The 135026-nt window shown below is 40.8% G+C and overlaps 1 long non-coding RNA gene across 1 annotated transcript; it reads left to right on the forward strand.

Moving 5' to 3' along the window:
* The first annotated feature begins 46192 nt into the window (after window positions 1–46192).
* On the forward strand, window positions 46193–109221 carry LOC141991965 (uncharacterized). The gene is made up of 6 exons (XR_012640503.1): window positions 46193–46483; window positions 70403–70485; window positions 72950–72995; window positions 98374–98466; window positions 105685–105748; window positions 107813–109221. It is a non-coding gene; the product is annotated as an uncharacterized LOC141991965 (long non-coding RNA).
* Window positions 109222–135026: the final 25805 nt, after the last annotated feature.

A 135026-nucleotide genomic window follows, 5' to 3' on the forward strand; every position in this document is an offset into this window, starting at 1 on the left:
ACTGCTATGGCCAAAGGCGATTTTTCACATGGTAAGATGCATCTCTGAAGTTGAGGGTAGCATACCGATCTCCCAGATCTAGCGAAAGGATAATAGTTGCAAGGGAAACCAGATGGAACTGTAGCTTCTTGAGGTACTTGTTCAAGTTCTGAAGATCCAAAATGGGCCTGAGACCCACTCTTACTTTGGGTATTAGGAAGAAGTGGGAGTGGAACCCCAATCCAAAACTGAGGGAGCACTTTTGGCTCCCAGAGAACGTAGTCTGCATTTCTTGCTTTAGTACAGACTCGTCAGAGGGGTCTCTGAAGGGGGACAGGAACTGCAGGGTATATCCTGATTCCACCATGCTTAGCACCCACTGAGGGGAAAAACTTTGTTCTTTTTGGGGCTGTTTACACAGACCCAGGTATTTCAGCACACCCCTTGAATATTTCAGTGTATGCAGAGCTTCATCTGTCAGAGGAAAATAAGGAACAACCCTCAAAGGGGATATCTGCAGTGGTCTGTGGTACTTCTACAAGAATCCCAAACATCTGGATCCATGATGATCAGAGCATGGTTACTACTGTTGCCATGACCCTGGCAGCTGTATCTGCTGCATCCAAGGAAACCTATAGAGCAGACATTACAACCTGTCAACCTTCCACCAGGAGAGACTAGAACTCACCCTTGGAGTCCTCTGGCAGTTTGTTCATGAATTTGGCCAACCCATCCCAATTAGAATAATCATAATGGGCCAAAAGGGCCTGATGATTTATTATGTGTAGTTGTAACCCTGCAGTTGGAATAATTTTTTCTGCCAAAAAGGTCCAAATTTTTTGCATCTTTGTCCTTGAGAGTCACATTGCTCTACCTGGGTGGTATCTTTCCTCACTGCCAGGGAGCCTGGTGTGGCGTGCTGGTAAAACTTGGTACTTGCATTCCATGTGCTTTGCCACTGACCTGAGGGATGACAGGGTTTCCCTGTAAAAACTTTTATAGGCTGCATAACTGCTTTGTTATAGGAAGAGCAACCTACCCTGATGTAGCCAGGTGTGAAGTGTCTGAATTTGTGGGGATTTTTCTCCACAAGATCTGTCTGTCTCTTCAGAGATTTAGCCATCCTTTCCAGGAACTCCTTGTAAAATTTAAAAAAAACCTAGTACCAGAAAACTAGACTCTAGTACCAGGACCTCATCTGACGAGGAGGCAAGTTAATACCCTCCTAAAGCTTCTCTTGGACTATTAAAGTCAGAAGACTGTTTGAAGCATATAGTAGGTGATGCCAATTCTTGATGGCCCACAGAAGCTCAGTGCCAATATCATGTGGTCTATCAGTACCACCTGGAGAAACTCTCCCCCCTCTGGGATGTTCTCACAGTGTAGCAGTTGTCCAGTACAAACTTCAGATCATCTTTCAGTACTTGGCAGGGGGACTTCCCTTCTCGGGGACCAACTAGTCCAGCAGAGACAAGGATCTAAACTCCAGAGGCATCCCCAATGGTACGCAGTAGGACCAATGATGGGGCTGGTATGGTACTGGAGGCCAACTGTGTCTAAGCCAGGCACTCCGGTCTCAATCTAGTCTTGTCAGGATGACCCATATGAGAGGAGTCCCTGAAGTGGGATATATAGGAACCCATTTCAACCTCTTTGGGAGGAGTACAAGTCCTCCAAAGGCCAGTGTGGAGTGCTACCAGGTGGCGTTACTGGAGATCGGGGACAGAGATCTGCAATGAACCTGTGGTATCAGGAGCTTCCTATCTGTCAGTACCATACACTGCAGCAGAGAAATTACCATTGGCATCAAAAATTGTTGGAAGCAATACCAGACCTGAAGTCACTGGCACAGTAGCGAGTCCTGCCATAGCAGCCAACATCATCAGCACCCTGGGTAACGAGGCAGGCAAGGCACTGTCAGCCTGCATAAATCAGTGAAAGTGACAGCAAGAGACTCAGCAGAGCCCTTCCAGCAACATATGCCTCTTGGATGGTAGGTACCAAAATGAGCTTTTGCCCAGCTGTGAGCAGAGGTAATAGCTCCAGCGTCTGCACCAAGAAAGTAGCCAGCCTCAATGATCCCGGCATGGAAACCAGTGTCAAGGGCTCTGGCCTGTTTGAGCCACTAGGATGAGGGAACTAAAGAGTGACAGGCTGAAGGGCATGGCTCTAGCTTTGGTACGAGGGTGGCTAGTCTCTGCACCAAAGACTTGATGATGTGGAAGTCCTCATCTTTGGCTTTGGAGGCCAAGAGTGGTCCAAGCGCTTCTTGTTCTTTGAGGACTGTCCTGGTGAAAGAACTCTCCTTCTGTCTCTATCCCCAGGTAAGACCAAGGGGGCACTCCTGGATGGAGAGGAGCTCCATCTAGCTGACCAAGGTGATACTGATGCCCGACCAAGAACAGCCTCCATAAGGATTTCCTTAGATGTTCTTTTCTCTGCTTCTTAATTCTGGCCTTGAAGCCAGGACAAATTGGACACCTGTCCCCGACATGAGCCTTACCCAAGCACTTCAGGCAGTGAGAGTTGCTCACAGGCATCAGTTTGATGACTCCCAGAACAGGGTTTGAAGCCAAGGGACTTTGGCATAGGTTCCCTTGGTACTGGACAGAGCCTGGAGTTAACTGACTACTAACTGTGGACAGTCAAAAAAAAACAAAAAAAAAACAAAGAAGAGATGCAAATCCACGTACCACTAGCTAACTAACAACAAGAACTAGAACAGAATGTTCACTGAAGGAATGAACAGACAGCATGCTTCAACCACCGATCATGGACAATAAAAAGGAACTGAAGAATAGGCAAGTGGTTCCATCCCTTTATACGCTCAGCTTGGCATACAAAGAACACCACAGCACAGTGTGGCTGCCCCTACACGTACAGCTAGGGAAGACTCTCCAGCACCAGAGCACAAGTCATGCACACACACAGTGTAATGGACATACACAATCACTTGAAGTACAACCATATACACATATGCCTTACAATATGTTAAGAGACCATTACGGTTACAAAGGTAAGCATTCCAAAGTCATGAAATGCCAAAGTTAAGGCTCCACAAACAACCATGACTGCCTCCCTCTGCATTAGTGTACAGTTTTCAATTACATGCTATTATTTCCATAGGGCCTGACCTCATTCGGTGTGCATGGACAATGATGCGCAGTTCATGAGCATGGGGGGATGCAACATTCATATTAACTTATTAAAAGAGAAGTGAAGATGGCTGAACATAGTACCATTACATTTTTAGTGTACTGTATATTATTTCATTTTAATTAAGTTTAAAATGTCAAGTTAATTTTAGTTTTAATGAATTTCTGCTATCCTTGCAGCCAAATTTAGGTCCCTGTCCTGCTGTGCTCACTCACGTAAACTCCCATTTGACCTCAGTGAGAGATTTGCCTGAGAAAGTGAGTCCCTTATTATTGTAGTAAGTGTATCCTTTTCTTGTAACCCAGCAGTAATCTTTCTTGCCATGATTAACAGAAAGCAAAACAACTTTTAGATATTATAGAGGCTGCAACTAATCACATGCACTTTGAGGGGCTAATATATGCCATAATAACTATTAGAAGGATTATATGATTTTTAACACTCCTGTTCTTGCTACACAGTCCATTTCTGAGAACATAAGGCTAAATCCTGTTTTCAGTTACATAGGAGTAAATCCCATGTAATCCTGTCGATTTCAGTTTCTTCAGTGAAGCTACTTCAGATTTACATTGGTGTAACTGATATCAGAATTTGTCCCACTGACTCCATGGGTTCATCTACCTGGGGACATCCACAAAAATTAATCCAAATTAACTAAAGGCATGTGTCTGAAGTGGATTAGTTAAACTGCATTAAAGGCCTGTGTGAACATCCTAATTCAGAATTAAAGTCCCTTATTTCAGTTTAGTTTAATTCACTTTGAAAGTGAATTAAAAAGTAAACCAAATTAAGGCCACTAATTCAGAACAGCATCCACACAGGGATTTAATACAGTTTAACTAATCTACTTCAAATTCACACTGTTAGTTAATTCAGATTAACAAACCTGGATGTCCCTGTGTAGACAAGCCCTATATATTATTTAAGAGAACTAAAGCACTAAACCTTTAATAAAGATTGACAGAGATCACCATTTTTGTAATTCTAAATAGAATAGGTGAGAGTGAAACAAAAAGCCACCACACACGTACACACACAAGGGAGACAGCTTTAACCAGGAGTTTGGTTTGCTTCTTTGATCTACACCCTCTCAACTGTGTGGAATTATTCCACAGATGATACAATGATTCTTAGAAATTATTCCACCGTGAGATGCAGTTTATTTAATACAGGCCAACCTATCCTAGCTATATTTTAAGCAAACATTTCATTCTTCTTTGTCACAGCCAAATGCTTCAGTTCTGGGATTTACAATATTTTCCTTTTTCCAGAAGGACACCTGCTGGTGGGAGAAGCATGAATGAACTGCAGAGATTTTAGAAGGTCAACTACAGCTAACCAAAAATATTCTCTTGCCAGTAAAAGATTCAGGAAAATCTCCTGTGCCCCAGCAGGTAAAGTACTGCTGACAAACATTCAGAAACTGTGCATTTTACAGCATAAAGAAATTGCTGTATGAATAATATTGTTATCTAATCTGATTTACCACCCACTCACCCTATAACTACCAGCCTATTAACACAGTGTTCCAAAAACGCCATGAGGCTAGAGATGAGCAATATTAGGGGCCAAACTATAGCTGCTCCAGCATGAGTGTGCCAGATTGAAGTGTTATGGTCACAGCATATACATGGAGCTAGAAACAAAATAAACTCTGTTCCTGAAAGGTTGCAACATAACATTTCTTAGACTCCAGAAATCTAACACAACCACCAAGTGTAGCGAGACACACAGCAGGCTGCTTCCTAAGGCAGAGAGGCACAACTCAGCCTACCTTACTCCTGACTGGTTCTTTTGCAGACTGTTAAGGAGTCAGAACCAAGATCACATGCTTCCCTCAAAACCCCCGTCTGCAAGCATGACCAGGAAATCTCTTAAGATTTAAAGAGATAGTTTGTAATTTTATATATAATTTTTCAACACATCAAAGAGAGAGCAGAAACCCCCTTTTTACCCTATGCACCTACACAGAAAGCAGCCAAGCTCCTTGGACTCCATGCTAGTGCTACCACCATCAGGGCTCAACACCCAAGTGGATGTGTGTTTGGGCAGAGATGTGTGTCCATGGTCCTGCCCCTCTGTGTGCCAGCATGCAGCGGGGGGAGCACAAGCTATGCTTTTTCCAAGGATGTAGCAAGTACTGCTAGTGAGAGGTCTACAACTAACTGTGTTGCAGAACTACTAACTGTGGTTTGTAACCTATCATTTAAACCAGCTTCTGTACCAAAATGACTGGAGGATAGCTAATGTGAGGTCAGTTTTTAAAAAAAAAGAGCTCTAGAGGTGATCCCGGCAATTACAGCCAGTAAGCCTGATTTCAGTAGCAGTCAAATTGGTTGTAACTATAGCAAAGAACAGAATTGTCAGACACAGATTAACATAATTTGTTGGGAAAAGAGTCAACATGGTTTTTGTAAAGGGAAATCATGCCTCACTAATCTATTAGAATTCTTAGAGGGGCGTCAACAAGCATGTGGACAAGGGGGATACAGTGGATATAGTGTACTTAGATTTTCAGAAAGCCTTTGACAAAGTCCCTCACCAAAGGCTCTTAAGCATAGTAAGCTGTCATGGGATAAGAAGGAAGGTCCTCTCGTGGATTGGCAACTGGTTAAAAAGATAGGAAACAAAGGGTAGGTATAAATGGTCAGTTTTCAGAATGGAGAGAGGTAAATAGTGGTGTCCCCGAGGGGTCTGTACTGGGACCTGTACTATTCAAGATAGTCATAAATGATCTGGAAAAACAGGTTAACAGTGAGGTGGCAAGATTTACTCAAGATAGTTAAGTCCAAAGCAGACTGCGAAAAACTATAAAAAGATCTCACAAAACTGGGTGACTGGGTAACAAAATGGTAGATGAAATTAGTGTTGATAAATGCAAAGTAATGCACATTGGAAAACATAATCCCAACTATACATATAAAATGATGGGGTCTAAATTAGCTGTTACCACTCAAGAAAGATCTTGGAATCATTGTGGACAGTTCTCTAAAACATCCACTCAATGTGCAGCAGCAGTCAAAAAAAAAAAAAAAAAAAAAAAAAAAAACACACCACACACACACTCACCCCAAACAGAACATTGGGAATTATCATGAAAGGGATAGATAATAAGATAGAAATATGATACTGCCTCTATATAAATCCACAGTACGCCCACATCTTGAATATTGCATACAGATGTGGTCGCCTCATCTCAAAAAAGGTCTATTAGATTTGGAAAAGATTCAGAAAAGGGCAACAAAAATGACTGGGGTATGGAACAGTTTCCATAGGACGAGAGAATAATAACACTAGGACTTTTCAGTTTGGAAAAGAGATGACTAAGGGGGGATATGATAGAGGTCTATAAAATCATGACTGGTGTGGTGTTCTCACAGCACAAGAGCTAGGGGTCACCAATTGAAATAGGCAGCAGGTTTAAAAAAAATGCACACAAAAGTAAGTATTTCTTCAGACAACGCACAGTCAACCTGTGGAACTCTTTGCCAGAGGATGTTGTGAAGGCCAAGACTATAACAGGGTTCAAAAAAGAACTAGATAATTTCATGGAGGATAGGTCCATCAGTGGCTATTAGCCAGGACGGGCAGGGATGGTGTCCCTAGCCTCTGTTTACCAGAAGCTAGGAATGGGTGATAGAGGATGGATCATTTGATGATTACCTGTTCTGTTTATCCTCTCTGGGACACTTGGCACTGGCCACTGTTGGACAACAGGATACTGCGCTAGATGGACCTTTGGTCTGACCCAGTATGGCTGTTCTCATGTTCTCTCTAAAGCACGCCAGGAAGCATCATGCCTGTCCCTGGCCTCCAGAAACAGATTGCATACTTAGAGGTGTGATTTCCATTGACTCAGTTTTGGATTTTGTTAGATAAATGTAAACTACATGAAAACTGGTATATTTCCATACACTGTAAGGGTAGCACAGTTTATTTTGGCAGATACAGGCTTGTGTGGAGATCTGGCTCTAAAAAGCATTTCCTTATCCATACTTCTGGCAAATATGGTCAGTGTTTAAATCACAACTATGGCCGTGTATGTGTTTCTGCTTACAAGTTTTTTTGACCACCATCTGGTTAGCTATGGCAGTCCAATTCAAAAAGCACATGCTTAAGTGCCTGCTGAATCAGGGTTTATATAAAAGATGGATATTCGCTTTCCAGCCTGGAGTTTCAGCCAACATGTACCCAATCCTGTTAGGGGCTGAGCACCACCTGGAAGGTCTCAAGTACCCTCAGCACCTCACAGGATCAGGCTCCTTGTCAACTGTGCATAGTGTTCTCAGTGAAACTCAGAACTACACAAAGTTGCTTGGTTCCAATAACAAACTTGAAATTCAGACCATCCTCCTCAAGATGTTTACTAAAGTTCGGACCTTTTGAACAAAGCTGGACTGGTTTCTGCATGATCAGATGTAAAGCCAGAATTCACAGTATTGTATTGTTTCAATGATACTTGGCAATTTTAGCTGTGTTTTATGTTGAAATTTTGGATTTGTTTGACAACTTGGTGATCTCAAAAACCAAAGGGGGGGTGAGAGGGGGGGAACCCCACACCAAACCACAACATTCAGATCATCTCCTGGAAAGGGAAACCACCAACAACTTTTATACCATTCTACTCAACACACGTGAGACCAGGAAAGATAATATAATGTACCCTATTCAGCATTATTTGGGCACCCAAACCTCCTGCTGAAGTCAATGTGCTGAAGCCAGTAGAAATCTGGGATATTCAGGGAATGCAGTATCAGGCCAGATATTTGTCTTTAATCACATTCTATCTGTACTGCAATCACAGCTTGCATGTAACCAAAAAATACCATATATCTGTCCAATATGTACTGCAATATTTTGCAGTTAGTGTTACAGTATTTTATATAAAGTAGCAGCTCTTGCCTGATTGGAAATCAGTGGAGCTAAGTGGCTGTACACCAGCTGAGAATCTGGACCTGTGTGTTTATTTTTTCGGTACATGTACTCAGACATGTTAATGGGGGTGCATTTAATAAATATAAAATTACAGTAATTAATATGCTGTTTAAATTAAATAGACTGCTCTGGGTAGTTTATCTGGAGTTACTGTCAGAGATGGAGGTGCCAAATGTCCTCCCTTCTTTGGTAGAGTTTTACCCATGCAGTGGAACCTTGCCTGTGTTGCCTGGGCCTTCTACTGAAAGTTTTTTTTTTTTCCTGCTGCCCTTCAGGAGGACAAGATTCCAACTACCTTTAAAGAGGCAGCGATTAGGCCCCTGCTCAAGAAAAATCTCTTGCCATTAGCCATTTTGTGAATTATCACCCTTCCCTTTTCAGGGGAGGTTGCCAAGAAGGTGCTGATGAAGCAGATCCAGTCACATCTGGAATCTATACATTTTCTTGATCCTTTTCCGGCAGGTTTTTGATCTGTTTATGGCCTAGAGATAGTTTGGATATCATCTTCTGATGATCTGCTCCTGATAGATGCTGAAAAGGTGTCTCTGCTGATTTCATTATACCTCTTGGCAGCCTTTGATACAATTGACCACAAAGTTTTGATCTCTGTCTGAGATATTTTTAAGACATCTATCTCCTCTGTCTTTAAATGCCTTGTAGACTTCTTTGTGGTGCCTTGTAGAGTAGTTGGGGAGCCTTAGATTCCAGATGGTGGCTCTGAATAATTTCTCTTCCTCCCTAAAAGCATTCAGAAGCAGGGTGCTGGAGATGGGGGGGGGGGGTGGGTCTTGTCACCTCCCACAGCCAGTATGTATGAGAAGCCACCATGGAAGATTTGTTAAGCATTATGGGATGCTGAATCAGCAGCATGGGGGTGACACTCAGCTCTATCCAACTCTTCTTTTCTCAAACCAGGATACAGCTATTCCTGTGATTGCTGGATTCCTCACTGAGGGTTGGATCAGAAAGCAGATTGTCCAAAGCTGGACCCAGACAAGTCAGAAGTGATGCGGATGCATCACCTAGAGGAATGAGGGAGAATTATTCCTGCAGTTTCAACAGGAGTTGTGTCTCACTTTTCTAATATGATTTACGTTCTTCATATGTCAGGAGACTGGGTCATAGGCAGTCAAGTCTAGTGGTCAGAGCAGGAGTCAGGCCTAGTGGTCAGAGTCTAAATGCCAAAGCAGATTCCAAAACAGGAACCAGGGCTGAGGGTCAGAACTGTAGTCAGAGTTAGAATGCCAGAACCAAGGGTCAAGACAGAGTCAGAACCAGTAATCAGAACTAGGTTACCTGAAATCAAGGAGGCAGGAGCAGGGCTGGTTCCCAGGCAGGAGCAAGGCTAGGACAGGACTGGAACAAGACTGTGTGCAGGATAGGGTCTAGACAAGAGCAGGGCTTGAAATGAAGCCAGCACAAGCAGGCAAAGGATCCATGAGCATATACATCATTCAGCTACTGATCCTCTGCAGCTGCTGGGCTTAAGAACAAGCCACCTGCCTTCCTTAGCCAGTCAGGTGGTTCTGCTCTGGCCCACCTGTGCTTATTGACTGCCTGATGAGTGGGCAGGCGCAGCTGCAGGCCCTCATGCCAGACAGGGTTTTCCTTTCCCACTCTGTGGTGTTTCCCACCCTCTCTCCTCTTTTCCCCAGTGCTTCCTCTCTCTTATTCTTTCCCTAGTGGGCTGAAGTTGCTGCAGTATTGCCACTCCCAAAGGTTCAAAAATAATATGTTGGACCCCCCAAGACCATGAGAGAGGCCCAAAAATCATGAGGGATTTTTTTAAAGGTTATACTGGGATTTTTGATCCATCTTTTAATTTTTGAATTAAATTGAATTGACTCAGTGTGTGCGTGTGTATCTATTAGTGAGGGAGGCGGTCTCTGTCTAGTAGTGGTGTGTGTGTCTCTCTATCTATCTAGTAGTAGGGTGTGTGTCTATTAGTGTTGCCAACTCTTCTAAATTTATTGAGTAAGGTGATTTGGCCTGTGCTGTAGGAGCTTTCACTCCCCACTTCTGCCCATCTCTGTAATTCTGCCCCTGAACACCCAAATCAATCCTGTCCCCCACTTTCCCATCTGCCCCCACACCCCACATTTGTTCAGTCACATCAGCCAGCCTCATCTCTGCTCCTCTCTAGCTTCAGGAGTTTTTCACCCCTTCTCTCCCCCTGCTCAGACCAGGCATTGCAGGGAGAGGAGGGGAGAAGGAGCAGAAGAGCCCCCCCTTGCTCGGAGGAGGAGCAAACAGAACTGCGCTGAGCTGCTGTGAGAAAGGTGTTGGCTCCTGAGGGAAGGGGGAGAGAGCTCTGAATGCTTTCTGCAGCAGCCCTGATTGACTGCTTTTCCCTGCGAGGTGTAATGAGTCATCTTTGAGCCTGATTATCAGGGCTCAGCCAACCCACAGGTGAAGGTCTAACCAAGTGACCCCAAGGCAAGGGGATGTACCTTCCCCATGAGCAGCTACTCCAGTCTGATCAACATTGCTACCCTTCCAGGAGTATCCCCCACCACTTGGTGGTTCTGACAGATTGCTCCTACTCCTGTTCCAGCCCCAGACTGTGCTTGCTTCTGCTCCAGCTTTGCTCCAACCCCACTCTTGGTTTCCAGTGCCTGCTCTGACCCCTGGCCCAACTATTAGGCCTGACTGCCGCTGTTCCAAGCACAAGCCAGACCATCCACTTCTCAGTTTCTGACCATTTGAGCAGACTCCTCAGCTGCTGGAGCCTGGTGCAAAAAAAGGAGATGGAGTCCTCTGGAACATCCATCACTGATTTGACAGAGTTGGTCCAGAGCCTTCTGGTTCAAGTTACCAGTTGCATCTGGAGAATGCCTCCCTGTGCTCAAAGATCCCAACAGCCCTAGAAACCTCAGTGCAGCTAGCCCTGGTGCCTTTAGCATTCAGACCAAAGGTTCCACTGCCAGAAAGATTTCATAGGAACCACCCAGAAGTTCTGTGGTTTTCTTAACTAGTGCCACCTTCTGTTCCTGATAAGTCCTGTGATGTATCCCAATAATGAACCAATGTGGACCTTATTATCAGTTTATGGACTGGTGAAGCTCTGGACTGCACCTCGCTGCTCCTGGAACAGGCCAGCCCAATTCTCGATAACTTTGATGAGTTCATCCACACCTTTTCTGTAATGTTTGATGATCCAAATCACATCCATACCACCAAAGCCACCTTGCAGTTTTTCCAGCAAGGCCATCGGCCCATCTCAGCCTATGCTCCCCCATTTTCAGCATCTGGTTGCTGATACAGAGTGGAATGCGGTGGCACAGATTTACCATTTCTGCCAGGGTCTGAATGACCATGTGAAGGATGAGTTGGCAAGGGTGGAACCTCCCACTAGTTTGGACTTGTGTATCAAACTATGTCTCCAGATTGACAGCTGTTTGTTCAAATGATGCCAAGAAGAGGTCTTACCCACAATTCCAGTCTCATCCTGTTTTGTTTCAGCCATCCCCTCAAGCTGCCCCAGAGCCGAAGCCTCTGATGCAACACAAAGAGGTCTCATGGAGCAAGAGAAGAGGTATCAGCGGCAGAATGATCTTTTCCTGTACTGTGAGTGGGCAGGGCCACATTGCCACTGAAAACCAGACCTTTGGTGGACCCAGGGAAACAATCACATCCGGACCTATCAGAGGGGTTTTGGCTGGACAATCTTGGAGTCAGGTCCTCCAACCAGACCCCCTCTTCTGCCCACATGTATCCTAGCAGCCTCAAACAATCATCCTCCACACCTGCAGGTCTTGCTCCATTTCTGGGTCCCGACAACACCTGAGGTGAATTGCACCCAGTTTGTGCAAGCAGATTCTGGTGCCTCTAGCAATTTCATGGATTCTGGATTCACTGAGACTCATCAACTTCCAATGCAAAGGAAGCCCACCCCAGATATAATGGAAATGATTGACAGTAGAATGCTGTCCTCTGGTCCAGTTGCCCATAAAACCATGTCCCTCCAGGTTGAAATCTGAAATCACCTAGACACTCTGCTGTTTAACTTAATTTAGTTGCCACATTTTCCAGTAGTGCTCAGTATTCCCTGGCTCTCAATGCATGATCCAAACATCTCATGGAAGACACTAGAGGTATGATTGCAGCTGAGCTACTAATGACAATGGTGTCTAGCTGAGTCAAGGGCCAAGGAAACAAGAACCTGTGCTGAGAATCCCACTGCCTTCCATGTCCAGCAGATTCAAAGAGTTAATGGCTCATTAATCCCTGAAAAATATAAAGAGTTTGCTGATATATTTGATAAAAGGAATGCTGTTATTTTACCCCCTCATAGACCCTACGATTGCCCCATCAATCTCCAGCCAGGGACTAAAATTCCATTGGGATGGATTTACTCCTTATCACAGGGGTGGGCAAACTATGGCCCGCGGGCCGGATCCAGCCCGCCAGCTGTTTTAAGCTGGCCCTTGAGCTCCCACTGGGGAGGGGGACCTGGGTCTTGTCCCACTCCAGCCGCAGAGCAGGGTTGGGAGCCACTCCACGCGGCTCCCAGAAGCAGCTGCATGGCCCCCCTCTGGCTCCTATGCACTCCAATGGCTCCACTCCAATGGCACCCTCCAGCGCTCCCATGGGAGTTGCAGGGGCGATGCCTGTGGACAGGGCAGCGTGCAGACCCACCTGGCCGCACCTCTGCATAGGAGCTGGAGAAGGGACATGCCACTGCTTCCAGGAGACACTTGAGGCAAGTGCCACCAGGAGGCTGCACCCCTGAGCTTCTCCCTAGGCCCCAACCCCCTGCCCCAACCCTGATCCCCCTCCCGCCCTCCGAACCCCTCGATCCCAACCCCAAACTCCTCATCCTCAGCCCCACCCCAGAGCCCGCACCCCAAGCCGGAGCCCTCATCTCCCCCCCCCCGCACCCCACTCCCCACCTGAGCCTGAAGCCCCTTCCCGCACCCTGAACTCCTCATTTCTGGCCCCACCCCGGAGCCTGCACCCCCAACCAGAGCCTTCACCCCCTTCTGCACCCCAACCCCAATTTTGGGAGCATTCATGGCCCTCCATACAATTTCTATTCCCAGATATGGCCCTCAGGCCAAAAGGTTTGCCCACCCCTGCCTTATCAGAAACAGAACTCAGGGCCATACAAGAATATCTTGATGAGAAACTTGCAAAGAAATCATCTGTCCATCCATGTCTCCCAATGGGGCCCCAATTTTGTTTGTGGGGGGCGGGGGGAAAGGATGTCTCTTTGCACCTTTGTGTGGACAATTGTGCTTGAACAAAATCATCATCAAGAACAAGTCTCTTTTGCCTTTGTTCAACAAGCTGTTGGAAAGGATTGGTTCTGCCAAGGTATTTTCCATGGCATTTACAACTTAGTCCATATCTGGAAGGGCAATGAATGGAAAACAACATTTCATACCCATTATGGCCATTCTGAATACCTGGTTATGCCTTTCAATCTCTCTAAAGCCCCTGTGACAGGGTGCTGGGCAAACGGTTGCAGATTCAGCCCTCTGTCACACCCGCTCCTCATTAGGGGAACAAATTAGAGTGGGCTGGCCCTAATTGGGGAAGCTGAGACAGCTGCTACCTAATTAGCGTGGGGCTGCATAAAAGCCTCAGGCAAAGGAAGCCAGGGGAGAGCAGGAGAAAAGGATAAAGGCAGGGAATGGAAGCAGGGAGGTAGCTTTCCTCTCCCTCCTGTAGACAGTGAAGGGTTACTTGTAAATGGTGAAACAGTGGTGGGAACAAGCCTGAGAATAAAGTGCACCAGTGGTGACTAAACCCAGGGTCTCCAAGTGACCTTGTGAACCTAGCAGAGGCAGAAGCCAAGGGGCCCTGCCACACTCTGCTACAGCTCCAGACACATGCCAGCACTTTGTCAATTACATTTTCAGGGTATTTTAGTTTGTGGTGATCTACCTAGATGACATCTTCATCTTCTCAGAAAAATCAAACCTTGTCCATCTGGTACTTGAGCACCTCAGAGCAAATGGCCTGTATAGAAAACCCAAGGAGTGTGAGTTCAACCACCCTTCTGTCTACAGCATTGCCCCTGATGGAATAGGTATGGATCCCTAGAGAGTATGCAAAGTTGTAGACTCGGAAGCTCCAAGGAATGTTTGTGATGTCCAGTGCTTCCTGGGGTTTCCCAATTTTTTGCTGAAGATTCATCAAGTACTTTTCAAAGGTTGTGACCTCAATTACCATCTGCTCCAGAAGAGCACTACATTTACTTAGACACAGGAAGCCTAATCCATCTTTCACCTATTACAGGAAGCGTTTACATTGGCACCCATCTTGGTACATCTGGACTTGGCAAACCCATCGTTCTTGAACCAGACACCACCGATTATGTGGTCAGAGCAGTATTGTCACAGCAACAGGGGCCCCAAAATGTGCTCCATCCTTGTACATTTTATTCCTGAAATTGATGCCGGTGGAACAAAACAATGAAATCTGTGATAAAGAACTACTGGCCATCAAGGCTGCTTCTGAAGAATGGTATTATCACCTGAAAGGTGCATGCTTCCCATCCAGGTATATACAGACCTCAAGAAACTGAAGTACCTGCAAACTGCAATGGCTCTCGATCACAGTCAGTCCCTTTTTATCTCCAGGTTTGATTTCACCAGTGGTGTAGTCCTGATTTTTTCAGTGTACGTATCCCACACCTGCACCAGCCCACAACCAGTATGACCTACCCCCCAGCACATTACTGTATTAAATGGTTTCCTCCGTGCAGCGTGATCTTGCACATACAGTGTGTCTGAGATCAAAAGTGCACAAAAGTGAAGGAATACCATTACCACAGGTTCTTGTCATACTACTTTGTTGGCTTTCACCCTGATTTATTGCCCAGGTACCTGGAATGGCAAATCCAATGTGCTGTCCTGCAAGGATGATACCTGCACAAGAAATATATGGCTCTCAAATCTGCCACAGTCCCGAAACTCTGCCATTTCACAATGTAATGTGAACAATGACCTGCTTTCTCTCGTGAAGCTCCTCCTATCCCATCATCCATTTCCAGTAAACCTTATGTCAACTAGTACAGACTTAACTCCTGACTCAAAATTCGCGGTCAAGAATGGGATTCTCATGTTTAAGAACTGGACCTATGTCCCTGATGATGAACCATGTCTAGCAATACTCTGACTATGCCATGACTAGCCCCTGGCTGGCCATTCTGAACACTGGAAAACACTGAAGCTGGTCTCTCAATATTTTTGGTGGCCAAAATGACATTTGTCCATTGAGTCCAACATCAACTCCTGTGATGTCTGTGCTCAAATGAAGACCCCCGCGCCCACCCCACACACACACACCAAACCCCTTGGTGTTCTGATACCACTGCCAACTCTATCTCAGCCTTGGTCATTCATTTCCATGGACTTTATTGCTGACCTTCCTGATGCTCAGGGTCACCTGGCAATGCTATCAACCTACTTATTAAAATTTCTCATTTCCATGTCATGCCTTAAAATTCCTACCGTGGAGGTAACAGCCCAACTGTTTTTCAACTCTATCTTCAAACTCCATGGCCTACCATCTACTATTACATTTGGCTGAGGATCAGTTCATTTTGCACTTCTGGCAGGAGTTGTTCAAGCTCCTGGATGATGAACTATGTGCTTCCACAGTTTATCACCCCCAGACCGATGGATAGATTGAATGAATGAACCAAATTCTGAAGCAATACTCTATTGTTTTATTATCTATCATCAGCATCCCTGGGCTGCCCTCCTTCCCTTAGCCAAATTCACATACAATAATTCTGTCCACTGATCAACCCACCAGAGTTCTTTTCATGCCAACTACAGTTGCCACCCTTGGTTTCACCCATCCATGCCACAAGCCTCCTATGTATCTGCAACCTCTGACCTATTAAAACACCTTCACCACATTCATGAAGAACTGAAAACCCACCTAGAGTCAGCCAAAAGAGATTACAAGCATTATGCTGACCTTTGTCGGCAGGCAACCTCTCAAATCACAGTTGGAGTTAAAGGATGGCTCTCAATACAACACCTTGGACTCTACACAGCCTTCAAGGAAGTTGGATTACCAATATCTTGGCCCATTCCACTTCATCCATCAGATCAGCCCTGTAGCCTTCAAACTCCAACTGCCTTGGGTGATGAAAATGCACCCAGAATTCCACATCTCCTTGCTGGAAAAGCTCACCGTCAAGTATAACTGCCACTTCCACCTCTCATGGTCCAGGGGCATGAGGAATACCTGATGAAGCAGCTCTTAGACTCCAAAATTCTCAGAGGAAAGCTCATGTACCTGATGATTGGGAGGGTTATGGTCCAGCTGATCATTCCTGGGAACCGGCTGAAAATATACATGGACCTGACCTACTAGGAGACTCCATTGGTCACACGTCAATAAACCTGGTCCAAGGACACCTGGTAAGTATCTTGGGGGGTGGGGGGAGAGGGAGAAGAGTAATGTAATGAGTCATCTCTGAGCCTAATTACCTAAGGACTCCATGTCAATCAACCAGGATTCAGCCAACCCACAGGCTAAGGTCTAACCAGGTGACCCCAAGGCCAGGGATATAGGCTTCAATGAGAGCACCCACTCCAGTCTGCTCAATATGTTTACCTCATCAGGAGTGTTCTCCATTGCTTGGAGGTTCTGACAGACTGCACCTGCTCCTTCACTAGCCGCAGCCTTTGCTTGCTCCTGCTCCCATTCCTGCTTCTGTTCCAGTCCCAGCCTGTGCCTGCTTCTGTTCCAGCCTTGTTACAACACTGCTCTTCGTTCTAGATTCCTGCTCTGATCTCTGGCTCTGGTCCCTACACTAGGTTTGACCGCCACTGCTCCAACCACTAAGGCTAAGCACTGCTGGTTCAACCATCCCCTTCTCAGTTTCTAACAGGAGGTGAGCAAGTGGGCCAGGCAGCCAATCAGCAAGGTTTTCCCTCAGGCCGGGCTGAAATTTAAAAGAGGGGACTGAAGCTCCAGCCCAACCTGAAATCCTGTGACTCATGAAAAGAACTGCTGGAGTTGACAACTGTTGCTGCCATCAGGTAGGGCCAGCAGATGTATGAGCAGGTGAGATGGCCAGCACACAGGCTGCTTCCTTCTCTCCCTAGCGCTGCTGGTTTCCCTCTCCACTCTTGCTCTCTGCCTGCCTGCTCTACTTCAAAAAGACAGCCCAAACAGGCAGCAACAGGAAGAAACAAGGAGATGCAGCCACTACAAGTGCAACAGCTTCAGGATGTGTAGTCCCCTAGTGGTGAGCCCCAGTACTGCAACCAATATTGATATATTTCACTTCCTTCTACCTTGGACATATAGGAGGGCCTGGAAACACAGATCAGAAACTCAGGGCTGTCCCACCCAAACTGAGACGATGGCCATGTATTGCCACAGAGATTTCAGTCACCAGCATGCCACACACACAGTGGCCATCCAGAACTTTACTGTAATAAACTGGGATAGAACTTGAGTCATTATCTCATAGAGCTAGACAAGGGCACTAGGGAGAAATTGCAAAAATGTCTGTGAAAAAACATTTCTTCTTTCTGATGAAAAGTTGTTTTGACAGAAATGTTCTGGCCAGCTTTTTTCTTCTGCAAAAAGCACAGGCCCCTTCCACTCCAGCTCAAGTAAACACTTCTTTAACTAGGTATTATTATTTATTTCTATTGCAGTGGTTCTGATGGGCCACAATCAGGAATCGGAACCCCATTGTGCTAGGTGCTGTACTAACACAACAAAAAGACAGTCCCTGCCCCAAAGTAACAGCACTACCTCTGTTCTCATGCATCTTCTGGAGGTCAGTTATAGTGTTGAGCTTAGGCTGCTGCTGGCCCTTAAATACAAAGGTTAGTCTACATACTAGTGCTATACATGTAGGGTGAAATTCACCCATGTGAAGATCAGCAGAAAGCCTATGCACCATTTGTCTCTTTGGGGACATAAATGACCCTCTGCACAAGGATGAAGAGCTCAAAACTCATCCAAGTTATTTTATTTTCTCTTCTTTTTACCTAATATTTGTTGTATGGAATAATTATGTGATATTTTATTGTATATTTCCATGCCCCTTCTTATTATTGCTGCCAATAAGTTTGTAACTATAGCCTTTAAAAGCATTGGCTGCTGAGATGTGAGATGTGTGGTATACTATAATAATGATTTTTAAAATTTATAGGCCCTACAATTTTTATTAGTTTTCCTGCATATTGCAGAATTTAGAAATATTTCATTTTTATATGATTTACAGAGATGGCCAAATTCATCTCTGGGATAATACCATTGACATCATTGTTATTAATTAAATTTGGCCTCAGATTACATAGAGATTTATTCTCCTGCTGTAAAACAAAAACAAGTTTGTTACTATAAAATTGGAGTTGAGAATAAAAACTTCAATGGGCCACATCCTCAGGTGGTATCAATCAGAATAGCTCCATTTACTTCAACAGAGCTAGGCTGATTTGCACCAGCTGAACGTCTCTCCCCCTTACTACAATATTATATTTTATTATTTAAATACTAAAAACTCAGGGAACTCTCAATGATGGTTCCAACTCTAATGTTATCACTGCTGCTGTATCCCTGCCAACCTTCCCTATATAGTACAGAGACACAAATCTTTACTCCTGTTGCCAGCTGAATAGTGTGAAATAAAAGAAGCTTTTAAACTGATTCTGTTAGTGTTATGCAGTGGTCTAAAGAAAGTGGAAGCCAATACATTTCCACATAAATGAAGCATTTGTTCAACTTGCAGATAAAACTTGATAAAATTTTAGGGGGAGGAGCTAAGGAATGATAGACAGCAGGTAAACTATTATTTATTTTTTTTATATACATATATTTTGGATAGAACATGGTTTTAAGGGGCAGGTGTGCATTGTGGGCAGTGTGGAGCCACACATCTCCAGGAACATTACAGGACAATGCCTCCCAGAGCTCTCCAGCATGCAGGGGGAATACATATGCGGTACAACACCTTTGGAAGGTTCAGCACACTCTCCACTGCATGTTTAGCCAACTCCACAGGCCACTGTGCAGAAGAGCCACACTCAAACACTGGGAAATTTCAGAGCTCAACCTGAACTCTGTGGGTTAGTAATGTGGATATGATTTTTGTAGTATCATTAGCCAGAAAAGGCAATTTCTGCCTATGAAAATTTTTGAATAAAATATTTGTAAATTGGGATGAAAGGATAACAAATTTTCCCAAGAGAAAAGTTGTGAAAAAATTCTCTTTTGGAAGAACTGGGATGGATTTTCTTTTTAAAGCTTGCTTCTCAGGTAGCTCCCCAGTTCCTTAAGAGCACCTGCCTCTCTAGACTACCCAACACCCCAGTAGCCAGCTCCCCAACTCCCCAGGATGCCCAGGATCTGGCTCCATGGCAGTCCACCAGGTGGGAAACTGGCTATCCTGGAGAGCCTGGGAGCCCAGTAGCCCACCAGGAGGGCAACCAGGAAGCCTGGCAGCCCATCCATCCATCAGCTTGCTGGCAGGGAGGTGGGTTGACAGGAAACCAGACAGGCCAGCCAGCCTGCCTCTCTGCTTGGTGTCTGTGAAAAGTTTCAGTGGAACTGACACATTCTCATGGAATGTTTTGGTTCTGTTGAATCAGCATTTTCCAACTAAACATTGTTCCATCAGAAAATTTTTGACTAGCTCTACTTTGTAGTACGGTACCATTTCTAGTTCCTAAGCCGGTGATGGTACCCTCTTTGACAGTCTCAGTGGAAAGGCCAAAGAATGAGTTCAAGTCCATGCCCACTATCGTTCATAACCACAGATGAGTAGAAGTCAGGGAAAGGTGCTGTCCCTGCTGTATGAATAAACAGACATTTTATATATTGCACATGTACTAAAAAGTTGAAGACAAAAGAATTCATGCTAGACACACACAAGCATAACTGACAGCTAATGAGCAATATTTTTTAACAAACTTAGATTCAGGCAACAAATGGATGAGAATGTTTTGTTTGTTTGTTTGTTTTTTTACAGCTTATGAATCATTTACAAATCTCAACCTCTTTGGACTGGTATGCTTCTAAAATGAACATAAAAAGGCTTAATTCTATGAGTAATTTTATCTTGTGGTGGATTATCATTCACTTTCACTAATGCAATATGAAAATGACATATGGGATTACAACAGTTTGGTGGCAAATTTCTAGTACCATTCAGTGATCCTTAAATTAAAACATGTACAGTAGCTGCTGTAGTTATGATGTGTATTTCCAGGAAACCTGTCAAAACTGCTCACATGAAACACAAGAGAAATGGAGAGCAAACTGCTTCACCAAACCCTTCCAATACTCATACCACTCAGAGAAGTGTAAGATCAAAACCAAGAGCTACATTACTTTTAAAACCTTTTTAAAAATTGGCCTTGAACTAACAACTTGCCGTATTTATGAGTTGTGTATGATAATGAATGCCTCAGGCCTGCATTCTGTTATCTGACAAAACTACTATTGGCTATAGTACAGTGGTAGCCTACTGCAGAATTAGGCCCAAAATACAATGGCGCCACGTTGTTTAACTCAAGAACAAACCACGCTGTACTCTGCTTGTGCATTTGCAAATACAATAGGATATGACCAAACAGAAAATTACTTGTGGTTTTCATGTGTATCATCTTTGCCACTTTCACAATTAGAGGACCTATCTTACCATTAAAGTCACTTGCACAGGTCCCATTGACTTTAATGGGAGCAGAAGCAGGAATAAATGTTTTTGATTTTCGGGTTTTTTGAGGTTTAAACACCTCCTAAAATAAATTTATAGATGTACTAGTTAGTGAGAATTTAGAAAGAAAAATCCTAAAATGTGATAGCTTTGCTGCTGATGCCACGCACTCACATTTAAAAACGTTGGCCATAAGTTTTATAATGCTCCTCCTCATCCACATCATATCAGAGAGCATCAAGGGACTGTTACAGAAAGGGACATAGATCAGGTGCAGAAACAATAAGTGCTGAAAACATCATCCAAAAACTGCAACACAGCACAATATAATGATGCCAAACATATCCTCTGGTATAGTTGGTAAAATAAATTCAGAAGCCAGTTTTATACTGTGCAATGTATTTCACACTAGACCAGGGGTTCACAAACTGGAGGTTGGGACCCCTCAGGGGGTCACATGCTGTCAGCCTCCACCCCAAACCCCGCTTTACATCCAGCATTTATAATGGTGTTAAATATATAAAAAAGTGGTTTTAATTTATAAGGGGGGGGGTCGCACTCAGAGGCTTGCTATTTGAAAGAGATCACCAGTACAAAAGTTTGAGAACCACATATTGCACTAGACAATATGATTTTTATCTATGCAGATAGATAGATAGATAGATAAATAGATAGATAGATGTTGATTTACAGAAGGCAGAAATGCTACCTTAAGGAGCTGACTTTTTCTTCTGTAGGACTATGCACCCATTGGGCATAATTTTTTATCCTGCAGCTTTCCACATGCAAGACTCCCATTGACTTCAGTGAGAATGAACTGACTGCAGAATCTAATTAAGCCTCCTGAGATTTGGGGGGAAAACCTCATATGATGCCTGAAAATTTATGTGAATTCTAGGGATTTGCAAGATAGTTTGCCTAATTCACTGCCAATTATACTGCAATTATTTTGAATTTATAAATATAAAGAGAAGAATAAGATCATCATAGGTACAGATTAGGAAGTAACAGTATGGTTACTGTGTACATATCCAAAATTCATTTCAGGGTGGCATTTATTAAGTAGAATTCTATATATGACATTAACAGGTGAAAAATGGTAGCTAATGAAATCTGCACTATGGACCTGATCCAAAGACCACCGAAGTCATGGAAAAATTCCCGCTGACTTCAATGAACTTTGGAACTCAGTTAAAAACTCCCTCAAATCTGCATTCCATCACTTCAACTCCTATTCAGGAAATCACTTTACAACATTGTCACAACTCTGGTAAAGCTTCCCCTGCTGGACGCTCACAGAGCCGCTGTGGTTGGGTCTCAATGTGCTGGACCCATATGCTTTACACTTCCCCTGGGTTTCCGCAGACTCCAGTCACTGTCTCTGACTCCAGCCTCTGTAGCACACTTCCTGGGCAGAAATTCTGTGTTTCTGTCTGCTACCCCTTCACAGAAATAGGACCTCATGGTCTGGCTATCTTAGGCCACCAGGACCAGTGCTGACCCCCTCCCACCCCCCGCCCAAGATACCCCAATAGTTTAAGCACACCCTTTCTCAGAGCACCAACCTTGTGAACACTCTGGTTTACAGTCTCCTTCTCCAGGGTCACCTGATAATGGAAGCACAAAACACAGATGCTTTATAAAAAGGATTTTAAAACAATTACTCGTTACTTTAGACAGCTTAAGAAATATACATATCTAGACAAAACAACAAAATACCTGTACGCCTTTCCCAGCCTCAGTTTCCTCACCACTCTTCAGTGTTCTTTGGGCTTAGGTCAGAGTCTTTTAAGAAGTCCAGGATCTTTCCTCTTCCCCTTCCCTCTTGCACATGGCTTCTCCTCAGAAGCAGGGGATGTCTTCTCACTCCTGCAAGCAACTTTTGGCTTCTGCTTCAGATCTCTTCTCCCTCCCTCCTCTAAAATAGCCAGTGGGAGCCCCTTTTTTTAATCTCCATTCTTGTCAGGTGACCTCCTGATCAGCTTAATCAGGGGATCAAAATCCCCCCTGAGGTGATCTGTTGCTTAGTTACCAGCCTACTAGGCGGACTGGTTTTCTTGGTCTGGCCACCATCTTTGTCAAAGTATGCTTGTATTTGAATAGAAAACTAGCAAGGTTTAACAATCCACCATTATCACCACCCCTTGGAATTTCAGTCCAACATGGAAAGAAAAAGATAACAGAGAAGGCAGACAAGCCGCACCTCCAAAATGGAATCTGCAGACTGACATAGATACATATGGAGAGTCTCCAATATCAAATTAAGTTCATAAACTGTAAATAGACAGATCTCCCCAAATCATCACATCTGTGCTTAAAGTTAAGCACATCCTTACAGACTTTCCTCAGTAGTGATACTTTCTTGACTCAGGACTTTCAGACAAAAGTATCTTCAGTGGGACTTAAGCATGTATTTAAAATTAAGCACATGCCAAAGTGCTCTGCTGAACTGGGATGAGATTACTCCTGTGCTTAAATTTAAACTTGTGCTTAACTGAATCAGGGCCTTAACCATTGTTCCAGCTCCTTGTATTCTGATTTTCAGAAGAGACATAAAACCAAGTTCTGACCACCCTTCCATTACTCATTCAGTCCAGGCCTGCCTATAATACAGTTTATAAAGTACTTTGGAATCCTTAGAGATGAGAAAGCTATATAAACTGAAGATACTGGATTGCATTTCTCTGCCTCCCTCCACCCTAAATAAATTCGGAGTACACTGTTTTAACCTTGTGCTATTAATTATTATTATTATTATTACTATAAGCTGCAGCTGGCTAATACGAGCATCAGTCAAGAAGCATGTTTTCTTCTTGAACGAAACTCAAGAATGAGAAAAACTCTGAACATTACATTGCCATCAGGAATAAATATGCATTTTTCAGTTGCTTACCAGAGAAAATGCTGGTACATTGAAACCATATTATTGTACAGGGAGGGGAGTACCAGAGGATCACAGAATTCTACAAATACAGCTGCAGATCCATGAAGTAAGACCAAGCAGATCCTTGCCCACAAAGATGAGGTAAGTAAGGGATGAAGTACAATAGCCCACAGAACACAAATGTATAATGCAGCTGTAACTGTCTTGCTGTACTGCAGAAGTGGGCCAGCTAAGCCTCTGAGGCCTAAAAACTAATAACAATAAACATATCATACATATGGCTTTTATACAACTTGGATTTTATTTGTGTTGAAAACCTATTCCTTTGACAGTTTATAGTACTGACTCTTTTTCTTTTATTTGAATGCATTTTCTTTACTGATATTATTATGGTGTTCTCCTGAGCTGCCAATCTGCTCCATTACCAGATGATTAGGAACCATGGGTGAAATCTTAACCCCACTGTAGTCAACAGGAATTTTGCCATTGGATTCCATCAGGCCAGGATTTCACCCATGTGAATATCATGGTAAGTGCTAAATAATACTAATTTCATCTCATTAAATAGTGAAAGCTGACACAGGTTTCCAATGTACATCAACAGAACTGTCTCAATCCACAGATATTTCCTTTCTATAGGGATAAATGCAGTCAACAGGATGTTTAACATAAAGTGTGAAAAAGGTGTTGCAACACAGAGTGAAACAAGGAGGCCAAGATTGTAAATTCCTTCCATCTACATGGTAATCTGTGTATATTAAAGGCCAATATTGAGCAAGCAATGAAAGCAGAAACATATAACCACATCACATCATTCACTTGCCAGAAACATTCATACTAATTTCCACCATCAAACGTATGGTATGATTACTTAAAGGTTTTATTTTAAAACCAGTCTTACTTATAAAAACAAAATTTCCAAGATGGTATAACTTCACATCTTCATATTTTGTAATGAGTATCTATTTCAAACTGGCAACATTCTGTACTGTTGTACAAGCCTCTTTCAAGGCTATTAACACAAAATCAACTCTTTCCCAGTTTTTATGATAAAAATTGAAAGTGAACCTTGTAGTCATTCTGGACCAGCAAAACAGAGCAGACAAAGCAAGTACTGTAGTCTGATATCTTTTATTAGACCAACTTAGAGTTCAAAAATATGCAAGCCTCCTTACCACACAGAAGTGTGTGTATGTAGACCTCTAAGTTGGATCCATAAAATGTATCAAACTACCTGCTTTGTCACTATTTATATATTTTTTAAAAAAGATTTCAGAATAAACCACTCATTGATGTAAAATGTTTTAGAAAAACAAAACTGAAGCACTAACATGAGTTAGCATGTGACCCGGCTATATATATGAGGATTTAATAAATAAAACTTAGCAGTGTACAAATAAAGTTTTGCTTCTGCTTTCTAATTTGATATGTTTCCTTTATAAAAACATCTCATGATAACTAACAATATTGGAGACCACAATAATTTCTGATTGCTCCAACTACTTCATAATAAGAATAACAATAATACTTTTCACTGATATAGCAGAGTTTTTCATCTAAGGATCTCAAAGTCCTTTATAAAGATGGGTAAATAATAATTAGCATTTTATATTTGTTTTATATGTTCAAAGCACTGAACCAACATTAACTAATTAATCAGTCTTCACAACACCCCTGGAAATTGGTGAGTAAATACTATTATTCCCATTTTACACATGTTGAAACTGAAAGGTTACAAGTCTGTGGCAGAACCAGGATTAGCATTCCTGATTCCCAGTGTTGTGCTCATTCCTCAAGACTACACTGCTTTATAGGATTTGTTTAAATCTATTTCTGTGACAGGTAAAATACCCATTTATAAAGCCACATTTTTAAAAACTAGGTGACCACCTGAATATGCTAAAAACATGTATTTTACTGCATGTCTACACTATTGCTGCAACTGCCACTGTACTTACAAATGGGGCGATTAATTAGTCATTTGCATGTGTAATCTCTGAATTTGCACATGCAGTCATAGCAATTGCACATGCAAATGTGGGTGCAAAATTGCATACAAATTTTATGTGCACTAATCTTATGTGTTGCTTTTTTATCACCTATAAAGTCTATGAGACATAAGCATCAAAGAAAATTGCTGAAGGAGAAAGAATACAACAGTTTCATTTGTCTTGCGCCATGTGAGTAAAGGTCACTTTCATCTTCTTTAATTACTTTTCTGCAGAAATATGTCAGAAGTACACTTAAAAACATGGTTTTACACTTTGACCTTTACAAAATAGATTGGGGGGGAAAAATCACTGTGACAGAAACTGCAGCAGCATAATATTGTTGAGACAACAGTTACGTTCTTGGTACATTTTGCAGCTATTTATACTGAATGAATTCAATTTTTTGTCATTGTTTCAACAGCCCTGTTTGCAATAACTAAAACTACTTTGAAATATATATTTAATTTCTTCTTTGAGGTGGCCTCAGCATATTCCCACTTGTAGAATGAGGCCCTCTTGTGCCCCTGAGCTTTGGAACCTACTAGAAAGCAGTGCCTGTTGGGAAAACATGAGTGCCCTCCTCATGGCATGAAACTTTTAGAACCAAGGTTATAAGAAGCTGTGTGAACTCCAACTGCCTATGTTCCTTCCATTCTGCAGCAAGATGCAGGTGGAGAGACCTTCCCTTCAAGCCAAGAAATTTGGGAGAGGGTGAATTTACAAGACTTTCCTAATTCATTAATACTAGTTTTTAAAGCTTTTATTTAGTTTTAGATTCCCAGACCAACTCCAGCTCAATTCCAGGACATCATGTCCGATCTGGACCCCAAAGGTTTGAAAAAATGTCTGGTGTAAATGGTGTATCTCATACTCTCCATCTTCCCAGACTTGTGTGCACATACCTGTTGTCTAATGTGCCTTGGAAAAGTCCTTCCCCTCAACTGTTGTTTGGCTTGCTGTGCTTTTACATATCAGGCCTGAAAGGACAGGCAGGCCTGGATCCAGGCTTTCCTGATGTTAGAGACATTATGAGCTAGATCACTGGTCCAGTTCAGGTCAGGGCACAGTTCCCTTGCCAAATTCAGCCTTTAAGCCCCCTCCAACTGGAAAGAAGAAGCCTTCATTTTCAGGTCTGGTACCATCATCCAGAACCAAATCAATGGAACACTCTGTTTCTGGTCCCATGGCTGCTCTGGTGTGAGAAAAACCAACTTTGTTGTCTGGGTCTGTTGGTGCGAAGGTACACTCAATGTCAAGCAGTTTCTTAGCAGGGACCTACTGATGCTACCAGTGCATCTCTCTCAGTACTAGCAATTATGTCAGCACCAGGAAGACCTCTGTCTAAACCTCACCCTGTTGGTGTCAAGCTCTTCTCAGATTCAAGGTCATACTTGGGCAGAGCATTCCAATTGTGGAGACCTCTGGTCCACTTTCCATAAGGATTAGTGGAGCTCAAAAGGAGTTCTTCATGCAGCTGACACAGCTAAGGTGGTATTGATGGCTTGCCTCCACAATGTTTCCATCATAGAAATCTGCAGGGCTGGTACCTGGAATTCTGTTTGCACCTTTACTCAGCACCACTTTCTTGATTTGGCATCCAGATCTGATGTATGATTATGCAGACAGTTCTACAGTAGTTGTTTAATTAAAGTGCCTCAGTCTATTCTTCTAGGGTTTGTACTGCTTAGTAGACTCCCACAAGTGGAAAAACATAGAGGCCACCTCAGAGAAGAAACTAATATACGGAAATGGTGACAGATATTTGTTGGCAGATCATGACAATAAAAGATGGGTAACTGGTCTAAAGAAGTACTTCTGTGCTATACTCTATCAAGCATTGCAACGGACAGTTCCATTATGGGCTCAGACTTGCTCTTACTGAAGTCACTTGCAACACTTCCACCCATCTGTAGTAATATGACTTCTCAAAATGCCATTCTTTGTGATTTTTTAAGTTGTTGCAATGTCCAAAATGTAAGAAAGCAAACCTGACATTTGGAGAGCAGCAAGTGAGTTATACAGACCTATATGGCTTTTCTTCTGCTCTCTTGGAGCCTGGAAAATCCCCGTTTTCATTCCACCATTTCTCAGATCTCAAGTTGAACTTTTTTTCCTTGTGGCTGAGGAAAGCAATGTGGGACTGGCTTCGGAGCTCATCAGCACCATTCTTAAGAATGACACTTCTTTCCTGATCTCAGAAGCTAAACATTCTATTTCCACACTGCACTCATCCCCTGCCAGCCCAAAGACTGAACTCAGCTCTCTAGCATGGCAATGCACAGCACTAACCCTGAATAGACTGGGATGGTGAAATCCTGTTATTTAGTAATAGGATGGTCTTGTACACCACTTTGATTGCAAGTGCATTTAAGTATGAGGTATTGTTTGATGGTACCTTTTCAAATAAATGCACATTTACATTTGCAATCAGAGGTCTTTTGGATAAGATCTTCAAAATGAAGGTCTGATCTGCTTTGCCTGAACTTTGAATATTCCATGGTGCTTTGTGTAAGAGTAAGAGTTTGATCTGGTGACTTGATCAAACTTCACACACACACACTTCGGAGTAATGTGCTAAGCACTGTCCACTGACCTCCACAACAGAGGTGGCTGCATTCTGTGGTACATTACATTTGTAAGGCAAGATCCTGCTCATGCTGCTTTCATTGAGCGCAGAATTAAGCACTATTCTGTAAAGCCCTTTGGGACACTTGGAGATGAACTGCTCTATAAATTATTATTGTTTAACCAGAAGAACCAGGCCAGAACTCGCACTAGTGTTTTCTGATGACACAGGTGGCCGGATGCTGAAATGTCATGGGTGAGTTGCAAGACCACACATCAGTGACATCAGGGTACCACGAGCTGCGCTCAAGTGTCATATGTCCAAGGATCACAGTCGATCCAGTAAAGGTGGTCACTGGTCAATTCGAAGTGGGCATATATTGTTGTCCGATGGGGCTCAGTCATGGTCCACTTGATGCAAGTCAGCTGTTCAGAGGCCCAACTGAGCATGGGATCCTCCCTTTGGTCCAGGCTGAAGTATGCCCCCAAACTCGGCCTCTTCCCAAACGGGTTCCCTAGGGTGACCTCTTCATCTGAGGGGGTCACAGTCAGAATCTCTGGTTGCTTGGCCATTCGGGTTAGGGTTCTTGGGTGCCTCATCTGCTTCCTCAAACAGCTCTCCCTCAAAGGCTACTTCAGGGTGTTGGGACCCCCAGGTTCACAGCACGCAGGACCTCTGCGAATCCCCTCCAGTCACGACCTAAAATGACAGGATAAGCTAGCCTCGGTGCCAGGCCTACCATCATGGCCTGCATCTCCCCCTTCACCATCACAGTGACCCGAGCCTTGGGGTAGAGCTTCACATCCCTATCCCAGAGAGTAAAGTGTGAGTAATTTGTCAGTACATTAGCACTGCTGGCTGACAAGCAATCAGTTATGGAACATTTGTGGTCCAACCCAACTTGCAGATATTCACATGCTTCTCATCAAAAATTGGACCAACCTATATGCTTGAGAGGCTGGCAGTAGCCTCTGTGCCAGACCATTGTTCTTCCAAGATATTGCTGTCATCTAGGTAATGAATCGAGCCAGATACTCAGGTTGATCTCCAAAGTGGGGAGGGATGTAACTAAAAGTGAGGGGCTGTAGCCAAACAGGTACTAACCTGAGCCACACAATGGAGTTTTACTGGTCCAGAGAATCTGTCCCCATGTATTCATTCTCTCCTTTAGACCAACCTTCCTGTGATTTCCACATTGAAAGGCAACACCCAGATGCCCTTGATCAATGGAGAGACAAACTTCCACTATCTCCCCCCACATCTGATCTTGCACCCTCTATAGAGACTGCCCAAATACATTTTTTATTTCCTCTACCATCATGAAACTCAGCCTCATTTTAAGTAAACTAATGTAACTGTAAAATAAATAGTTTATGATGTGAATAATATTATTTTCATTCTATGTTCCATTTCCAACCTTCAAAGTATGAAAACTGTACTTGTATTTTAATTTATTTTATAGAAAGACTATTTTTTGAGATGGTGGAAAGTCCCTGATCTGTCATGATATATATATAGCTCTGCTGTAAGCATAACCACAGATATGGAAAGTCTACTTACAGCCAGCTCAGCAATGAATACAGATTCATGAAACTCAAAAGGAAGGGTATGGTAAAAATTCTGCTTCCTAGGTTCCATGAAGAGAGCAACTGAAATATTCATGTTACGTGGGCTTTGCTTTTTGTTTTCCTTCAGAAAGAATGATTTTAGATATTGGTGTGATTTGTTTAGATAAATTATTTTAAGGATTAATGGATGGTTCAGGTAATTAGTACAGAGATATAGGACTTCATCTTCTTCCCACTGAAATAAATGGCAAAATTAATTGACTTCAGTGATACAGGATTGGGCCAAAAGACCCACTACTACACCTCTAATGTCATTGGTTCAAATCCAGACAAGGTCCATAATATCCAGAACAGAGCAAATGGTGGGGGGAATATTTTTGTAAATTCTGAATCAATTTTCAGTTAGACTATGTCCAAACCCCTTTATGTGCTTTCCACAAACACTCATGTGAACCATTTTTTGTTGACACAAATGTTTAGGAATTACTATTTTTGACCAAAATTGGTTTTCACATGCAAACATGAGTATTCGTGAACAAATGTCGATATTTGCTACTCATGACAGAACTGCTTATCCCCTGTTTATAAAGTTTCAGTCATCTTATCAAGGAGCAGAAACAATACCATGTGACTGAGGTGACCAGCCATACACCACAAGTAACCAATAGCAGATATAGCGGAAATGAACAAACATCAGGCTGAGATACGCTTGCATAAATTATTTCTTGAACAATTATGAATAAATAAATTAACAAAAATCACATATTGTTCACAGATAATTCATTAACAGAAAAAGAACTATATTCATTGGATAAATTGTTCACTGTGAATAGTGCCCATCCATAGTTTTATCAGTCTATCTTTTGGTTTTCTATAGCACCTATCACCATAATATCTGAGTAGTGATCAGAACTCATTACTATCTGAGGGCTGTGTGATGGCCAACATCAAATGAGCTGTTAGCCTCAAACACTGTCCTGGTAAACTAGATGTTCACATCACACACACAGCAATTGGCACCACAGTTGACTGTCCCAGCAGAAAGCACAAGACTGAATGAGCAAAAGATTAAATTACCTGTACATAGTTTTTCCAGGGCAGGGCCAATGAACAGGGATAATGTTGAAAAGCCTGCCATCCTGCAATATGGTTAAAGAGAAGACCTGAGTTTCCAGTGCAGTCAACTCATCAACTTTCACCAGTGCTATGAAAAGATAAATGATGTTATTTTTAGGCACAATGCACCAATCATAAAAATAAATATTACATCATAAACATGCAGACATATCCAACCTTCAAAAACATATGTGACACAACATAAGGTTACCCAGGTAAAAAATGGACAAGGAATTAGAGCTTTAATAAAAGAACCCAGGAAAACACAAAGAGATGGGTAAGGCCAGGTACAATTCAGTTCAAATTAAACGAATAGTTTCGGCTGAGTAAAAATGAGGACTTTTTTAAAAAAAAGTCGAAATGACATTCAAAACATTTTGTTCAACCCAAAAGAATTTTTTTCAGTTTTTTGTTTCAGCAAATGAAAAAAAAAACTGTTCAGAACTAACCAAATTTAAAAAAAAAAATCATTTCAGCCACCAAACCACAAAGTCAATTTGCTCAGCTCTAGTTAGAAACCCTGATCTGGGAAACAGTTTTTGTTACATTTCTGATGTTTTAACTATTGCTCTGTGACTAAGGTATAAAGCTCTCTCTGTAAAAACAGACCTGTCTGTCTACTGTTCAGAGATACTGAAGTAATAACTGATCCATTATAACATGGAAAAAGAAAGCCTAAAGCGGTTAGTGAAGCAGCCGCAATAGCAGCAGCTCTAGCAGCTGTAACTGCTTCAGCAGTAGCAATTTTTGCAGCATGACCACGAACATCATCAAGAAGCCAAGCAGAGATTCTTGTTGCAGGTAATGGAATGGGTAATGCCACATCTCCTCCCACATCTATGGAAGGAGGATTCCTAAATAAAATGGCAACTAAGGATGACATAGAGTGTGTATATAGAGATCTCTGATTGCACGTTGGTGGTCCCATGACCATTGGGTACTCAGGCTGGTCCTATGCCTGACTAGGAAGCCTCAAGCAGTATGATGATGTATACCTCTGAAAGTTATTATGAATTACACAAAGCAGCCATTTGGAATGGACCAGGGCTTAAGAAGGAAGAAAATCACAGGCAATTCTGAACAGAAAAGTTTTCCACAGCTCTCACCCTTGATCACTGATTCTGGGATCTCTTCAACTGTTGGCTAAAGCTAGAAACATGTTACAGTGAGGAGATAGCGTAGTTAGTTGTCCTGGAACAATTCTATATAGTGCTGCTGGCAGGACCCAAGGAGTGGATTTGCCACCACCAGGCAAATACCTCAAATGTCATGATATGCCTAGAGGAGAAATTAGTGGGGGCCAGTCTGGACTGCAGGACTGTGTGGTTCAGCTGGGAATAAACTAAGGTTAAGACTTATGCCCCCAGAGCATGTCCTGATGGTGAGCAAAGGGATAACAACTAAATATGGGACTAGTATCACTCCAGGGGCTGATGAGCAGATGCTGGATGCGGGTCCCCCAACCCGGGGTCTGAGTGGGGGCGAAGAACTGCCTCCATTAGCAGAACCTTCAGCCACTGTTCCCTTTCTTTAACAGTTCTGGGCCGGAACTCGCAACAGATCCTACACCGGTCCTTTTGGTGACCTTCCCCTAGGCACCTTAGACAAGAAGCATGGGGGTCACTCTTTGGCATGTGCTTAGCACAGACCTCACAGGTTTTGAAACCCGGGGACCATGGAATACCCCAGTTCCAGGGAGTTGGAAGTGGGGGAACCCCCAACTAACTCTAACTAACTACTATGCACTAACTACAGAGAACTATATACAAAAAACAGAGATAAAGGCACTTGCTAAGCAAGGGCTATGGGATGTTTCAGCTAACCATCACTGGTGGTAAGAAGGAACTGAGGAGGTGGTGGGTTGATCTGACAGAGGCTGCTATGGGAAAAATCTGAGGAACTGAGTAGGTGGTGGGTTGACCCAACGGAGGCTGCTATGGGAAAAATCTTCCAGCTACTGTGCACGTGTGCGTGCACACACCTGATTGGAATGGACATGAACAAGCACTCGAAGAAGAAACAGTAGCTCCAGGAACAGGAAACAAGACCACCTGGAAGAAGTCTGGCCTCTAAACTCACAACTTGGGTCTAGGTGAGAAATCCTGAGCTGGGAACATTTTTGTTGCATTTCTGATGTTGTGTGGACTGTTGCTCTGTGGCTGGGATACAAAGTTCTTCCTGAGAAAAGGAATATGACTGACTGACCCTACATTGGTTGTGCTAAATAGCTCCACCAACCTACCATACCAAATCCTGCAAACTACTGAGTGACACTTGCTTCCAAATTACTTCAGCAGGAATTCTGAGTGCACTCAACTGTCCCTGAAGACAGTTGGGGCACCCAACAGAATGTACTCAGTACTACAGCTGGGTGAATAATGGATTTTTCAGATAGCTGGCAATTACCAAAAAAAAAAAAAAATTGGTGGGGGGAAGGTTAATTTTGTGTTGACACAAAAACTGTGAATTTTCTAAGTTTTCAGCAAATCAAAAAGTTTTTAAAAAACCATTTCAGATCAAAGAAAATGTTTTAATTTTGAAAAAAGAAAAGGAGGACTTGTGGCACCTTAGAGACTAACCAATTTATTTGAGCATGAGCTTTCGTGAGCTACAGCCGATGAAGTGAGCTGTAGCTCACGAAAGCTCACGCTCAAATAAATTGGTTAGTCTCTAAGGTGCCACAAGTCCTCCTTTTCTTTTTGCGAATACAGACTAACACGGCTGTTACTCTGAAACCTTTTAATTTTGAGTGTTTCTTAATGTTTGAAGAACACTTCAAAGCTAAGTCATTAAAAACCAAAAAAATCAAAATGTTCCATTTAAAAATGCTGAAATGAAATATTTTTACTTTTTCAGAATATTTCTTGAGGGAGGGGACTGGTTTTGACACAAACAATTTAGCGACACAGACACAAATGTGCAAACCATTTTGGTGTCATCAAATCTGCATTTTTTTCTGGAAAAAAGTTTCAGTTGAAAAATTTCACTCAGCTCTACTCAGCAGCTTGAAAGATTGGGCCCTTTATTACCAGTTCGCCTTGAGTGATCTAACTTCAGTGGAAAATGACAGCGCACAAAAAATCTCTCTGAAGACACTTGGCATCTTGAAGGCTGAAATTAATCCTAAAGGCACTGGAGATAGCTGAACCCTTCAGAAGGCCCTAGAATTGTAAGCTTTAACTGAGAGTGAAGGTCAGTTAATTATACTGCAGAAAAGCTATACACACACACACACACACACACACAGGTATGCACGTGCTGGTGAGAAACTCAGCAGTTATATTATAGTCTGCCATAGAAACAAGGTATCTTCGTCTTCAGAGATGAAAGCCTCTTATTCATCCTTCAAGTCCAACTCTCTGTCAGTACAGAACTGTTCCATACAGCACTTTTAAGTAATAATATTTAGCTGTTATTCGGCTACATTTTCTAGAGTGTTGGTAAGCCTGATTTTAAAAGACCCAAGTAATGAGGTGTCCATCACTTTTCTAGGGAGACTATGTCACAGACTAAGACATTTGTGTAAAGAAGTTTTTCCTAATATTCAGTCTAACCTGTCTTTTTATTACTTCCATTTCTTTACTCCTAGTTCCATGTCTATGTACCACATCAAATAATTCCTCTTTCCCCCTTGGTGTTTATACCTTACAAATATCTGTAGACTATTTTCAGGTTCATTGCCTCTTCAGAGACACAAACTCTTCATCTTCATTTACCCAACCTATATAGATTCCCTTAAAGTTTCTTCATAAATCAATCCCTTCAACCCACTCATCATTTTGGTTGCTCTTCTCTGAACTCCTGCCAGATCATCAATTAATGTATGGTAACATGCCATTTCTGTGCCAGAGAACAGATACAAATTAGTCTTTTAATCAAATGTGAAAATATTAACTCTGATATACACAGAGAAACACAGTGGGCTTTTTTCACTGCTGAGTTGCATCCCAGGTGATCCTATTGAGCCAAGTCCATCCCTAGTGTAACTCTGCTAAACTCAATACAATTTCACCATGGATTAATTTTGTCCATGGGATTGTATGGGGTGTATGTCATTGCTGAATTTGATCCATTTAATTCATATGGCTGCGGCTAAATGAAATTCAGTGTCTCTAATAAAAATGTGCTAATGGAAAGAAAACATTTTTCTGAATTAGTGATCATTTCTGATTAAGCTTTACTTTTGGTTTAAATAGATTAATATTGATATGCTTTATAAGTCCAATTATCAAATTAAACACAAAATTATAAGAGATTGAACTGCGCTGTCTGAACCATTGTCACAAAATTGCACTCTAGTGGCCTGATTTTCATAGGTTCTGAGTAGAGCTGAGCAGTTTGCAAAATTTGTGTGGAGGCTGAAACCACTCAGCTCACCAGACGGTGATCTGACTCAGATCAGCATACAAGTCTATAAAGTTAAAAACCACACATCAGGTTAAATATTCAAAAACTTTTAAGATATGCTTTGTTTTTCTCATGTCCTTCAATTTCTAGATTATAGAGGCCAAGGTATCACATGCAACAAATAGAATTGTGGTGGCTATGCCATGGCAAAACTAGGCCAATAGTATCTGTACAACAGGTTTTCATTGAACTGTAAAGGAAATTGCTCATGTAAGGTACTAGTGAAAGGGTTTCACCCCTGCAGACTTGTATTCTGATCTGGCTCAGCTCACAACCTGGTGAGATGAGTAGTTTCAACCGCCATATAATGCCAACTGCTGAAGAGGGTTCCAAGACTCAAAAACAGTCTTTAGCAAAGAGATTATGGGAGTGGTGGTTTGACATTTTTATAGCAGAGGGATGGGTTAAACAAATGACCAGGGAGGAAACCACACAGTTTATCCAGAGCAGTTGAAGAATAATCAGATTGCTTGATGCTATCATTTTATCTCCGGGTTCTTTAAAACACTCAACATTTCACATCATGCTTCACGCAAAAATTGATTATCTGTTCAAATAAAAATATCTCTGTGGTATATATACAACCTTTATCTTAAATACAGCAGCACAATGGTATTATAATATTATATAGTATTATATCTTAGATATGAGAGATAAAGAGCTACTATTTCTAATTAATGAGCCACAGGGGGATGTTTGTAAATTTCAATGTCGTGTTGATCCTAAAGGGAAAACAAACTTCACTCTAGAGTTTACTTCTAGCAGAGAATCTTTCCTGGAGGCTTTCTACACTCTTTCCAGTCAGCTTTATTACATATAAAGAGCTTCCTGTTGCTACATGAAAACTATATTTCAGTCTGGATTTCTGAAAACAGGGTAGGGATGGAGCTGATGATCATATTTATTTGCATTTACACAACTCCATCAGAGACAATAAGGCAGCCAAAATAACCAAGAGTTAGATCTAGTCCATTTGGGCAATACCTGGAACAACCAAAAAGTTAGACCTAATCCATGGAACAGTGCTTTTAAAATAAATCACCCAAATCGCTGAAGTATATATATTCGTGACACAGGGAGAATGCGTTGTTTGGAGTGATATACTATGGGACAGAGAACTTTTACCCATAAATCTTTGGAGCATAAAGCAGAGGGACTAATGGTAAGGCCTGTTTCTTTCTATTCATTCCTGTGTCAGAAAATTAAACCAATCACCATAATGTTTAAAAGGAAAGGAGAGAGCTTTCTTGTTAGCATTCAGAATGGTTCCTCCTCCTTTTACATCAGTTGCTAAGTGAATGTCATATATTAGTTTCATTTCCCCCCTTCCCCGATTCTGCTTGGTGACATCTGTAAGTCCAGACATCCACAGACTTCACTGAAAGTCCTCAGAATTAAGGGTCTGATCCAAAACCCTTTAAAGTCAGTAGAAAAACTACCTCTGACCACTGTGCACTTTGAATCAAGCCTTTACCTTGGTGTCATTGAGAATAGAATCTGACTTTTAGATTGTAGGAACCTCTCCAGATCTTGGTGCTCTGTAGTGTTTCCTGGTTGTTGTGAAAGGCCCAAACGCTCATAAAATACAGGAAGTGACATGCCTTGATTTTTACATCAGTTTATTGGCCGCATATAGGCGTCTAGAGTAGACCAAGGGAACATTGTTAAGGCACCGACATCCCAACACTCACACACTATCATCAGATCCCCCTTTCTGTCACAAGTTGAAGGACGCTCTAAGAGCAGTACTTTTCCTAAAATGTTCATTGTATTATTGAATAGATCCCAGATGCAAGGCTGCGAGAGAATAAGTGCTTGCATATGCCTTCTGAATATCCCAGTTACCGGGCGGGCGTGTAATAAGGGCTCCTAAGGAGTGAGAGAAATAAGGAGTTTAGACCTTCTGAACACAGTGGTTCTCTCCAGCTGTCACTTCAAAACTATTCTCTCTTGCTCTTGTCTTCCTCACAGCTGCTCGGATCGCTTCAGATTTCCAGACGCAGAAGTGTGTCAAATGCGGGTGTCTCCTGTGTGGCTTTTCTGTGATAGGTTGTCAGCACTTCTGAGGCTGCTTCTCACAAACGCTTGCCCACCTTTCAGATCTTACTGATTGCCTCAATGCAGTATATCCACAAAACACAACTCTTCTTTTTGTCTTCCGCAGTCAGGTCGGTTTTTTCAAATGCATACTGAGGATTTTCTGTAGCAAAGAATCCATCCCTACCCTTTCCATGTTAGCCAAACAAACCTAAAATATAGTGACATATTTCAGCAACTTTTAATTGCAATGTAGCTGCAACCGGAAGGGTTAATTAAGTAATCCTGCCGCCGAAAGCGCACGGCCAATGTGACACTTACATTATAAATCAGATGCCCTTTCAATCAAAAATTTAAATAAATAAGTAAATAAAATAAAGAAAGTACAAAATTGCTGGGTCTGCTGAATTTTATCCCCAAATTATTTTTCATCATTTTTCAATCCAGCTATATTATTTATAGTTTTATAATTCATGGGGAAATTCCAGCTTACCTCCCCACCCCTCAAAAAAGTTAAATATTAGCGCAAATAGTGTTCTAGGTGTAACGTCTGATCAAATGGCTAAACACCAAATTATTTTTGTATTTTCTTCATACTTTTCGTACCAAGGCAGGAGATAAAAGACCTTCTTTACAGGGTGTATTATTGTAAACACTGACCACCAGCAGCTGCAGATGTTAAATGTAAGAATCACCAAAATATCAACATTTTAACTGCAACATTCTGAAGAGAAGGAAAAGAGGAAAGGAAGGTCTCAAAGCAGCCGCTGCCTGCTGCACGTCCACTGGTTTCACTGGTTAGGGTGTCTGCGGGATAGAGATAAGCCGTGGGTGCAACAACTAAGCTAACATTAATTATTTAGAGAGAAGTATTTGTCACTTTGCAAAAGTGATAATGCTATCTTTGGGGCTGGGCTGTTCGAAGAACAGGGCTGGCAATGTAAATGTTGCCAGACTTTCAGTTATGGTCATTCTTCACTTCATATGCCATAACAATTAAGATATAGGCAGAGCAGTATTCAGTGCAAAATATGAGTTTCGGATAAGCGCTTCATTTTTAGAACTCCTCTAACGTATTCCTCATTAAAACAAAAAACTAAATAATCAAAAACCTACGTAATGGGCCCCGAAAATGTGGTAGGACAAATACATCCTATGACTTTCTATCTCAGCTGGGTGTCCCTGGCAAGAATTGAAGAAATGTACTTTGTATGCACTGCAAACCAGTTTTCTCTGTATAAACAAAGCTACCTACAGACGATTAAAATAAAATCAGTCGCACCGTCGATATTAATTCATACTTTAAGGGAAAGAGATATTTAAATGACAGCTCTCTGGCTCTCGATGAATGATCTATCAAAAATGAAAGTTTGAAATGTCAAAAACACACATTTCGGTTTTAGTGTTGCAAGAGGAAAAACTAGCTCAATTATTTCAATTAGCTACTAGATCTGGAAAGTTTCACTTATTTGTCAGCAATTTACAAGTTAATTTCCGGGTTGGTGTTATCATAATTTCTGTCTTTTTGAATGTCCAATGACCCAAAAAGATAATGATATTCTCCACATGTGAAGTTTTAGCATTTTTGATAATAATTGCCCATTTTCTGGAAGCCAAAACCTAAATAGGAAACAGCTTTGAATACACTATTTGCCCAGAGTTCTTGAGTCTGTGTCATTTGCTGAAGTATTTTTAAAATACTTCATTTTTACTATACCGTCTTGCTGGAGTTACACTGTTTACGTCACTAGGGAGTCAAATAGTCAAGTAGTTGATATCCTGTTTATACAGAGTCATCACACCGAAAAGAGTGTCGGTGTCTCTACATCTATTTCAAAATTGCTATTTATTCTTTAAAACAAAGGTAGAGACGCTTTTTTATAACAATGATACCCTTTTTCTGATCCTTTGAACTTTTTAAAAAATTATAGTGTTCGACTTCTGTTAAAATGTGAGGTAATTCTGTACCTTATATTAAATGTTGAGTAACTGTTTATGTTCCAGGGGAAAAATAAGAGTACAGGAAGACAACCAGTATTCTGAACATTTGAAATATTTACCATATGGGGCCATAACGTGTATGCCCCGTGCACCCCGAGATCCATTGGAAGAATGTGGCTTTGAGCCCGTAAATCCTAATCAGAGACTCAGTTAGTGACTCTCTTTTATTTAGTGAGATAACTGGCATAAACCAAAATGAACATCTAATCCGTTATACAATGCAAAGGGCACTGGAAACTGCAGTCATTCTGCAAAGTGGTACTTGTGCTGACCTTTACATTGATAAACAATTAAATTTTTTAGTAGTTAACAAAGAGAATCTTAATATAATTATGCCACTATAGAAACGTAACATAAACCTACCTGTAAAAATGAGTCAGCATAAAGAGCCATGTGAATTCTACATGCAAATCTAAGCAAGATTTAATATGATAGGAACAGGAAACCGATTACCCTACGATTCTCGGAAAAAAATACAACCAAAACTATAGCTTCCATGACATTTCAAAGTAAAAGTTGCTCAGGAAATAGAATGCTAAGAAATCTGACATCAGTAGGATGATTTTCATGTTTACCGTCTTTCAAACAAGTTGTCCATCAAACAGATATTTAGTTGTTCCCAGCAGTCAAATATTTTGACAGGTGGAACCAAAAGAGGAGACAAACAATATTTCCTTCCTAAAATAAGCATTAAACAAATTGTATTACTAGTTCTTTAACGCACATACCCCTGGGGGTACAAAGAGGTCTTCCAGGAGGTATATCAACTCATCTAGATATTTGCCTCGTTTTACAACAGGCTATGTAAAATGCACTAGTGAAGTCAGTACCAACTAAAATGTCATGCAATTACTTGTTTATACTGCTCTATATACTATACACTGAAATGTAAGTACAAAATTTATATTCCAATTGATTTACTTTATAATTATATGGTAAACGTGAGAAAGTAAGCAATTGTTCTGTAATAGTGTGCTGTGACACATTTGTATGTGTATGTCTGATTTTGTAAGCAAGTAGTTTATAAGTGAGGTGAAACTTGGGGTACAAGACAAATCAGACTCCTGAAAGGGGTGCAGTAATCTGACAAGGTTGAGAGCCACTGCTTCAGCGAATGGTTCCTCCTCCCCCCACATGTGGTTCATTATTAAAACAATATATTTCAAAAAAATCACATCCCTGGTTGAGTGTTTTGGCGAATGTTCCAAAACAAGAAACGGGGTACGGCTTACAGATAGACTACCAACAATAAGGGAGATGCTGACCAAATCCAGATTATTTTATTTCATTACTTAGAGCAATATATGCTTAATTCAATATATAGTGACAAGCACATTTTCAAACACCCCCTAATTTACTTAAGCAAATCATACAGATCACATTTTGTAATTACATATACATGGGTCTTTTTCTCTCTGTTTTTTTAAAGCGATCTTGCTCCGGGACAGTCTAGTTCCTTGCACTTACCTTCTCCGAAACTTTATTTTACCGTCATTTGTTACCCTGAAACGTAATGAAAGGTTTACTTCATTATATTCTACATTTTCATTCCTACAATGTCACAATAAAGGACTAACTTTCGTTTCTTAACATTTACAGATGCACACTACTGATAACAGAAATATTATCAAGCACACGGGTGAAACAAAAGCTTTCAGAGATCCGATTTGATGCATATAAATCATCCAATCCTTAAAAACCTGGTCGGGCGTGCTTGATTCATGTGGTGGTAAAAAATACGCATGAAATTAAGCAGCCCTATGACCAAAAGACGTCCACTGACAGAATCATCTGGGGTTGAATTGTGTTAACTGGAAGCTGCTGATTCCTTCAGCTTCACCGTGAGGACTGAGCCCTGAAACGCAGACTGTGTCTATTTCCTCTGCAGGTTTCCCCAAACCATGTTTCGCGAGCCTTTTTTCTTTTCGTAGTGACTAAACGGATGTCTTGGAAGCGATTTGTTTTTTCCAATTGCCCTTGTGAGAGCCCCGTTCAGGACTCCTTAACCCTTTCGACGCTTTGGACTCGAGAAGTAGGTGCAAGGCTTTATTTCCCGGGGCTGACCCAGGTCCCCGCTTCGTGAAGCTTGAAGGGATTGAAATAACAGGAGAAACTTCAGGACTCCCAGAAAACTCCAATCCTTATGAAATAAAACTTAAATAAAAATAAAAAGATTGATTCAGATCTTCTAGTAGTATATATTTCGGTTTAGACACAGCAACGGGGTGTCGGATTATGCCGGCAGGCATAACCAAAACACCTACCTATTACCCACCCTCTCCCATTTAAATATAGCTGATCCTCTTCCAAGAACGAACCGTACTCATAAAACTTTCTCAGCTGTATTTGACAGTTAGAAAGAAAAGGAGAGGTTTTAAACTGAGGTTTCTAACAATCTCTCTCCGTGTCAGGGAATATTTTTTTCCTTTTAAGAGTTTACAGCGGTTAAATTTGCTTTGTTTAGTGAGTGTCACTAAACTAGCATGAACCAGATATGGAGGTGTAAAAGTGGCGAATTTTCCTACTGTAGGCTATAGTCTCACAAAGCATGAGCTAAGAAACACAGCTTGGATACCTGCCATTTCACTGTAAAAAAAAAATCTATTCGTTCCTCCCCTCCCTTCCCCCTCCGAAATTAGAATTGACGTTTTCTGTTCTCGTTTCTGTTATAGGTGAATAGGAGGTGGATTTCAATCGTTATATAGAAGCCTCGCTGATTTCATACTACGAAGCGAGACTGAAATGTAACCACTTCAGGAAACAATGAGCTATTAAAAGCTATTAGTAAACAGTGCCGAATCAAATAAACATAGTTGTTCTAAAAGTAATTTTTTAAGGAAAGAAAGGTCCCGAATCTCAATAGAAGGAAATTGGATTTGATCTCCTTGACTGATTCTGAAATCTGATACTTTACTGAATGTGTTTGGGTTTGTTTGTCTGTTTTTTGGTTTCCCAAGAAAAATATAAGAGCTTGCAAAAAGATGTAAAGAAAGGAACACTACAAATTGGTGATCAGCCACAGTAAATCTCTGTTTAGAATCCATAAATTTAAGACTATGAATGTTGGCGTTTCTGTTTGACTGCTCGTGCTAACGACATGATTAAAAAATAATAAACAAAAACACAGAAAGGGTTTCTTTCCAAAAGGCGGAGTTTCCCAGGGTATTTCATCTGAACTCTTTTTGTCATTTTGAATATAAATGGACGCGGAGTCTGACTGATTTCCTTAGACACTCGCTCGGCACGAGTGGGAGTGTAGTGTTATATGTACTGATCACGAATCAAACTGCTAAAATGTGTCTTCTCGCTTCTTCAGTGTTCAACTGTGTGTTCAACATGCAGACTCTTCAACTATGTCCAACTTCACTTCAAACATGAATAAACTATAAACCTTAATTAACGACATCGACATTTGGTATATAGCCCTTGGACAGCTTGTATTAAAGTGTATTAAACAAGGGATATGGAAAACAATATGGTAAGAACTTTTGGTTGTGAACTTTACACACTCCCTACGGTATTAAGAAAGAAAAACGGTATGTATCATGCAATAGCTCTTACCTACGTAACATCTATTATCGGATCAGCTAAGTAATCCGAAGCCCTTCTGAAAATGAAGTGCCATTCTTTGATTACCTCCTTTCTAAACTTGGAGAAACTTATATTTGCTTAAATAAGCTTTTTACTAACAAATTAGCTATTAAAATAACCTTAAATTGCATCTATTCTGACTGAACTGAAAACCGCAAGTAGGGAGGCAGTTTTGACAATGCTAGATATGAGACGAGAATCGGACTCCATGTAACTCTGTATGCAGAGTTGTAGCCCTTGCTGGGTCCCAGGATGCTACCAATAAAATATATTACCTCACCCACCTTGTCTCTCCATCTAACTTTGTTTATTTGTAAACATGGGACTAGCAACCACCAAATAAAGTGCTTACAGAAACTGCGGAAAAGAGCTCCACCCAAAAGATCCGTTGCTGACGGTAAGAATTGGAGTGTGTACAAGTTTGCAAGCTGGCTGTTCAGTGCTGACTCAGAACAGCAATGTAGGTCACAACGAGTTTCCTAGTTATCTAAATTCAAACAATTCAGCTTTTCTTTAGAGACTTCTAAAGAGCTGTTGTAACATTTCTAAACGCAGTGCTTTTACTGAAGTTTAACCTGTATCTGGGCAATTACATTAAGTTTGTAAGCCAATGTTTGGAGTCTGCATGCTTGTTTTTTGCTATTCAATCATTTCACCTTCTGCTTTTATCCTCTGTCCATTCCCATCACAATAATCCATTTCATTTGTCCTAAAAGCGTATTTTTAAAAGTTGTTCCAAAGACTCACAATTCTTTTTTCATGAATTTTAAGAAAAGCATTTAAGTGACAGCCTAACTACTGTCTATTCAATCTGGACTCTTACCAAGACTGTTTATTCATCGTTTACTCATTAGTTTGACTCTTTACTACCATCATTAAGTGTCCATAGAATTAATCGTATACGTTATACAAAGAGCTATTAAAAACCTGCACCTTCTGAAACGGCTTTCACTCTACACACTGAAGGAACTCAGTCTTCTGAGTGACACCGAATATTGTCTATTTTCAGACTCGTTTATTTAAATTCTTTTGTTGTTTACTATAGCACGACAGAAAAAAATACTCATAATGCTAAGGAAAAGTTCAGCGAGGATGAGCAAAGTGTCGGATGTTGCCGAAACAGCAGCAGCAGCGATGGAGGGAGCGGGAGATCTTATTCCCAAGCGCAAAGTTGCAAAGAAGATAAACCAGGATCAGGATACAAGATGAGAAAATAACTACAATATATGTATTTATTTCACTGTCGTTCAGAGTTTTCTATTCTCATAAAAGTGAGCCACAGTATCAGAGCCCCCCCGCCACTTTGCATTAAGATGAGTTTGTGCGCGCGCGAGGGGCGTGGGGGTTTCAAAGTGACTACTGTATTTTTTTCAAGAAAATAATCCGTTGTAATGTAACATAAACAGTAAGGAAATCATCCGGCCAGGTACCGCAGGACACGAAAGAAAAAACCTCGAAATCTCACCAGGTCCACAGTTTCTGTTCAAACGCAGTATATCTCCCTGCATCTCCATTGCATTTTTTTTTTAGAACAATCACATCACTCGGTTCATTAGCACAAAATCGTTTAGCCTCACTTCTATTCTTCAATTCCTTTCTAATGTGCATCAGTATACATATATAGATGGCGTTCGTGCTAGCAGAAAGGATTTCTCCTTCTAAACATAGAAGGTTCTCAATCCTGCAGAAGTTTCATGAATGTTTCGTTGAGGTAACGAGGCAGCACCAACTTCTTGCTGACCCAATATAGGAACTTAGAGAGCGCTTAGCAAGTTCAAACAAGTCCGGTGCCTGGCCTCCCTTTCCATCCTTTAGGCGCAGACTCACGCAGAGGGTACCACTGGAACTATCCCATCCAATGGCCCCTAAGAGACAGGTGACAATAAACTCCCTAAAAGCACATATTCTTTCAGCTTGTTAACGACACAGTTAAGCTCACAGAAAGATCCTAGGTCCCATGTGAGTTCATCCATGCCAATTTATTTTGAATCATGGAATATCAGGGTTGGAAGAAACCTCAGGAGGTCATCTAGTCCAACCCCCTGCTCAAAGCAGGACCAACCCCAACTAAATCATCCCAGCCAGGGCTTTGTCAAGCCTGACCTTAAAAACCTCTAAGGAAGGAGATTCCACCACCTCCCTAGGTAACGCATTCCAGTGCTTTACCACCCTCCTAGTGAAAAAGTTTTTCCTAATATCCAACCTAAACCTCCCCCACTGCAACTTGAGACCATTACTCCTTGTTCTGTCATCTGTTACCACTGAGAACAGTCTAGAGACATCCTCTTTGGAACCCCCTTTCACGTACTTGAAAGCAGCTATCAAATCCCCCCTCATTCTTCTCTTCTGCAGACTAAAACAATCCCAGTTCCCTCAACCTCTCCTCATAAGTCATGTGCTCCAGTCCCCTGGACTCTCCGGTCACTCCGCTCACTGATGTGCTTTACTATTTTAGCCCAAATGTGGAAAAATTAAATGTGTAGCAGAGAGAGGGGGCTCAGCGATTGGAAACTGAGAATGTAAACAACACTTACGACCAAGCCAATTTGATTTCGTTTCACTGGAAGGCCCTCTTGCAATAGTCCTTGTTTATGTTCAGTTCAGAGGCGCTGTCCTTGGGCCAGAAAAGTGCAGTTTCATTTCTTGGATGGCGAAGGAGTCTTATAACTTCAACATCAGCTTTAAATGGAAGGTTTACATATTCTCTCAGCAAATGCATTGTCATTAACAGTCCAGGAATCTCCCCTGACATACTCTTCTCCCCTCCTACATGGTAGGAATGGAAAGGGAACTGTCATATATTCTCGGTGCACCTGCGGAGAGGAGAGCGAGTGTTCTACCGGTCTTAGCAATGCTGCTTCCCCTTTCCTGCGTACTACTCTCCTGCGAATTTGCCATGGTAGGGTTGTAACAAATTCGCTTTAGAACTCTTTTGTAGTAAAACAGACGAGTGTATTCAAATATATAAACATGAGAGGCAATGGAGGAGAACATAGAAGTGACAGCAGTGGGCACTGTGGCATGCACTTGTAATAGCTTAGTGGGTGACACTCAGGGAAATCCATTCCTCTGCACATATAAAGCATAACCTGGATGCGAGCTCCAGAGTCCCTGAGAATGGGGAGAGTAGCTTCTCCCTGCTGCTGCTGTGCATGGCAAGGCAGCACTAAGCAGGCACTGGGCAGGCTGGTGCTCTCCTCAGACACGTGATTGAATCTGATCTCTGGCGCTGCTCAGTGGGGTGGTGGAGGAGGAGGAGAGGAGGAGGTCGCAGTGTTGTGTACTTAAGGTCGCGTGTGTGCTGGGTTTTTCTCCCTCTCTCTCGGAGGAGTAAGTGCCACTGCTCCGCCTTCTCCTTTTCGCAATGTTGACGCAATCTATAAATAGTGGAACAAAAGGACCAACTTCCTCGCAGCTTTGCTGAAACTGCACAAAAAAGGCAACAGGGGGGTTGTTATTTTTAATTTTTTTTCTGGTTAAACAGCCGAATCTAGGGGTAATATCGCTACTGGAAGATTTATCTTCGCTTTCTCATAATACTGGCAGCGTCCTGCAACTGGCTATTTTGCTTTACAGTAAGAAGGGTGTTTTTCCTCCTCTGACAGATCAGTAAGTGCAATTCAGATATTTCCTTTTGGGGGGGGAGGGAGGATTCTTGCTCTTCTATCTGCTACATTGCAAAGGCAGAGGGATAGAGAGGAAATAAAGAGGGACTGGGATTTCAGAGCGGGAGCTAAGCCATAGTGGTTTGTTGTCACTGAACTGGAGGGGCATGCGAGTGTACGTGGGTCTCATACTGTAGGGGTGTGTGTGTGGTGAGGAGCTGGGTTAGTTGGGATATCAACTGTCACATATTACAATAGGTTATAAAAATAGGGATAGTTACTGCCGCTTACAGAACAAAGCTGACGCACTAACCAATATTAAACAGGCTTTTGTTAGAAGGGAAATGTGTGTGCGTGCGTGTGTTAGGGGGAGCTGCCTGAAGCAAGTTGCTGTGTTAAAAAGGCTAGTAGGAGATTTGTTTACCGCCAGAGCTCATCGGCGTGTTTACTGAACACACGCCGTACTGGGCTCGCCTTTACCCAATCTGCTGCCGGAGCTGGAGACAGAGAGGATCTTCCACCTTTTCACAATCACTCAGGATTAAAAGGGAGTACATTTGTGCTTGCTTGGGGGGTCAGCCTCCCCCAGTCTCCACGGCATGTTGGGGGCAGCTAATACCGTGCAGATAAACCCCCTCCCCTGTAACTAGAGGATCGGTGTAAGCGTAGGCAGCTACTGGCCAGGGAGAGAATTACATCATCCCCCCTCCAATTATGTTACCTTTTGAGCTCTACACGGTGAGAGATCATGGAGGCAATGACATTGCTCTCACAGAAAGCGCAGGGGAAGGGAACAGTGTGCTTGAGAGTGTCCCAGGCACACAGAGGGAGACAAGCAGCCCAGGCGCGCGCGCCCTCACACACAGAGCTATAATGACCAGAACCTAGTGTTTACAGTGCTCACGCAAGCGTATTGTGACGTCATTTGATTGACAGCCAGTCCCTCCAGCCCGGCTCTGTCCAGAGCCTGACAACCGACTCTATATTAAGAAAAGAATGAAGTCACCGCCACCCTGACAACAGCAGGCGGCGGGCCCTTCCGCTGGCTCCCTCCCACCTTTCTCCCTCCCCTGGATCCTGGAGGAAGCCGCTGTGCAGTATGAAGGGGCGATGAGGGCTCTGGCTTCCATAGCACCCCAAGAGGAAAGTGCCCAGTGATCCCCACTTCCTTCCAGAGAGCCAGGAGGAGGGCGGGCGAAAGAGGGAGGCGACACTGACCAGCCCTGTTGAGAAGGAGCCTCCTCCCATTGTGCAATAACATTCAGGAGTTACAAGCGGTTTTGTTTAGCTAGGGAGGGGACAGGCACCAGAGCCAGTCTTGCACAAGCAAGACAAGGGACAGAGCCTGTAGCCTGGCAGTAGCCTCTGGAACTCATGGGCCTATTTCTCTCATCCTATATCACTTCCACCTTCCATCTGTCTCCATTACATGGCTCCCAACACCCAGAAACTGAGCGGCAACAGCTTGGCAGAAGGAATAGTTTATAGGTTGGACAATAAAGCCATGAAGGGACTTGTTACCCATAAAACCTGCATCGTCTATTAAATAGCAGCCGTCAGCATAAGGAAAGAATTCTAGTGTGCTACAGTATAGTCCAAACCACTAAACGTACCGCTGTTTGGGGTCATTCCTGTACAATACTGGAGGTTGGTTTGTTTGTTTTTCAATAAGGGTGGGGCTCTGCTCTCAAATCGATAAGCAAACTTTTGAGAGTCACACAGAAGCTTTTCTGTATTTGGAGAAATGGGGGATGGGTTCTAACTGGGCCCTGTTTTTCTGCCTTTTCTGAGTCTGGATCATGATTTTAAAATGATCTAATTTCAGTCCTTTCAAAATAGCAACATCTATGATGAGTGGAGCTTTTCATTACATGCTAGTTCTGTTTGTTTAGCCTACCTCTGTTATAACAAGAAAAAAAAAAAGCCTGGTCACTCAAGCTTTGCACAAATCTTAATAACTGAGAGATATTCTAACAGCTCCCAACATGTCTGTCTTTTGGTAATATGTTAAAGGAAATGTGAATCACAGGTGGTGCATTCTAAAGGCTCCAGAAGGTGTACTAATACAGTTCAGGATTTAGTAATAAACAAGTACAAAATCCATTGTTTTGCCTCTACATTTAAAAGTATTGCTTACTGTAAAGTAGCTCTGTTGTAAAACTAGATTTCTAACATTTGAAATGTTTACCTTAGTATCACAGTTAATACCATGTTTGGGTGCTTTACATAATGATGATTAATTTACACTGGACATTTTAAACAAATACTGTTTGTTCAGGAAGCAATTTATCATAAGAGATTTAAGTTTTATTTCTGGACACAGAACAGCTAAACTGCTGTCTCAAAAATTTTATATGAACAAGATAGACCACACAGGAAACCATCCTAGTGTTGCGAAATTCCTAGGAATATACTTTTGATACTGTATTACTTACTATACAAATGACAGGAACAATGACATTTACTGGCCAGTCATAGTAGGTTTGTGACAGAGGACAATACATGGTACACCTTAGTTCAAAAGTTAATCTCTGCACAAAATAAACATTTAAAAATAATAGAAAAGCATGTTTGAATACAGAGTCCAAAAATTAATCCTCACATCCTATCTTATTTTTTCCTATTTTATCATTTTAACATTATAAGATTACCAACATATTTCAATGTATACTTGAGACATCAAAGGCAATTTTTCATTTATTAAATTTGTCAAAATACTGAAGTAGTACTTACCCACTGCAAAGTCAATAAATCCATATCACACTAAAAACAACAAAAAGTGTTTTACAGACAGTGATATTTGGTGAAAAAAACTTTTTTTTCTCTAGTGCAGTAACCTAAAAATACAACTAAATAATAAACATTTACCCAGTGGAAACTGTAAGAATCATGGACTTCAGTTAGTGGTACATACAGTTTTTAACTTGTTGATGGTTTTGGTTTCTTCAAAGTAGTGTATTACTTTTTGAAGTTTGGGTGTTTCTGTTTGTGCAGAAAATAGACAGAAAAGCTTTGAGTTCCCTACTGTTACAAAAGTAAAAAGGAAGCTAAGTTTGAGCTGCTAAATTGGCAGTCTGGAATGAGTCAATAGTATCTCCTTTGTCCTGCTAGCTTTCTCTGTTATATTGTATCTTTGCTCTATTTCCTCTAAACAAGAAAGCATGCATTTCACATTTAGGATTTCAAATTTTAGATATTTTTAATAAGGTTACATTTTTATAAGCCTTGTTGTTTTCCAAATGTTTTATTGCACAAGATTGGAGTACATACACCTTTTCAGATTATGGTATACTAATAACAGTAACACGCTATCAATGACACTACACTAACTTTCATTAACCAAGTAGATAACTTCGTACATTTTTCAGCATATACTTAATTAGGTAAATTATTGTTGTCTTCTTGTTAATATACCTTCATAAGAAATCTAATGTGCACTTTTCCAAGCATTTCATAATTTCTGATTTGATACAAAAAACAGGTGAGAATTAGGACAAAAAGATGAAAACTGCCCTTTATCTCACTTGCTGAAGATTCCCTTGATGTGGGTAAGTCCCAGCAGGCAAAGAGCCATCATAGGTTACTTTTGCAACATCATCCTAGGAACTATGCCTAAAGATCATTGCACTCCAGCTATCTTCAGGTGGTGGACAGTCAATTAGGGATCAATGTCAGCTTGGGTAAATTAGAGCTGCCCTTAGGGTGCTCTAACTTGTACCAGAGACAGGGCTGGGCAGAGATCAGAGAGCTATAACCAGCTACTGGATGGCTCCCCAACTCTGCTACATTTACCAGAGCTTTGGTGCATCAGAGAATCTGGGCCTAGAACAGTTCATTCTGTCCTTGTAAGTAGTCTGAATGGTAGCAGTGTAAAATAAATTCCAGAGTCGTCAGTGTCTGGAAACAAGAAGTGGTTTAATGACTTAGCTGGTGGGGAGGTCTTTCAAAAGCTGAAGCAGGAAGTGTGGGGCCATCACTGTCACTATGGGGTCAGTTTCTATTTACCTGAAATCCAGTCTGCTCTGAAACTCTGGCCTTTGGATTGGTATTATGTTGTACTGCAGATCTGTCATTCTCCCAGAGAAAATAAACAAATGTCAACAAAAATAGGTTGTGTGAAGGCACTAGTGTTCAGTAAATAAAATATGCATACTTTCTGTATTACACATATATATCCTTACTCTCATAAATAGTCTCATTTGTTTTAAATGTAAAAAATACACTGGAATTTAGAATCCGCCCTGTAGCGTACACATTAAAGAAAACTAAATTGTATTAATTCATTATGAGGATCAAATCTGTATTTCCATATGTACAGTGTGTAATTATTAATTACTTTTATGTTAAAATACAAAATGTTGAGAGTTCATTCAAGATAATACTCTGGAGTTTTTCTAAAAAATACAAACTTTATTTTTTAAAAGAGTTACTTTTTTTCTTGTGATTACCTCAGCAAATAAGCATAAGTGGGATATTCAGCACATGACTAACTTCAAATTAACCTCCCCTTCCATTCCCCTTTTTAGACTTCTAAAATTTGTTTCAGTGGACCGCTGATCTGCTGCAATGTCACAGCTACTGTGATTCCGCTCAAGAGTTGTGCCAGTAAGTGGCAGGAATTATTATTATTTAACAGTATGGTTTTGCAAAAAAAATTACAAACCCATGACATATAACGAAAGTCATATACTTGAGCCCTTATGCATCAGCTCCAGGCTCTAGCAGGGTTCAGTGGTAGCCGTGACTTTACAGTGGTTGGCAGTGAGTCCGTGCAATTTCAGAGTACCTGAAATAGGGGAGAAAATATTTGTTACATTTAATTATTTGTTAAATGCCCTTCCACTCCTTACTATTTGGGGCATCTCATGCATAAAAACACAGTTAGCCCTTTAAAAAACTCTAGTTCTCCTTTAATTTTAGCTATTAGGGAGCAAATATTGAGGGTCATATTTTTCTCATCAATGAGATTTTTGTATTTGAAACAGGACAGAATATACCTCTAAATTTTAAAACAAAAGCTAAATCAGGTTATTTCTATATCTGACTTTTGTTTACTGAAAGAATACATTTAGTCTATTATGTGTTATTAATGCAGCACTTGGAAAATCTATTCATCCACTTTCCAATGAGAGTAAAAAAAATTTCTCTGGTAAGCATAAGAGCTTAAGCCATTAACATCTGCAGCTTTCATTTAAAAAATAAAGTACACTTCTCTTCTCTATGTTGTGAATATTACCATAGTTCACATTTGGAGGGTTAACTGATGCAGTGTTGTCTTCCTGGGTCTGCAGGCAGACAGTTCCAGTGCCTCTGCTGCTGCTCATCACTTTATCAAGTAGTAGCAAAGTGTAATTAAGAAGGCTCTGCAGAGATGAACTTCTGTAGTTCAGAGTCTTATGACTAACTGTGAAATTGTCAGTAATATCAATATCATATTGGTGTACCTGTTTGGCAAAACTATTAACATCAGAATGAGGTACTACAGTTATTCATAGGGGTAGGGGATTAGGGGATAAAGAACAGATAAAAGAAATGGAGGCTGAGGGAGAAGTAAAGTAGCACAGACTCAACCACCCTCTCATAGAAGCCACAATGCTCTCGAAAAGTGGAGAAGGGATAGAATCCTCCCTTTTCCTTTCCAGAAGCTATAAAGGGATGACAGTTATGATTCGTACTGACTGGCAACTATATGCAATATCTTTATAGAAATCTCTGTACACCCTCTCATTTCTAGTAACTGGTTATGGTAGGGAGCTCCATCTTTCATCCATTCTTCCCTGTCCCCCTCTTTTGTATCTATTTCTGGTTTGTGGATGTAGTCCTCTGACTAGTACCATTAAATATCTAGTATAATTTTCAAGTCCTGCATTAATGCTCCATAACAGAGTCATATACTTACTATTTTGAGAATAAAAGCAAGTAAAGCTGGCAAGATTAATTTTTAAAGATAACTACTACATATGTATAATTGCTTTTAATAAGGATTTCTATTATATATGTATAGTCGTTCTTAATATTGTACATGATATTACTGTACAGTACTGAATATCACTGTACATGTAATATTGTACATGATATTAGCAATTGCAGGGTATTAAATAATGCACTTTTTTAAAAAAATGTATAAACATGCACTTAACACAGGCTACAAATATGCACATAATACAGATCACAAAGTAGCCATTCCAACATGGCAGGTATAAAAGATAAATGCAAATTAGGAAAATTCAAAAAGTCTATCAAGTGAATAATATACATTTTCCACCTTACATGAAAGATTTAAAAAAGAAATATAAATGCAGAAAACTTTAAAAAACTCCTCACTTTTAAGACAAACTGGCAAAATCCAGAATATTTCAATTCAATATTCAGTATTTAAACTACTGTTTTACATATGTTTTAACTTTTAATTTGCCTATTACTGATTGAATGTTACATGCATGTGAACAACCTTTGCTTACTAAAATGACTAATTTCACCCAAAATATCCATTATATGATACTGTTTGATTGAGTGTTACAATCTTCATGTACTATTGACTAAATACGAATTTTTGGCAACCTTTCCATGTAAAATCTATGAATTGTTATAGGGTCTCATCCTGTAAACCCTTTTCACACAAGAAGTCCCATTAAAGTCAATAGGACTATTTGCATGAGTAAAGGCTACCTGTCGGTTTGGACTTTAGTTCATCTCAGTTTTGTAATGCTGATCTGTAGGACAAATACTGCTGAAGAGCCAAAAAGAAAAATGCTAAATAATTAATATAATTATTTGCGTTTTGTAACTCCTACAGATTTTTCTCACTTAAAGCATTAGAACGACTCAAATGCCAATGCGGGAATATGGAAAGGAGGGGGAAGCTCATAAAAGTACTGTAAGTGTATATACGGTTCCTATTAATATAGTAATACAGGCTAGATTGAGCCCAGCCTTGCATGTCTACAGGAGGGCTAAAGGGGCTGTGAACGGTGGTGCACAAGAGTCCTTCCTCAGAAGGTGCAGACAGAACTGTAGTCTCTGAATTCGGGGGAGTGAACCAGCCCCAGAAGGAGGAGGTGGGGCTATATGTCGTGTCCGTCCGTGTCGTCCCCTCTCCTCCCGCCCACCCCCCATCCCCGGCCAGCTGCAGAGAAGGGAGCGTACTCTGCTATGCTAAGAGCTAGTGGAGCATGAACACTCTGCCTGCGCACTGGGGAGCTCTTGGAGAGATTTTCTCCCAGAGCTCCCCCTGAGAAGTTGCTATGCTCTGCAGCACCCCGTACTCAAGACTGTGCCTCAAAGACAGAATTGAGCCTTCAGCTAGATACTGAGTATTTCTCTGTACATGTGCAATATTTTTTAGGGAGGGATACCAAATAGAATGTTAATTAACTTACCTTAGACACAGAGTTTGTACGCTTCATGCTTATGAGAGCCATAAAACAATACATTTTTATATGTATCAGCACTGTAGACAAAGGTGACCTGCAAATATAAAATCAAGAATCAAGCAGCTTTAATATGATTTGCTGAATATCCTCAAATAAGCAGGGTTAATTGACGCATTAGGAATGTAAACCTCGTTCCCTTCACCCCCATTCCCTTAGATCCTCAGAAGTTGCAGATTGCTGGCTACAGCTCTCTCTGACACTTCCAACTGAACTCTACTGGTGATGTTACATCAACATCAAGATGGAGGAAGGGTGGTCTTGTGGCCAAGACACAGGGTTGGGAGCTGAGATTGGGATCATATTCCTCGCTCTTTCCCAGACTTCCATGTGTGGCTTTTGATAAGACACTTAGCCACTCTGCACCTCAGTTTCCCAAATTATAAAATGAGGTTGATTAACACTTTTGTACCTTACAAGGGTATTGTGAGGCTAAATTCATAAATACTGAAAGACATTCAGATACTACAGTGACAAGGGCCATAGAAAGTCTAAAACACCACCAAATTTAAAATAATTAGGAACATTTTGTTTAACTGTATATTTGACATAAAACTCATTGGTCGGGAAGCAGACTGTTGAGTTAACCATGGCCATTAAAGATCACAGAGCTAGGTCATCTGGAAAGATCTGGAGTTAAAGCTCCCCCTGAGAAGGGAGCTCATAGTGTGTCACCTCTCCAGAAAGAAATTTTCAAAGTTACAATGGGTGACACCCCAGGCTCTGGCCTTTTATGCTGGGTAAAAGGGTCAGAAAAGTGTATAGAGGTTCTAAAAGCCTCTTATTTGGCCAGGGTAGGATACCCCGGCATAGGAACTGAGGAAAACAGTCATAAGGCTGCCTTCTGAGGAACCTCTCCAAAGCCCTGGAGCAGGAGGGCATGCCTGGAGGTGGGAGGATTTGTCAGGGGTTGAGATTCAACATTGCAGAGATTCTGAGCAGCACTTTGGCTCAGAGGGCTGCTCAGGGAGACTGTCATAATTTAGGCTTCTGAGGCTGTCTGCATTATGCCTGGGGCCGTGCAGCAGCCCAGGATCGAGAGGATGCAAAAGTCGTTTAAAGCCACCTCAGACCCACCTGGGTTGTGAGTATTGTGCTGTGTCTCTTAGAAAAGCAGCGCAGAATCTCACCCAAAATGTCTAAAAGAGCTTTGAGACAGCTGTGGATGAAAAGTGCTCTATAAGTGCTAGGTATCATTACTATTAACAGATAATTATAACAAACCAATTGCAAAGTGGCAAACATTTTAACTGAAAGGAAGGATCATCTGTACTGATAGAGTCTGTGTTATGAGAAGACAAATTAGCAGGTAATAGCAAAATCGTCCTTTTATTCATACATAAAAATCTATCAGTCTGAAGGGAAAGGCTGTTGGGAATTAGCAAGCAAAATGGGATGAAGAGTGGGAAAGATAAGGAAGGAAATAAGATTTCATAGCAGACTACTGACCTTGGTGACTAAAGGCTCAATCAAACAAGAAAACAATATCCACCTTGTAATTCTTTGTAAATGAATGGATCAATGCCCAGGTCATTGTTCTTCAAATTTTGTCACAGACACTCTACTTCTCTCTTCCCACGGATCTTTTGAGGGGGTCAACAACCATATAGACAAGAGTGATCCAGTGGATATTGTGTACTTAGACTTTCAGGAAGTCTTTTACAAGGTCCCTCACCAAAGGGTCTTAAGCAAAGTAATCAGTCATGGGATAAGAAGGAAGGTCCTCTCATGGATCAGTAGCTGGTTAAAAGATAGAAAACAGGGTAGGAATACATTATCAGTTTTCCCAGTGGAGAGGGGTAAATAGCAGTGTCCCCCAGAGTGCTGAACTGGGACCAGTTCTGTTCAAAATATTCATAGATGATCTGGAAAAAGGAGCAAACAGTGAAATGGCAAAATTTGCAAAGGAGAGAAAATTATTCAAGGTAGTTAAGTCCAAAGCAGACTGCAAAGAGTTACAAAGGGATCTCACAAAACCAGGTGACTTGTCAACAAAATGGCAGATGAAATTCAATGTTGATAAATGCAACATTGGAAAACATAACCCCAACTACACATACAGAATTATGTGGTTTAAATTAGCTGTTACTATTGAAGAAAGAGATCTTGCAATCATTGTGGATAGTTCTCTGAAAACATCTGTTTAATGTACAGCAGCAGTCAAAAAAACTAACAGAATGTTAGGAACAATTAGGAAAGGGACAAATAAGATAGAAAATACCATAATGCCACTATATAAATCCATGGTATGCCCACACCTTGAATACTGCATGCAGTTCTGGTCGCCCCATCTCAAAATGTATATATTAAAATTGGAAAAGGTATCGAGAAGTGCAACAAAAATGATTAGTGGATGGAACAGCTTCCAGATGAGGAGAGATTAAAAAAACTGGGACTGTTCATCTTGGAAAAGAGACAACTAAAGAGGGATATGTTAGAGATCTATAAAATCCTAGATGGCGTGGAGAAAGTTAATAAGGAAATGTTATTTACCGCTGCACATAACACAAAACCAGGGGCCACCCAATGAAATTAATAGGCAGCAGGCTTAAAAGAAACAAAAGGAAATACTACTTCACACAATGCATAGTCAACCAGTGGAACTCGTTGTCAGGGGATGTTGTGAAGGCCAAAATTATGACTGGGTTCAGAAAAGAATTAGATAAGTTCATGGAAATAGGTCCATCAATGGCTATTAGCCAAGATGGTCAGAGATGCAACCCCATGTCTTAAGTCTCTGACAGCCACAAGCTGCAAGTGGACAACCAGGTATGGATCACTCAATAAACTGCTATGTTATGTTCATTCTCTTCAAAGCATCTGGTATTTGCCACTGTTGGAAGACAGGATGTTGGACTAGATGGACCACAGGTCTGACCTAGTCTGGCCATTCTTATGTTCTTATCATTATCTGCTTTTCTTTAATAATACGCTGCTCTAACCAATTTGGATATGGTTGCTTTATATACTCTGTTGCCTTTTTTTTTAACCAGCATACACCAGAAATAAAGTATCTTATTTTCAAAAGGCTTCCATCATTTCTAGATTACATTTTTTGGCCCTTCTCACATCCAGAAAGTGAAACTTCAATGCCCTTAGGATGAGACAGGCTTAGGTGAATAATGGGATAATAAGTGAATAGTGAATAATATGAAAAGATAAGATTATTTTAGGGAGAAACTCTGGGGCTACGAAGAAGACTATCTTATTAAGAAAATAAAGAAACCGTTCCTGAAATGAAACTGTTTCTGGAGTTCAAATTCTCTCTGAAAATGTGACTCACTGAAAGGGAAAAAACCCAGCAACTTTAGAAAGCGGTTCAAATGGAAGCTCCATCAACGTAGAAATAAGCAAATTTAAGTTCCAACAAGCCATAAGATATTTAATTGATGGCTGAAACTTTGGAATGGCCTTGATACATCTTGAGATGTGAGGGTAAATTGCTATACTGTCTGCATCTAGCAAGTTTGAGCACCTCAGATGCTGAAATCTGTGCACAGAAATAGTTGATTGTAGATTCTGAACATAAATTAATTCCTTGATTAAAGAAAGACATCCATGAGTCAAAAAGAATTGCTGAACTGAAGGAGGTTCAGGCCTTAAAGTTCCATATTGCTAATTTTAATTTCTCTGGGTTGAGACAGATCAGTAGGTCCCCTGGAGTTGGAAGCATACTTGACAAATGAAGAAACATCTCTATGATGTGATGGACTAGTCATATGAGAATACCTGTATTTTCTATGCTTAGAGCAGAAGAGCTTTAATTTCCTGTTGTTGCTCAAGGCAATCTGGTTGATGGTAAGTATCTCCCAGTTCATGACGATCTCATTCAAGATAATCTGATTTAGCCCAATTTTCTAAGTTGCTCTTTAAAACCTCCAATGATGGGGATTCCGCAGCCGGCCTTGGAAGCCTATTCCAATGCTAAACTATCCTTATAGTTAGAAAGTTTTTCCTAATAACGAATCTAAATCTCCGTTGCTGAAGATTAAGCCAATTGCATCTTGTCCTACTTTCAGTGAGCACGGAGAACTGTTGATCACAGTCCTCTTTATAAAAGCCCTGTTGGAAGACTGTTACCAGGTCCTCCTTCAGTCTTCTTTTTGCAAGACTAAACATGCCCAATTTTTCAACTGTTCCTCATAGATCTGGTTTTCTAAATCTTTTATAATTTTTGTTGCTCTCCTCTGGACTCTCTCTCTAGTTTGTCCACATCTTTCTTAAAGTGTGGCACCCAGAACTAGACATAGTACTCCAGCTGAGGCCTCACCAGTGTTAAGTACAGAACAATTACCTCTTAAACCTTACATATAACACGGCTGTTAATACACCCCAGAATATTAGCCTTTTTTGCACCTGTATCACATTGTTGACTCACATTCAGTGTGAACCACTATAACCTCCAGATCCTTTTCTACAGTACTACTGCCTAGCCAGTTATTCCCCATTTTATAGTTTTGCGTTTGAGTTTCCTTCCTATGTGTAGTACTTTCCACTTGTCTTTATTGAATTTAATCTTATTAATTTCAGACAGATTCTCCAATATATCAAGGTCCTTTTGAGTTCTCATCTTGTCCTCCAAAGTGCTTGCAACTCCTCCCTTTTTGGTGTCACCTACAACTTTTGTAAGCATACTTTCCACTCCATTATCCAAATAATGACTAAATATATATATTTTTAACAGCCATACTGGGTCAGACCAAAGGTCAATCAAGCCCGGTATCCTGTCCTCTGACAGTGGCCAATGGCAGGTGCCCCAAAGGGAATGAACAGACAGATTATCATCAGGTGACTCATGCCCTGTCACCCAATCCCAGCTTCTGGCAAACAGAGGCTAGGGACACCATTCCTGCCCATCCTGGCTCATAGCCACTGATGGACCTATCTTCCATGAATCTATCTAGCTCCCTTTGAACCCCATTATAATATTGGCCTTCACAACACCCTCTGGCAAGGAGTTCCAGAGGTTGACAGTGCGTTGCGTGAAAAAATACTTTCTTGTGTTTGTTTTAAACCTGCTACCTATTAATTTAATTTGATGGCCCCTTGTTCTTGTATTACGAGAAGGCGTAAATAACACTTCCTTATTTACTTTCTCTATGCCACTCATGATTTTATAGACCTTTATCATATCCCCCCTTAGTTGCCTCTTTTCCAAGTTGAAAAATCCCGGTCTTATTAATCTCTCCTCATACAGAAGCTGTTCTATACCCCTAATAATTTTTGTTGCCCTTTTCTGAACCTTTTCCAATTCCAATATATCTTTTTAGAGATGGGACGACCGCATCTGCACACAGTATTCAAGATGTGGGCGTACCAGGGATTTATATAGAGGCAATATGATATTTTCTGTTTTATTATCTATCACTGTCTTAATGATTCCCAACATTCTGTTTGCTTTTTTGACTCCCGCTGTACATTGAGTGGATGTTTTCAGAGAACTATCCACAATGACTCCAAGATTTATTTCTTGAGTGATAACAGCTAATTTAGACACCATCATTTTATATGTATAGTTGGGATTATGTTTTCCAATGTGTATTACTTTGCATTTATCAACATTGAATTTCATCTGCCATTTTGTTGCCCAGTCACCCAGTTTTGTGAGATCCTTTTGTAGCTTTTCGCAGTCTCTTTGGGACTTAACTATCTTTAATAGGAAAAGCACAAGAACAAATACCTTAAAAGATTTTTTTTTAATTAAAACACCCACTTTAATGATTGACTTTGTCCTTAATGTATAAGACTTGAAGCAGCTAACAGGTTTATGCTGTTACTGTTTCTCACAGGAATAATAATAACTGACTCTCATACAGCACTTTTCATCAGTGAATCTCCAGGTGCTTTGCAAATGAGGAACGTATCATTACCCCCACTTTACAGATGGGGAAATTGAGGAACAGAGAGGTGAAGTAAAACAGCAGGCTACTGACAGAGCTAGGAATAAATTCAGATCCCAGAGGTGCCACTTTAGTGCCCTATTCATTAGGCCACACTGCTCTGCACAGTAGTAAATCATTGGACAACTCTCTCACGTTCTCTAACTTCAAAATTAATTTTATTACATACAATGAATAAAAAAAGACATGTATTAATATTGTGAATAGACAATTTATGCAAATTATTCTCATTTCTTAAGTATCCCTGCTTTTATATTCTTCTGTCCCATATTTTAGGCTCCAGCTCAAGTATAAGAGTGATTCTGGTTAAAACACATCAAGGGCATGAATGCTGATAACATGCACTACACATATTTTTGAGTATTGTTTGTGTGCCGCAAAATGAAAAATCTTGAAGTTTAGAACAGAAATATGAACTACACTTTTTTTTTAGTACCATTTTATTTAGTAAAATAACTAATTTTATTTGATGATTAATTTATCATAGGACCAGATGCATGGATACTTTTACTGTATTTAGGTTTTGTTTGTATTACTAATTGCCTTTATTTACCATGAAAAAAACAAACAAAACAACACATAGGCTGTTAATCTTTAACCACAAACGGTAAAAATAAGCATAGACCAGTTGTAGTTTTGTTTAGGGATCACAGACTTTTTCCGTCTATCAATCTGGAGCAGTGGTGGGCAACCTGCAGCCTGTCAGGGTAATCTGCTGGTGGGCGGCCAGACAGTTTGTTTACATTTGCACGGCCACCTGTAGCTTCCAGTGGCCACAGTTTGCCATTTCTGGCCAATGGGAGCTGCAGGAAGCAGCACGGGCCACAGGGACGTGCTGTCCGCCGCTTCCCGCAGCTCCCACTGGCCGAGTACGGTGAACTGCAGCCACTGGGAGCTGCGGGTGGTGAAGTGCAAATGTAAATAAATGGTCTGGTGGCCTGCCAGCAGATTATCCTGACGGGCTGCGTGTGGCCCGCAGCCTGCAGGTTGCCCACCACTGATCTGGACTGTGCATTGATCTTTAGTGTGCAACACGCTTCTAACTTGCTTTTTGCTGATTCAACATGGGTTTGGAACCGTCTACCAATAAAAGTTTATATATTAGAATGAGTAAAGCTATACGACAAAATGTAAGAAAAGATCAGACCACACTCCAGAGTTTTGTCAGATAATTATATTTTATTTAACCACAAACTAATAATTATGCACCAAATTGAGCATACTTTTCAATAGTTTTGTCGGAGTAAGGGCTGCAGTATTCCACACTATATACAAAAACTATGAACAAAGGAGGCCAAAATATTGCACCAAATGTTGCAGTGGTAGTGTTTCTTGACATTTTACTTCCAGATTCCTGTCTTCACACAAGTCTCCTTTATTCTTACATTTTCTCTTCCCCAAAGATAGTTTCTCTCAAGAATCTCCAAATTATTTACTGCAAAAATCTTAAAAAACTGCAAATAAATATAAGCAAATGTGGCTTTGACATTCATTTATCGTAAGTAACTGGTCAAGTCATTTGAGGCCTCCATTGCTCAGTCCACTAAAACATAAATCAGGATGGCAAACATGAACCTTGCCTAAGTCTCCAGGCTCTGCATTTTACCCCCTTGCTGGGCATGGGCTTATGACCACATCTAGCTTAGATTTTTTGCTTCTTTGCCATACTTCATTTGCATAGACCAGCAAGCCATACCCACAATCACATATGAAAATGTTTTCTAAGATGTAGTTTCTGCAGTTAGGTTTTGCTTTTTAATATTCATAAATACAGGTTATGCACAGGTTAGTTTAATAATGTATTCCTAAAAGTTAGTAGTTCTTCTAGCTAATCTAATCTATTTATCTATAAAGCATCCAACACTATGGTACCTCAGTGCAATCTTCTCCTTCATACTGTGTTGTGTTTCTTAAAATACAAGCTGTACTGTCAGAAGACTGGTTAACAAGAGAGACCTGTCTTTCTTATTAACTTATACAGGGCCTGATCCAATGCCTATGAAGTCAACAGGAATGTTTCTACAGATTTCAGTGGGCACTGGATCAGGCACATAGTTCTCTTTTTCTCTGAAATGAAACTTTTCCACTAATGGCTGCATACTGCCTCCAGCAGTTTAACTTTCCTTTATTCCTATATACAAGAGAAGATATATTCCTTAGTAGATGGTTAGAAGATGCAGAAATAGAATTTCCAGATTGAAATCTTCAGCAATCTGATTTGCTGGGGATGTAGTTTTAGAGTTTTCTAGGATGAAGGATTTTCTAATGCAAAGTTCTGCTTCTTATACTAGCAACTAGTTTTAAGTATTTACATGATCTTCCATAGCTCCTCCCATTTTTTTCAGGATCTCTTCCTCTGTAGTTCTAAATCTGACAGATTTTCCTGAAAACAGGAACTAAAGAGTACAAACATTTTCAAGCAGGTTTAGATTAATCAGACCAGTATTCTGAGAGAGAAGCAAAAAACTTACATATTCTTTAGTTGACTGTCTTATTTTCTGAATCTATCTTTATGAGAGGTCATAACATCAGAATTTTATCATGAATACCCACTTAAATACCCACCAAATAAAATGTATTTATTTTAATACTCTTAGGCTAAATAAGTAATATTACAGTCATTGACAAGCTTACTTCTTTTTTCTCTTAATTTAATTATATGTATAAAGTTCTAATTTATTGTACCACTGATATAATCCTACTTTTTCTGATGCATTTTATAATAGCTATTGTTTGCAGTGACATACATCTTCTGATGCCAGAACTAATCAAAGTCAGATCATCATAGCACCATACTGTAGTACTGTTTTGTTCCCCATTGAGTTGCACATATGGTAGATGGCAAGATACAGCCCAGAAAAGACTACTTAGCTCATCCAGTCAGAGTCCTGAAATTTTTGCAAACTACTCACATCTACATCATATTCTCCTTAATGTCTTATCTACCTTATTCTTGAATATCTGCCATGATGGTGGCTTTACCACTTCCAACTATGCAGTTGTTTTTACTATTGAGAACTCTCTCCTAAAATCTGGCCTTGACTTTTCCTTCCTTGACTTCAGGTCACTTCTCCTATAATATTCTATAGTTGTGAATAATTTCTTTCCTTCATTTATATATATTTATCCTGAATTTGAAAAATAATCATGTTCATCCTAAATCATCTCTTTTGTAGATGAGATAGATTTAGCAACTTTTCAGGGGTGCTATTTCAACATTTTTTTGATGTTGCGTTTTCTCTCTTCTTTTTAAATATCTGTATATCACTCACTGTTGGAATCAAAGGTATATGCACTATTCTAGACCCAGTTATACCAAAATGATGTACAGTAACACCATTAACTCATTGACTCCCTAGTTTTATGTTTTCCTATACATAGTATAGGAATGGCTTCTCCCCTCACACACACTATGATATATTTAGTTTCCTGTGTGTTATTACTCCAATATCTTTCTTGACCTCGATTCTCTCTAGATAGCTATCTAGGGGATTGATTTTGCCAGGTGCTGATGTTAATGGGACTTGAGGCCTTCAGCAGTCGTCAAGAGGAGCTAATCACTTTGTAGGATCAGGCCACAGATTTGTATTTATGTTGTTCAGTTCCTCTCCCTAAATGCGTCACTACATTTTTTAAAGTGATCCTCACTCCTCTGCGTACACTCCAAAACCTGAGATCATTTTACATTTCCTGTCCTCCTGCATGTTTGTCACCCATCTGATTTTGCTGTCTTCAAGTTTAATCAGTTAATCTTAGAATTTATACTAGGCTGTTAATGTAATTATAATAGATTCCCCCCTTACTACATATCCTAAACAGCATTTTATATAACCTGGGGAAAGAAAAGGGTTGATGAAGACAACCAGTGACCTTGCTAGGCCAATCTATTACCTGGAACGTGGTAGCAATCTCACCACCCATTGGAACACTGTAAAATGGTTACACAGGTTTTATTAGTAACACGGGAACATATTATTGCTTGTCCCTGTTTTAAAATTTATGGAAAAACTATAGTAGTAGTATGCAGGATGAGGTCATTTTTATATTGATGTTTTGCCACTAGCACTTTAATATCAGACCATGGTCAAATATGCCATGTGCGGCCTATGGGCTGCTTTAATTTATGCCAGTTGGCTATGGTCGCTAAGGGACCATATGCAGCTTAAAATTGCTGGAGTGCAGGAACACTATGTCATGTCCTCAACATACCCCTAATGCCAGGGCTGTGGGGGCAACTGCTCTGTAGCAGGAGAATTCTCAACTGGCTAGTTAGAGTCAGATTCTGGCCACTTTGTGCTGCATGCATGGCGCAAAATGGTTAGAACAGGATCAGGGAATCTGGACCTTAATTTTTCAGATGCTTTTCTATATTTTTCTCTGATTACCCTTTTGTTTATGGCCTCTCCAGCTATATTCTCTAATAAATTCCCTGTTTCCTGGACAAAAAGCTCATATTTTCTTTTAGTCGGTATACCCTACTGAAAACAAAGGAAAAACTGAAGTTCTGGGTTATTTGAGGAACTCTTACTCACTTCTTTCTGCTTTCTAGCAGTTCCTTTTTTAAAATATGTCTATTTTGAATATATTGTTAATAAACTTTTCTTATATCACTGGGCTTCCCCAGCCAGCATCATTTTGTTCTTGGTTTTGGCTTCTTAGGGTTTTTTCCCCTTTATTTTATATCTGCAGTTATATGATGGTAAGATTAAATTTAATCATTTCAATCTCTGTTCTTTTCCATTTCTCATAATTTTTTTTATTTAACTAATTTCACTACTTTTGCCAACCATCCTTTCAGCCAAATCTTTAAAAAAATCTTCATATTTTGTTGTAGTGTCATTGTAAAACCATGGTTTCCACTTTTTAAAAAAACTCTCCCATCTTCCTTCTACCTCATTTCCTAATATGGTTACCCATTTTTCTATCTCATCACTTGCACCAGAAATATTGTAAGCTTTTGATCATAACCTCCAAAATTCCCTCCTTTTTTTCAGAGCTGTTACCATTTTCTCTTGGTTAGTCAATATCAGATCCAGGATTTCATTGGGCCTCATTGCTTTTTTCAGTTTTTGAAATACCATAAGAAACTATCCTCTTGTATCCTATTTGAAAAAACTTAAGTTTCTTGTATATAATTAAAATACCTCTTTTAATTATTTTTAAATTTTCACACACTTAGCATCAGATCCATAAGTAATACTTTTTTCCTAATCTCAGATTAAGTAGCATATTACATGCCTACATGCTAAATCCCTCATGGTTTATACATCCTTCATTTTAACCTGTGAAAGTGTTATTTCTTTATATGCCACCTATGTGAATTTCAATACTTGTGTATATTTGTTTTTACAAATTACTTTGCCTTCAACTGATCTTCCTTATATAGAAATGTATTCTTTTATAGTTTTATTGTAGTAATGTCTTGTCCAACCATGTCTATAAGGTAATCAAACATCATCCAATGGGAATTGTGGCTGCTCAGCATTTCTCAGGATCAGGCCCTAAAGCAAAACTGGTTATGAACAGAAACCTCTGTTGTTTCTTGATTATTTCCCATAAGTTGTTCCAGCTTTTAGGGACAGTGTATTCTCACAGTCATCTCAATGTACCTATGTAATATTCATTTAACTTAATTTTTTCTTTGAAAATTTCCCCCCATGTTTACATTCATCCATCAGTTGACGATGAATCATTCCTGGTTTACTAAATATTTTCCAGCTATACTCCCCGCCCCCTCTTCTCTTCCTCTTCGTTTATGAAGGAGACAGACATTCAGACTCCCTATTTAATTATTTTTATTGCAGATATAACCATTCACAATAAAGTGGTCAAATGAAAGTCAGGTAAGACAGCTGTACTTAAGTAAATGTAAAATGAACATTATTTGTAATCTGCAAATGCTTTTTTAATTTTTGAGATTAAATAGTTTTTATTATTGGTCAAAACCATAAATTATATTTTAAACATGTTCATTACTCAGTGGTATTATACTGCCTTTACACCAAGGCTTCTTTACATACATTCATTCATTTAATTATTTTTCTCTACTTGCTTACTATTCTGTAAAAATTAGAGGAGAGATTCTGCTACCCTATTCATACTGACTAGTATCTTAGTGAGTAATTCAACTGAAATGTCAATGGGACTACTCATCAAGTAAGGCACTACTCAGTATCAGTACGGGTGATAGGAAAAAAAACAGGGCCAAATCTTTAGCTGGTGACTTCACTGGAACTGTGTCAATTTACACTTGTTGAGGATATTGTCCATATAGTCTTAACAAAAGATTTTTAATGCAGTCTTTCAACCATATATTGCTCTCTCTTTAGATAATTTCCATATGTGTTGTTAACCATGGTGGAATGGATCTACTGTGACTAATTTTAACCAAAAATTACCACTAATACAAGAAATTGCCACACTAGTCACTGATTTAAAGAGAGATTCTAAGGCTCTGCTGCTTCCCATTTCTCAAGAGTAATGCGATTTTCTTAGTCACTCAGCGTGTCAAAGCAACTGCTTTTTTAATGACAGGTTTCAGAGTAACAGCCGTGTTAGTCTGTATTCGTAAAAAGAAAAAAGAAAAGGAGTACTTGTGGCACCTTAGAGACTAACCAGTTTATTTGAGCATGAGCTTTCGTGAGCTACAGCTCACTTCATCGGATGCATAGCATATCGTGGAAACTGCAGAAGACATTATATACACACAGAGACCATGAAACAAAACTTCCTCCCACCCCACTATCCTGCTCCTAACAGCTTATCTAAAGTGATCATCAAGGGAGGGCCATTTCCAGCACAAATCCAGGTTTTCTCACCCTTCCCCCCGCCCCCCCCACAGACACACATACAAACTCACTCTCCTGCTGGTAATAGCCCATCCCTCTTTGAAACCTCTCTTTATAATGCGCATGATAATCAAGGTGGGTCATTTCCAGCACTAATCCAGGTTTTCTCACCCCCCCCCCCACACACACCCCCGCCTCCAAAAACCACACATACAAACTCACTCTCCTGCTGGTAATAGCCCATCCCTCTTTGAAACCTCTCATTATAATGCGCATGATAATCAAGGTGGGTCATTTCCAGCACTAATCCAGGTTTTCTCACCACCGCCACCCCCCCACACACACACACACCCCTCCAAAAACCACACACACAAACTCACTCTCCTGCTGGCAATAGCTCATCTTACAATGTGCACAGCAATAATCCAAGTTTAACCAGAACGTCTTGGGGGGGGGGGGGGGGGTTGTAGGGAAAAAAAAAAAAAAACCAAGGGGAGATAGGCTACCTTGCATAATGACTTAGCCACTCCCAGTCTCTATTCAAGCCCAAATTAATAGTATCCAATTTGCAAATGAATTCCAATTCAGCAGTTTCTCGCTGGAGTCTGGATTTGAAGTTTTTTTGCTTTAAGATAGCGACCCTCATGTCTGTGATTGCGTGACCAGAGAGATTGAAGTGTTCTCCGACTGGTTTATGAATGTTATAATTCTTAACATCTGATTTGTGTCCATTTATTCTTTTACGTAGAGACTGTCCAGTTTGACCAATGTACATGGCAGAGGGGCATTGCTGGCACATGATGGCATATATCACATTGGTGGATGTGCAGGTGAACGAGCCTCTGATAGTGTGGCTGATGTTGTTAGGCCCTGTGATGGTGTTCCCTGAATAGATATGTGGGCACAGTTGGCAACGGGCTTTGTTGCAAGGATAGGTTCCTGGGTTAGTGGTTCTGTTGTGTGGTATGTGGTTGTTGGTGAGTATTCGCTTCAGGTTGGGGGGCTGTCTGTAGGCAAGGACTGGCCTTTCACCCAAGATTTGTGAGAGTGTTGGGTCATCCTTCAGGATAGGTTGTAGATCCTTAATAATGCGTTGGAGGGGTTTTAGTTGGGGGCTGAAGGTGACGGCTAGTGGCGTTCTGTTATTTTCTTTGTTAGGCCTGTCCTGTAGTAGGTGACTTCTGGGAACTCTTCTGGCTCTATCAATCTGTTTCTTCACTTCCGCAGGTGGGTATTGTAGTTGTAAGAATGCTTGATAGAGATCTTGTAGGTGTTTGTCTCTGTCTGAGGGGTTGGAGCAAATGCGGTTGTATCGCAGAGCTTGGCTGTAGACGATGGATCGTGTGGTGTGGTCAGGGTGAAAGCTGGAGGCATGTAGGTAGGAATAGCGGTCAGTAGGTTTCCGGTATAGGGTGGTGTTGATGTGACCATCGTTTATTAGCACTGTAGTGTCCAGGAAGTGGATCTCTTGTGTGGACTGGACCAGGCTGAGGTTGATGGTGGGATGGAAATTGTTGAAATCATGGTGGAATTCCTCAAGGGCTTCTTTTCCATGGGTCCAGATGATGAAGATGTCATCAATATAGCGCAAGTAGAGTAGGGGCGTTAGGGGACGAGAGCAGAGGAAGCGTTGTTCTAAATCAGCCATAAAAATGTTGGCATACTGTGGGGCCATGCGGGTACCCATAGCAGTGCCGCTGATCTGAAGGTATACATTGTCCCCAAATGTAAAATAGTTATGGGTAAGGACAAAGTACCATATGCTGGCCTGCTATTATTATAGTGTTAATAATTTGCTGCCAGCATAAATGAAATTCTCAGCCATACCTCTAATTTTCTAAGAAGTCAATATTACATTCTGTTACTTTAGACATGAGACGGCCATCCTTAATGACAACATTTTTCATATCCAAAATGTGTATGTATAACAGAAAAGTTCTGTACTTGTGCAAATTCTCTCTTAGATTTTTAAGATGCCTGTCCCAGTAATAGCTCACCACCAAATAATTAAAATTGTCTAAAGAACGTTGGGGTTGGATAACAAGATATAAAATATCCACTTCAGAAAATCTGAGCAAAAAGTTCTTTTACTGTCATTTCTAGAATGAAGACTAATGCTATATCACATGTTTTGTTACATCTAAAACACTATGACATTTTTCATGGATTTTGTATTCTCTTCATATTAGGTTTTATAATTCTATAAAAGCCTCTGAATTACAAGCTGGTTAGGCAAGCAATGCATTATACTTCTGTGCAGAAGAATGAAGTCTCAATCTTCTTAGCATATGCGCAATGCGCCTCTGGTGGCATATGACCAGGATTCATCACATCAAATTTGGTCGGCTGGTTGGATCATTAGCTTCCCCTGCTTGCACAGGGTACTGACCAGGAGTGTAATGTGAATGCTGATCCATGTCCCCCAGTCTCTTAGTGATTGAATGGACATAAAATTCATTAGAGTACCACATTCTGCTCTATCTCTTCAAAAGAGTAGTTCTCACAGAAAATACTCATATCAACAGCAAAGAAAAAGATCTTCCACCTTCCAAATCAGAAATTATGCCTCTCAACCTGGGAGGAGAGACAGACATGTAACCCTCCAAGTTGTCAAGTATGCGAAAGAGAGGCTTCAAGGAAGAGGGTAGCTAAAGCTCAGAGAAAAGGGGAAAGCAGAAAAACAAGATGATAAAAAAAAATCAGAAAAGAACAGAGGTGAAACAGAGAAAATAAAGAGAAAATAGAGACAGTGGCAAATGTGCCAGGGCGCCTAACAATCACTGCAAGGAAAATGCTAACAAATAAACTACAGACAGTAATTCTTGAGTACAGGAATGAGAGCTATATGCCAAATCATGTTGGAATCATGTTTTACTAAAGGGGGAAATGGGAACAGGGAATGGGGGTAAGGAAATTGGAATCATGTTTTGCTAAAAGGGGAAATGGGAACAGGGAATGGGGCTGGGGAAATTGGAATCATGTTTGGCTAAGGGCAGGAATGGGAACAAGGACACAGATGTAAGGCTCTGTGGTGTCAGAGCTGGGAAGGAGGATACTAAGGAAGGAAACTGGAATCATGCTTGCTGGAAGTTCACCCCAATAAACATCGAATTGTTTGCACCTTTGGACTTCGGGTATTGTTGCTCTCTGTTCATGCAAGAAGGACCAGGGAAGTAAGTGGGTGAAGGAATAAGCCCCCAAACATGATTCCAAAACATGATGCAAAAACCTAATATCACACTAAATGCTGTTGCCAAATCTGTGCCATTATAATTAAGATTGTTTTATTCTTTCTACAATAGAACCTCTCACACCTCAATACAGTACTTCCTTTCCCATTACTTTTAAAATATTCTTTTAACTTTGTTGTGAATATTTTCCTTAGGCTGAAATTTGTACAAGACATTAGCCTAGAATTTAATTTTCTGTGAAAAAAAATTAAGAAAATCTATGTGGCTGTTTTGGAGTGCTAAAACTGTAGTAAAAAAACCCCTAAAATTTGTTTCTAAACACTTATGTTTCACAAAACTCACAGTCACATTTTCTAAAAGATTTTTGGGCCTGATCATCTCAAATTAGGACTAACAGGCTGCTGACATATATTATTTTTAAAAGTGAAATTAAAATGTTTAATTTAAATACATGAGATATTGCACAAATGGATATTTTTGAGTATATAAAGACTTTGAGTTTTAAGCACAAACTCAGCGTGCATGTGTGCCACTAGTATTTGAGTATTCTAAATTGCATTTTAGTCCTTCAACTAAATGTTGATCTTGGTATATATATTTTGGTGATTGGATAGATGTTTTCTCCTGAGGAAAAAAAAAGGAGGAAGAGCCTGTCCTGGATGTCTGAGGGAGGAATAAACGTAGAGCTTAAGAAAAAGTAAGTTAAACTAGTTATTATCCCTTGAGTGTGTAATAATAATTTCTCTTCTAAATTGCAAGTTTTTAATTATCTATATTTATTCTTAACAATAAAGCAGTGAATGAATATCTTGGGTATTCCACAAAATGAAAGTGAAGGGGTAACTGTTCTGCCATGATGCTTCCATAGCTGTACTATGGAAAAGTAAGCCTCACAAGGTCATATCACTAACTGAATAATTTTTTATCTAAATGTAATGAATTGCTTGCAGTTCAGTAGTTATTTGCTGATCAACATCACAATGTTTGACTTAAAACAAAATAATTTGAGAAATAGCATATTTGCAGCTATCTTATTCCGAGCAGAGAAAATGTACTGCACTTATTTGCATCTAATTCTATGCAGTTTGTACTATAGAGCAGTTTGTATTATTGTACATTACTTGTGTTTACTATGCTGAAGTGCACAGGAGCATTCAGTGAACCAAAACAAGTTTATCCTAGTCAGTGGAAAGGCACTAAATAGTAAGAAACCAGTAAGTCTGAAATGATGAATTATTTTCTGCATAATATTAAATATATTTATAGCAAGACAAACCTAAGCTTGTCCTTGTTGGGTTTCTGTATTCTGTAACATGAAAAGAGAGTTTATTTTACCTCTGTATTTGGCACTGGTGAGAACACTGCTGGAATAGTGTGTCTAGTTTTGGAGTCCACAGTTCAAGAAGGATGTTGATAAACTGGAGAGGGTTCAGAGAAGAAGGTCGAGAATGATTAAAAGATTTGAAAACATGCCTTATCGCAATAGACTCAAGGAGCTCAATCTATTTAGCGTAATCAAAGACGATTAAGGGGTGACCTCATTACAATCTGTAAGAATCTACAAGGGGAACAAATATTTGATAATGGGCTCTTCAAGTCTATTAGAGAAAGGTATAATATGATCCAATGGCTGGAAGTTGAAGCTAGACAAACTCAGACTGGAAATAAAGCATAATTTTTTAACAGTGAGGGTAATTAACCATTGAAACAATTTACCAAGGGTTGTGGCAGATTCTCCATCACTAGCAATTTTTTCATCAAGATTGGATGTTTTTATAAAAGACATGTTCTGTGAATTATTTTGGGGAAGTTCTATGGCCTGTGTTATACAGAAATCAGATTAGATGATCACAATAGTCCTCTCTCCATCCTTGCAACTCCTCCACAAGGGCCAGACAGAAAAGCAGACACTGCACTTGGGGTAAAAGGGGCTGAAGATACTAGCACCCCTGGCAGTGCAAATCACCCAAAGGGGGATGGGAAGGAAGCAAGGCAACAGTCCCACCATCTAGCACTGGCTGGCACTCTATGGTGCTGGCAGAGCTACCATATGTCAGCCAAGGAAATCTGGGAGGCACTATGACTCCTGAGGCACAATCCCTGAGAGGCCTGGTCTACACCTAAAATTTAGGTCAATCTAGCTACATTACTCAAGGATCTGAAAAGTTAATTAAGACAACCTAAGCCACAGGGTACACACCTCCAGGTCGACAGAAGAACTCTGCCCCACCCCTGAAGGCAGACAAGTACGTTACACATTGAGTCATACATACACAATGGTCCTTAGTGAGTGAGACAAAAGTATGTGCAATCAGCCTGGTTTACATATCAAATTAAAACAGGACCATCCTGTCAGATCCAATGTATTTTAAAAGATATATTCAAAACCTAAATATTGGACTACCTAGACAATGGTTTTACACTGAAGACTTTACATAACCTTAAGAATTACAGCCTTATAAAAACAGGAGAAAAAAGAGCAAGTGTACAACTTTCTAATGCAACAAGAAGAGTAAAACAACATGCACAATTTACCTTCTTGGTTCTTATGGTGCATCTGCACCAGCTCTGGCCCTTCAGCATATATTAACACAGCTTAGGGGTTGCTCTACATTATGCCAACAGCCTATGGTCTTTATAGAACAAGTCAATTGTGAACTGGCATAATGATTGTGTGCTCTATCCCACCCACTTGCACCACTATGTCAGTGTGTGTGTGGGGGGGCAGTTAGCATAGGAATTAAATACTCCATTTTACATCACCTGGGGGCTCCTGAGCTACACCAGAAAAATTCTGAGCTGGCCAGTTAGAACCAGATTCCTGAACAGTGCAGTGGATGAAACAGAAGAAAAGAATCTGGGCCTGTATTTCTAGGTTTAAAAATAAGCAAGTTTAAGCACTTTGGCTTATAAGGAAAAAGAACATAGTTCTATTTGCAGTTTCCACAGAAAGATGTTTGTTGCATCAGTTAAAAAGAGTATGTAGTTTACCCTAATATTTAATCTGTTACTTATCATCAGATCCATTTAATTTAATATACCGTTTGTAATTGAACCAAGCATGTAAACTAGAAGGGTAACAGATTAAGTTATTTTTACTATCTTAATATTTTATCCTTTTTAATTCTTTTTCTTCCCCCCCCCCCTTTTTTTTTTGACAGTTTTGTGGATGAAATTTTCACACAGTTGTTTTTCCAGTACTGAAAGGTAAGTTAACTCTAATTATATTCTCTGCAGTTATATTTGGTTATGTATAGTCCAGATAGGACTTGTGATCAGACCTGGGATTTTTCATACTGTATTTTGTTGTCAAAAGGAAGCATCTTTACAGAGTCCTATTTTTTTTAACACGTTACTCAAAGACCACTGAATTATTATTTTTAATGTTAATATTCTCTTATTACTGGACAAATTCATATTACAAAATTTTAAAGCTTTGAAAATAAGGCTCAGTAATGGAACAACGCTTTATACTATAATAACCTTAGAAAGTAGGATGGAATCCCACTCCTATAAAAGGATCTGCCCACAGAACAAAATATACAATGATCTTTGCAGGACTGACCCTATATTAACATCTCTGATACTTTACTTTTATAACAGAATATTTGTACAAGAAATACAAGTCCACTTCTGTCCTTCATCAGCCACTTTTTGAAGCCACAGTAGTCAATCCCAAATGATTTATGTCTTTAAATACTTTATAAGCAGCTCATTACATAATAACAACTCCTTTATATTAAATAAAAATAGCAAAGAGTTAAGACACAAACTTGAATATAATTATATGGTATACCCTTTTCTCTAACAAATCACAGACAATAAAAACAACCTGTTTCTAGTGATGGGAATTCTCAGTTACTGGCCTTTATGATCACAAAATCTACCTTTAAAAGATCTTTTAAAAAGTGACACAGTAACTGTCATTTTATAAATAATACTAATGTTTGGTGCAATACCAACATGATTATATAATTTATTGAATTTATGACTGTACTGTACTATTTAGGCTCACTGAGTACATACAGTACATTTGATCAAGCATTCTAACTTGATACTGTTCAGTAAGCATGAGCCTCTAGGGCAGAGGTGGGCAAATTATGGCCTGCGGGCCACATCCGGCCCGCGGGACCGTCTTGCCCGGCCCCTGAGCTCCCAGCCAGGAAGGCTAGCCCCTGGCCCCTCCCCCGCTATTCCCTCCTCCCCCGCAGCCTGAGCATGCACTCTGGCCCACCGCTCTTGCTGGGCAGCGCGGCGGCGTGGTTGGCTCCGCATGGTAAGGGGGCGGGGAGCAGGGGGTCCTGGGGCGGCAGTCAGGGGACAGGGAGCAGGGAGCGGTTGCATGGGTCAGAGGTTCTGGGGGGGCAGTCAGGGAGCAGGGGGTTGGACGGGTTGGGGGTTCTGGAGGGGGCAGTCAGGGGACAGGCAGCAGGGGGCGGTTGGATGGGGCGGAGGTTTTGGGGGGGTCAGGGGACGGGGAACGGGGGGGCTGGATAGGGCGTGGGAGTCCCAGGGGGCCTGTCAGGAGTTGGGGGTGTGGATAGGGGTTGGGGCAGTCAGGATACAGGGAGCAGGGGGGGTTAGATGGGGGTGGGGTTCCAGGGGGCAGCTAGGGGTGGGGGTCCCAGGAGGGGGCGGTCAGGAGACAAGGAGCTGGGGGGTTGGATGGGTCAGGGATTCTGAGGGGGGGGGCAGTGGGAGGGGAAGATAGGGGGCAGGGGCCAGGCTGTTTGGGGAGGCACAGCCTTCCCTACCCGGCCCTCTATATAGTTTTGCAACTCCGATGTGGCCCTCGGGCCAAAAAGTTTGCCCACCCCCGCTCTAGAGTATTTAAGGTTAACATGACATCTGACAAGCAATAACAGTAGATTCAATTTTTAGAGACTAATACTGGATACACAACTTACAGTTTTAAGTTATTCCAGGGAAAATCTACCCAGCAAAGGAATGGCAGAATACAGTTGCCCACAAAAGTTTACAGACTGTGAGCAGAAAATGGAAAATGTACTTCTGTGTTTTATTATTACTTGTGTTCTTTCAATTTTATTTATTGTAATATCAGGTCTTAAAGGACACATATAAATTAACCATTTAATTGAAATTATAAAGAAGTCATGTAAGTGGGTATCTGACTTTAGTCATCCATATAGGTTTATAAACAGAAAGTAAAAACAAAAAAGATAAACTAATATATAACACAAGCCCCCAATCCTACGAAGGGATCCATGTGAAACGATATTCTACTTGTATGGATTCTCTAAAGGATGGGAGCCTAAAAAATATACTCTTCAGCTATTTAATAAGGCAACCAGATCACAAAATACAACATACTTTATCACAAAGAAAACAAATTATCACATACTTTAAGGTATGCTGTGTATATGTAAAGAGAGGAAATGAGAAAAAATAATATGTCATCCTAGGCAAGAAGAGCTCAGCTGTAACTTAAGAAACAAAATAATATCTTATTTTCAAGAAAAGTATGTTTGAAAAAAATAACCCAAAAGTTTTGAGTAGCTAAATGCCTATCTGCCAACATCTGACATATATAATATGTCTATATATTGTCTATATATATAATATATTGTCAATATGTCAATATAGCCATATGAGGAGAAAAATGAGGATACACCTTTTAGCTCCAGGAAATATGCTGGACTAGAAGATTTTTTTGATGGAAGAATGGAAAAATGATAAATATTTATTAAAAATAAATAAATAAAGGATTATCTCTACTAAGGCTCAATTTCAGGAAAGGACATAACATGCTGAACATACATGCTCAACTTTGACATCAGTGGGACTTAAGCGTGTGCTTAAAATTAAGCACATTCTTAAATGTTTTGCTGAATTAGATCCTAAATAGGAAAGGTTAGCATGTAGGAGGAATATGGAAATGACAAAAAAAACCCACAAGGCTTTCTGTTGCTAAAGAATAGAGGTAGGAAACCTATCACTGTAAGAGAGAAAATGAAAAAAGTTATATTGAAAAAGCTGAAGAAAAATATGAAGTGCACAGCTTGGAAAACTGCAAAAGAGCAGATAACAGATTTTTCAACACAAAAACAATATTTTTCAATATGAAAACATGTACAAATGTTCATTTTCCCCTTATGTGCATAAAAATACACAAATAAGAAATATAAAACAAGAATGTTTAGCGAGAAAGGGAATGCACTAACTTCTTAAATTTTTTTAACCTTCTTTACAATTGCCATTGTTTACATTTTATCAAACTTTGTTTTCAGGAATTTGTTTAAACTCCATATAATGTGCTAGACACTAATCTAAGATTCCAAGAAAACAGATTTTTGTAAAGATAAACAACAATTAATACCAATTATAATAACACCCATAATATATTAATCATTCCTTAATACATTTGATAACACAAATAACTCAAATTACTACCAACACATAGATGTGTGATACCTTGTTTTGGAAAAGGAAGATTTCCCAACATTAATGGCATGTAGAAATAAAGTATGGGAAATCCTTCCCACAGAAAAAATTAGACAGGTACATCAGCATCAAATAGTTTTTAATGCATGCTTACCATTTGTGGAATTTGAACAAAATAAATATACAGATAATGATAAGAGGTTGACCAAATAGAAATTGGTCTTTTAAAGGGAACAGGTGCAGGTTATTATTAAGATCTGTTAGTACTTGCATAGACAATTCATGTATGTTAATAATGACAAAATTAAAAGTTTTAAAAAATAAATCATTATTAAAATCTATAGTATGGCAACATGAACTCTAATATACATTCACAAGCCTGATAAATGTTTTCAGCAAGTGGAGCTGAGATGTTTTATCTCTTGATTCCTGGGTGGTCAGGGTTAGAAAAACTTACCAGACACCTGACGGTCAGAAAACTAAACCTACTAGTCAAGAGGTAGATATGAAAGATAAGAATGTTGGGACCCCACCCCTGAGGTTTAGGGGCAATGTCCTGGTAAGAATGCCAGCTCCTCTGCCATCAGCTGCTAGGAAAAATGAGGGTACTGAGATGTCTACTAGAATGCTATTCCTGGACTATGTTTGGAGACTCTTTATCTTTTATACTAGTAACTAGTTAGTAGGCATCTTATAAATTTGAAGTTCCACCCTCACATAACTGCTGAAAAGGATAAAAAACATTCTATCTCCTCTCTCACCCACTAGAACATTCTGGCTACTACCAGGGTATTTAGGTCTCCTCTACTACTCTATGCCTCCCCAAGTCATCTGGTTGCTGTGAAAGGTTCCCAGCCTCCACTTTCAGGTCCTCTTCCCCTGTAAATAATTTCAGTGTCTGCTTCAGCTCACAATGTTCGAAGACAGCAGCAGAAAACTGAAATTTCTGGCAGTTTCACCTCTGCCTACAGGTAGGGTGACCAGATGTCCCGATTTTATAGGGACAGTCCCGATTTTGAGGGCTTTTTCTTATATAGGCACCTATTACCCCCCAACCCCTGTCCCGATTTTTTACACTCACTATATGGTCACCCTACCTACAGGTTTCTGAATAGGAATGTGAAACTGATTAGACTTTGACTAATACTGCTGCTTTTGACAAATCTACAAGCAGAAGCAGAGGCACTAAAACTATCTGCAGACTCAGGAAGGTGACACTACAGTTCACATTTGGTCAGAAAGGTTATCTTTCTAACAATAAGGGCCATAAACTTAATTTATTTTTAAATGAAAATTTTGATTCTGCAGAAATTAGTGGTTTAGATGCTCACACTTGCTCAGGTAAGCCTGCCATTTGCCCAGGGCAAGTTGATTTTCCAAACTCTGTATATGACTATCCTTTGTGCATCTAACACAGCACTGCCCAAAGTGGTGTGGAGTGTGTGACTTTGTGCATCCTGCTAGTAACAACTGTGTCTGCCACATTAAGGAGCACCCAATGATACAGCACATCAGTGCCCAACTGCAACATGTGACTATGGTGGCACTGTAATGTAGTGCCAGCTACTAGTAACTAGGAGCTAATTTATCCTTTCTGGTAGATTGTACCATCTGTTTTTCTTTCTTTTACCAGTATTTCTACTTTTACTTTCTTCTGGTTCTCTTGATTTCTTCCTTTTTCTTTGGCTTTCTTCAACTCACTTTCACTTCCCCATTACTGCTCCTGTCACATACCTACTTTCCCTCCTTCTCTGTTCTTTGCAGGGGGAGAACTTGTGTTGCGTTCACACACACTTTCTTTAGACCTTTCCCCCCCTTCTCTGCCATCATTCACAAATAATACAGAACCTCCTTCTCCTAGGGCAGCAAACTCCTGATCGGCCCCTTGTGGCCAGCAGAGGCTCTGCCATGGCCTGCTTCTGGTTTCCCTCTTCATGGCCCCTTACGACTTCCACACAGTCTTTCTCACAGCTAACACCCCCCTCCTACTGGGGTTTGTTAAATAATAGAGACAGTTCAAAACAGTCCTCAAGGTCCTCAAAATAAAATCCATTACCACAACCCAAAAGTTCACTTAGCTCAGGCTCTTCTACCACACAAGGAGCTCTTCTCCTTCCCCAGTCTGCTCTTCACAAAGCTGCCACTCCTGGCCCACCCTAGTGGAAGCTCAGCCTTCTGGATTTGGCTTTCTTCTCCTGTCAGCATTTCCCCAGTTCCTACAGAGAAGGGAGCATATATACTACTCTCCTTCAGAGAGCTCCTTGCAATTGGCTGGGAAAGAGGGGACTCTGCCCCATCCTACACTACAGAGCTCCTGCTCCTGGGCCCTTAAAGGGACAGTGTCGTGGGTTTCTCGCCCCCATCCAACTACTAATTCCCCAGAACCACTTCCTCTCGTCCAGCTTCTGCCATTTCCTGAGACTTTGTTTATTCCAGTATTCCTAGAATAGGGTTTTCTGGCCTTCCTCTAAGCTTAAAGGGCCAGTATACTCCATTACACTTCTGATTCCAATACTCTGTCACTTTCTATCCCTTCGCTGATTGAATGGGACCTCTTTCAAAACATTCTGCTGGCTGTCTGAATAGCAGAAGGGAAATAAAGAATATCAGCATAGATGTGCAGTGTTACAATATCACCACAGTTACACAGGGAGAACTCCCATACAGAGTTTCTGATCATTTAAACATAAAAGCAGGAGTCTTGGTAGTGATTGCAGGGACAGCACTTCCTCCGCAATCCAGGTAAAGGTATTTGTAATCACTCTATGTGAACACAGTGGCACATGACATTGCAAGTATTATTATTATTTAAGCACTAAGAGTGTGATGGACACAATAAAAGATATAATTCCTGCTCCAGGGAGTTTACAGTTTACTGAGCATATCTGATGGAATTCACTCAGAATTCCAGATCAGTTTAGTTTACTTAAACCAACTTTCACAAAGATACATAGTGCAAGTGCACATTTATTAACATTCCTGTATGCAAACCAACAGAAAATAATTACATTAGTAAATTTTGATACCGTAGCTACACAAATACTAGTGTAATCAGTTTTTACAGAATTTTCTCTCAATTTCAGAAAGATTGAGAGAGATAGAGAGTGTGTGTCTAGAAGGAGAAATAGATTTAATATTTATGAAAAGTGAAAAGAGAAAAAAATTCATATTTCCATATCTAGAAGCAATACTACTGTATCCCACATTTAGATGATAAATTATCCAGTGAATAATGAGATCCCTGGTAGATATGCTGTATATGTTTTTTAACAATAAGCTAAATGAGGATTTCTTGGATACATAACTCAAATTTCCCAATTCACATTTTTACCCATAGTCCTTTTTTTAATATTGACATATCAATAACTATTGGAAAATTCAACAATTTCAGTGTATGTAGAGTAAAATTTTCTGATCTTGTGACTCAATATCCACAAAATCTTAGTGCCATTAAGGACATGTTTTGACAAAAGTAATATATAATTTGCCTAACGTACTGCCAAGAAAACATAATTAGAAAGGTATGTATAAATGAAATTAACCCCAAAGTCACAACTTTTTTTAGCACAATGTTAAAACTACTCTAAGCAAAATATTTTAATGTTTTAGTATTCTTATTTCATACCCTTTGGCACATAAAAGAAAACAGATCTGGGGGAAAAAACAAGACTTACATTATCTCGGTAAGACGGCTCCGGAATTCACCCTGAGGAGTCACACTAGGGCCCCGATCATGCAACTGACTTCTCACAGGTAGAACCCAGCCCCAGTGTGACGCCTCATTGACTTCAATAGGGTCCAACTCACACAGAGTCAACTGCAGGATCTGGGCTATTGTGGAAAGGACAATAATGAAAGCTCCTTCACACACCTGCAAAAATAGGTACGGAGATAAAAAAAATTAATTATTAATGTGCTCTTGTGTCTTCTCACAGTCTAAGTGTAGTATTTATGATTTTTTTTCATTTGCATGTAGTTTTATTATTTGTTTTTTATTTAAATCCTTTTTTTAAACATTGGTTTGAAAAAAATCTTTAGGACATGTACGCTAACTGATATAATATTCATTAACATCCAAGGAGCTTTTACTGTTATATGGTACAAATATATATTTAGACATATTTTAACACATTTTTAAATCATTAATGACTCCAGTTTCTTTGGTTTATTGTGCAAATACCTATTTAGGTTCTGAGCCTGGAAGCTGAACTATGCAGGCAGATCCCTGAGCCAGTCCAGAGTCCCAAAGAAGTCAATGGGCTGGCGCAGGGACCTGACTGTATCAAGCAGCTTCCCAGATCAGGGCCTTAGAAAATATGTAATAAAAATTGTCATGAAAATCAGTTTAGCACTAGCCACTTTTTAAAGTTAAATTTGTTGGCCTTTTTAAACAACAATTCTTATGAAAACAGAGTATTGTTGATTATTTGCTAAAATTAAGCTTTTAAATCAAAGATGTTTAAGATACAGGAAGTGCAAAAAGTCATTTTAAACAAATAAACATCTCTCATTCCCTGTTCACACAGAACTTACATTCAGGTTTTTTTTTTTAAAAGAACACTTCTAGGTTGAGTCCATTCAGGGAAATGTCAACAGTGATCATGTTTTTATATAGAAACTACAAACTCTTTAAAAACAGGTTTGTAATGGACACCATGAAATAACATTTAACTGGTGACTCTAGACAAGGGACACTGTCAATACCCATGATGAGTCTAGCCTTCAAATTTGACACACTCCTAGAAACTTGCAGAGGGAAAGGTGTCTCCCATTTTTAAACATGCACACAGGTACAGAAGTAACTAGAGAACTAGTTCTCAAAAACAAAGGCTACATGACTTAAGAAACCAGCTCATAAACTAGAAGTAAATATAAATACATTCATAATATAAACACAATTCTGTTGGAATCAGAGATACCATACTATCTATCTGTTTCTCTGCTGGCTCTATTCTTGTGAGCAGACAAAAAAATTGAACTCACAAGAATCCTGTGTTCTACAGAGATCAGAGTCCAAAGTTATCAACATTTTCTATCCCCTGACATCTCTCCTGTGAGTGAGCAGTGAAGCAGATAAAATGTGTGCCCACTTTCACAATCCCAACAAATCCAGTGTCCTGGGTTTAGGACAGTTTGGCTCCTATATGGGACTTGAAGACTTGAAACTCTAGTTTTGGCAGGTAGATAGGTTTTCAGTTGGTGCAGGAAGGCAAATAAATAAAATTAAAATCTGCATTTCAGGGAGCATGTGCCAAATTTGAGACCAATCGCCTTAATAGTGAAGAGTATTTTTTAATTCAGTAACATGTTATATGCAGAGCCCTGGGTATTCTGTGATTCCATGGCTGAAGAATTCACCCCTTTCCGCAGAATTGTACTGCAGAATCTAAACTTTCATTTAAAAAAACTGTGGGTGAAATCTTGGCCTTATTTCTAATCCTTATGGTTGTAGAGACAGCTTCCAAAGCATCAAATGAACATAAACTGATGCAATGTTTCCTGCCTGAATCTGTGAAGAACCTGAAACAATAGCTCTGAGAGGCGTGATGTGCCCTATTCCTTGCAGTCAGGGCCCCTTGGATTCTATGATTCTGCAAACACAGAATTTGACATTTTCCCAAGATGGCATGGAATTTGGTATATTGTTGCAGACAGCCAACCCAAAATTTTGTCATCTGTCTCACTGCTCTGCTGCCTGCAGTTACCTCTTGCTCTCCATCTTTCCCTAAAAGAAGAGATTAAGTAGATTATAGTGCATGCTTCCTACACTGTTCCATGGAGCTAGGCAGCGGAGTGTGTCTAAGAGCTGAAGTCCAGCTTGCAGTTCAGTGAGTGGAGAGAGCCAAAAGTATAGCTTGGTGAGCTTGACAGCTAGAGAACAGCATAGCAGTCAAGGCCTAGGGAGCCAGGTAGATGAGACACTTGAAGCTGGCCACAAACCCTCCTTCTCTGACAGGGATGAAAAGAAGGTGGTTCTAAACCAGGCTGCTAAGAAAATATCATGGGAGTCAATGCCTAGAATTGGAGTTGGGCCATCTGAAAATCCTAGCAAAAAAATCCATCCTCAAAAATAATTGTAAAAAAATGATTATCAATCAATTTTACGTCAATTAGTGTTTTCAGTGATGAGCCACCCATGTGTGTGTTTGTGGTATGACAGCGGGATTAGAGTGAAAGTATTACATACTGATAGAATACATTAATCTAGAGCCTTCGGGTTGTTTCCACAGAATTTGGTCCTTCTGTGCCGCAGAGTCACTACACTTTTTTCAGTTGGTGCCAATTTTATATGTCCCTTCATGAAGGTGCAAAATAATAGAAGTGCAGTTCAGATTACCTTTTTTTAATATTCACCAAGACTGCAGTTAACAGGCAACAGGCCTATAGAATGCACTGCACTTCACCCCTTTCTCTGTAACTTCCTGCTTCTCTTCCACTCCCACTTAGCCTCTCCCCAGACCTAAAAAAGGTTCAGCGATACACTTTCATTCAATGAAATATTTTCAATGTGCACTAACTTTTTAAGAAGACAATGGATATTAAACAACCACCAGAAATTCCTGTCATTGCCTAGAACTAGCATTTAATGCTCTGTTATGTGAAATAACTTTTTATATCTTTTATGTCCTGCTTCACCCCCTTACAGGTTACACATGCATTGATATTCTTTTCCTCACTATTCTGCTGTAGCTGAACATTTTTGGCATGTGTTTCTTTAGCAGAAGAGACAGAGCTGAAATCAAAAGGTTCTATGGCAGTTAGATTTAGGCAACCAGTGAAAAAGGCACCAACTGAAAAAAGTGTAGTGACAGCCACAAAACTCCCATAAAGGGAAGAAAGGCAGGGGATAGTCAGTGAGGAAAAGTTAATAGGAAGCTGAGCGAAAGAGGAAAGGTTAGTAGGAAACAGGGTGTGTGAGAAGTGTAAGAGAAGTGAAAGTGTGTTAAAGGGAGAAAAGGGGATGGAACAAAAAAAGAAACAAAGGCCCTAATTCAGCAAAGCATTTGGAGCAGAATTTTCAAAAGCACTGACCTAACTCTGCTCCCATTGAAGTGAAAGACAGAGGTTAATTCTGAGAGCTTTTGAAAAGCCCACCCTTAAGCATGTGCTTAACTTTAAGCACATAAGTAATTCCACCCCTATGCTTAAGTCCCACTGAAGCCAATGGGACTTGACCACAGGCTTAAGTGCTTTGCTGAAGCAGGATGTGATTACTTGTGTGCTTAAAATTATGCACATATTTAAGAGTTTTGCTGAATCTGGTCTCATGAAAACCAGAGAAAAAGTGACTGAGAAAGAAAAAAGAAACAAACTGTGAAATCCACATTAAAAAATAAATGAGTTCCTGGTTATTTCTTTATGCTCTGAGCATAAAGGTTGGATTACTGCCTGGTATCTCTTTGGTTTAAATATAAAAATAAAAACTTGTTTTTAATACAATGAATATATTGTAACACAGCAATTACCTCTGGCGAAAGATAATTAATTCAGTGAGTGATACCATTAATACTAAAGTAATTATTGACACAGGGTTGCAGCCTTAACTATTAAGGGGACTCACAGTCCTCTATTCCTGCTTGCACTTGCACTTCCAAAACAGATTGTGTAATTAGCTGGGAGAGGGTTAATCTTTCCAATATTACTATCTCTATGGTAACAGGACCACAGAGATAGAAGGAGCTGTGGAAATCATGAAAGCAGCCAAGAAGGCGGTGCTCTCCATTACTTCTCACTCTATGATACTGCTACCATAGTGAAAGAGAAGACACAGAGACACCATCTCATAAGTATACCAAAAATCATCTGGAACACTGTCAGCATGCCACAGGTTACTTGTTATCTCTGTCCATCACCTGGAACCTATGGACCACATTTTGCGTACCACTGTTTAAAACTGTTCTCTACCAACAAGACAAGGAAAAAAGAACATCTTTATGTAATCATTAAATTATATTCCAAAAAAATCCTGAAATTTATCACACTGCTCCTTATTTTTCAGCCTCTGGTCATCATTTTCACACCTTTCCTAATCAATTTAAAACTGTGGAATAGTACCAGGTTTACTGCTGGAGGCATGCTGTTCTGGAGCAATGCAAACAAATGGATGAAATATTCTGAAACATATCCATAAAACTGAAAAAATAGGCTTTATATTAATTTTTAAAATAAATAAATAAAACCCGTAAATAAATAAAAATAATATTCTTAAAATAAATGCAAAAATACAAAAGACCTACATTTAAATCTCAATATTTTACAAAGAATATTAATGGGGAGAGTGAAGGATTAACTCTCAAATTCTATTCCTACTCTGCCTCTTTCTTATGATCTTGGGCAATTCACTTAATCTTTCTATGTTTTGTTTTACCCATCAGTAAAATAGGTATAATAAAATAATACTTTGCACTTCACAGAGATATTGTGAGGCTTAATAAAAGTTGATGCATGCTGTGAGGTCCTACAGGCCACATATCAGAAATGAGAAATTGGAGAAGCAATTGAACAACCTAAATTAAGCCAGGATTGGAGGAAACAGATTAGGTAGCAAAAAAGCAAATAAGTAAATGCTAGACAAAGAGTTTATGTTATAGGTGCCCAATCCTGCATTAATATCAGTGGCATTCCATTCAGATGCAGGAATTCACCCATACAGAATTCAAGGCTCCAATGCTTCGAACACTTTCACTTATGTTCAACTTTATTCATGTGAGTCATTCTATTGATGAGACTATTCATGGGGAAAGTTAAGCACATGCATAAATGTCTGCAGGATCAGGGTCTAAAGTTGGTATTAAGGGACTTATCTACAGAAGTTATTGTATCAATGACAATTATTTTTGCAAAGCCATGGACAACTGAAGAGGTAACAAAAGACTGAGAAAAACAATTACGATATCTGTTTTCAAAAAGTGAAAAAAGTATGGTCCTGGTGATTACCATTCTGTACATCTGTGGTGCCCAAACTTTTCCTGTCGTGCCCCCCTTACCAGTAATGGAATGAGTCTGTGCTCCCCCTCCATTACTGCACAGTTGGCTCAGCAGAGGAGACTGGGCTGAAGGTGGAGCTGGGGGCAGAACTGGCGATGGGGGAGGAGCTGGGGCTAGAGGCAGAGCTGGTGTGGGGATGGAGAAGGAATGTGGGCAGAGCTAGGCTGGGGCCAGAACTGGGCTGGGGGTGGAGCGGAGCTGTGGCTGGGCCAGAGCTGCGCAGGGGGTGGAGCGGACCTGGGTGGCACTGTGGGGCTGGCCTGGGCCCTGCCACACACACCCCAAATGTTTGGGGGCATGCCCCATAGTTTGGAGACCACTGCAGGGGTGCCAGAACAGGGGAGGGCCAGGAGGCCATAGTCCCATCACTATTTACCGGCCGTAAGGGTGAGCAATGGTGAGATGGGGCAGAGAGGAATGAGCCGGGGGCAGGGTTTTGAGGGGAAGAGGCGATGCAAGAGTGGGGCCTTGGGGGAAAGCGTCAGCACAGGGGCTAGACCACTGCTATACATCTAAGTTCTATCACTGCTAAAATAAAACATCCTGTGAAAGAACTGAATAGTCATGGAGAATAAACTACTTTCTCACCATTAAATGTTTTCCCTTCAGTTCAGGGTTGAAGCTCATTGGCAGGGCACCGTGAAGAAGTTTGCTGTGCCACTGCCCCCTGAAACTTATCTATGGATAAATATAGGGCTTCAGTTTCAGCAGTTGCCAAACTGGCACCTTTCAGGAGTGCTAAATTAACAACAAAAACATTAAAACAGCAAGTGTATTGATATTTAAAAACCAGCAACATTTGGACAGGTTTATCGATGTGCTACTGTGAAATCAAAGCTCAATAACATCTCACTTCTTTACTTAGCCCCAGCAAAGGAGGATGTGCTTCATTACTCTTTGGGGGCCTGGTAGCTATTTCAGGATCAATGTCAGGGGTTTAGAATGAAATATAGTATATCCAGCCTTTCTTGCCCATAAGGCTCATACTTATCTTAAGAGAATCATGACAGTAGGAAGACTTAAAGGTTAATTTGAGGGTTGGCTATTAAGAGTTCAGAGGCGGGGAAGGGTAAAAATGTGCTACAATTTTTTTTGACAAAATATTTGTAAGAAGGTCTACAAAACAGATGTACTTCTCAGTTCTGCAAATACTTTTTACTTGGTGTACTGTGTATTATCAGGAGAAGTTCCAATGAGTACGTCTACACTGGCGAATTTAGGACCTTTAATTCACCAACACTGCAACACTACCAGTAAACAATAGTAGATGTGGTATACCAACGTCTTGTCTACACTACAGCCTCTATCACTGCTATCACAAGTGAAGCTGCAACTGTGAAGAGTTACGGGTCCTAAATTTGCCAAGATAAGCTGAAGACTGGATGGCTATTGTAGACAGTAGAGGAGGGGTGGTAAGAGGACTAGGAGAACACGCAGCAAGTTAACGCTACTAGACTGGTCAGCCTGAAATTTCCACAGATATTATCAAACCTGAAGGAGGGCTGGTAGGAAAGTAAATCTGGAGAGAGGCATAGAGGAATTTGCATGGAGGCTGGAGGTCTAGTATGGAAGAGAGTTTTAGCACTCCTGGGGGAATTCTGTGCCACTGTGCATGTGCAGAATGCATGTCCCCCACAGATTTCTTTGCTTCCCTGCAGAAAAATGACTTTCTGACAGGGATGCAAAGTGAATCTGCAAGAGCAGTCACATATCCCTCCCTAGCAATTCAGGTACAGCATTTCAGGCACCCAAAGTAGCCAGCGGAGAGGTAAATCAGTGCAGGACTGAGGACACCCCAGCCAGTGGTTCCTACCCTGAGCCAGGATCAGCTGCTAGTCCCGGCTGGGCTGGAGGCAGGAGGGGATGGGACTTCCTCTTCTGCTGCAAGGAGTGGCTGGGACTGTGTCAGACCCACCCCCAGAAAACTCCCCCAGCTCCGGGAAGCTCAGCATCCTCCCCTGCTTCCCGCCCACATCCACCCAACCCCCATGCATCCAGACCTCCCATACCCTGACACCCCTACCAAGCCTCACCTGGTAATCCAGAACCCCCCTAGCCCTCCATACCTGAATCCCACCCCACTGAACCTCAACCCCTGCATCTGGAGCCCCCCTGCACCCATACCGCCTGCCTCCGGACCATCCTTGCACCCAGACCACCCCCCACTGAGCTCCCTGCACTCAAACCCCCACCCTGATGCTCCACCCCCTGCAGCACCCTGAGTCCCCACATCCAGACCCCCATGCCACTGACCCCCAACTAGCTGCACCCAGACCCCCACCCCACCAAGCGCCACTCCCCCAGCACCCAGACCCCCCTCCTGAGACCCCACACCCAGACCCCTCTGCTGAGCCCCAACCACCTTCACCTGGAAGCCCCTGCAGAGTCCCATTGCCTCTGCACCTGGAATCCACCCCCCCAACGAACCTCTGTGCATCTAGACCCCCACACACACCTAGAACCCCCACTGAGCTGCCTGCACCCAGACTGTCCCATACAGAATCCTCTCACCCCACACCTGGATTCCTCCACACTGAGCCCCTCTACACTTGGATCCTGCCTGGTTGAGCATGCCTGCCCCACACCTGGTATGCCTGGCGCAGTGGGGCAGGGCCCAGGGTGTTTCTGGGGCAGGACCAGGCCTTGTGCTGTGTCAGGTTCGGGTGCAGCCTGACCACTGAGTCCATGTTCCAGGGATGGGGGTGCTGCAAGGTGATCTCCCACCTTCGTGCAGCCAATGGCCTGTGCTCCCCACTCTCATGCTGGAGCCTCTGCATTTATTTATTGACAAATAAAACTTGCATAATTTTGCAGAATTTTTAAATATTGTGTACAGAATTTTTAATTTTTTGGCATAGAATTTTTAAATTTTTGGCACAGATTGCCCTCAGCAGTAGATCAGATAGAGATACAAGCTGGGCAAGGCACGGCTCAAATTGGGCAGGAGGGAAATCCCCCAAGCTCCACCCACAACCCAAATTCTGCCCATTTGGGATACCAAAATGAGATGCCACTCACAATAGATTGCACAGGTGTTCAAATCTGATCATACATGTTCTGCTGGGCTGCTCAGGCTTGGCACCCTTCAGTGGGATTTGGATACACCCACTGGATTATTAAGATACAGGAACAATAGACAAGTGTCTAAAGCCCTGGCTCCAAGTGTTGCGTGATAATGACAGAATCTCGATGTTCATTACAAACAAAAGTCTCTAACCTTCATGGTTGTGAAAAAAATCTTAAAAACACGAGCCAAGGTTAATTGATGCAATAATGTGCATCTGAGTCTGCAGACAGCATCCAGCAAAGGCAGCCATTATAGCCAGAGAGGAAACTGCTTGACCTGACATTCACCATCCATAGCAGACCAAGCGCCTGCTGATCTGGGGGGACCTGGCCTGGTCAAGGTGAGAATTTGGGGATTGGCTGTCCCTTGGCAGCTCAGAGACACCCCACCCCACCCCCGGCTCTGTTCTTCCCTCTGACCTTTAGCTTCACTGGTCAAATTGAGGGGTGGAAAGTGGTGATACTCTCCCAAATGCCTCCCACTTGTGACATCAGAATGGACATCACTCACTGTAAATTGCACAGAACTTCATAATATGATCATCCCTTTCCTTTTTTATGCTGTGATCAGCAGTCAAGTAGTTAACAATTTTGATATTTAAATCATTGTAATTGTACAATATTTGACTCAATACCCCATTGAGATCAATCGAAGTAGTTAAGAAATCAAGACATCTTCCATTGGTTTCTATTTGTGCAGATCTGTTCAGTTATAAGTAATAATGAGAATAACTTTTTTTAATGTAAGTTTCACTGGTTAGCTTAGATTTGAGATATAGTGAGATACTAGTGAATGATTGTATTTCTAAGTGTCTTGGAGATCTAAATGCTTGTTAGAGAGAGCCAAAAAAATCCAAAGAGAGCAAAATTTCAGGAAGTGTTTATTTTTTTAAAGTTTCAAATGGAAGTTTCTGCCTTTATATGAAATAATCTAGAAAATTCAAGTAGGATGTTAGTCTATGGCCCTGATTTTGCAAAAACTTATACAGAAAGTATATGATTACTAAAGTCAATGGGACTACTAACAGTGCATAACGTTAGCTATGTGCCTAATATCTTTACAGGATAGGGGCCTAAGTGTGTTAAGTATGGAGTCTAAATCTGAGGGCAATGATTAGATATTAGGGGATACAAAATCTCACTTTAGCTACAATCTTGGTGAAACCTTAACTATGAAGTTTTGATTGACAACATCATAATTCACACTACAGACCAGAACAATTACAACCTGTTGTGTAGGCTGTCCGATCTCCATGGTACACCTTTTCCTTATATACTGTTTTTGCATTATAGTTAAAAAATGATTATTCATAGAAAAATGATGTCTAGAATGTTTTGACTATGAATCAGTGTGTATAAACTAAACACATACAGTATAGACAGTACTATAGTTTTTCTTTCACTGCTTTCATTGAAAATGAAATTTTTGATACTTTATCAGTTCAAAGGTCATGTTTTTGAAAGTTTGATTTTCACTAATCTTTTAGTAAATTAAGGGTAAAATATATATGTATCTTTACTGCTATGAAGTGATTAATTATTTTTGAACACAATTTAAAATAGCTAAACTTTACAAGATGAAGTTTTTCAGGCAGCTAGTGCTTATTGCGAACTTGTTTCAAAGATAATTTGAGGGAAAGGATATAAAAATTTTAAAATCACTTTTGCAATATATTATATAACATTTCCACTAATTTGAAGGACAATGTAATAAATTAAACACAGAATATCAATGTATGCAATGTTGTTGTAGTCATGTTGGTCCCAGGATATCAGAGAGAAAACGTAGGTGAGGTAATATCTTTTATTGGGCCAACTTCTGTTGGTGAAAAAGACAAGCTTTCGAGCTTACACAGAGCTCTTCTTCAGGTCTCTCTACATAATGGTAATGTGAGTTATGTGATTATTTATGTGTTATTTTTGCACTGCCATTTCACTGTGAAGTTTCAGAACTGCATCGTTTTGACCGTACAGCTCTAGAAGTGTGCAGTGAAATCAATAGAAATATTAGGCCCTCAGCTTACAAACCTTTATACCTGTGAATAGTTTTGCTGAGCTTAATGGACTCACTCACATACATGAAGGGAAAGATTTTCAAAGATTATAAAAGTCAATGGGAGTATGGCACCTAACTCCCATTTGTGCCTTTTTGAAAATCTGCCCCAAAGTTAGGTATGTAAACAAGTGTTTGCAGGATCAGGGCCTTGTTTACTTAATCTTTTTTCTTAAGAAAAGAAAAGAAGTTACATGAAATATCTTACAATAATTTTACATTAAGGTTATAATTTTAGGCCCGGCCCCTGACGCTGCAAGCTACTCTGCACTGGTGCAATGGATGGGTTCTGTTCAAGCACAGGGGTCCCTCAGAGGAGATGGTCCTTAAGCAGTTAAAAGCCAAGTGTAGTATAGTGGTTTGAACAGGGGACTAAAAGTCAAGCCTGACTTCTTTTCCTTCTGCCTCCACAGCCCTGAGTAAGTCACAACCTCCATCTCAGTTTCCCCATCTGTAAAATGGGGATAGTGATACACCAAACTAGCAGGTGGGTCCCATGATTAGTCAATGTTTATGAAGTGGCTTGATGATGAAAGAGTCTATATACATTGCTAAGCCTTGTTAAATGCCAAACTAACTTTCCTAACACTTTCAAAGGAAATCTTCATTTGCCAACACTGAAGGTAGGCAGTCTGTCCAGTGGCTAGTTATATACTCTGTGCCCAACGGTGCCCTCAGACGGGCCCACACAGCTGCAGTCCACTTCAGGGAGAGCTGCCTAGCTGCGTCTGGGGGCAGAATCGGGCGCTGATGTAAACTGACTTGTGGGAGCTGCTGTGGCCGAGGCAGAATCGGGCCCCTCAGGCTACAGCTGTGCCATGGGGGAGAGTTAGTCTGAGCGCCTCAAACTTCTGCGTGGCCTGACTCGGAGGTGGGGGTGCGGGGGGGGGGGGTCGGGCTGTAACGCGAGCGCTGCACTGGCAATGGGCTTGGGGATGGACTGGGTTATTATCGGGTGCGCTTAAGTTTCTCGATGTTGCTCTCCTCCCCTCCCCCCTTTTCCTCTCTCTGAGTCTCCCTCCCCCTCCCCCCCTGTCTCGACCCCCTCCTCCCCTTTACCTTGACAAGTCCATGGGGCTGATGGTGAATGACTGTCTCTCTCCCCAGGGTCTGGGGCTCTGGGTGACATTCCCCCCTCCCCCCCCCCATGAGTGGCGGTTGGGTTGCTAGTGCGGGCGCGCGCGCTAGCGGGGAGGGGGAGGGGTGCTATTGACAGCAACGCCGTGTCCGTAGCGCTGCCTCAGCGCGAGCAGCTCTCCCCCTCGCTCCCCCCTCCCATTCCCGGCATGCCCTAGGGCAGCGGGGCTGGCTCTAACGAATTTGAATGAAGAGCCCTGCGCTTTCGGCGCCATTTTCGAGTGATGCCCGATTGCATCGCTGCCGTGGGGGAGCCGGAGCTGGTGGGGCCGCTGGGCTGGGCGCAGACCGCCGCCAAAAATACCCGCGGCCCGAGGAGGCGCCCGCACAGGCGGTAAGAGCCGGAGGGAGCGGCCGCGGGGGGAGGGTGTTGTCCGGTTAACGGGGTCGACCCGTGTCCCGCCTCCGGGAAAAATCCCCCCGAAGCCCTGTCGGGGAGCGAGCGGTGGGGATCCCGGCCCCAGAGGCAGCCGTGGGGTGGGCAGGGGGGCGGTCGCGGCGTCCCCTCAGCGTCTCTGTCACTGTCAGTCTCCAGCCTGGGAGGATCGGGGCCCGAAGCGGCCGTCTCTCTCAGGTAGCCCCCGCCCCAGGGCGACTGAAGGGAGCATCTCCCGGGCAGAGACCCTGTCTGCGATAGCGCTCGTGCTCCCCCTTCCCCGCCCGCCCGCTTTCCGGAGCGACTCAGCCCCAAGCAGAGATGGGCAGGGAAGTTAGAGGCAGGCTGGGGACCCGGAGCACCCCGAGCGCAGGGCGCCTTCCCAGCTCCCGTTGGGCGCCCCTCGGCCGCGGCGTGACATGACAGGCTGTGTTCCCCGTGGCCGTGGGCGTTGCGGGGCACACGGGAGCGTGCTCGGGATACAGCGATTGCCGGTTCCCCTGTTCTGCAGCAGCCAGCAGGGCTCCCCGCTCCCAGCCTCCCTCTTGCCTCCCGCCCCCCCCCCCGGGTTTGTAACCTGGATTAGGGCCCCCCGAATAGCCCCTTCGCCCCCCCCTCCTCCCCTGGCTCCTTTCGATGAAGGCAGGTTGACTCCTCTGTCTCGGAGCTCTCTCAGCCTCGCACTTTTTCAGATCATAATTTCCCGTGTCACGATCTCGAAGCCGCCTTTAGCAGAGACCTGGGTGACGGTTGTGCGGCCGCACGCTATCGCATTTATCATCTCCGTCCCTTTGGCTAATAACGAAGGACCAACGCGCTTTTAATCGTATATTGCCATGGCTAATTGTTTTTAACATTTACACGCGAGTTTCCCGAGCTCAAAGGGAAAACGTAATTTGGGGCCGTTTGAATCGTACCAGTTATTTGTAGATGCTTTTCGCCTTCTTCTCCTCCATCCCCCCAAAATGAGTAAATATCGTCCCCACAGACAGCGTAGCCTAATACTGTGATTAGAAGTGGCCATTCACCATCTCTTCTCCGCCTACTAAATTCTCCGTCTCTGTCACCCGGGTCGCTATTTGTCATTGGCTTAGCTGTTTTTTTGGTGGCTGTTTCTATGTCAGTTCTCGGTGGGCAGCAGTTCTCGGTCTCCCCTAGGTTATGAGTATTTGTGCTTATGGTGATATGTAATGGGCTCACTATCGCAGTGTATGTGATGAGCGATTACCCCGCTGCATACACATAATATGTGACACTCTGTGCCTTTTCCTCCACGACGCTATTTAACCCTCTCGGGACTGGTTTTGGCGTGGGCGCTCACGCTTCATAGTTGCGCACACACAAGAAAGACATCTTTTTTGTTGCAGCAGTTACTTGGTGGGAGTGAGTGGGGGATAATAATATACAGGGGGCAGATAAGCTAACATACAGCACTGCAAGCTCAGAAACAGGCAGACCATCTGGCTCCTTCCCAGATATAATTTCTAGCGCTACTTTTATTCTTCTGCCTACTTCCCTATTCGCTTTCGGCTGACAGAACCTTTCTCAGATGCAGGAAAACGTATGAATATTTCCCCGAATCCTGCTAGATCTTAGGGCACCACTCTGCTTTCCTTGTGCACCCAGAACTCCCATTGAATCCCTGGGAGTGTTGGGTGCGCAGTGAATTCAGGATCGGGCCCTCATTTATGTGCCACTTCAGAAAATACTGGACCGAGTATACGGTCCCCCTGATTGGCTGCATGAACGCATTACTGGGGCTTGAAGGTTGGACTGGGTCATAGGATTTCTCCGCTTTTCTCGCTCTGCCCCCCCGCGCGCATCTATCCACTCTGGTTAACGACAGGAGTGTGTGCGTTTTACTTAGCACCCTCTGCACCGAAAATAATGAGTTAACAGAGTAACGTAGGAGGAGGGACGTACAGAAGAGTTGGGGTGCAGAAGTGCTGTACAAAGGATTTCTATGTACATGGCTGAAGGCTTGTAGCCTTAAAGTGAAATACAAAACTTAGCATGTTAGCTGGATTCAAGGTATTTTCTGTGTAAGGCAGAAATACAATAGTTTAAGAACACATTCTTATTGTGAACCCTGGGGTTTTCTCGGTTTTTAAATCCAGTATACAAATCAGACTATTCAGTCTATTTATTCAGCTACAGTTACTCTCAGTTTGTTCCTAGTTTATCATTAAATCCTCATAGCTAGAAATTTAAATTTAATCTGTTCAATTGTGATGCTAATAATACCTTATTACATTTTAGCATTTATTTCTTTGGAGGTATATGATTACTACTTAACTGTTTTAAGAAACATTTTTAATACTTTGTGTGAGAATGTGCACAAAGCTGTTTCTTTGTAGCTGAGTGTATACTTTTTAAAATATCAGTATTTGAACAGATTTACACTATTCAGCAATGGAAGTAAAATTTATAAACACTGACTTTCACTTTCAAGGAAATAACTGTCCTGACTCATAGTTAATTTAGAAAACAAAACAGGTAAGTATTGTACAGGTGCGTATGTTTTATTTCTCTGACATTCAAGTACAAAGCATACATATTATGTATGCTTTGTTATAGTCTTCTATAATTAAAATATTTGTACTTATTAGATATTTAACTACATCAAACAATGATTTCTTTTTAGCTTAATTTTTATTTCAGAACTTTACCATTTCCATTTTTTATAATGATATAAAAGTGGGTGTGGCTAAAAAGAAAGCAGTAGGCAATCTGATATCATTATACAGTGCACATTTATGTAATTTATATAGGTTTCCTGATACTTGATTTACTCATTTGATGTATTTGAGAAATTCACTTAGTTTAAATTGAACCTTATAGGACTGCTTGCATTTTTCACCTTAGTTAAAATGTCAAACATTAACTGAGGTTTACTTGGCCTTAGAAAAGATTAATTTGATATTTCCTCTAAATATATTTGTAGCTCTAATAAACATGTATTTACACTAGACCCATAAATGAAAGTTATGGTTATGTACTTGTGATCCGATTATTGCTTATAATTTTGTCATGAAACATAATTAGTATCCTCTTCATAAATTTGTTTCTATTAAGCCTGTTCAGTTATTTTGGCTCTCAGAAAAACTTTTCAAATAGGCTACAGTTGTCCTGTTAAAAGCTAGAGTTGCACTGAAACTTCCCAAGAGTTACAGGGTGTTTTTGGGTTTGTTTTTCATTTGGTTGTTTTTTGCAAGTGTAAATCTACTGAAGATTGAAGAAACTTTTTTTAATAAATAAAAATTTATTTCCTAGTAATTTTGAATTACGTGGGTAGCTTTTACTGATATTGTGTTGTATTGTATTGGAAATGTATTGTAGCAACATTTTAAGATGGTATATTCTAACTTTAATATCTAGCTAACTAAAATATTCTATCTGTCCTTTTTTTTTCTTTTTTCTTTTTTCTTTTTTTTTTTAGCTTAATAGAATCAAGACTTCTTACTGTTCCATGTGAAATACAAAGCTATAGAGGAAAACTTATTTCTAAACTTAATAGTTTTAATTTCCTTAAGTTAACTGTTACTTTCTGTATCAGAATTTGTAGTTACATATTGCTTGAACTGTATACACGGTACCTGCCTATAGGTACACTCCGCAGGGAAAATTTATGTGACCCATATTGGATGTCATATGGCTGTTCTAACAGGTGTATCAAAAAAAATTCTGGAGTGTTTAGTGTGTGTATATATACACAGACTTCCTATTTTTATGTACAGAATAGTAATGTGACTGTCCGTTTTTGTAACAACTTACTATTTTTTAATATTTGAGATAGGAAAGATTCAACTATATTTAAAAGGAACTGAGAAACTTAAAGTTATAGTCTCTGTATATGCTGGAGGTTTTTGCTTTCTTAGATACAGGGGTTTTTTCCAAAGCCAATTACTAATCATTTCAGTAATTACATTCATTACTCATTTTATCACAAATTGTCAAAGGTAGAGCATCTTAGTCTTATTCTGGCTATCTGTGGAAGCTATAGGGAATAAAATTCAGGGTTTTATGTCCAAATTGAAATGAATGTTTGATAGTAAAATTTTTAAAAACAGAAAATCGCTTATTTTTAAAGTATATAAATATATTTTGGATATATTCTCTATGCATATATTTGCAAGTTCTTTATAGCCAATAATCTTGCGCTAGAACCAGTGGTCAGGAAAAAAAAATACTACCTTTCCTATTAACAATATTAATTTTTTGTTTGGACCAAGCTGTACAAAATCACTTTATATTTTATACACAGTATATTACATTTCTGTGATTCTTTACACACTACTTTAGTTTAGAAGTAAGTTATTCAAGTTTTGACTCAGCTAGTAATACATTTTTAAGATAGAAATAATAGTAAAGTATCTACAAATATTGAGGGAAAGGTGAGACAAATAACAGGGATATGAAAGTTGTCTAAATTTAAACCTAAATGAAAAAGTCGGTTTGCAATTTTATTTATTTTGTGAATTATTGGCACTTGCTCTATAGAATTGCTGAATAGTCACTGTTTTAGTACCAATCAAACTTGAACTTCTTTTCTTTAACACTATATTATCATGAAAATATTTTCATAATTTTGTGTGGTACACTATATTTCTGAGATGGTAAGAATTGGCTTAGTTTAAACCTTCTGTCTTTGTTTTAATATAACTTAAATCAATGCCTGTATTGATTTGTTTAACCCTTTATTGTAATTTTTTTTAAAAAAAAGTCTAATTCTGCTAAAAGAAACATTTGGGTAGGTCTATACCTTAGAGATTTAATGAGTCCATAATTCTGAGAAATAATTTAGTTCTCAGCTTCATTTATTTTTGTATGACAACTTCCATCAGTCTTGCATGAAGATTGAAGGTGGATAATGTAACTTCACTTCTAATTCAGTTATGTTGTAAGTTTGACTATTTTTTAATTGACTAGTATTTGTGTCTAATTGGAGTTCACTGTAGTTGTACCTTTAAAAGCTTGTTTCTATTTGTGGAAAGTAATAGACTTCAAAATCTTTCTTTAATTCTGAACAGTCTTTTAAAAATTTTAGCAGTTCAGAATATCTAGAGTACAAGTATGTCCCCATTTATTATTGTGTATACACACAAATGTTGTATAAATATAAGTATATAGCTTTTACTAAACATTAAAGCATTTCCAAAGAAGACTTATTCAAAATCAAGATATAATCTCCATTTTACCTGAAACTGAAAAAAATAGCAATGCCTTTCAGTGGTCTTTATTAATGTCTAAAGGAACCCACTACTGAAAATGGCAAAAATATATATATTCAGCTATTTAGTTTCTAAAGGCTCGTCAGTGTACCCACTGTAAATATAGATTATTAATAACTTTGAGAATTGAGTCAAAAATTGAGTCAAAAACACTAATGTGTTTATCTAGTAAGAAATGTCCAGTTGGGTTAAGATTTGGACTTAGAAAAATATCTTGATCATGATTTTAAATTTCTTTTGTGATAATAGGAATATGTTTAGCTTCAAACTTAACATTTAACATATTAAAAGATTATATTACTATAATTTTTTTTAGAAAAAATCAACAAAAGAAATATTTTATTGGCTGGATATTTTTTCCAAATTATTTGTGCTTAAAGGGTAGGAGTAGAGAAGATGTACTGGGGAAGAGGAATAAAGGTAAAGAAAAATACATTTTTACAATAAAAGGAAGTTAACCTTATTCAAGATACTACCATTGTCTTTAATAAAACTTGAAAATATAGTTAAGGAGTAAAGAGCAAATATATTGAAAATATTTGTAAACAGGTGACCAGATGTAATCATCTGCTGCTTGTTTAATAGACATAGTCAGGATGTACCTTGTCGTAGCACCTATAGTACAAAAGCTAAAGAAATCTGAGAATTTGGCTATATTATTTCACTGTTTCTTCCTGTAAATATTTGAAGTGACCATCTTTATCAGGTTTTTGCCTTGTTTTTAATCCAACAAATTCCATGGTCAGATTTCCGTCCCCCCTCCACACACACACCCCCCCAAAATGTGTGTGACTGCAATACTATACAATTCCATTAGATGTTATAGAGTAACTTATTGTGTTTATACAATTCCTCCTTGTTAAAAATGTTGATTGTACTGCTGGTGTCTTGAAAAAAGTTGGCTAAAAACTGTTTTCAAGAAAGCACTACATGCTAAACACTACTTGATAAAAGTCAGTAGCGGATTTCAGGAAGTATCACAGCGCACACGTTAATTGTTAAATGTTTATAGTTAACTGTTTAATTCTTTTTCTCCCCTCCCACTCATTCTCCCCCTTACTTCCCACAAGAATACATTATAGGGAGAATGAAAGCAGAAACATACTAATCTGATTTGTTTCAGGAGGCTACTGATAATAAAGAAGCATATCACAGGTGTTCCTAATCAAGTCAGTTTGGCTGGGTTTTTTTTTTAGGTGTTTTTAAAATTAGGGTTTTCCTTAACATGGACAAAGTGAGGGTCAACTTGATGACCTACATCTATGTTTGGGGATCAACCATGAAACTGTGGGTGTCGGAAATATGTTATAATACATGACATTTTTATTGCAGGTTTTGACCTTTCAATAGAGAACTGATTCTGGAGAACAACTTACTTCTGTAATTGAAAAATTCTCTCTGGAAAGCTGATGGAGCATGAGAATGGTATATATCATATTAACATTTCACATATTTCAGATGCTCTTTATTTTTAAAAATGTGTGTAGTAATAGGACTTCTTTGGTTTATACATAGTGAGACTGTTATACTGGGTTAAAGATTTTCTGTTTGCTGAAGTTATTCTTCTTCACATTCGCTCTGTTAAGTTTTAAGACTAAATAAAAAAACAGTCTCCATTTCCCTCTGAAGACAGTCTGTGTGTTAAGTGGCCAAAATATGTACAAAAAGCTGAGCTTGCAACAGCCTTGCTTATTGGAGTTACATAAATTCGCCATATAGTGTTGTCCTCATATTCTTGTATTGGGAATTATTACTGCTAATGCAAAATAATAATAGTAATGGATAATACAATAGTTATTTTTAAGTAATTTTATTCTGTTGTCAATAGTGTGTGTGAAAGAGAAGAATGGAGACCTATCTGAGTGCATTTAAATGTACTGTACAAAATTATTTTTTAAAGTTATTAATAACTAGCCACTTCTCAATTAAAGCAGTATAGAATTTGCAAAACTGGTTTTCAAACCCCACCTATATAAAGAGTTATCAGAAATTTAATTTATCTTGCAGCCTATCAATAAATATTTAAGTATTATACAGTAAAACAATGAATAATATAAAAATAATAAACATAGAATATACAATACTCATCTTGCAAGTCGTGCTTTGCACTAAGTGGTAATTTGGTTGAAACTGAGAAATCCACTCAAAGTAATCAAGACCTCTCTACTTGTATATGAATAATCTCAGCTAACCATTAAAATAAACAACAGAAATTTAAAAAGTAATTGCACTAAGATCAAACAAATTTATATTTAAACATTAAACAGAGCACTAGAAATTTTAAGACTTTACCTCTGTCATAAAATGCATTGTGGCAAAAACTAATTTTATGAACATATTGTGTGTGACATTAGCAATTTGAGTATTCAGCTGGTACAGAGCTTTTAGCCTTAATCAAATCTTACTGCCTTTTTAAATGTATATATCTTTGCAGAAAATAATTGTATCAAAATGTAAGATATAAACTTTTCTTTTAAAAGCTGCAATAAGCCCAAACAATTGCTGACTGTACCTGAAAAAGCTCTAGCAAATCCATAGATGTGTAAAATGTATTTATCCTTACTTCAGTAGCTAATTTCAAATCTGGTTGAAGGATTGCAAGTGGTCAGCAATAATACACCTTTTATTGTAACAGTATTTTAGGAAATATTTTTTTCTTAAAGAATGTATGGGAAATATTCTACATAGTATGACAATTTCGTAGGTACTGAAAGCCTTCTAGATAAAATTAACATCTGAAAACCAAAACTTTGAGTACACACACAATATAAAATGTAAATAAATTTGGACTAGAGCATAACTTTATATTTTGATAAACCTTACATCTTGCCTTTATTTTATTGTAAATAGGTAGTGAATTTTTTTAATCTCTATTAGAATAAAATAAACCCCCCAAAGTTACTATTTTACTGGGATTGTTATTAATACTCCTGTTTGGGATAATTTGCATAACATGCAAAGTTTTTAAACTTCAGAAGCTGTTCAGAACCTGTGATTTTGATTCAGTGGGTATTATTCAGTTATGAATAATTTGAGTTTCCAGTTCTCTAAGAATATAAGGACTTTGCATTCATTTTAATAATTTTGTTTGTGCTCATATTTTTCTGTGCAAAAGCTATTACAATATTGTTAATGAAAATCAGAATTATATTGGTAGGCAAATGTATCTAAAATTCCCTTGTTACAAATTTAAAAGGTGAAAATTTGATGAGGTATTCTTCAGTCTGACTAACGTTAAGGGTATTTCTAATGTAATATTTTGAAGGAAAGTATACTGTCTAGATTTTAACTACAAGTCTAAAGGATTATTGTAAATTTAGGGCCTAATGCTGCAAACTCTTAGACACACAAATAGTGCTAAAGACTGCAATGAGTAAAAATTTGCAGGATCATGGCCTTAGTTGTTGCAATCCTTTGTTTTTTAATATTTGTTCAAAATATTTGATTGCCTTAAATTGATAGTTTTGGAATTTAGTAATATTTTGGGGGACTTGCCTCAAAATGAGGAATTAAAATGTGTACCAACACACTTACTCAGAAGGCTTATTAACTTACAAGCTCAAATATCACACAGGAGTGCTACTGTAAAGAAAGTTGTCAATTTTCATTATAAAATCCACTTTTCAGCTCTTGATTTGTTCTAGAAATTTTCCATACTGAAACTTGGTCTATATAATTTACAGCCCAAAAGAGAGTATAGTGACTGTCTAGAGGGATGTAAGGTGTGTTTTTTCTCACACTTAAGTTTGACTGCTGCAATCCTTACTTAGGCAACACTCCTGTTGACTGCATTGGGAGTTTTGCCTGAATAAGGACTGCAATGTGGGGCCCTTAAAAACAATTGGTGTGAGCATTTAAACACTACAATTTATATTTAACTTTTTTAATTAGTCTTAATTATCTAACAGTAATTGAAGGTGAAAGGAATAAAAATGCACAAGATTTACTTTTTTACAAACCTACATATGTGTAACATTTTGTGATCATTTTTATTATTCCTCCTGTAGGTGTGTACACAAAACTATACGGGCATGTTGACTAAATAATAGTTTTGAGAGCTGACAACACATGCTCATATAATAGATCATAACTCCTTAAAAGATTACTATGTCAATTCTCCTATGCTTTCTTTATCATCTTCTCTTGCTTTTCTAAGTCAATTGAAATGGATAGCTGCATATCTACTTCATGGAAATTATTTAACTTTTGTCTAGTTATTACAACACATGTAAAATCACCCATTGTCTGAAAACTTTATGATATCTTAGGCAAGGCAGTTTAAAATTTTGGAATCCTTCATAACTGCATTTCCTGGCTTTTGTTGATTTAAACTAAATCCAGCCTTAACATAAAAAAGCCTGCATTAAAATGTTATCAGATTTAAATAAGCATTTCACTTTTATTCTACCAGTCATTTAGTAAGACATCTGTGTAACAAGGATTTGAGACTGGTCCACTTAATTTTTCCTTACCTATGGATAAAACATTGTTTTCATGAGACCTAATTTTTAAGAAGCAACAAACTACGTACAGATAATCTTTAGCAATAATGATTAAAACTAAATAATATTTAAATATATTTTCTTTTACCCAAAAACATATGCCTAGATGTGGATGGGGGGGATTTTTTATTTATTTATTTATTTTATTTATTTATTTACCATTTGAACAAAAAGTTTGTTAGAAGTGCCTCCAAATCAATAAATTAAAACTGCATTTGAGGTTTTCTATAACCTTAAAAAGAAAAGGAGTAGTTGTGGCACCTTAGAGACTAACAAATTTATTTGAGCATAAGCTTTCGTGAGCGATGAAGTGAGCTGTAGCTCACAAAAGCTTATGCTCAAATAAATTGGTTAGTCTCTAAAGTGCCACAAGTACTCCTTTTCTTTTTGCGAATACAGACTAACACGGCTGCTACTCTGAAACCTGTCTATAATCATAGTTCACTTACTCAACTGTTCACCCTACTGCACTAATTTTTTATTTAATCTACCTTGTTTTGAGTTGACTATCTTGTCGAGTGTTCATATAATAATTTGGAGGGGATGCAGTATATTTGGAGGTGTGGTTGCTGATTGACTGATCTATTTAATGTCTTAGTAATCCTCTATTACCAAACACTAACTTCTGAGTTTATTTGAAATTAATAGTTGAGTATTCACTGTAAGCATTTTCTGAAGTGAAAAATCTAAATAACTTACATATTCTCTGGGTGTATTTCTCTGGTGTATTTCTTTAATATTTTTATGGCAATATTTTATGAGAAAATTATTTCACAACTAAAGTATTGTAAGAGGGGAATGTCTCATTCTCTCGGGTATGCTATTTTTAAAAAATAAGAGACTCAACTTTTCTGTGAAATGCAATTTAACATTTAGTCATATGTAAAATATTTACACCATTGCATTAATACCTTAACCTTTGAGTTTGCCTTTATTTCCTTATGGTAGTAAATGCTTTGTTTTCAAATCTTGAAAACAAAGTCTTCTTGCTTCACCCTGCCACTCACACCAATCCCACTTTTGTATTAAATATTGTTTTGCTAAGGGGGAAATGACTGGGTCTAAATAATGATAATTAACATTAATTTAAAGAGATTTTCTGTGAAAATAGTGTTATACTCAGCATTTTGTGGTCTTTACAACTTTATTTAATTGGTTTTATTTTCTATTTTAAAAAATGCATAGAGCTTGCATTTAATACTTCATAATATATCTAAAATGGGTTAAATTATCCCCTATGTGGGGGAAATTTGCAGTAGGATGGGAAATCCTAGGTTATGATTTGGAACTTGTGCTGGTCACCTTCTGGGGCAAAATTGGCCTTTGGTAGATTGGGCAGGGGATGTGATCTCCAGGCTGTTAGCACAAAGAGAGTAGCACAGCACTCCCAAGCACCCATAAATGTAAGCTACCCCAAACATCTGCCAGCAGTTGGGGATTAGAAGAAGGCCTGCTGTCCCTCATGGCACCATTTCTTCCTGATAGGAACCCTCACCTGTAATTGGCTCAAAATACACATGTAGAGAATTCACATCGTAAAAGAGGGTTCTTTGCAACTTAATGTTTACTCTGTTAGTATTATCTTGTACAGCTGAAACCCTGATGAACAGAGAGATTCTCCACCATCTCCTATTTTTCACCAGTATCTGTGCAGATCCTCTCCATGAGCGCATCCTAACAGATGTTTTGGCCCAAAGGTGGGAAGAATATTAATTAGGAGACATCATCTTTGGTCATGCAGCTGCTTTTTAAACAAAGGGCCGCTTTCTGATCTTCATTATATATGCATATATCTCAATTTAATGTGGATTGTATGCAAGGATTATTAAATATATGTTCTCCCTACTTCAATTAGTAAAACTGTAGATTTGATTAAAAATGGGGAATTTAAATCTTTGCTCACTTCAATAGTGCATACAAATATAATCTGAAATATGACCCACAGGGAAATGCCTATTCTTTCTCAGTATCATAGTAAGGTTTAAAATCTGGGTCTTAGTTTGCGAGAGTGCTTGTTTTGCATCTAATTTATAAGTTGGAGAATTTTGAACTATCAGTCAGAGAATAATTTCTTCTAGAGCATTAGGTTCCGAAAGAGTTCTGTATGTCTTTAAAGCAGTAACTTTCCCTAGATTTGTAATTAAGGTCTTGATGTCAGCTATAACCTTGCAGTCATAGTGACTTGGCTATCAGTATTTTATATTTATATCTAAAATTGATACCTTTGCTAACTCACCATAAGAAATGTATGCCAATGCTAAATACTTGATTTAACAAGTACAAGAACCTTCATAATAAATATTTTCCTTGAAAAAATTCCTGTTTGGAAAATAGAATCATCCTTTGTATTTTTCATGTGCAGAATTCAGTTTGTCGATCCCATTGAGGATTCTGTGATGAAAATGTGACAACTAAACATTATGAATATTTTTCATGTCTAAATTTTTAGACTACAAAATAACTTTGCTTTAACCTATGTGGGTGACCCATTTTCTGTTCTGCAGGAAACTGTACCAAACTAGTCACTAAGGCCTTGATTCAGCACACCCTCCCTATTCAGCAAAACACTTCAGCACATGTTTGAGTGCTTTGCTGAATAGAGATGGAGTTAAGAAAGTTCTTATACTTTGTTAAATTGGTGTTCACCCACCATGATAAATATAACGTGTTCTCAGTGTGCTTTTTTTGGTCTGGTTTTTGTCCCTGCACTCTGCACAATGCCCTTCAAATAGCTTCAGAAAGACACAGATTTTGAGATGGCAGGGTGCCAGCACAGAGAGACTTAAATTTAATGCTTTTATTTATTTTATTTTATTTTGCTTAAATTTTGAGGAAAACCGAGCATGAGGAGAATAAGCATATTTTGAATGAACAGAAATCCATCAGTAGCCTAGAATCAACTGTTTGCCTCATTCTAACTTATTTCAAGTAGTTAAACTTAGTACGAGACTCCTTGCAAAATATCAAATTATGTCAATTAGCAAGTACGGTCAAATAGCTATAAAAATCAAGGATAACACAACCTAAGATGCATTTTGTATATATTCATAACGATAACTTATCACAAAAATAAGGTAGTACTAATGTGCTTGAAAATGTAACTACATCAATTTATGTAAAAATGAAGGTATAGCAACATGAGCCTTCACTACTGTTGTTTGATATTAAATCTTTAAGAAGTGGAGAGAGACCACTCGTTTACTTTCTCTATGTATGTTCTACTATTTTACTACATAATCAGTTGTTCCATAATTTGCTTAGAGGATGGTGTATTTTCTGTGGTAGTTATAATGTTCATTATAGAATATCCTTACATGCTTTACAATTCTTTTAAATACTTTCATTTATGCATTCTGTATGTAGTTTAATAAATCTCTCTAAAATACTCCCTTTTAAGTACCATTTTATTTAAAGGTCATCTGCAAATGTAATAATTCTTCTAAAAATCAAGTCAATGACCCAAATAGAGTGGAATATATTTGATATGTTGTTGGGGTAGAATGTATGTCTATCTTCTGCAACAGTGCTGGAGCCTTCAGAATAGAGATTGGATTGTCACTTAGAATAAAATCCACAACAACTAATCTTCATGAACCTGCAAAAGAAGAAAACAAAAATTTTGACTTGTTAATGTCCCGGTTACATTTTTTTTCTCTTTGGCATTTAGCCCCTTCTAAAGTAGTTAGGTTTTCTGTTTCCAGGTGTCATCTCTCATATCATATAATGTCCATATTGGTCTGATTTATTTTCCATCAGTATTGACTGATAGGTTAGGCCCCAATCTTGCAAACACATGCAAGCTTAACTTTAAGCATGTGAATATTCCCACTGAAGCCAGTTAGACTATTCATATGCTTAAAGTTAAACGTGGGTAACTGTTTGCAGTATCAGATCCTTTGTTTCTTTCTTTCTTTATTTATTTATTTTATTTTATTTATTTATTTATTTTACAGATAGGCAGGCAAGAAACCTAGAATGGAAAGAACAAGCATTTTCATGCCACCTGGTTCAGATTGACTCCTCCCCTTCCTTTTGCTACCAGTTTGATTCCTACCTCTGAATCAAGCAGTCAGATGTAGAAAGTTCAATCAAAAGTTCTTAAGCTTATTTTTAGGGTTTTATTTGTTGTATATTTTCTTAGGAAATCTAAGAACACAGAACAAAACGAGGAGAAGAAGTGTGCAGTAATACTCTACAGATGCAAGGTACAGGATTGTTCTGTCTGAACAGGTGGCTTCATGTGGCACACAGGGGGAGAGATTCTCTTGGCAGTGTCTTCCCAGGCTCTGACAAAAAAGATGACACCTATGATTCAGAATTAGAAGGGGAAATCTGCCAGTTAGCATACGCTCCTTAATTTATGGATGTTCCTTAACGTGTGGGTTTTTCTTCACCACAAAGGATCTGGTATATCCATGCCAGTAATTCCTGGAAGATAGTGAAGAACAGTCATCTCCTTCTGAAAGAATTTGGGGTGCCTTACAATTTATTATTCATATTACAAGAAAAACCCATATAATGTAAAATTCTTACCACTTAATCTAAATCTAGGAAGAAAGGACAATTTGAATTGTCTTAAATACTGCATCTAAACTTTAAAACAGGGAGCAGCTTTCTAAACAGTTTGATACAGAATAGGCTCAAAAGAATCTATTTCCATTTGAAAGCACTAGAAATCTGTTTTGAAAGCTTTGGAGATGTACAGTGCTTTTAAGAGTTACACGAAAGCTTATGCTCAAATAAATTTGTTAGTCTCTAAGGTGCCACAAGTACTCCTTTTCTTTTTACTGTTGTAAGATAAGTTCTATAATTTTATCTAATATCTGAATCTTAGTTCCGGGGCCTTTAGGTTTACTTCATCATTTCAGTCATACACTGACTGAAAGTGGACTTCCTGCTAAGGCAGAATACATTTATTTCTGGAATTTTGTTTTTAAATATTGTTTACTAAATAATGACTTTTTGAACTGTTAAAGTAAATTGCAAATATTTGGTTTAGCTCTACAATTCCCTTGAGGTAGATAAGTGCTAGCCCCATCTTTTATATGTGAAAAAGTGATTCTCTCTCCTTCTCCACCTCCTTTACCCTTCTGGAGTAAGAAAGATAATCCAGAATTTAGTGATGACTCCAAAAATGACTCCATATCCTCAGGGGAAAATGCTTTCAGAGGAGAAGACTGCCATTTACTTAAATGAATGAGTCTCATGTACTGTTAAATACTTTTATTTTAAAAAAAAATCAGCTGTTAATTGTCAAGAAGAAGATTCATGACCATTCTGATATTCAGGATTGTGAATATTTACTAGACAATGTTTGGCAGAACTGGGAGTAGAATTTAGATCCTCCTGACGTCTAGTCCTGTGCTTTAGCTATTAGATCATACTTTCCTTCCTTAATTTTTTTGGTATTCTGATTAATCGTTGAAGGTTTTACTTATAGTACTGAATATTGAGCCTAATGCAGAGCATCAGGAGGCACTTAGCATTCTTGTGCTCTTTGCAGAGTAGAAGGAGTGATGAAGTTCCTTTAATTTGATAAATCTACTAAGAAAATTGTAGACTTTGCCTGGATGACTAGCTTCAAAAGTGACCTTCACTAATAATAATAGCAATCAATACTGTCTGCCTCAGAATACACAGGAGTAATGGGTAACTAACTGCTCCTAGAACTGAGCTCATGGCTATTTCATGAACAAAATGCTCATATATACACATTTTAGAATGTAATCTTTCCCACACACATTCAACTGCAAAATAAAAGGGTTTGGAATCAGAAGTAGTTCAGATAGGATTATTTCTGTATCTCCACAGCCAACATTGAATGGATTACAGAAATCCAAAATGGATTAAGAGTCTGCCTCCCATGGAACATCTGAAACTTCTGTCCAAGTGTCAAATTAAGGGCACTATAATAATGCAGTAATATTATGTCAAGGTGACAGCAAATATAAGGGGTTCCTCTACTCTTGACTAGAGGGCTTCCTTGTCTGTGCACTGGATCAGTGATCCTTTAGATACAAATAGCGGATGACCTTTCCCTTAAAGCCTTTTGTCCTCCTGAACGCTTATGAAAATTGTGACAGTAGTGGCATCAGGTCATAAAAGAAAAGATAGCACATTATCTCTGTTCTAGGTGGCTATCTTTCAGGACACACAAAGAGAAATACATAGGGTAAAAACATTGTTCTAGGGGCTGGGAGTTAACAAGAGACCAACCAGTTCTTTTGTGCTTTCTGGTTCTCACTTCATGGCATTTTCTCTGATTTTAGAATCCTTGAAGACACACGCAGCTGTGAGGACCAAGTTTTTCTAGGATTCATTGTTCTGTGCTAAAGTCCAATTTTTGGCTTTTCACCCAATTGTATATCAGACTATGCAGCATTAGACTACAAAATGACAATTCGAAGAGGCTTATGCGTCCATACAGTAAAAACATAATGGTTTTAGCATAATGGTAATATAATGGTTGAAAAAGTAGCATACCCTGAAAGATTACTTGCTGCAAGATTTTGACTTGATTCAGACAACATACCAATCTGACTAGCTGGAGTGCTTGCAAATCAGTGGAAATGGCCAAGAACGAAGCAAATTAGAAGGACAGTCGGATTAATCTTGGTTATCTTACTTCCCAGTTTCCAGGCAGTGCACACTAAATGCACACAAAGCAGGGTGTTATGAGTTTTTCATTGGGTCAAAAAGCCTTCACTCAGGGTTTTGCATTTAGACTCATAGACTATAGAGTTGGAAGGGACCTCAGGAGATCATCTAGTCCAACCCCCTGCTCAAAGCAGGACCAATCCCCAAATTTTTTTGCCCCAGATCCCTAAATGGCCCCCTCAAGGATTGAACTCACAACCCTGGGTTTAGCAGGCCAATGCTCAAACCACTGAGCTATCCCTTCCCCCCCAAGTATTAAAAGGCACAATGTGAACATTGTAGAACAGTTCAGAAGGGATGTTAAAGTAATTATTTACTGGATTTAGTCTTTATATGCCTGGTTTTAAATTGACAAAGTGAATGAGGTAATATCTTTTATTGGACCACTTCTGTTGGTGAGAGAGAAGCTTTCGAGCTTACACAGAGAAGAGTTCTTCCATTGACCTAGCTGTTGCCTCTTGGAGAGTTGGATTTACTACAGTGGCACAGCTGCAGTGCTGTAGCATTTCTAGAGGGGACATACCCCAGCACTTTAACTTCCACTGGCTTGCCCCTCTAAATTGAAAAACAGACCACCTCTTTAAATGAGTGGCTTCAAGGGCATCTCTGGCAACATGATTTTATTAGTCATACTTCCAAAGGATGGGGTCATCAGAGGTATGGGCCTTTGTGTGGACACCTCTGACTTCCAGCAGATCTCAGAGACTTGAAGATTCTGGGGCCTACGCCTCTGGGTGGTTCTTGCAGGGTGTGATGCACTCTTCTACCTCAACTCTCCCAACTCAAAAAAAATTCCAAGGAAACATCATAAGTAGAAAAATGGAAGCTTCCTGTTCTTTCACAGTTGATGATGTCACCCTATGTTGGAAAGATTTTACACTTACCAGTTCTCAGCCTAAAAATTGCTTTTAGAAAATGTCGTATAGAAAGGTTCTGTGAAGAGTGTAGTGTGACTTTAGAGTTGAGTAAATACCTAACACAGCAAAAACCTTCCAAAGCCTAAAAACAAGGCAATTACATTGAATTTGGCCAGTACCTGATCATTAGTAAGAAATGTGTTTCCAAAGGAATTAAATGTTGGCAGTATTTAGCTATTTTGAATGTTTCTTTTGATCTTTTAAATAAATTGGTAGCCAATGGGCATGAGTTTATTTGGTTTAGTGGAGAACCCCTTTGCCACCTTTGGCCAGGTAGGTTTAAATAAATTTATTTTATGAGTGGTTCATTCCCTGATCTGCATCAACACTGTAACTCTTGGAGTGAAGGCTTTCTATTTCCCCTCCCTTTCCTTCCTCAGTGTATGATTAGCTCAATATCTTCAGGTAGAAATTTTCTACCGTGGCACACTATTGCAGTTAGGTGCATTTTGGTTTCATTTTCACAGAGAGACTGTGTAGTCAGACCTCCTGTATAATCCAGCATTAGTCACTGTAACAGGATAACTGAGTAGATGCACCATTGGTCTTCATCAGGGTAACAAGTCTTAAGACACCATTCTTAAACACCAGAAAATAATGGAAACAGTGACAGGCCTTAGAATCAATCTACTATTAGGAGGGCTTTGCTGATTTATACCAGTATAGGTAAACTGGCAAAACCTTCCTAGTAAAGATGCAGTTATATCTTTATACTTGTGTCAGTTTCCTGATTAGTATAAGCACTTTTATACAGATATATGTGCCTATACTAGAGCTTTTACCAGTATAGCTGTATTGGCAAAAAAAAAAAAAAAATCACACTCCTAACTAACATAGCTATGCCAGCAAAGCTTTCTAGTGTAGACCTGCCCTGATGCTCCTAGGAGGCAAGTGGGTAAGGGAAAATGACACGCGCACAAATATTTTCTGTAAATAAAATGGAAGAATTTGTCTGCACTATGTCTCCTTTGCCAGTGGTTCTGTTCCATGTGAGGCATGTTTTTTCTTCCCAGCCCTCAGTTTGCAGTCATGGACCATTCCATCTCAAACTACCGAAGGCCAGGTCTACATCAGAAACTTTCACTAGTATAGTAACGTTAATTAGGGGTGTGTATGTTTTGACACTTCTATACCAGCAAAAGCCCTAGTATAGAAGCAACAAGTGCTATTGCCAGTATAGCTTATTTTATTTGGGGAACTGGTGTTAATATACCAGTGAAAATACTTTGCCAATATAAGCAGTGTCTAGAGACTCTAGAGTAAGAGAGTTTTTTTTCTACACCTTGTCTAGTGTAGACTAGACCTGAATGAAAGCCAGCACTCTTATTTACTCTTGTGGGTTTTTCCTAAAGGGGTTGGGCTGCTTAAACTACCCCCATCGCCGTGCCCAAGAGTATCTCTTGTAAATGCTAAGGTGGTATCCCTTTTGAGATATGAATTACAGTTTCTTGCTCACCTCTTCAAACTGACAGTTGTACTTAACCTTGATTTTAACTTCTGGTATTGTTAAAGATGACCCTGAAATTATAGCAATATCAAAAAGATTTCCATTCAAGGGAAAGAAGAAACATAAGTTTGGGGATTTTTTTTTAAATGTTCTTTTAATGTGAAGATGAACTGAAGTTTTCACATTAGAGAGATCAGACTTAACTTCTAATCAGAGAACTATCCGCACCATTTAATTAGTCTGACAAGGATCTGAAATTTGGACCATAAAGTTATTGTGTGCTAACTTGACAGGAAGAAAGTCTAAAGTTGACCTTAATTGTAAGTAGAATATTGGTCCACTACTAAAAGTAGATGTTAATGAAGGATTTGTAATGTATTAAAATAGCTAATGTCAATTCTGTAAAATTAATGTTAAAGTTAAACAAGAAAATATGGGGTTTGACTTACAGCTTATGCTTTCATTCCTTTGATGTTTTGTAGACACCTTGGGCTAACGTAGCAGCACATAATGGTTTGTGGGTTTTGAAAAGGTGCAGGCCATATTGTGCTGCCTCAAAAATGCAAGGATTTCATCCTCCTGAAGAGAAATGTCACTTATGAATTAACACGATCCTGATGTCAGCAGTACATTAGCAGCACGTAAATATTGGCGTTAACTCTGTAAATATCTCCAGTATTAACTGTGCTGCTGAAGTAAAGTTGGCCATTGTCTGCAAATGATCCTAAGGAAGTACGTTGATGTTGTCCGACTTATCTCCTGAGTGTGTTAATTTATGTAAAAAAATGAACTTTAATAAATCTTACTGTTTTTGTTCTATAGTTTGATCAGTTCAGTACAGATTTTTAGAACCACATAGAATCTGGCAGTAAATCTAGAACATTTCCTTGAACACTGAATTTATTGTAGGAACTGTCTCAGACTACAGCCTTCTTCATAAACATTTATTAACAATTTGTTCACGTGATTATTGTACAAACTTAAATTAGTTTAAATATCTGCATGACTTTAGTAAATCTAATGAGATTAAAATTGTTTTGTTTTACTTTCACAGCACTTCCTATACCAATACAAATTTAAAATATATTTTGTCAATTGTTCTACAAGTTCATCAGCTTTAGCTAGAATGACTTCAGAAACTCTTTTGAACAAAAGAGGCAGTGAAAAGTTAATTATTCTAAAATTATTTCTTGCATTATAGTAGCTAAACATATGTAAAAAAAATTAGTTTAAAAAGTATACTCTCTACAATTGATTGCAAGATAACTAATTTTCTCATCTTCTACTAAAACATTTCTTCTTCAGAGGAGTATTGCATTGAGACAACTGAATCTGCCACAGTAAGGATGGAAATTACATGAGTTTCTTTCCTTTTCTTACATGCAGCTTTTAACTGTGTGGTGAGTCAAATGTAGACTTTATTGGTTATGTAAATGTCTCACTAATTTTAGATACAGTCAAGATCTGAAAGTGTTTCCTCTATGATCTTTTCTTCACTATCATGACTCAGTATCACTTGCTAGATCTAATTGTACTAGCCCTGTTACACTTTTCCATTATAAATCATTCTTGTCCTCAAACCATACTGGCTTATATTTTAACTTATCTCCACTGAAGATTTCCCCTGATTCATGCCTCAGTGGCCAGCTGAATAGATGCAAAACTCTAATGTAGATGGGCAGCTGTTAAGCTATAATTTTTTTCACCACATACAATTTCAAAGTAGAGTCTGCTGTACGGCTGCAAATCTCAATTTTGCTTGTCTATAGTATTGGCTTGCACTGGTGGATCTTACTCCAGTGGCTGTTCACTGGTGGCTGAAATTTTCAGTTTAGATCACACTGGACTGTCTTAAGGAATTATCTTTCCCTATCAGGAAATGCTCAGTATGGATTGCTATTAAATGCTTCAGTGTAAGTTGTTAGTATATCAAGTTTACAGGAATAAAAGAAACGGTTAGCTAATTGGTGTTACGCTGAGGTGGTCAACCCCATTTGAAACTAACTCAAAAAAATTCACTCTAGCCAAACCTTTGAGTGTCAAGGTGTCTGTCATGTGTCCCATCTGAGGACATTTTCCAAAAGTGAGGCTCATTATCTGGTGTATGTTAGGTACCTGGTTTAGAACTAGACAGTTTTCCTATTGGGGCTTCTTCTATCAGCACTGCGCTGTGACATTTACCATAGGAGACTTTACACATGCATTCCAATAGTCGGAGAGAATCAACTTTTCTATGAATCCCTGCCTAAGAAGGTCACTCTCTAGCAGGAGGCTTGTCTTTTTGAAATTCCCCTTTCTGCAAAAGTCACTGATAATAGCCAATATACTGCAGCCCATACTGTACATAGAAGGCTGTCAAGATGGTTGATCTTGTAAGCCCAGTGCCTTAATATGGTAGGACCGTTATGAGAGCTGATGTGAACCTACAAAGTTGGTCACAGGCATTGCATGTGGCAGCTTCTCTAAGTACATTTGCATGGCTTTGACATCCAAACTGGAGAATTTAAAGAGAGTGTTTCCTCCCAGTTGGATATTGGTCTCCCTAGATTCCCATCCAGCTTCAGCTCACTAGTACAAACTGTGCACATACCATTCTCTTTCTGCTGAACCAAGAAACTATGAAAAACACCTGCCAGTATGCAGTGTTTTTTACCCTCATCTTCCTCCTCTGCATAATCATAGGCTCTGTAATAGAAATGTCACTGACGCTTCCCTTTATAATCAATTGCTTATAACTTTGCCAAACTTTAACCATTTGGGTTGCAATTTTCCACTCAGGGTCTCTGCCACATGTGGATTTTATTTTTCCCTCCCAGCTGTTTCAGAGAACAGTAGGGGAAAATACATTGTTTGGACTATATTTTAAAAAAATGCTGGCAACCTTTTCCTCAAAAAAATCTCTCGTGCCCTGTGCTTTGGAGCAAGGACTCCAAATTTGGGTGTGTGATGGTCTTTGTGTCAGGGATGTGTCTTTTGGAGTCTTTGTGAAAAATCCACCCACATCTGGCCAAGTTATAAGTGAAAAATTGCACTTTGCACATGCTCAAGTAAACTTCTTAGATTTTAGCAGCGAACTTCCCCAAAGGTTTTGTCTGCACTGGGCATGCTCCAGCCCATAGTTGAGCAGGGCTTTCGCTGAAAGTTCAGCTCTCAGGCAGCTGAACTCAGAGTAGGGAGCCTGTCACTCCTGTGCTTTCAAAGATAACCCCCTTGCTGGGCCGAGGCAAGTTGGAGGAAGAAGCTGCCTGATTCAAATGCAGAGGGGATAAGAGCCGACTACATGGGGAGTAGATGGGAACATGGGGTGTTGGTAACAGAGTGGGACAAGGGAGAGAAATAGTGGAGGGACTGAGACTCTGGGATTGGGTGGGCTAGGGGGAGGAATAGGGAGGGGAGGAGGGATTTTGAAAAGGTGAGCCTAGAATTTGCTGAGCAAAGATACTGGAACAACGAGCCTGTGGAGTTGGAACTGGGACAGCATGGAGAGTGGCTCCTTGCCCCAGCCACAGGAGTAAAGAAGATCCAGGATAGGGACAGGTTGGAGGGGATGGACAGAAGAGTCTGTGCCTACTAGAGAACACTCCCACCAGAGCATGGAAGGGAACCCAAGAATCTTGGAATCTCATCATTTCTCTGCTGTAAGCAAATATCTGTGTAACCCACTTGCAAAGTATCCCACCCACTTGCAAAGTATCCCATCCACTCCTTGTGCGGGTCCACACAGAGGATGACAAACTACTATTGCTGTCAGTTACTCCATTAGCTCAAGTGGTGGAGGGTCTTTGCATTGAAGCTAAAGTTTCCAACTCTGCTGATGGCCTGACTGGGTATCCATATGATGTCACCTTATAGAATTTCTATTTTTTAAAAAACCTAGTCTTCCATGTGTAATTTCCTATGTTAAAAGAACTTAATTAAAGTTAGTCAGGCACTGATTTAGTTGGGGATTGGTCCTGCTTTAATCAGGGGGTTGGACTAGATGACCTCCTGAGGTCCCTTCCAACCCTGATATTCTATGATTCAAAAATTGGGAAATGCCAGAGTTTAATTGTGCCTACACCTATTTGTTGCAGAAGTTGAGAGGTGTGTAATATTTGTAGTACTAGAACAGACAGGGCTAGGCTTGCCCATAACTAAAGCACTTCCCCGACCCCCAGATTATAGGGGGAGGAACCACTAAGTCCAGGTTACAATTGATTGCTGGGGACAACAAAGGAAAAAAGAGAAACGGGTGAGATTAAAGATTGAAAATCAGGGCAAACAGAGCAGAGAATCCCAGAGAGCACCCTCTGCTTCTCAGAGGTATCCAAGGAACTAGTGGACACTACCCAGAGGAACTCCATCTGGAGATGTGAGCAGACAAGGGACAATAAAAAGGCCCCACAATTGTAGAGCACACCCTCCTCCCCCACATCCAGCTTCCTCCTTTTGGAGTGATAGATGGCCATCTTGGCCAGTGTCAGGAGGATGTTGACAAGGAGGTCCCATGACTTTGTGAAGCCATGGATGAAGTGTACAAAAATCAAGAGGTGTGGGGGAAAGGGGCAGCCAGAACCTCAGGAAGGGGTTCTGGATGAGCCACAAGAGGGACTGCAACCTGATGCACTCTACATAGATCTCAAGGGTCTCCCTGTTGCTGCAAAAGGAACATGTATCAGAAGAGTTTGTGAACCATGCTAGGACATGCCTGTGCTCCCAGCTCTATGTAGGAGCTGCCAATTAACATCTCCGGTGGGCCATGGAACTACATTGGAGTACAGACAGGCCCACCAGGGTTCCTCACCCTCTGCAGGTGGCAACAGGTTCCTCCAACTTGGTGTTGGATGGGATACAAGGGTGAGGAACTGAATGGTATGAAGCATGAGCGCTTACAGATATTTTCTGAGCACAGCTTGGAGGCAGACCAGCTGGATGTCATTCAGCTGACAGGTGGCATGTTGGGGGCAGCTGGGGAGGCTCGTACAGCAGCAGCCTTGTGATGAGTTCTGGAGGACCGGAGACGAGGGGTGGACGCAAAGCACACTCATGTGGGACCCACTCAAGGAAAATCATAATCAGGAGCCAAGGCTGCCCTCACCTCCGAGAGCACACAACAGTGGAGATGCAGGGTGGGCAGCCCCATGTACTGGCTGAGCACAACAGGATCCACCCAGTGTCTCAGATCAATTCTGGTGGCACCAGCCAGGACTATCCTCTGGAACACAAAGGGTGACACCACCACTTTAACACAGAGATGAGAGCTCTGTGTAGTAGGAGTTCTGCATCACACTATGGAACTTTCAGTGCATGGTGACTGGTTATCGTGTGGCAGGCTAGTGTGCTGTAAATTTACACCCCAGCTTACTGTGCACTGTCAGTGTAGACATGCCCTCACTCCCTGCATGATTCATGTCTTGGGTGCGGAACACAGCATGGCAGTTACCAGACTTAGAGGTATAGGGAAGACTGCATTAACTTGATTAGCTGTTTGCTAATTTGAGTCCCCAGTGAAAATGCTGATCAAAACCCACACACAACAATTGAATGATTTGCTGGTCTTTTGGTCCTGTCCCACACTCCAGCTTATATCCTATGTTGCCATTTATTCATTCTTTATTATGTAGTTATCAAATAAAAAATTGTAAGATCTTTGTTTTGCATAAATGAGTTAAATGTATTGTAAAACAATATGCCAAAGAGAAGCTCAAACATGAGCACTGCCTTTATGTTGTAAAAAGTTGTACACTGTGTGGCAGGTGTTCTTCATACAGTAATGTTCTACAAATAGAACTGCATGACAAATAGAATGGGCAAGTTAAACTGAAATGATACTATTTATTTCTTATGTATAATATTATTGTAACAATGTTTTTAAAAGTGCAAAATGACTTCCATACATGTGTTCACGGCTTAGCACACTCTGTTATATATAATTTCATGGGAACCAAGTGTTTCCTCTTTTTATACTCCCTTATAATGGCTGCACTATATATTTGAGTTTTTACAATACTTTCCTCACTGTCAAATGGGTTCAAAAATAAAATCACAAAACCTCTGATAAATGTGCTATTGTTTCGGTTCTTTAAATTTTAAAAAAAAAATCTTAGTACTCTGTATTTCAGATTTTTACTAGGCAAGAATATTTTCATACCTGATATTTATAGTACATAACCCCGAAAATGTTTAAACTTCTCCCTTGATCTGCTCTACATGCTGAGTATCCTCCAAAATAAGGAAATGATGAAGTCTCTTCTCTAACAGCAGTAACCAGATGGAGACTTGAAGCGTCTTGATTCCTCTCATGTTCTTTGATGTCACAACCTTTATCTTCTAGCTGCATAGGAGTCACGACAGATCGTTGATGGCAATATCTGAAATGGTGAGCAGTTGCCAGCTGCTACTTTCCCACAGTTTAACTGGAGGTAAAACAATGGTCCTTTGCAGAAAGGTTTGAAATCTATCAGCATACTTAAGGCCAAATCCCTCCTCTCCAAGTTGCAGTGGGGTTCTTTATGTGTATCTAAAGGAAACATTTGGCCTACAAGTAGAAACAAGAATGAACTGTGGGGAAAAAAACATTACGGCATAAGTGCCATTGTTACCACTATTTTGGAGGGAGGGGGAAAGATTTCTCTGTCTACCAGTTTATTTCAGTGGGATGTTTATTGGGTAATTATACAAAATATCAACAGTTATTAGGTAATTTTGAATTCTTCTGATAGCTTTATATTAGTAAAGATCATGAGAAATGTTTACAATATTGATTCCATCTCTTAATGTACACCTTGGAGAATTATTTTGTAAACTCTGAAAAGGGTGAAATTGGTAGTACAATAGAACCTCAGAGTTACAAACACTTCAAGAATAGAGGTTGTTCATAACTCTGAAAGTTTGTAACTCTGAACAAAATATTATTGTTCTTTCAAAAGTTTACAACTGAACATTGACTTAATACAGCTTTGAAACTACTATGCAGAAGAAAAATTTTGCTTTTAACCATCTTAATTTGAATGAAACAAGCACAGAAACAGTTTTCTTACCTTGTCAAAAAAAATTAAAACTTTCCCTTTATTTTTTTAGTAGTTTACATTTAACACAGTACTGTACAGTAATTTTTTTTGGTCTTTGCTGCCTGATTGTGTACTTCTGGTTCCAAATGAGGTGTGTGGTTGACTGGTCAGTTCGTAACCCTGGTGTTCATAACTCTGAGGTTCTACTGTATTCGCAGCCCTGCTGACAGCTTAAATGGAATGTGTATATAGTTTCATTAAATGTGAAATTTCTTCCTCACTTAAATTCTTCTGGAAGATAAGGAACAATATTCTATCCTTAATCTTTTATTCTTCTAAAGGGTTTCTAGCCATTGGTCACATATAAAGAACACTTCAGAGCCTCTTAAAAGTTCATAGATTCATAGATATTAAGATCAGAAGGAACGATTATGATCATCTATTCTGACCTCCTGCACAATGCAGGCCACAGAATCTCACCCACCCACTCCTGCGAAAAACCTCTCACCTATGTCTGAGCAATTGAAGTACTCAAATCGTGGTTTAAAGACTTCAAGGAGCAGAGAATCCTCCAGCAAGTGACCCGTGGCCCATGCTACAGAGGAAGACGAAAAACCTCCGGGGCCTCTTCCAATCTGCCCTGGAGGAAAATTCCTTCCCGACCCCAAATATGGTGATCAGCTAAACCCTGAGCATATGGACAAGATTCACCAGCCAGATACCCAGGAAAGAATTCTCTGTAGTAACTCAGATTGCACCCCATCTAACATCCCATCACAGGCCATTGGGCCTATTTACCATGAATATTTAAAGATCAATTAATTGCCAAAATCATGTTATCCTATCACACCAAGTTCTTGGTTTTGAGGGGAGGGGCTGAGCTTGTTTTGGTGGTGGCATTTCAGCAGGGATGGGAATCTTTCATCATTTTTTTTCCCATATTTCTAACTTCCTATTGTAATAAACAGGAAGTTTCTGGACTTCTAAAAAAAAGCTTCAGAAACTTTCAGTAACATAAAAACCAAGATGAATTTTCATACAGCACAATAACAAAGTGAGGATTGTGATTACATCTTCCAGCTACTGTACAACTGTCTCCAGAAGAATAACACCATTAAAGGTATGTGAAATCAAACATATGATTAGGTTAGTCATACTGGGGTAAACTTCAAGCATTATTGGGCCTGCTTAAATTGAACAATATCAGCCTAAGTAACACTCAGATAGAATCCTTTTATTTAGATATACAAGGTTGGTGAGGTAATTTATATTATTGGATCAAGTTCTGTTGGTGAAAGAGACATTTTGAGCTTACACAAAGCTCTGCTCCAGGTTTGGGAAAGGGTACCTCAAGAGTGTCACAGCTAAATTCAAGGTTGGACAGATTGCTGAGCATGAGGAATTAACACACGTTACAAGAAACCATTCAAGGGGAAGTAAGCAGTTAACACCTGCAGTCAAAGGACGGTAAGTGGGTTACACTACATCAGTTTATCAAGACTACTCCTACCCCAAGCTGAATTATGTATACTCTCCAAGGGACTGAATTTCAACCCCACCACAGAACCTATTAGTATGATAACTGTGGCAAACTAGAATTCTTTCTTTGATGTCACCTCAAAGAATTCTTTCACAACAAAGATGACATCACCCACAACTCCATATTCCCCCAACTGTCACAGAAAAAATAATCTGGACCCCCGCACAGCAGATGAAACTACACATTTGATCATTACACAATCAACTGTGAAATCCTTAACAAACATCACCTCACAAACACCACACTCTCTTCATCACCTTCAGCCCCCAACTAAAACCTCTCCAGCGCATCATCAAGTATCTACAACCTATCCTGAAGGACGACACATCACTCTCAGATCTTGGGAGACAGGCCAGTCCTTGCTTACAGCCCCCCAACCTGAAGCAAATACTCACCAGCAACCACACACCAAAAACACTAACCCAGGAACCTATCCTTGCAACAAAGCCCGTTGCCAACTGTGTCCACATATCTATTCAGGGGACACCATCATAGGGCCTAATCACATCAGCCACACTATCAGAGGCTCTTTCACCTGCACATCTACCAATGTGATATATGCCATCATGTACCAGCAATGCCCCTCTGCCATGTACATTGGCCAAACCAGCAGTCTCTATGTAAAAGAATAAATGGACACAAATCAGACGTCAGGAATCATAACATTCAAAAACCAGTTGGAGAACACTTCATTCTCTCTGGTCACTCGATTACAGACCTAAAAGTGGCAATTCTTCAACAAAAAAACTTCAAAAACAGACTCCAATGAGAGACTGCTGAATTGGAATTAATTTGCAAACTGGACACCATTACATTAGGCTTGAATAAGGACTGGGAGTGGATGGATCATTACACAAAGTAAAACTATTTCCCCATGTTTGTTCCCCCACCCCCACCCCCTCCACTGTTCCTCAGACGTTCTTGTCAACTGCTGGAAATGGCCCACCTTGATTATCACTACAAAAGTTTTTTTTTCTCTCCTGCTGGTAATAGCTCATCTTACCTGATCACTCTTGTTACAGTGTGTATGGTAACACCCATTATTTCATGTTCTCTGTGTATATAAAATCTCCCCACTGTATTTTCCACTGAATGCATCTGATGAAGTGAGCTGTAGCTCATGAAAGCTTATGCTCAAATAAATTTGTTAGTCTCTAAGGTGCCACAAGTACTCCTTTTCTTTTTTGCGGATACAGACTAACACAGCTGCTACTCTCAAATCTCTCCATGATGGCAACCAACAACTCTCCAATGCCACTCATAATAAAGTATTCAGATAAGACCCCACACTATAATTTACCCAAGAATTTAAGGATATCATCAAACCTTTCACAAAACAACTCTAAGAGAAACTCTACAACTTCATCCCCTTCTGCAGACCCATGCCAGTGACCTGCATGCTGCCCAAGATATACAGACAAGGGAAACCAGGCAGACTCATCATATCTGGTCATGGCACTCTTATTGAAGGAATATCAGGACTCATAGAAGCCATCTTCAATCCACTCATCACATAAAGAGCCAGTTTCCTCCAGGACAAACTGACTTCCTCCAGAAACTCTGCAACATTAACAACCTCCCTCAAAACACCATCCTTGCTACCATGGATGTCATCTCCCTCTACATCAACATCTCTCACTATGACTGCATCACTAGCTGCTTCTAATATCTATAAGACAATGGGCAACACTCAGAAATCCACCCCAAATCCACATTGCCAAACTCAGCCATTTCATCCTCACCCATAAAAAATTTATATTCAACAGCAAATACTTTGTAGAAACCATGGGAACAGCTGTGGGTACTAGGACAGCTCCCCAACACGTCAACCTCTTCACAGGCCACCTCAAGGAAGTATTTCTGGAAAAATGCACCACAAAACCAGTGATTTACCTGAAATACATCAATGATATTTTCATTCTTTGGACAGACGGCCTGAACTCCCTCATAGACTTCCACCACAATGTGAGCCACCACCTATTGTCTGGGTGCACATTCTGGGGTGCAATCCAGCATAGATGCCAACTCCGTGGGTGCTCTGGGGCTGAAGCACCTATGGGGAAAAAATGGTGGGTGCTGAGCCCCCCTACCTGAACCTGCCCCTCCCCCCAGCACCTCCTGCCTGCCGGCGGGCCCTGTGATTCAGTGCCTCTCCATCACCCCCAGCGACTACCACCGGGTGTGGATCAGTTGTTTCACTACATCAGGAGGTGCTAGGGGGGGAGCAAAGGCACGGCATTCTTGGGGAAGGGGCGAAACTGGGTGGGGTTGGGGTGGGAAGAGGCATGGCAGAGCTGAGAAGAAGCAGGGTGGGGCGGGGCCTTGGGAGAAGGGGTGGAGTGGGGGCAGGGCCTGGGGGGAGCACTCCCCCCCAGCAGATTAGAAACTCGGCATCTATGCAATCCAGACCAGTGAAGAGTTGTCAACTTTTACCTTTTAACACTGAGTGCCTCACAATGCCTTGCCACTGTGGTTCTCTCCCTGGAACACTTACAGTCAGCAACAGGTATGGAATTCGTCTATATACCGGGTAGCCCTGGTCCAAATCTTTGGATCCTGGAGCCTGCCTGCAGTATCACAGCTTTCCACTGTCTTCTACCAGCTTTGGTTAACAACTGGTATGGCGACACCACACTCTCCTAACCCCAAATTTTTCCAAAAATGTGTGTTCTGAAAATGTGTGTTCTGAAATGTCCTTCCCTGGAACAATCAGAGGGATATTAATCTTTGTTGCCCTTTTAAGGAGTCAATATTCAACAGTTTGCTTCTTTAACTGGAGTTAACAAACAGGTCAGTTTACACACAGTACTGGTTTGGTTTAGATTAAAAATAGAACAAGTTTATTAACAAAAGAAGATAGGATTTTAAGTGAATTCAAGTATAAGAGATAAAGTTAGAAATGGCTACCAGCAAATACAAGTGAAAACATCTAAAACTTAATCTAGCAAGTTTTGGTTCAAGGCTTTGTTTAAGATAGCCTTTCTCACCCACTGTCTTCCAGCAAGATGGTGACTGACCCTCTCCTCAGTCATAATTAAGGCTCCATGACTGTCATGGAAGTTACAGATTCCATGACTTTCCCTGACCTCTGTGACTTCTGCAGCGGCTGGTGTGGCTGGCTCTGGGGCTGCCCAAGCAGATCAGGCAGCCCCTGGGCCAGTTGCGTCAGCCGCTGCTGGGGAAGTTTGGGTGTGAGAAACAGCTCAGGGCTGGGGGTTGGGGTGCGGTGCAGTGTGGTGCTTACCTGGGAGGGGGGCTCCCCAGAAGCGACTGGCATGTCCCTGCAGCTCATAGGCAGCGGGTCCAGGGAGATCTGCGTACTGCCCCTGCCTGGAGGTACTGCCCCTGCAGCTCCCTTTGGCTGCGGTTCCTCGCCAATGGGAGCTGTGCATCCAGAGCTCATGGCGGGGGCAGCACGTGGCGCCTCCCTGGCCTTCCCTCTCCCTAAGAGCTGCAGGGAGATGCTGGCTACTTCTGGGGAGCTGCGCGGAGCCCACTCGGGAGCCTGCCAGCACCTCCAACCCTCCCCGCCACCCCCAGCAGCAGCGGAGGTCTCGGGCCGCGCACCACTGCCCAGACAAACCACCCCCCCAGCACCAGTGAGGGTTCTGGCACATGCACCACCAACCACTTCCGCCCCAGCACCAGCGGGGGTCCCGGGCTGCCCCCCACACAGCACCCACAGTGCCCCCCGACCATCCCCCCAGAGCATCCACAGCCCACCGGCCCAAGTTTTAGTTAGGGGTATATAATACAAGTCATGGATAGGTCACGGGCCATGAATTTTTGTTTACTACCCATGACCTGTCCATGACTTTTACTAAAAATACCCGTAATTAAAACATAGCCTTAGTCATGATCTCTCCCAGAGGCCCAATGGTGCTGGTGCCCATGGACAATATGTCGCATAGGCTGGGGAAGGCTGTACTTCCCCAAACAGCCCGGCATGGCCCTGCTCACACTCCTTCCCGAAGCCCCCTCCTGCCTGCCCTGCCCCCTTTGCCCCAGCCCAGGTAGGCTACTCCTCTTCAGGGAAGCGGGCTGGGGCTAGGGTGGCCAGGACTTGGGGCAGCTGGGACTGTCCAGCACTGGAGGGCCCCCGGGTGCTGGGGCCACGCCACCCAGCACTGGGGGGGTGGGTTGGCGCTGGGGCTGCCTGCCCGTTGCTGGGGGAGAAGGGGGTTGAGGGCACTGGAGGGGGCTGCTCACTCTGTGCTTGGGTGGGTTGGGGGCACTGGGGGGAAGTGCCTGTCCTGTCATAGGGGTTGCGCACCGCCCACCCGCTCTGCACTTGGGGGCCAGGGGGGCCGCGAGCTGCCTGCACACCCTGCACTTGGGGGCTGCGCACTGCCCGCCTGCCTGCCCTGTGCTCAGGGGGCCATGCTCTGCCCACATGCCCTGCACTTGGGGCCCAGGAGGCCGCACACTGCCTGCCCACCCTGCGCTCATGGGCCGTGCACTGCCCAGCTGCCCTATGCTCAAGGGGTCATGTGCCACACACACACTCTGCACTTGGGGGCCAGGGGGCTGCATGCTGGCTGCCTGCTCAGAGGCTGGAGGGCCCACGTGCTGCTGGCCCACCTGCCCAGTGCTCAGGGACTGGGTGGGCTGCACATTGCCCACTTACCCAGTGCTCCAGGGCTGAGGTGGGAGGGGCTGGCAGACGTGGGATTGGAGGGCTCCAGCAGTGGAAGGAGGGGTGGGTCCTCGGGCAGGGCTGGCAGGGGGCTAACCTCCCCCAACCGGCAGTTCACCTGCTGCCCATGCTGGTGCCTTTGTCTTCTTAGGGCAAAGTGATAATATGGGGTTTATGTCGTTTTCTTTTATAGACCAATGAACCTTTGAAGTGGATTCTTCTGAAGGTTACCCTTAAAGTAAAGTTTATTGAAGCAGTGAAGATGGCAACATGGAGTCTGGTGATGAAGGGAGCTGTATGCTCTTTCTTCCCCCACTTGTGTTTGCTGAAAGGCAAATTATTTTGTTTCCTACCATCCCTCCTTCTGCAGTCTTGAAGATCCTGTTTACTACTTGTACATAAATTGAGGTAAACCCACATTCCTTTGTTTAGGATAGACCTGCCTAATACTTTTATCAGGCAGGGTTTTGAAACTGTGCTAATAACCTCATATGGGGGAATTAATTACTTTACATATAATGTTGCTACATACATTTCACCACGATATTATTGACCAGTGAGTTATTAGTTTTTAAATGATACCTCACAAGGCATATTTTATACAAAGATTATTACAGTAGTGTGTAGGGTGTGAATACATGGATGCTTTTGGTCACACCCATCCATCAAACTCCTTTTAGAATCCTCCTACACCAGCATCAATTTCCTGGACACCAACATCACTTTCAACCATCAGAGGGGGAGCCGTGTTTGTCTGGATCTGTAAAAGCGGCAAAGAGTCCTGTGGCACCTTATAGACTAACAGACGTATTGGAGCCTAAGCTTTCGTGGGTGGATGCCCACTTCTACAGACAGCTATATTCAAGAAACCCATGGACCATGCTTTCCTTCACAGATGCAGTAACCACCCCAAACACACCAAGAAACCTGAACAGCCAGGTACTCAGATACCACAGAATATGCTCTGAGGAGAAAGTCTGGGATACAAACTTTAACACACTTAAAACCGCCTTCACCAAACAAGGATACTCCACCAGAGAAATAGATCACATCATGGAATCGTCCACCCGAATACCCTGAGAGAACTTGCTTCGATATGGAGAGAGAGAGAAAAAAAAAGCTCTGATATAGCATCTCTAGTTGTCACCTACCACCCCACCCTGGAACCCATATGGGGTATCATTAAACAATTATAACCCATACATGAGGGACCACATCCTGAAATAAATCTTTCCGAAACTCCCTCTGCTGACCTTCAAATAACCCCCAAACTTTGCCAAGTTCATACGAAGCAAGGTCCCCACAGCCCAGGATTCACAAACTCAAAAAGGCACCAGATATTACCATAAATATTGCCATAACAGATACAAAACCTCCAGGCATATCTCTATTGCTACAATGAACAATACCCCTTACAACACAACTTTCAATATCCATGGTCCTACACATGCCTATCACAACATGTGATGTACCTCATTCAGCGCACTAAACACCACAATGACAACTGTGTGGGTGAAATGAGACAATCACTACTCTCCCAAATGAACTCTCCGAAAAATGATAAAAGACAAAAACATGAGATTGTCCATGGGCAAACACTTTTAAATTAACAATCACTCCATATTTGACCTTTTGGTCCTTGTCCTCAAAGGAAACCTGCACAACAGCTTCCAAAGATAAGCCTGGGAACTTAAATTTATGAATGCGCTAGACATTAAAAATCATAGACTCAATAAAGACAAAAAGAAAAGGAGGACTTGTGGCACTTCTTAGGTGCCTTTTCTTTTTGCGGATACAGACTAACACAGTTGCTACTCTGAAACCTGTCAATAAAGATACTAGATTTATGGCTCATTACAACACTCTGTAACCTACTAACACTCCTTTTGTCCTCTGACTGCAGAGGTGTTAACTGCCCACTTCACCTTAAATGGTCTTTAACTCCTTATGCTTAACAATCTGTTCCACCTTATGTTTAGCTCTGACACTCTGAGTACCTTTCCCAGACCTGGAGAACTGTTCTGTGTAAACTTGAAAACTTGTCTCTTTCACCAGTAGAATTTGGCGCAGTAAGAGATATTACCTCACCCACCTTGTCTCTAATGTCCTGGGACCAACACGACTATAGCTACTCTCCTTATACTTAGCTTCTTACTCCCTCTTAGCTGCCATTTTTACAACTGTAGACTCAGCCTAGCTTCCTCATGTTGCCTAGATGTCAAGGAGGTTAGACTCTTATCCTTGCCCCTTCAGTCTTGGTATTCTTTCCTATTTTTGTTTACCCTCCATTGTTACACTTTAAATGAAATACTTCACATCCAGCCTAAGAGATGAGCATGTGGTTCTTACCTCTCTGACGTCTCAGAATCACAGGATTAACAGTACATAAGTCAATTTACTAATCACTCAATGATTTGTGTACATAGTGAATACTAACAAATATATACAATGTGCCTGTTTTTTTTTCTTTGAGAGAACTACATCTTTTTGCTGCCAAATGTCAGTCTCTTCAAACCAGTACAGCGAATCGAATGTTGGCTGAAGGATTTAAGTCACATTCACTGGCAAAAAGATGACTTCGGTAGCAGAAAGATGGTTCCTATAACTAGGCTTTTGTAATTGATATTGATAAAATTAGGGTTCTACTGTAAATATTTTCTGAAAAGAGCTGGACGAGAGAGAGTGCTCTGCATTACCATATATGCGTCAATTCTCAGTTACATTAGCTGGGCTAGGAGTAGTGCAGAGGCAAATGTGTTCCTCCTCGGCTGCTGAGGGAATGTCTTATCAATCAAAAACTGTCTTTGTGAATACATAGCATTGATTGGTTCCAGAGTAGCAGCCGTGTTAATCTGTATTCGCAAAAAGAAAAGGAGTACTAGTGGCAATAATTGGTTAGTCTCTAAGGTGCCACTAGTACTCCTTTTCTTTATAGCATTGATTAACGTCCAAAAGGAACTTAGCCAGGTAATTTGGAAGGATGGAGACTAACACAAGGCCTGAGCACTTGTGCTTTCTGTCGGCCTAATTCCATCACAGCTAGAACCAGTTTGCTAGGTCTAAATACTTTGTAAAAGCTGGTTCTTCTTCAAGTGGTTGTAGATGTATATTTCACTCACTTGTGTATGCACAAAGCACATCAAAGTCAGTGCCTTTAACACCCACAGCAAAGCACACCGATAAGAGGTATTATATCCCCATGCAAGGTTTTGAGTGTTTTACATCCAGCTCCTAATTCTCTTGTGTGATGACAGCAAATAAGAGATTACCTCAGGGGAGATATAAATCCACACCTAAAGACAAAGAGTCTAAGAGGTTAGACTTGATGGGGAGAATAGTTTATTCAACCTCTTCATTACAATTACCCATTGCAAACCAACAGGTGTTTTTATCTAAGTATGACTTTGTGAACTGGGATGCTCTGTCCAAATTTACAGATAAGTTGCCAGAATCCTTCAGGAATTCATTGCAGAAGGCAGTGTGGTGGCCAAGACATCTTTGCAGTCAGTGGTGGACGTGGCAGATGCTTCATCCAGACTTATGCCTCAGCTGCAATAATGAGAAGAGCCTCATGGTTAAAGAACTCCAGCACAGCTCCTGAGGTCCAACAAACATAGATGACTTACCTTTTGATGGATGCTTTTTGTTTTCTGAGAAAAATGAAGAGACATTGCATTATTTTAGTCAATGCTACTTTGCTGTCATTGGGGGTCTATGCCCAGGTCACAAAAAGATATCATTATTGAGGTCAGCAACAACACCAGCAATATTGTCTGGAGCGATGCTTCTGATAGTCATCCTACCCTGCTAGGCAGCAAGACTTGCCCAGAAAAGAGCATAAATTGCAGACAAGACGACCTTCTGGGTCCAGTTGTAATCAACCAGCCCATCCTCCTCCACCTTTGGGCAGGCAATCTACTTGACTTTCATATCGAGAGCACCATACCAGTTGTGAACTTATCGACCACTCCTCCCCAGTTTGGGACAGGCTAGCTCACTTCCGCAATACTTGAGAAACAATAACTATGGAAAAATTGCTTCTAAGCCCTGTAGGATCATGTTATGCCATCCAATCTCTGTCCATTCCCCCCTCTCATACCCCTGCCCCATCCCTTTTCAGGACCCCTCTCATGAGTCACTGCTTCTAAGCAGGTCCAAACTCTGTGTGCTCTGGGGGCTTTAGAGGAGACCCTTCATCATCATCAGGGAAAGGAATTCTACTCCCAGCAATTCCAGTCCAAGGGAGGGGTGAGACTCATCCTCAGTCTCCGCAATCTCAACAGATACATCAAATGCCTGAGATTCTGCATGGTTACCCTGGCTACTATCTTCCTGCATTGGATCACAATGACTGGTTTGCTGCTCTTGGTCTTCAGGATGCCTACTTCCAGGTGGCAATTTTCCCAGGTCACAGGAAATGTCTGAGATTTGTATTGGCAAGTCAGCATATCAAATACAGTGCTCTCTTTTGGCCTATCCTCAGACCCACACGTTTGCCAAATGCATGTCTATAGTGGCGGCCTATCTCAGAAAGGGGAGTATTATGTGCACAAGCAGGGAGGGGCTCGTTCTAACCAATTTTTCCAGGAAGCAATAAAACTTTGGCATATTTGCATCAAAGAGGGCCTTACCGCCACAGCAGCACACTTACCCAGTGTTCAGAATCAGTTAGCTGACCACCTCAGCAGAGATTTTTCCAGAATCATGAGTGGTCCCTGAAGAACAGCGTGCTGAGATCCATCTTCAGAGATTGGGGTATTCTGGCAATCCATTTGTTTGCAACAAAAGACAACAGAAAATGCAGTCAGTTTTCCTCTCAAGTGGAGTTCAGTCCAAGCTCTTCAACCCAATACCTTCCATTTGAATCGGGGTCTAGAGCTGATGTATGCTTTCCCCCAGTTCCTGTTCATTCCTCAGGTTATCCAACTGAAGCTGAATCATGTCAACCTGATACTCATCGCACCAGCTTGGCTAAGACAGTACTGGTTCTTGGATCTTCTCAGCCTGTCTGTTTGACCTCCCAAACCTCTTCCCCTCCTCCCAGATCCTCTGACACAACACCACAGTCAGATTCAGCATCCAGCACTGAGCAGACTGAACCTCTGAGCATGAAGGCTGCTTGGCTAGATGAGGAGGAAGGACATCACTCGGAAGTGGTGCAGGGAGTCTTGCTTAACAGTAGAAGACTTTCTAGTAGGACTAAATATTTCACCAAGTGGAAGCATTTTTCTGTTTGGTCTCTAGCTTGGAGAATCCAGCCAAAGCTAGCATGTATTCAGGACATTTTGGATTATCTGTTGCATTTTAAGTCCTAAGGTCTGTCTCTCAGCTCCTTGAGGGTCCACTTAGTGGTGACATCAGCTTTCCGTCCACCGATTCAAGAGAAGTCAATTTTTTCTAACTCCCTGGTGGGTAGAGTGTTAAAAGGGATTGTCCATCTCATCCCTCCTGTTAAAGAAACAGCACCATTATGGGACCTTAATCCAGTGCTAGCCCTCATGATTCCTCAATATGAGCCCTTGGCAACCTGCTCTGTCCCTTCTTTGCCAAAAAATAAATTTTCTCAAGGCCATAACGTCCGCAAAGAGGGTGAGTGAGTTGCAGGCTTTCATGGCAGACCTCCATATATGCAATTTTTCAAGGATAAGGGGGCCCTAATGCTACATCCAATATTTTTGTTTAAAGTGGGTTCGCAATTTCACCTTAACAAAACTGTATATTTACTGCACTCAAATAGAGGAACAGCCCCTTAATACATTGGAAGTGAGACCTTGTTTGGTGTTCTATTTGGAGAGGACTAAATTCTCTACTAATTTGCCTCAGCTCTTTGTCTCATATGTGGATGAAGGGTCAGGCAGTTTCCATACAGACAGTCTCCAGGTGGATTACTTCCTGCATTACATATGGAGTAGCTCAGTCTACATCTCCTCAAAGACTAGTACTCATGCAATGAGGGCCCAAGCGACTGGTCATGTTCCTCACATTAGACATTTACAGAGTAGCTCCTTGGTCTTTAGTGCATACTTTTACCAAGCATCATGCTTAGGGACCATTTTAGTCAATTTCATGGTCAGAGGATTTTAAAAATCATAAATTTCATGATTTCAGATATTTAAATCGGAAATGTCATGGTGCTGTAACTGTAGGGGTCCTGACCCACCTCTGAAGGCAGCAGCGCAGAAGTAAGGTTACCACCCTGACTTCTCTGCTGCTACTGGCGATGGCGCTGCCTTCAGAGCTGGGCAGCTACCACTCTCCAGCCACCCAGCTCTGAAGGCAGGCAGGAATAAGAGTGGCAATACTGCGACCCCCCCTACAACACCTTCTGACCCCCGCAAACCCTCTTTTGGATCGAGACCCCCAGTTTGATAAATGCTGGTCGCCCACATGAAAGCTGTATAGAATAGGGTAAAAGTAGACAAAAGACCAGATTTCACGAGGGAGACCAGATTTCACAGTCCGTGACGCATTTTTAGCGCCATGAATTTGGTAGGGCCCTAATCATGCCATTATGACTGTGTCGAGGTCAGATGAAAACTTTGGGAGGGAAGTTTTGCCGTCATTCTGTAGATACAGTCTGAGCCCCACCCCCTTCACTTACTGTTTGTGAGTCACCTGAGTGGAATACACACCTGCAACTGCTCAAAGAAGAAGAAATGGTTACTTACTGTACTGTAACTGTTGTTCTTTGGAGATGTGAGTACAAATGTGTATTTCATGACCCACCCTCTGTCTCCTCTGCATCGGAGTCAGTAGCCTTGAATTCCGATCCAAAAGAACTGAGGGGGTTAGGGTAGTGCCACCCTTATGTAGCCATGGGAGGGGCTACAGGGCCCAAGGGTGCAAGCACCACCCCAGCAGGTACTGCTAAGCAAAGTCCTCCTAATTTGGTGTGCTGGGCGCATGCACACCTGAGAGGAATACACATCTACAGCCACATCTCAAAGAACAACAGTTACAACAATACAGGTAAGTAACCATTTTTTCCTTGTCATGGGCTCAACCTTTGGAAGCTCTAAAATTGTTTCTGAATGCCCCTGTGAAAGATGAAGTCTAACCAAAAAGATAACAGCAATGGTATAGAAAGAGCCTTTCTCATTAGAAAGAGAATGGGATCCGGTGGTAGATTATTGGACTGCAAGCCAGGAGAGCTGACTTCTGCCTTTTCCACTGACCACCTATATGACTGTGGATAAATTGCTTCAGCTCTGTCTCTCAGTTGCCCCTTCTGTAAAATAGGGATATCTTCTTTTGCATAGAGCTTTTCATTTCTAAGTCTCAAAGCACTTTACAAGAACTAAATATTTTTATTAAACTTAGTGACTTTAGTGCTTGTGAAAGATGCTATATTGTCAGCCCTGGAGAGTGAATTGCTATATTGTCAGCCCTGGAGAGTTCATGGAAGAACTCTTAAGACTTTGACCAGACTAGGGTTTAAAGAGGATGTTTAGGTATTTGTTTCCAAACAGAGCAGTTGCATATGTTGCACTAATTCTTACGTTTCCTGCACTTCTTGCTGAGGGGGGCCCTACTCAGTTTCCTATACCCTATGTTAATTGAGGAATTCAGGAGTTTAAAATACAGTCCTGGTTTCACAAGTTTAGGCTGTAGCTATGGATTTATTTATTTGTTTGTTTATTTTTAAAATAATAAACCAAATACATTGGTGCATGTTGATTTTGTGAATCACTGACAAGCCTTAAATCTAATGAGTGTAAAAAGTATACAATTACAACGTTAACAATATTCACTAAATTTAACTCTTATGAAAGAATTGAATATATAGTACTAATTTTCAGCAATTAGACCTGTCTCATGATTTCTGCATTATTTTATCATGATTAAGCTAATTCAATGCATGTACAAGTCATTGATAGTTAAATCTGCATGTATGCAACAAGAGAATATTGTGTACCTTTTTGACAGTAATGCGTCATCTTGATGCAGGAGAGACAGGGCTAGGGATTCTTGTCCAATTTTCACTGTTCAGAGGTTTGCCATTATAGTACCTGACTGCAACTTCAAAGGACAAATTAAGTCTGTACCAAGGCTTAAATTCAGCCAAAGCCAACCAGAGTGGAGCTCCGATAAATGCTTTAAAACCCATGGGAGCCCTGGCACCTCCTGCGGGCTTCTGCCCCAAGAGTTCGGGAAATACTCGGGGAGAATTTAAGCCCTGGTCTGTACAGCTCCCATATGTCTCCTGCTTACTGGCTTATTGGTTCTTCTTCGAGTGCTTGCCCATGTCAATTCCATTCTAGGTATGTGCGTGCCCACGTGCGCGGCCGTCAGAGATTTTTGCCTTAGCGGTATCCATAAGGTTGGCTTTGGTGCCCCCTTGAATGCCGCACCCATGCATCGGGTATATTAGGCGCCACCAGCCCTATGCCCTCTCAGTTTCTTCTTACCACCCATGGTAGTTAGTCAGAGTGCCTTTCCCTTGCCTCGCAAGGGCTAGCAGTTCTTCTACTTCAGTCTTTGCTGCAGGCGATCCTAGACTATCTTCTGCACCTCAAGCTCCAGGGGTTGTCCCTGTCATCAATCAAAGACCACTTGGCCACTATTTCAGCTTTCCACCCTTCACTCCAGGGAAGGTCAGTCTTCGCTCTCTACATGACGGTCCGGTTTTTGAAAGGTCTGGAGCATCTCTACCCCCACCTCAGGGATCTTGTCCCTCCCTGGGACCTGAATCTCATGGTGTTGTGACTCCTGGGTCCTCCCTTCGAGCCTCTAGCTTCCTGCTCACTTCTCCTCCTCTCCTGGAAAGTTTCTTTCCTGGTCGCAATAACATCCGCCCATAAGGTCTCTGAGATCAGGGCGCTTACTTCAGAGCCGCCCTATATGGTGTTCTAAAAGGACAAGGTCCAACTGCGGCTGCATCCAGCGTTCCTGCCCAAGGTAGTTTCATAGTTGCATACCGGCCAAGACATATACTTACCTGTCTTCTTTCTGAAGGCTTATAAATCGGAAGAGGAGTGCAAATTGCATACCCTGGACATCAGGAGGGTGCTTGCCTTCTACATCCACAGGACCAAGCCGTTTCATAAGTCAACACAGTTTTTTGCGGTGGCAGACAGGATGAAAGGTTGCCCAGTGCCTGCACAGAGGATTTAGTCTTGGATCACGGCCTGCATCCGTTACTGCTATGACCTGGCAAAGGTGCCTCCGCCAGCAACCGTGACTGCTCACTCGACTAGGGTGCAGGCTTCGTCAGCAGGCTTCCTGGCCCAGGTGCTGATTCAGGGTATCTGCAGGGCCGCCCCCTGGTCATCTGTCCACACATTTATGTCTCATTATACGTTCACCCAGCAAGCCCAAGACGATGCTGGCTTTGGGAGAGCTGTGTTGCAAGCCACATAACCAAGCTTGCCGCCAGGGATACTGCTTGTGAGTCACCTAGAATGGAATCGACATGAGCAAGCACTCGAAGAAAAAACAGTTACCTACCTTTATAGCTGTTGTTCTTCGAGATGTGTTGCTCATGTCCATTCCATTACCCACCCTCCTGCCCCTCTGTCGGAGTTGCTGGCAAGAAGGAACTGAGAGGTCATAGGGCCGGTGGGGCCTAATATACCGATGCATGAGTGCGGCACTCCAGGAGGTGCCACAGCTGGCACTACGGATACCACTAAGGCAAAAATCTCCAACAGCCAGGCACATGGGCAGATGCCCACTGAGAATGGAATGGACATGAGCAACACATCTCGAAGAACAACCGTTACGAAAGGTAGGTTTCAGAGTAACAGCCGTGTTAGTCTGTATTCGTAAAAAGAAAAAAGAAAAGGAGTACTTGTGGCACCTTAGAGACTAACCAGTTTATTTGAGCATAAGCTTTCGTGAGCTACAGCTCACTTCATCGGATGCATAGCATATCGTGGAAACTGCAGAAGACATTATATACACACAGAGACCATGAAACAAAACTTCCTCCCACCCCACTCTCCTGCTGGTAACAGCTTATCTAAAGTGATCATCAAGTAGGGCCATTTCCAGCACAAATCCTGGTTTTCATGGTCTCTGTGTGTATATAATGTCTTCTGCAGTTTCCACGATATGCTATGCATCCGATGAAGTGAGCTGTAGCTCACGAAAGCTCATGCTCAAATAAACTGGTTAGTCTCTAAGGTGCCACAAGTACTCCTTTTCTTTTTTCTCGTTACGAAAGGTAGGTAACTGTTTTTTCTTACTGATCTCATATCAATCCCTCACTACCAGAGAGTAGCTTACTGTGTCCAGGGGAAATACTAATAGTTAAGGCCCCAATTTTGCATATTTTTATGGGTAGACCTCTGTTCCTACACAGAGCCCATTAAAGTTAATGGTGGTCTGTGCCAGCACCTTGGCTCTGAATGGAGCAGCTGGAAAGATTGGAACGTAAGGTTTCTGTAGCTCAAAATTTTTCTCTTTTAGGTCCCCCCCCATGTAAAAATTTAAAATTAATGAAAATAAATAATGTGAACCAGTCTTCTGCTGCTCAGCCTCAAGTCCTAGACTCCCAATATTTGGCATCATGAGGGGGACTCTTCCTTTGAGCGCACAAGGGCCTGTTGGAAATAGTGATGATTTTTGGTACAGGTGTCTTACAAAATGGTAGATATGCCCTTGAGAGAAACCACTAGATTTTACTTACTCTAATGTAATGTCAATTTCATTAGCATTTTTTTCCAAATAATTTGAAAGTAATATATAACACTGGGGAAAATCTCTAGAGGTATGTAAAAAACCAACAACTGTGTGTGTGTAGAGGAGGGGTGGTGCTCAGGGGATAAGAATAGTTGTTGTGTATTATCTCCTTCAAGAGAAGAAGAAGGGCTTGTCTACACTTGAAATGCTACAGTAGCACAGCTTCACCACTGCAGCCGGGCCACTGTAGCACATCAGTGTAGACCAGAGGCAGGCAAACTTTTTGGCCTGAGGGCTGCATCGGGTTTCGGAAATTGTACGGAGGGCCGGTTATGGGAGGCTGTGCCTCTCCAAACAGCCAGACGTAGCCCGGCCCCTGCCCCCATCCGCCTTCCGCCCCGCTTCTTGCCCCGTGATGCTGCCCCCCGGGACTCCTGCCCCATCCAACCCCCCCCATTCCCTGATGGCCCCCCTGGGACCCCTGCCTCATCCACCCCGCCTGCTCCCTGTCCCCTGACCACCCCTGGAACTCCTGCCCCTGACTGCCCCCTGCTTCCCCATCCAACCCCCCCTCTCCTTCCTGACTGCCCCCCCGGGACCCCTACCACATCCAACCACCCCTTCTCCCTGTCCCCTGACTACCCCCAGACCCCCTGCCCCTTACTGCCCCCTGC

The sequence above is a fragment of the Natator depressus genome, chromosome 1 (genome assembly GCF_965152275.1).
Source record: "Natator depressus isolate rNatDep1 chromosome 1, rNatDep2.hap1, whole genome shotgun sequence".
NCBI classification, from domain to species: Eukaryota; Metazoa; Chordata; order Testudines; family Cheloniidae; genus Natator; species Natator depressus.